General features: G+C 46.8%; 1 protein-coding gene across 3 annotated transcripts; it reads right to left on the minus strand.

The window, feature by feature from the left end:
• Positions 1-53,201: 53,201 nt before the first annotated feature.
• On the minus strand, positions 53,202-118,891 carry ABCC12 (ATP binding cassette subfamily C member 12). 3 transcript variants are annotated; one of them, XM_087853340.1, is made up of 29 exons: positions 118,773-118,891; positions 114,964-115,119; positions 111,717-111,864; positions 111,196-111,429; positions 109,187-109,360; positions 108,579-108,726; positions 105,059-105,207; positions 102,304-102,411; positions 99,983-100,258; positions 95,898-95,969; positions 93,451-93,575; positions 85,685-85,757; positions 83,844-84,047; positions 80,261-80,395; positions 80,076-80,151; positions 79,921-79,992; positions 77,000-77,089; positions 76,229-76,332; positions 74,116-74,313; positions 73,189-73,415; positions 69,143-69,280; positions 65,243-65,429; positions 60,815-60,904; positions 58,312-58,501; positions 57,708-57,867; positions 56,605-56,683; positions 55,481-55,594; positions 53,532-53,696; positions 53,202-53,427 (listed from the first exon to the last, which is right to left on the minus strand). In XM_087853340.1, exons 1-29 carry the CDS (start codon positions 118,889-118,891, stop codon positions 53,335-53,337), a joined length of 4,104 nt encoding a protein of 1,367 aa, XP_087709466.1. In that variant the 3' UTR covers positions 53,202-53,334. The 3 variants fall into 3 exon arrangements, with proteins under 3 accessions (XP_087709466.1, XP_087709467.1, XP_087709468.1); XM_087853341.1 differs by having other exon boundaries at positions 65,243-65,399; positions 79,921-79,995; positions 80,070-80,151; XM_087853342.1 differs by lacking the exons at positions 56,605-56,683; positions 80,261-80,395; positions 83,844-84,047; ... (10 more) ...; positions 114,964-115,119; positions 118,773-118,891 and having other exon boundaries at positions 57,722-57,867; positions 79,921-79,980; positions 80,076-80,124.
• Between the last annotated feature and the right edge of the window lie 3,005 nt (positions 118,892-121,896).

Genomic DNA, 121,896 nt, shown 5'->3' on the forward strand with positions numbered 1-121,896 from the left:
AACAAAAGCACTCAGCAAAAGTAAAAATCAACCTGGAACTTTCTTATGATTTTATGATTTGCTAAGTAATTTCCCATTCATCAGAGCCTTGAGAAAGCACTGCTGTTACTATTATTATAATCAGGAAAGGTAGGGAAGAGAGAAGACAGGACCTCAACTCAAACCATCGAGCATTTTCGCAGAAGGACTCCACAGACCAGAGACTTTCAAACTGGTTTTGGTTGTGACTAAACTTCGGATAAACACTTTTCATTGTAAACAGGTACAAGCATACATGTACGCGTCAAACTAAAATAAAAATGTCATGAAATAATACTTGTCCTTATGGGGGTGATGCACTTTGATACTCCCCGCTGTAGCCTAGTGTAATCTGTTTTAAAGAGTGTGTGACTCGCTAAGATGATTTCGTGGGTCACAAGCCAAGATTTGAAGATTATCGTCAAAGACCGCATGTTACTCTTTAAGACACTGAGACATGGAAGTTAAGAACCTGGAGTCTGGCGTCAGACTTGGCTAGATTATCAGGCACTACTGGAGATTTCAGGCAATTTAGTTCATTTCTCTAATCCCAATTTCCTTAGTAGCAAGGTGGGAATGTTTGTAGTACGTGGCCCCCAAGAACTGCTTTGCCATTAAGTGGATTAATGCCCACAAGGCCCCTAGCACGGTGCTTGCTGTATAGACAGTGGCCACTAACTGATACGTATCATCGTCATTACTGTTGCTATCGTGGTGATTGTTGCTTTTAAAGAATGTAGAGATTGGGATGTACACAAAAGATGGTCATCCGAGAGTTCAAAGCAAGATTAAACAGCCTTGTAAATGAAGCCAAGCCCAGAGGGAGAGGAGGATGTGCCCTCGTGAAGCAAGAAGAAGAGGGGGCGCCTTAGTCAAAGGGGAGCAGCGTGGGGAACCCCCAGTGTGGATGGGAAGGGGGCATCATTCCCACAACAAGGCTGGGTATGTCAGGAGCACAGAGAGGACGTGCTCAGAAACCCTCACGTACAAAACAGTTCTTCCTTCTTTGCAAAAGTCTAGGGCTCATTTGCTTTTAGGCTACAGCCAGTCACGGAACACATTCCAGAAAAGGCCGTTGCAGCCTAGGCAAACCTGGAAGCTTGCAACGCGCTAATCGAAAATTACACACTTGGTGTTCTGACTGCCAACTGCTGTCCAAGGAGGATCTTAAATGCGGGTCTGAGCACACAGTTTACCCGACTCCTGACTCGCAGGCTGTGTTTACTGAGCAGCCAAAATTGCTGGGGAACCTGCAGAAATAGCCCAGTTTGGCCTAGAAATCATTGCGTTCAGGCCAGAAGCAGCACGCCAGCTCCTTGCCTTTGCCCTTGTCCCACAGCCAGGGCAGTCCAGGTGCTCTGAGAGCCAGGTGGTCAAGGAGGGACGGGCGGGTGGGGATACATGTGAGTGTGCGTGTGTGAATGTGTGTGGGCACACGTCCACATGGACGGCAGCAAAACACACGGCTCCCAAGAGCAACGAAGGAGGAGGTTATATTTCCAGACTGTTTGCTGCTTGCACCCGAGGACCAGGACGGGAGAGGAGGACATGGTGATGAGCGTAGTGTTTGAAAAGTAACTGATATTTGCCGAGCACTCATTTTGAACAGGCATGGTGCGAACCTACTTAATTGCAAAGTCAGATTTATTCTTTGTGAAAGCCATATGAGACAGCTGTTACTATCACCCCTACTTTAAAGAAGAGGAATCAGGGGCTCGGGGATGTCAAGCGGCTGGTCAGCGGCCAAGCGAGGACTTGGACAATTTGAAAGCCTCGCCCTCAGAGAAGCAGCCAATAGATGCATTTTCCATCTGGGAAAAGGTAGCCTTCCAAACTAGGCTTGAGGCTGTCCCAGCTTTCCAACTTGACATGCAGGGGGGCTGCTGACATCTTCAGACAGATTCGGGTGTTAGGGACGAATGGGGAGGGACTGGGAGGAGAGCTGGTGGGCTTTGCTCGAAAGCTGTCTCTCTAAGGAGTATAGACTCAAATATGTGAGCTGGAAGGGGCCTTTAGTTTTGAAGATAGTGAAACAACCCCAGAAGTGACTTTCTCAAGGCCATGCAGCAGGTTAGTAACAGAGCCAAGATGAGAATCTGCATTGACAGACTCCCAGTCCAGAATGCTCTTTCCACAGTCCCAACAAAAAAAGGAATAACAGTACCATACACATGCTTCAAGTGCCTATTATTCTACCAGAAACCAGGCTAAGTATGTTACACGTATTAACTCAGTTGTGCCTCACAACAAACTGAGAAGATATGTACTACTGGTACCCCCGTGCCACAGCTAAGGAAACAGTGACACAGAGAAGTTAAGAAACTTGCTTAAAATCACACAGCCAAGATACTCTATGTTCTTCAAGGCCTGCACAAAAGGTATGTCGCCCATCCTGTTTCATTTTCTCAATTTAATTGGCCCAGTTTCCTCTCAATGTCATGTGCCCACAGCTGCCTGCTCTCCACTCTACCCCAGTCTCTTGCCAGAGAACCCAAATGATCTTTCCCTGGCCCTGATCTGGAGGTTAGGCCCAAAAGTCTAGGGGTGGGGAGGAAGTCCACAGGACCAGGAGCACGGGTTTTGCTCTTCCGAACAGAGAGCTTCCTAAGCAGCTTGGCTGTTCCCCCTCCTCGTCGCACTGAGTGACATCCAGCCCCCCAAACAGCCCCTGGCCACTGGGTTGGGACGCACAATGACTGGGTCTGCTGGGCTTATGTGAGAATGTATCTGCGAGTCATGACTAACAGCTTCCCACCCTCCCCCCAAATTCCATTTTGATCAGGTGTCACCTTAGACAGAAAAGGCTTTTGTTTAATTTGGGTTATCTGGGTGCCAGTTGTGTTTTTTAACTGCACCTTACCCTTTTTATAGCTGTAGATAATCTTTCTTTCCGTAGACAGGCCCAGAAATGTAACTGTATTTATGGGCCAGGCTTCGCACACAGTCATCACTCGGAGGACGGAGATGGAGCAGTAAGTCACTGGAACAGCCTGCCACCTCCACACACTCGGGTCTCTCTCCCTGAAGCTCGCTCCCATGGAGGGGTGGTGAAGGTGACCCCCTCTGGAGTGGAATAGAAGATGAGACTCCAGCCCAGGAGCAAGGAGACTGAAAATAGGATGGAAGCAGCAGTCCAGAGGCCTAGAGGGCCATGTGGAAGGTGGTTCTTGACCTGTTGTGACCGGCCCAGCACAGGGGACAAAGCCCAGGCCTCCTTCAATCTGCCCAATGTGGGAGACAGAGCCCAGGCCTTTGACCCGTCCAGGGCAGGAAACAGAACCCTGGCCTCTGACCCATCCAGGGCAGGAGACAGAACCCTGGCCTTTGACCCATCCAGGGCAGGAGACAGAGCCTGGGCCTTTTTCCTGTCTAGTACAGGGGACAGAGTGCCAGGTGCTTCGGGCCTCAGGCTCTAGAGTCAGACGCGGGAGCTCAAATTCTGACTGGTCCACTGACCAGCAATGTGATCTGAGCAGATATTTACCCTCTCTAGGCCTGGTTTCCTCAGCTACAAAATGCGGTTAACACACTGGGGGATTATTTCAAAAACTGAAAGAATCTAATGTACAGAACACGGCGTCTGACAAACCAGGAGGGTTCGAAAATGTTGGATATTATTTGCAGGGGTGTAGATGAACCTGGAATCATTTTGTTGAGTGAAAGATGCCAGACACAAAAGAGCAGATGCTGGGGGCACCTGGGTGGCACAGCGGTTAAGCGTCTGCCTTCGGCTCAGGGAGTGATCCCGGCGTTCTGGGATCGAGCCCCACATCGGGCTCCTCCGCTATGGGCCTGCTTCTTCCTCTCCCACTCCCCCTGCTTGTGTTCCCTCTCTCGCTGGCTGTCTCTATCTCTGTCGAATAAATAAATAAAAATCTTTAAAAAAAAAAAAAAGAGCAGATGCTGTATGATGTCATCGAGATGAAGTTCTAAAAAAGGCAGAACTAATCTATGGTGAAAGAAATCAGAGCAGCAGTTGCCCCGAAGGTGGGAGTTGGGGACAGAAAGAAGGGTCACAAGGGATTTTCCAAGGGTGATGGCATTCTTCCGTATCTCGATAGGGGTGCGCGTGCATTTGTCAAAACTCATGGAACTGAATACTTGAGATCCGGGTTTTACTGTGTATAAGTTATATCCTCGTCACAAAATTACCAGTAAAACTCACAATTATTATGCTACTTGTGCTTAACATTTTGTAGATCTTAATGAGGAGTCCTTCAGTGGTGGAGACTGAACTTGATTCAACAAAAAGGGGATGATTGACTGTCTTGTCTGGAAAGTCTAGGAATAGTTTGGCTTCAGGAACAGCTGGATTCAGGAGCCATGTATTCTTCTCTCAGCCTGCTTCCTACCACACCAACTTCGTTCTTAGGGAGCCTGTCCCCACATGCTGAACAGAGGGTCACAACAGCTCCACACTAACTCCACAACTACCAGTTTGGGAGACCCTGAGCAGGGGGCGCTGGCCTCCTTGCTAATTACTCCTGCGAAAGCCCTGGGGTCGACTCTGGGGATTCTCTTGGATGAAGAGCAAGGAAGGCTGCCCCAGAGATTTCAGTGAAGATAGTGTCCATTTTAGGCCATGTTTTATTGTCGTTGCTATTGATCTTGTTATTAAATCTTCTGATGAGGAAATTAAATAAATTGATTTAACTGAATTGAGAACGAACCCTAAAAAATTCAATAATTTCAAACCATCAGTGGTCTCTTCATATGAGGCAATACTTTAACTTCCCTAAGACCCAAGCTGAGAAGACCCAAAGGACATTCGTTTCTTATTGGTGTCTCTGTGACCTTGTTTCTATTTTATGAAGTCTCTTCTCCAATTGTGGGGTCCCTTCAGAGTTGCTGTGTGCAGACCCTCATTAGGGGGCCAACAGAACTCTTTGCAGACTTAGTATCAGACGGGCCTCACTCTCTTTTCCTCCTCTCAAAGGTGCCTATCAAGTAACCTGAGGACATTTTCACCTTTACAAACTTGCTGCAGAAAAAGAACATTCCAAATGTCCTACTAGGCCTTTCACACTGTTGTTTTTATTCCTGCTGACCCGTGTGTGGCCTTGGGCTGTCATTTACCTCTCCTATAAAATGAGGATGATATTGGCTTTCCAGTCTGCGTCATGGGGATTATAAGTTCCAGAGAAGCTAATCAAGTGAAGGTATTTTGAAAATCACAGGCATTTATAAAATCTGGTGAGTTATAAGAAAGAACCCTAAATGCCCAGGTAGAGAAACTCTTGTCTGCCCCCACAGTCACCTGCGGGCCGCCAATTTCCTTGACTCGGGCCCTGAAGGAGGAATTTGCTCTCCTTATAAGCTGCAACCCACAGCAAAGCAGAGATACCGATTCAACCCTTTGTCAGGAAGCAGCCATGGCCTCACACACCCTGCCCTCTTGGGCTCTCCATCCCCCTGCCCCATCTCTGGAGCGGAATTCGAATTCTACATCCCCTTTGACCCAGCAGATGCATTCCAGAGATTCTCCCTCCCTGAAACATTCATTCATGCAAACTAAGAAACCCTTGTAAAAGAGGGCTCGTTGTACCACGTTCGTTCGTAATGGTGCAAAATACACGCAAAATACCCACGTGTTTATCAATAAGGAGATGGTTGAGTACGTTAAGGAATACTTGACAGTCCCTACAAAGGGATGTAGGTCAATAGCTCTGTTTCTTTGGAGGGAAAAAAGAAAAAGTAAGCTGCTGAACAACATTCATTCATTCATTCATTCATTCATTCATTCATTTACCCAGAATTTAATGAATGTGATTGGCTGCCTACCTGGGCCCTCTCCTGGGGTTGCAACAGTGAGCAAGACAGATATAGCCCTGGTTTCAGGGACCCTATTTTTGACCCGCCCCCCAAAAAAATGTGCTTCAGAAAATGCCTGCTCCTAGCAACTACCCAGCTACCCTTGGGGAGTGGGATTTGGGGGGAGTGGGATTCGGGGGGAGTGGGATTCAGGGATGGGTACAGAGGCATAGGGAAAGGAGGAGGGTGTGTTCACCTCTTCCATTATGCATGACTGTGCTATTTGAATATTTCACAAGGAGTATTTATCACGTTGTAATTTTTATAAAACCAACAGAGGAAACAAAATAAATGAACTGTGTGCACGCATGAGCACCTACCATCCATAAAGAGCCAAGCTGGGAGGAGATAAGGAGGAGGTGGGGGAGTCCATGTGAGAGACAGATACCCCCACGTGCCCAGGGAGACAGCTGAGGGGAAGCTGTTTCTGGAGAGAGCAAATTGCTGAAGTGTTCACGCCCTCGAGTGTGTCTGTGCCAGGCCCGGGGCCAGGCCCGAGAATGTGGCTCCTTCGGGTCTCCTGGGTACAGTGAAGGCAGATACCAGCTGGCAGGTGCTGTCCCCTTTTTGGGATAGGAGGCAGGCTCTGTCCCTGACGTCACCAGGACGTCATCATCCCTGCCCTGTGCCGCGCAGAACAACTCATGCCCTTATGTTGTAGTAGAGAGTTCGAGTCTGGCTGTGCCGCTCATGAGCGGTGTAACCCCAAGCAACTCCCTTCGCCTCCCGGTGCCTGAGCTTTCCTGCGTATAAAGTGGAGATGAGGAGGCGGCTAGCTGGGCTGAGGATGTAGAAAGTCAATACATGCAAAGCGCTTGGAGAAGCACCCAGCGCACAGCCAGAGTTCAGCAAGTGCTGGTTATTTTTAGAGCTGTTACAACTCCCTCTCACTGTGATGAGCCTACAACGCAAAAATAGTACATGTTTTCGGGCTCTTTCCACCTGGCTCCAGGGACCTGGGATGTGAGTCCCTTCCAGTAAATAGGCCCTCGAAGTTGGACATCTCAAACCCCCAAAGCCTTAGACATCCTACAGCCCAAACTCCCATTTTATAAATGGAACCACCGATGCCCAGAGAGGCACAACCTGGGCTCCTGAACTCAGTGGGGTTATGGAGAGGGAGGAAGGTGCATGAAGGTTCATCCATCTTCCCCTGCGTTAAAGAGCTCTGGGGATGTGCTCCTTTGATGTCTTCATTTAAGCAGCCTTGCTGGGACAGTTGGGTTTTAAGCACCATAGTCTGCAGGGTAAAAACGGTGCTGCTTAAATTTCCCGGCGAGCCTCCTGTGGATATGACTAAGTATACATTCCTTGCTGGTACGTGTATTTTCATCTCGGATCGTCGTCACAGTTAATTTTGTGTGCCAACTTGAGTGGATTGCAGAGTATCAGGATATTTGGCTAACCGTTATTTCTGGGTGTGTCTGGGAGAGCTTTTTCCAGATGAGATTAGCATTTGAATCAGTGGATTCCGTGAAGTAGGTTGCCCTCCACAATGTGGGTGGGTATCCTCCAATTCATTGAGGGCCTGAACAGAACAAAAGGAGGAGGAAAGGAGAGTGTGTCCCTTCTCTGCCTGACTGAGCTGAGACAGCGGTCTTCTGCTTTTGGGAACTGTACCCTCAGCTTCCCTGGTTCTGGGACCTCCAGACTCCGACTGAATTATACCGTGGCTTTCCTTCTCCAGATTACAAACGGCAGATCAGGGGACGGCTTAGCCGCCGTTACTGTGGGAGCCCGTGTCTTCTAATACCTCTGTGCATATAGATACAGAGGATGTAAGCTACAGATGGGAATATGGACGATAGCTCTACAGACGACAGTGGTGAAGGAGATACAGATACAGTTACAGATGATACAGCTATGGATCCTAGCCGTCCTGTTTCTCTGGAGAACCGCAACGAATACAACCATGTATTTTTTTTTTTAACTTTTCATTTTGAAATAAGTTTAGACTTTTTCTATAGAAAGTCGCCAGGAGAGCAGAGTTTCTGTATACCGTTCATCCAGCCTCCCTCAAATGCTGATGTCTTCCATGAGCCTAGTCCAATGATCAAAACTAAGAGATTAATACTGATGTAATAATATTGACTGAACTATGGACTTTGTTCAGATTTCCTTTTTCTGTTCCTGGCTCCAATCTGGGACACCGCATGGCATGTCACCATTATGTCTCCTTAATCTCCTTTAATCTGTGACAGTTCCTCAGTCTTTCCTTGTCCTACATGAACTTTTGACAAGGGCTGGTCCTTGGAACTTTTGACAAGGGCTGGTCAGGTACTTTGCAGGCTGTCCATCACTTTGAATTGGGCTGATGATTTCTCATGATCAGACTGAGGTTATAGACTTGGGGAAGTATATCACAGAGCCAGGGAGCCCTTCCCATTCCACCATATTGGGGGGGAGGGGAGAGCTACATGTCTTATCGCTGGCGATGCTAACTTCCATCACTAGGGTGTCCTTTCCAAAGTCACTAGTTTTCCTTTCTGTACTCTATACGTTAGAAGTGAGTCAGGGAATCAAGCCACATTCAAGGGGAAGGGAGTTCAGCTCTGCCTGCTGGAGGAAGGAATGTCAAAGAATGTGTAGATATACGTTAAATACACCATAGTAACTAATGTGTGTCTAAAGGGAGATACACTGGGGCTATGCAAATATCCTGTTTCTCCTTAAACTCTCCCTCGCTAGTTTGAGGGTTCATTGATGGATATTGCCTGCAGCAATGATTATTGTGATGCCCTCATGGTGATTTTCTATTTCCCCTCATTCCATCCTATTTGTTAGTTGGAATTCTTCTGTAAAGAAGAGTCAGCTTTTCTCCTCCATTTATTTACTTATTCAATCATTTATTTATGTCAGTATGGGCTTATGAATAAGTATTTTCCTCTTTGGGTGATAATCCAACACTATTATGATCTACTTTGTTCCAATTTGACCCTTGGGAGATCTGTCAGTTTGGCTTCTGTGACTTTTTAACGTGTCCCCATCCTTTTTGGGGTTTGTTTTTGGTTTGGTTTGGTTTCTCTTTGGGGGCACAGGCCATATCTTTTTCTTTTTTTAGAAAGATTAATTTAGTTATCTGAGAGAGAGAGAGAGCGGGGGGGGGGCAGAGTGAGAGGGAGGGAGAAACTTGAACAGACTCTGCGCTCAGCACAGAGCCCAACACAGTGCTTGATCTCACGACCCTGACATCATGACCTGAGCCGAAACCAGAGTGGGCCACTCAACCAACTGTGTCACCCAGGCGCCCCAGCCATGTCTTCTTAAAGCGTCGATTAGATCATGTTACTGTGCTGCTCAAACCCTCCCACACATTTCCACCAGACTCAGAGTAAGCCCGGAGTTCTGCCCCACTCCCCTGCCCCAGCACCTCTGACCTCACCCGCCACCCCCACACCTACCTCTCTTGCCTCTTGCTGAGCTCCAGTCCCTCTGCCTTTCTTCCTGTTCTTATGACACACCGAGTTTTTTCTCTGCAAGCCCTTTGCTCCTGCGTCCCCTCTGCCTGGAGCACCTCTGCACCGATGTCACCTTGACTGACCTTTGTCCTTCAAGCCAAAGCTCAAAGAAGCCTCCCTGACCAAGCATGACGTGGCAGGAGCACTCAGAGTAGGGACTGAAGGGAGTTTAACTAAGGTGCATTTTACAGAGGTGCTGATGGTTATGGAAATCAAGATGGAAAAGCGAAGCACGCAGGAATGAGCCAGACAGGAGCCGTTACCAATCCCCAGCTTAGAGGGGTGAGAGGAGAAAATGGTGTAAACATTTCTGGCAGGAGCTGGGGCCATAGCTAAAGGAACTCAACCACTGCCCAAACCATGGAGCCAGCTGCGACAGGGGTGGGTCCTGGGAGGCATTACCCTTTCGCTCGCCCTCTTCGATCTCCTGTCAGTGTTCCCCATGGGCCAGGGAGCCGGGGAACAAGTCTGCTGCTGCACTCCACAGAGGTTGGCCTCCGAGGACACAGGGCAGGGCAGAGAAGGTGAAGAGTGGGTCTGCAGGGGCAAATGGAGAATACCCAGCTCATGACCAAGCTGGCACCAATGTGTCACTTCACCTGCTTCTTCCCCACCCCTCCATGCATTTACCATTACCTGAAACCAGGGTATTTACTTACCACTTGCTTATCGTCTACCTCTGTCCAATCAAATGTGAGTTCCATGGGGAAGGGACCATCTTATTCACCACCATATTCACAGTCCTTGACGCACAGTAGGTGTTCAACAAATATTTGTGCATGAGTGGAAAAAAAAATGAATCAATGTTCCGAGACCAAACACATGTTCGGGTTCTTCGTACTCCAGGATGGCTCTTGTGGTCGAGAGGACCTGTGTCCCTCCAGAGCTGGAATTCCTCCAGCACTCCTGATTCGCCCTCTCCTCCCATCGTCCCCCATCAGCCTGGCCGAGCTGACTCCTGGCACAGCAGTGACGTCTCATCTGCTCTTGCTCGGCCATCTCTCCCCACCTCCCACCCCTGAGGCCCCGCTCCACCTGCCTCCTCAGAAGCCCTTCCGCTGTCTGTGCCCTTCTTGCCCTCCTCACTCGTCTTCACAGACCAGTGCCCAAGGCCTCCCGCTGCTCACCTATTCCTTTATCGTCTCAGTGTCCTATGCAGTAGTCACTAGCCACACATGGCCAGCCAGCCCTTGAAACGTGACGGGCCAAATCCCGATGTGCTATAAAGCACATGTCGGATTTCAAAGAGTATGTATAAAAGAAGGTAAAAATCTTTTTTAAACTTTTTAATTTTTTTATTGCAGTGTAATACACATAGGGCGTTAAGTTGGTTTCAGGTATACAACACCATCAACATTTCTGCGTATTACTCCGTGCTCCTGAAGATAAGGGTACCCTTGATCCCTTCATCGTTTCACTCATCCTCCGACCTCCCCTCTGACAACCACCCGTTCATTCTCTATGTTTAAGGGTGGTTTTGTCTCTTTTCTTCTTCATTTGTTCATTTGTTTTCTTTCTTAAATTCCATATATGAGTGCAGCGATATGGTATGTGTCTTTCTCTGACTTATTGCACTCAGCATAATACCCTCTAGCTCCATCCATGTAGATGCAAATGGCAAGACTTCATTCATTTTATGGTTGAATAATATTCCACTGTGTGTGTGTGTGTGTGTGTGTGTGTGTGTGTGTGTACCACATCGTCTTTATCCATTCATCTGTGGATGGGCACTCGGGTTGCTTCCCTATCTTGGCAATCGTAAATAATGCTACAGTAACACAGGGGGGCACACATCTTTTCAAATCAGTGTTTTCATTTTCTTTGGGTGGAAAACGGTATGGGGGGGGTTCCTCAAAAAAATTAAAAATAGAATTACCATATGAACCAGTAAGAAAGTAAAATTCTCCATTACATGTTGAGATGGTAACATTTGGGGTGTAATGGGTTAAATACAATATATTATTAAAATTAACTTCACCTGTTTGTTTTTACTTTTTTAATATAGCTACTAGAAAACTTGAAATTATATATATGGTTCACGTTAATTATATTTCTGTTGGACGCAGTTGCTCCAGACTAAATGTCTCCAGAAGCTTCTCCAGAAGCATAGTTTCATTGGCCACAGCATTCCCAGGGCCTGGCACAGAGCCTGGCATGTGCTCAGTAAAGAACTGTTGAATAAATGAACGCTTCCTACTTAAGGTCTTTTCCCCCGAGGAATCATGAGCTTCTGGAGGACAAGGCAGGGATCTTTCCATCTGCCTCACAGGTGAGAGTTGCCTCTGGTACACGTTTGCTGAATAAAGGTGATTAGGGAGGTCCAGCTCTAACTGAGGCTCCAGGAATGAAACCTGGTGGGGCCTGATGTGTGAATCGGGGAGTGAAGTCAAAAGAATAACTCACTTGAGTGTTTTAGAAGAACACGGGACTCTTAGAGAAGAAGCACAGGACCCTGGTGACCTGTTTCCCTCAGCCAGGGACGTCGTTCTGTGCCAATTCTCTTGACAGGAAGAAGCTAGCATCTGCTGGCTCTGCACATTTTCACCTGACAGAGGGGGGAAATATGTGACCTTTTCTGCTGCAGGAGCTTGTAAAAGGAAGAGCCATCTGCCTCTCCCCAGAGGCAGAACGAGCCAGACCCTGTCATGAGCACTTTAGAATTGTTCTTTCATAAATGCCTTCCATGCCTGTGAGAGGCAGGTAGTATTACCAATTCTGCTTTACTGACGAGGAAAATGAAACTCCAAGGGGTGAAGTCACTTAGCCAAAGTCTCAGATAGAGTGGCAGAGAGAGCCCCAGCACAGAATTTCCTGGATTCTTTATCCAGTGCCCTGTCAACTGTACCCACTGTCTCCACCCTCAAATTGAAAGAGAGGGAGAGAGGCAGAAAAAGAGAAGGAAAGAAAGAGAGAAAGATGTGAAGTGAGGGAGCAGAGTTTGGGGGTCTGTAATTCATTGTTTTTCTCATGTAACTCTTCAATGATAACATTTTTCAAAGCAGTACAGGTGCACTGTCCATCAGAGCACAGCGTGCGACAGGAGCCCAGATCTAGAATTCTAGAATTGCTACCCGTACCTGCCTCTCTCACGGCCCCACCACTGGCTTTCTGAGTCCCCAAGGATGATATTTCCCATATCCTTGTACCCCTTCTCTCTGCATGGAGAGCTGAGATGTGTGAATCTTCAAGTTTCCTGGTACATGTGTATAAAATGCCACCCGCTAGCTGTTTGACCTCGGGCAGGTGAAACACCCGTACCAATCGGTTAGTGCTGCACCACAGAGTACCCCAAATGGCCGATCACTCACACGTATGTAGATTTATGGGATGCTTCTGCTTCACAGACCTCAGCTCAGGGCCCAGACTGACGGGAGGGACATTAGCCACTCGGGCCTGGTCTTCTCATGTCAATGGCAGAAGCACAAACAGGTAAACCAATCAGTCAAGCATATCTCAGGTCTCTGCTTGTAGTCTCATCTACTAACACCTCATTGGCCAAAGCAAGTCACATGGCCAAGTTCAAAGTCAAGATGCCTAAGAGTTTACTCTTCCTATGGAGATTGGACGAGGTTGGTGGAAGAAAAAAAAATTTTTTTTTAGAATAATGTAATCTACCATATCCTTTCATCTATCTGGGCCCCAATTACTATTGGTTTCAATGATCATTTGGTCAAGGAATAGAAACACACATCATGTTTAAGGGGTCATACTAGGTATATTCTTGATTTGTGAAATAATGCTATAAAAGATTTCTATTACTTGACTAGCTCATTACTTCCTTGACTGGAGTATTTCACAGGTTACATTCTGTCTCTGAAACTGAACAACTATATCTAATTTGATGCGACTGGCCAATATGTAAGTCCCATTTCCCATTACCAAGGTGGTAACATTTCCACTATAATACTACAGAAACTTACCCAAAGCATCGGCAGTGTTCTGTTCTCCAATTACAGTTTTCTCCCTGCATGAGTTATTAATACAAAGGCTCTCCTTATAGAGGAGCCTCTACTCATTTTCCATAGCCCTCCCAGATTTTAGAACTTGCCACTTTTCTAAGAGAGTTGAATGAAGCTTTCTTTTATTTAATGGCAAATGGGTTGGGCATGTTTATTGGCCAAGTAATCATAAATAGTTAGGCACCAGTTATACAAAGGGCATTGCAGCAGGCAAGTGAAGACAGGCTAAGTGGTGAGAGACAGTCCCTACCCTCAAGGAGCATAGCATCTGGTTGGAAAATTGAGGTGCTCTCCCATAAGGACATAAACCAGGCATGCCAGTACTACTGTGTACGTATGGTTCAGGTCAAACCATCACTGAAAATATCACCTTAAATTCTACAGCCGAGGCTATGGAATAGCATGTTTTTTCACAGGTTTCTCAAACCTGGTATCTGTAACTTGGATTTCAGAAGCAAATTTGAAATTTTGAAAAAATTTCAGTTTTCTGAAATGATGGTTTTAAATCTCTGATCAGCAATGTTTAAACTTTTCTAGCATTCTTTTCAGCTGAATTTCTCATCTCATAAAGAGTATTTTTCAATTTAAGAGAGAAGGCTAATTTTGTTTAATAAAAGAAAAATAGAAGCACTAGATAGTAAGCATTTATCTTGCTTTCAATTGATGTTTCATTACAAATTTCCATTGCATCTGACACTCTTGCATTAACAAATCTTTGGATACATCATTTTGGAATTAAGACAATAATTTGCCTGCAAATTTGACCAAAAAATTCAGTAATGCTGGAGATCCATCATACAGATATAATTTGCTACTGCTGTGATCATTTTCAGTAAAATGATCCAATTATACTCCACATAGCTTGTTATTAGTTTCCTTCCCTAGACCAGCTGGAAAAGGGAAAATAGTTTTGTGTTATTAGTAAATGGCTAAAGTTTGTGCAACTCCAAGTCTGATTCTGACAGTGAAATCCGGGGACATCAAGCCCCAAGCCCTGTAATCTCTTATTTGCTCAACAAATACATGTTAACCTCCGAACTATGCACGACGTTGTAGGAGTATGTATGGGTATGAGGAGGAGTAAGAGGAGTTGCACAGAAAGGAATAAGACAAGGGGTCCCAGACGCGGTGCCTACAGTCGCCAGGCTGCTGACATAAGTTGCTGAAGAGGGCACAGGAGAGCTTGGCAAACAAGACCCTGCTTGCCCTGCCTGCTCAGCACCAGTCACCTAGAACCTGGCACAAAGGTGAGACCGGTGTGACTACAGCATCTACATTTTTATAAGAAGCCAAAAAACCAAGCACCTGGGTGGTTCAATTGGTTAAGTATCTAACTCTTGATTTCAGCTCAGGTCATGAGCTCGGGGTCATAAGATCGAGCCCTGCGTCAGGCTCCGTGCTGGGCATGGAGTCTGCTTGGGATTCTCTCTCTCCCTATCCCTCTGCCCCTCCCCCAATCCCTACCCCTTAAAAAAGTAAAAGAAGCCAAAACCTGGGGCATTTGGTGAAATCTCCTAATTTGAAAAACGTGTCTATTGACCTATGCGCTACTAAGCAGGGCCCCCAGTTGGAGACAGGATTCCTGCCTTCAAGAAGCATAGGTAGCAGTGATCACAGGTCACTTTGACACAGAGCAGAGTGAGTCAGTGGTGTGAGGCATGCATGTCCGAAGTACTAGAGAAGCAGGAAGGACGGGGAGAGAGCCCTTAGGTGTTGGTTTCGGCAGGAGTCTTCTCTTGTGAGGCATCTCTAAGCACCAAGCACATTTTCCTTTGAAGGCGCCACCCCAAAACATGGTCATCATATTAAAATGCATCCAGTTCTCAAATTAAATATATTTTGTTGTCAAAAATTTGTTTTGGGGGCGCCTGGGTGGCTCAGTCGTTAAGCGTCTGCCTTCGGCTCAGGGCATGATCTCAGCGTCCTGGGATCGAGCCCCACATCGGGCTTCCTGCTCAGCAGGAAGCCTGCTTCTCCCTCTCCCACTCCCCCTGCTTGTATTCCCTCTCTCACGGTGTCTCTCTCTGTCAAATAAATAAAATCTTTTAAAAAATTTGTTTTTAAAATATTATTTTGATTTTTTGTTTTTCGTATTTTGAGGCCCATTATTCTTTTTCCCCCTCACTGCATGTCTCATTGTCATAGGCTCCTGAAAACTCTGTAGGGCCTAATGGATAAAGTACTCCTGAAGTCAGGAACAGTGTCATAGATCTTGAAAGATGAGTGTATTTCTACCACTAGTGAGGGAGCTGAAAGGCTTTCCAGAAAGGAAATAGTGGGAGAACATTCAGGAACAGTCTGGAAAGGATAAAGTGTTCAGGCTTTCCAGGGACATGTTAAAGAGAGGTCTAGAAAAATAGGTAGATGACAAATTTTGGAGACAGGATATGGATTTTAGACTTTATAATCCAGGCCATGAGGAGCCACTGATGGTTTCTGAGAGAAGCCTGACCTTTCCAGAGTACTATAGATGGGACTGGCCTGGAAAGGCTTGAAGGAGGTGAATCTAAAACTTGACTCTGAAGAATGAACTTCAGAGCAGAGCTTGGGGTAGAACCCAGTGCTGTTTGCATTGACTCTGCTCCCTGTTTTCCTTAATTTCTTCTTGCCTTTGCCTTTCAAAGCTCTTCACTCTCTTTCCCTTCCACCATGCTCCCCATAACACCTTCTACTCCTGCTTCCTGGTCTGGAGCAATCCTTGTTCTGGCTTTGCTCTGTCTGGCCTTCTCAGTCAACATTTCATTCATTATTACATTTGCTTCCCCTAAAACACATTTTCATAGAATTCACACTATAGCTTCTCTTTCTAGAAAGGACTTACTTCACAGAGCTTTAATGCTGAAAGGGAAATTAGAAGCCAAAGACTCTTCATTTCTTCAAGTTGATACTAAAGGAGACATGGCTTCGACAGGTAAAGTGACTTGCCTAAGGTCACCAGAATCAGAGCCAGAGTTGAGACAAGAATCTGTGTCATCTAGTTCAAATAATTTTGCTTCTTTGCACCCGGCCACCTCCTGTGGGTATAACCTAGAAATTGAACTGACAACTATACAATGGTATGAGCCTTCAGACCCTAAACACACAACTGTTCCCTGAATTAAGATTGGTGTCCTCTGAGACAATTTGGAAATACTTTTAGTAATGGGGCCTTTGGCTTTGTGACCAGGCTAAGTTGTTTTGGGACCAATTAGACTGCCCCATAAAAAGCATTCTCCACGGATACTCCAAGTTAGTCTCTGATTCACTTTTCTCTTTTCCAACCTTTTTAAGTAAGAATGAATGACATCAATGTAGGGGCTGACGATCCGCCTTTTTTCTGATCCTCCGAGAGGACAGGTCTGACCCAGAAATAACCACTTTTTTTATTGGAAAAATTTGACATATTGGATACAATTACTGGATAATTTTGACAGTGACATTATGTGTTACTTTGATACATTTATATATTGTTATGCGACTGCCATTTAGCAATATCAATCACGTTACATAATTATAATGCAGTATTGTCTATATTCATTAGACTGTGCATCGGATCTCTATGGCCCGTTTACTATTCATTGCATGTTAGTACCTTGAGCAACGTCATTCCTATCCTCCTCGCCATCCCCTGGAAATTTTACTGTTTTTTATGAATATGACTTTTTGAGATGCCATGTATAAGAGATACCATACAGTACTTGCTTTTTTCTTTTTTCTTTTTTCTTTTTTTTTAAAGATTTTATTTATTTATTCGACAGAGATAGAGACAGCCAGTGAGAGAGGGAACATAAGCAGGGGGAGTGGGAGAGGAAGAAGCAGGCTCATAGCAGAGGAGCCTGATGTGGGGCTCGATCCCACAACGCCAGGATCACGCCCTGAGCCGAAGGCAGACGCTTAACCGCTGTGCCACCCAGGCGCCCCGTACTTGCTTTTTTCTGTTTGACTTACCACACTTAGCTTAAGGTGCTCAAGGGCCATCCATGTTGTCACAAATGGCAGGATATACTCTCTCCTATGGCGGAGTAGTACTCCAGTGTATATGTACCACATCTTTTTTTATCCTTTTATCCGTTGACGGCCATTTAGGTGGAAATAACCTTTTTTTTTTTTTTTAAAGGCTGCTGTTTACCCTTGGAAAAACAGAGATGTCAAATAGAGCCATGAGTTTCTTCAGTGCTCTACCCTGCCTTCCCCCACCATTTTAACAGTGAGGGCTTTCCAGGTAACATGAATTTTTCATGAAAGCTTCATTTGTCTTTGAAAGAGATTTAGGGCTGAAACTTTCCATGACCGTCTGCTAATGTCTTTATAACTCATGGTGATCTGTTGTGTTGGACAGGCAGCGGAAGTGAGCAAAACAGCCATAAAATCACCCTAAATGGACCTGTCTCACTCACTTTTCTTGTCTTTGAATGGCTATCATAGCACTTCCTGAAGATCTTTAAGAGGGAAGATACCATACCCTGACTCCATAGGCTCAACCTGATGTTTTATCATTAGATTTCACAAAGCTGATTCTCCTGTCAAAACTGCAATTCCTTTGACTATCTCTTCCTTTCTCAGTTCAGTTCCTAAAGCATGGGAATCGTTGCCCAACTTTGTTTTTCTCCTTCCTGTTCTTGCAGATGACGTCGTTTCTGTTGAGACTGGCACCAAGGGCCCTTGAGGGTAAAGGCAACTTACAAGAAAGGTTTTCTTGGAGACTTATGACTCCAGATTCTCACTCTCGTTGCATTTCAGGTAGGCCCTCTTGAAGATGTTAGTAGCTCACTTCTCGGCTGCCTCTTTGTTTCTTCAGGGTGCCAATGAACCTACTGCATTAAAATGAATTCTTCCCGTGTTTGGATCTGTGCTTACAGTTCCTAATTAAATAATAACTTGCACAGCACTCTCCTGCTCTAAGCCCGAGCAGCACTTCCATTACCTCTTCTCTGAAGTCAAAATTACAGGCCTGTCATTTCCTGGATTTTCTCATAAATGCAAGCATTAAATTATACCTACACTCACCCATTAGTAACTTCTCTTTGTAGTGGGTGTTTAAATGTCTTATAATGACTCTACTCTCTCTTCGACTTTCTGCCCCTCTCAGAATATTAATAAGTTCCACCTTGTTCTAGAGTTCCTATCTACTTTGTCTTCTAATTTCTTGATATAACATAAATGTGATTTTATAAAGCCTTTTTTTTTTCCTTCTCTTTGGGAAGGGAGAAGGGAAACATCTTTCTTAAGCAGTTTCTTTGAACGGCAAGAACCTGATAGAAGAATTCACTTTTAGGTTTCAAATTTTTCTTTGAGCAGAAGTGCAGACAGTTTGGGTCCAGTTGCAGACAGACTGACTGAGTCCCTCTGTCTCTCCAAATAATTTTTTGCCACTTGATCACACTTTGATAATGACACTTATGTTCTGGGTGCCTTGTATGTATTGACTCTTTTAATCCTCACAGTAATCCTACAAGGTAGGTTCTGTTTTTGTTACCATTTTATAGCTGTGAAAACTGAGGCCAAGAGGTCAATAAACTTCCTCAAGATCACAGAGCTAGCAAGTATCACATGCAGACTGGACCCAAGCCGTCCAGCTGAGTCCACATAATGGTCAGGGTCTTTTGAGTTACAAGTGACAGAAGCTCAATACAAATTGGCTGGGCAAAAAGGGGAGAGGCTATTTCCTCGTAAACCAATCCTTGAAAATAACAGGAAGGGAGCTGCGCTCTGAAACAACAGAAGCTGAGAACATGGCTGCCCTCAAGACTCCATCTCTGGTCTCTGGTGTTTGCACAGTTCCCTCTGGCTAGGTTCTTCCACAAGGCTGCAGTGGGGGCCACCGATTATTTCCAAGCTGACACTCTCCCAGCTTCACAGGAAAAGAAGACTCTTTTCCCTAAGCTCCAATTAAGGAAAGACAGGTGGAAGGAAGGAAGGAAGGAAGGAAGGAAGGAAGGAAGGAAGGAAGGAAGGAAAGAAAGAAAGAAAGAAAGAAAGAAAGAAAGAAAGAAAGAAAGAAAGAAAGAAAGAAAGAAAGAAAGAAAGAAAAAAGGAAAGGAAAGGAAAGGAAAGGAAAGGAAAGGAAAGGAAAGGGAAGGGAAGGGTCGGGAAGGGAAGGGAAGGAAAGAAAAAAGGAAAAGATGCTAATTGGCCAGCTTGGGTCATATGACCAGCCTCTGGACCAATCACTGTGGGCAGGAAGCTGAGGCACTAAATCAGCTCAGCCTGGGCTAGGTGCTCGTTCTTGGAGAACTTTTGGAGAAGTTACTGTGTGATTATTGTGCAGTCATTGTGCAACTACCAGAAGTAGCTTCTGGTCAATCACATTTTAGAGTCATGGAATAAGAGAAAAACAAAACAGTTCCTTAAAAGATGGGCGGGGGGGGGAGCACAGCTTTGCCCCTGGTGCAGTTACTGTACACTGAACAGCAGTCCCCAAAGAAATGTAAAAGTTAGAGAAATAGAGAGGGTAAAATAACTGTTCCTGAAACAGATGGAATCGATCTGCAGACCTGGCAACACCAGAGTTGGAGGTCGACAGTTAGCAAGAGCTCGGGACCAGAGTCCCCTTTTTGGTGGGATGAGGACAGTCTACTTTCCAAAGCCACCATCAGGCTTGCTTTGCTCATTTATGTGACCGCCCGGCCGCTGTAGGCCTTTGAGTTTGAGGCCTGTGGCGTAGCGTATCGCCAAGTAGCACATTCCATCATCGGGACAACCAGCTGGAGTATTCGTTTCCTCCATCATATTTGGCCAACAGCCCAAGAAGAAGGTTAATGGTTTGAAGAAAAAAGAGGCAAGGCAAAGGATCTGGCAGTTAAAAACAAGAGATTTCTTGACAGAATGGCTTATGGCATTTGACAGAATTTTTCAAGGCGCAGAAAAACAAGTTTGACAGCCTGTGTTTTAAGCAGAGATGCGTATATGGCACTTCCAAAGTCAATCACTGCCAGCCTTTGTGTGAGGTGGGAGTGGGGAGGGAGGGGGACTTTTTCCTCTCTCTTTTCTCCTTCTTCTTTCCACCCAGAGCCTTGGTCTGCCCTCTCTAGAAGGTTGTGTGAAATAGGCAAACCTGTTTCTTTCTTGTTCCCGCTGATTTCTAGGTCAGCTCTCTGCCTTGGCATTCCGTTTGTAATAATGCCCAGTGGCTCCGGGAAAAGCCACGAGCCCCGGGGCATTGTACAACACTGTACTTTTCAAGCTGTGGCCCTGGAGATCCTTTGCCATGTAAGCCAGGAGGTGTTTTCTGGCAAGATGCCTGCCAAAAGCCTTCTAGGGCTTAGAGAAAAGATTTTGTTTTCCCTGATAGGCTGGGATGGAGTAGGCTAGTAATGGAAACACAGGATGAAGGTTTATGCTTCACATTCAGTCTGCATTTTTCTCCGCATCCAGGTCTGTGAAAATATAAAGAGACTCTGTGGTGGGGGGAGAGGGCAGTGACCCCGAGCTGGGAAGTAGAAAGTGAGTAGGAGGTGATCATTTAGGAAAAAGCATCACTCCGGTCAAGCAAAAATGCAACTTTCTAGTCTCCTCTCACTGAGTGTCCATGAGAGAATGAGTCTCTCGCTTCCTTTTATGGAATTATTGGTGTCATTATCACATTCGGGGTGGACAGCAAGATTGGCTGCCAGTGACCGTCTCCTTCTGCTGTCCCTTTCAGAATAAAACCCATTATTTCTGCAGCAGATCCAGTTCTCCTGACTGCTTTTCTATACCTCTGGGTGCTATTGTCCTCCCTGTAACTTGTGTAATCACCCTGCTACGTTCCTAAATGATTTCGTGTTCATTTGTATGTTTCCCTCTCATTTCACCGAGAGAGAAGAAACACTTTATTGCTCCCTATTGCATCTCTACAAAGTCTCAGCTTCCGCGTAGGGTTAGACTTAGATCGTCATCCAACCCCTTATTTTGCTGATTTTTTAAAGACAAGAAATAATGCCTTTATCGGGGCTCCTGGGTGGCACAGCGGTTAAGCGTCTGCCTTCGGCTCAGGGCGTGATCCCAGCGTTATGGGATCGAGCCCCACATCGGGCTCTTCTGCTATGAGCCTGCTTCTTCCTCTCCCACTCCCCCTGCTTGTGTTCCCTCTCTCGCTGGCTGTCTCTATCTCTGTCGAATGAATAAATAAAATCTTTAAAAAAAAAAAAAAAAAGAAATAATGCCTTTATCAAATTCCATTATTGGCCGGAAGGAAATGGGAATGTGTTTTAACTCGTATTTTTTCAAATTTATAGCCTGTGCTCAAGGTCATCCTTAATCTAACAAGTAATTATCTCTCGCACCACATTAATCACTCATCTGTCCATCTTTCCATCCACTCATGCATCTACCCATCCAACCATGTATCCGTCCGTCCGACCATCCATCCATCCATCCATCAATAATATTTATTCAGATTTAAAAAAATCATATAAAAACCCATCTCTTTGACATGCGCAGTCATCTCGGGGACCATATAGAATCAGCCACATCAAAAACATAGCTACTACGCAGAAGTCAGTTTTTAAAACAACCAAATAAACAATCTGACCAGGCAATTATTAAATATAGAACTGGACTTTTCTGGAAAATATTACTCCCAAATCTTTAAAAGCAATTTTTAGTTGTGAAAGTAAAGTATGACTATTTCTTAAAAAGACAAAAGGAAGGAAAGAAAGAGAGGAAGAGAGAAGAGAGATGTGAGAAAATCACAGCTATCTCTTTGGTAAGGTCTCTGCTCCTCATGCTCAACCTTGGTCCCCTCCCTTCTCCCTAAAGGCCAACATTGTTGAGGTTAAGATTTGCAGACCTTTTTAGATGCATTTAAATAAATATACAGTATGATACAGTTTATATTAAAATATACACAAAATAAAGCCGTGTATTTCTCCATGGTAAAAAATACATGCCTGTATTTGCTGATTTTTTTTTATAGCAAGGAGTTTCAAACATTCTCCACAGTTTCGATAGAAAGGTACTTGGGTCATTTATTCCTTGCTCTTTGGTAATATTTTGAAGGCCCTGGTTAAACATCAGTGCTTTGGGTGGCATCAGTGTCTGAGCTTGGGTCAGAATATTGGCATAAATTTGGAGAAATGCAATTTTCCCGACTGGCTGGCTGAGTCATTAAGCCTCTGCCTTCAGCTCAGGGTGTGATCCCGGCGTTCTGGGATCGAGCCCCACATCAGGCTCCTCCGCTGTGAGCCTGCTTCTTCCTCTCCCGCTCCCCCTGCTTGTGTTCCCTCTCTCACTGGCTGTCTCTGTCTCTGTCAAATAAATAAATAAAATCTTAAAAAAAAAAAAAGAATTCAAATTTAAAACCACCCACTTTTACAGACAACACTGTATTACCAACTCTCCCAGGATTTTTCCTTAGTAGGGGTGGGAGATGAGGAAAAACAGCCTGTCCCCACCCTGATTTCCACAGGCTGGGCTTCTCCCACCAATTCACTTGCTCTCAGCTCACTCTCCCTGAATTGAGAGCAGAAAAATGGCCACCCAGGGAAAAATAACTTGAACAAGAGAGAGTCTTAAAGTATGGGGCTGTCTCTATATCAAGCCCAAACTGGAGGTGGTGGAGACATAAAAAGAGAGCCTTAAGTCACAGTGTTAAGCCTGCTGTCACTCTGACAGGAGTCTTTCCTTCAGCTCTTCCCTCACATCATTAATTCACTGTATATTCACTTTTTTGCTTCGCTCCGATAGTTCTGATCATAATAAATTCATTTGCTTTTAAAATAGGAGCTTGTTCTTTACCCTCTGCCCCACTCTGTCACCAGCTGTGCACCCCAACATAGATTAAGAAAACATGGGTACCGGGGCGCCTGGGTAGCACAGTCGTTAAGCGTCTGCCTTCGGCTCAGGGCGTGATCCCGGCGTTCCGGGATCGAGTCCCACATCAGGCTCCTCCGCTGGGAGCCTGCTTCTTCCTCTCCCACTCCCCCTGCTTGTGTTCCCTCTCTCGCTGGCTGTCTCTCTGTCACATAAATAAATAAAAAATCTTAAAAAAAAAGAAAAAAAAAAAACATGGGTACCATACTTCAACAATGGCATAGTCATATGTTAACATACAGAAACATTTCCAAACTGGAAGACTTTAAGCTTAAAAAATATGTATCTGAGTTATAAATTAGGAGGATTTATAGATATACTCAAATAGTCCATGTAAACATGAGTGATTGTGTACGTTATCCTAAGAATCTATATTAAATTATTCATCTATACGGCAGATTTTTCAATGAACCCAGAGTCCTTTACTTTAAGATGCTTCTTTTGAGAGTAATGATTGTATTGGACTTTAAAAAAATAGTTTCTGTTTATTCCAAACAATTTAAGGTATGTTGGAGCCCCTGGGTGGGTCAGTCGTTAAGCGTCTGCCTTTGGCTCAGGTCATGATCCCGGGGTCCTGGGATCGAGCCCCACATCGGGCTTCCTGCTCAGCAGAAAGCCTGCTTCTCCCTCACCCTCTGCCTGCTGCTCCCCCTACTTGTGCTCTCACTCTTTGTCTGTCAAATAAATAATTAGAATCTTCAAAAAAAAAAAACGAATTTAAGCAATGCCAAATCTACAAAGAAGAAAGTAAAAGAATTATATTGAGTCTAACCCCTAGAAATAGATATTATTAAAAAACTACATCAAAAACTAATAATGTACTATATGGTGAATAACATAACATAACAAAATTTAAAAAAATAATGTGAATTTTTTAAAAATTATCAGAATATCATTCCACATACCTCGTTTTCTTTTGCATGTATAGATGGGAGGACACATAAGTCCTGTAAAATAGGTTTCTATGAAGTAGATGATACCATACATGTTACTTCTAAAAAATAAATTTATTTTACTTGAATTTAGTAGAAAAAAAATTGACATTAAACTAAAAGAATTTATACATTTCAAGTAAAAGTTACTGTACCATCAAAGGTATTAATTCCTAAAGAGCCCCCTTGGATTAAACTAATAATAACAATGAAAACTTGAAAATGCCTCATTTTTTTTCTTTAGCCCTCCATATCAATTTTTAGGTATTGTTTATATACATCTATCAATTTCAAATAATATTTACTTACTCCATCCTATGGAAGATACGGAAATCAGCACTGTCCTCCCCCTATTATTGTTGGTTATTGTTTCTTAATTTTCAAGATTTGTGACATTTGCAGACATTTGCAGGCTATTCTTTAGTTATAATTCCCAATTTATTTAGTTCTGGTTCACAATTAAGTGACTCTAGTGTTCAGAACCTGCCCCTTTCCATGACTTCTCCAACCCTACTTTGTTTTCTTTTTTTAAGATTTTATTCATTCATTTGAGGGAGGAGCACAAGAGCAGGGGGAAGGGAAAGCAGATTCTCCACTGAGCAGGGAGCCCGACCCAGGGCTCCATCCCAGGACCCAGGCTCATGACCTGAGCCGAAGGCAGATGCCCAACCAACTGGGCCACCCAGGCGCCCCTCCACCACTACTTCTTTATTTTGGCTTCTATGTTAATTGGCTATATATTGTTATTGGGTTCAGATAAAAAAGTCCTTTTCAAGAGGACTCAGGTGTGTTGTTTTTCTGTGGTTCTCTCCAATGAGAATCCTGGTCTGCAATTTTTATAGCTGAATGACAACTTGTTGGAGTAGAGTAGATTAGGAAGGTCTGTTACAGCCCGACCCCAAAAACCTTGGGCAGAGATCCTGACAGTATTGTACTCAGCCTGTTGGGTCCCAGTGGTCTCAACGCAGTTAACACTTAGAAGCAAAAGGAAAAGAGGAAGAAGAGGAGGAAGAAGGAAACGTGTTGGGGCAGGAGAGTGGGAATAATTCTGCGGGAGCCTGGGTGAAAAAAGGTACCCTGGTCCTTTGTGGGTGCCAAGGAGAGGCCGCCCATCAAAGGGTGAGCCCCACACTTCCAGCGCTTCCATGAACTACACATGAAACCCAAAGGAGGAGAAGAAATGCCCTCATGAAATCACAGAAGCAGAGATGTGAGCAAAACCCAGCCTGCCAGGGAACGAGGGAGGAAATTCTGCCACCTGAAAGCCAAACCCTCTGAGGAATAAAGCAGAGTAAAACTAACCAACTAAATAAATCAGAGCAAAAGCAAATTAACAGGGGCAGTGAGGACAGGAGGGAATGAAAAGCTGGTGCTCAGGCGCCGCTGGCCCATTCAGAGCAAGCTTAATATCTCTCAATTACAAGATGAGCTCGGCTCTTCAAAACCAGTTATACTCATGTCCTCATTCAGTTCACAGCAACACTGCGAAGTTGACAGGACTAGCCCCATTTTACAGAGAAACACACCAAGCAGGGATATGGCGGGGCTGGGACTAGGTCCCCAAACGCCAATCCAAATGGCGGCTCCTATGTGATGTCCCTGGTATATTCAAAAGACGAAGAGGATAAAACTGGGAGAGCTTTAGACATCTTCCTCTGGATTTCCTTTTGGTTGTCTTTTGCAAGATGGATGCTGGCCAACAATATCATGGACAGCCATCAATGGCCCACCACTTTCCTGTTGGTAAATTACTTCCTGTGCTCCCCACTGGGGATAGTCTTGGTGAAAAACAATTCCAGATGATCACCTTTCACCATAAAACTAAGGGAGCCACTTCAGGATAGCTAGAGCGGATGCTCTCTCTCCAAACTATGAATCTTAAAAAAGTGCTAAAAGGAAAAGTAAAACCGTTGAGAAGTGAATGACCCACGATGAGACCATTCATCATGGCAATGGTGGAGGTGGTAGTAGCCATGGCATCCACACTTGAGACAGAACAACTCCTACTTGTCATAGCTTTCCTATCCGTCTCCATTTGGATAAAGAAACCAAAGATGTTTTCTGTTGTGTGCAGCCCAGAATCCTGACACAAAGGGATTGGCGGGGTTTATCATCTTCTCAAAGCTCCAGCCCCCTACTTGGCTATAGAGACCCCAGGTGGACAGTCAAAGAATTGGGAAAGTAGCAAAGAGGACCAGGTCTTTCTTGGGCCATGCAGCTATAGATGAACAGATCCCGGATGGCAAATGTTCGGCAATCCTTGTCTAATCAGTGAGAAGCACCCGGAGTCTCCAGAATGGTGGGTTCATGGTCAAACAGAGGAGTTCCTGGGGGACTGTGGGACTGAAGTCTGCATTAAGCTGGAGTTGCCCGAGGGAAGGGACACGGGCTTTGTACAGGAACATTCTTCTGGAACGTAGAAATCCGTCTCCATCACCAAGCTTGTTCAAGGTGTCATTTTCTCCTTCAAATGATTCCCTGCACCAGCGGAATGGCAGGCATCCTGAAGAAAGGCCATGCTCTGAGTCTCACTGTTTGCAGAAGAGATGCTGGAAAGCACCTGCCCGGGAAATGTCAGTGAGTCAGCTCTTAAGCACTCACCTCTGGACCTGCACGCGGGCAGCCTGTAAACATGCATTTTCCATTGCGTGGCAGAGCTTTGTTTCTAGAGCACTCAGTAGAGTGGCCTAGCCAGCAGGCCTCCATAAATCATACCTCGGAGCCCACTTCACAGCCTCTTTCCCACTGCCTGAGGGCTGAAGGATGACTGTTTCCCTGATGCTGTGGGTTTCTGCTTCTCCCGTCTCTGCCTCCTCTTGCTGTGTAGGAAAAGCAACATAGTTCTCATGGTGGGAGTCAGTCTTGAAGGCAGGAGTTGGTTTGGCAAGAAACAAAGAGCTTTTATTTGACTTTATTCATTCCCTCAGTCTTTAGGCTGCTTGCAAAACGGAGATGAAGAACTGATAGGGTGACAGCAGTAGAAGAAGCAAATCCTTCTCTCCTGCCTCTCCTCTCATTGCCTTTCCAGCAACACACTGCCCGAGCTGCGGTAGGAGGGCCAGAGCTCTTGGACCAGAAGCTCATTTATGGGCCCTGTGCGTCTGTCTTTCCCTCCTAGAACAGAAGACCCATGAGGGCAGAGGCCATTTGCTCTGGTTACTGCTACATCTCCAGGGCCAGGGAACGTGCCTGGCCCTGAAGGAACAGTGTGCTCAATAAATATGGCGGAAAGGAAGTGGTGCTCACCAAGTGACGCGATGTGGCAGGGGGTCTCTTTCTCTTCTTTTTTTTAGTATCTGGAATAAAATGTAGAATGTGAAGCATTCTCAGGGATATACTCCAATAGCCGTACTTTGGGATGAAGATGCCCAGGGAAATAAAAGAATTTGCCCCTGAGTCCCACAGCTAATTAGTGGTAGCTATGGGACTCACACTAGAGAATTCAGACAGGTCTGTCCAGACCACAGAAGTCCCCTTAAATTATTAATTTTCCAGGTTATATAAGAAATATGAGATTTTTTAAATTTAATTTTATAGTGGCAAGAACACTTAACAGGAGATCTACACTCAACAAATTTTTAAGCATTGTTAATGACAGGTATAACATTATACAGCAGCTCTCTAGAACGTCTTTACCTTTCTCGACTGAAACTTTTTACCTTTTGATTAGTAATTCCCCATTTCCTTCTTCCCCCAACCCTGGGAAACCACCAGGCCACTTTTTGTATCTATGGATTTGACTATTCGAGATACTTCGTGTAAGCGGACTCATGCAGTGTTTGTCTTTCTGTGACTGTCTTATTTCACTCAGCATAATGTCCTCACAGCTCATCTCTGTCATTGCATATTGTAGAACTTCCCTCTTTTCTAAGGTTTCATTGATTTTTTTTTTAAGATTTTATTTATTTATTTATTTATTTGAGAGAGAGTACAAGCAAGGGCAGAGGCAGAGGGACAGGGAGAAGCAGACTTTCCACCAAGTAGGGAGCCCGATGTGGGGCTTGATCCCAGGACTCTGGGATCATGACCTGAGCCAAAGGTTAACTGACCTGAGCCACCCAGGCGCCCCTAAGGCTCCAGTTATGTATGCACCACATTTTCTTTATCCGTGCATCTGCTGGTGGATATTTTGACAGTTTCCACATCTTGGCTACTGTGAATAATGCTGCAATGAACACGGGAGTGCGGGTATCTCTTCAAGAAACTGATTACAGTTATTTTGGATAAATACCCAGAAGTGGGATTGCTGGGTTATATGGTCAAAAAAAAGAAGAAGAAATCTATGATCCTGTCCAAGTGCCAGATTTTAAGAGGGATTCAATAAACACTTTTTGAATGAATTGATGTTCAAAGACTTACTTTGACAACTGGGATGAACTGAAGAAGGACAATGCGGTCGGAAAGCCATATCATTTGAGGACCTGAATACATGGGGAGTCTGGAGAAGGAAGGGCAATGGGGTGCAGAGCTGCTATCTTCACATACATTTCTTTCCTCCCCCACAAACACTTAGCACAGAGTCGGCAGACCATAAATATTTGTTGGGTGAGTCAATTAATTGCTTTGCTTGGAGAAGAGAGGGCCGACATACTACATGCTGCTTCAGAAAGCTCGAGCTTCAGAAAGCTCATGATAGCTAATGAGTAGAAAAGTTTCAAAGAGCTGGCTCTCTTCGGGGGAAGTGGGTGGCATCTGTCAGAGGGGAAGGAGAACAAGGCTTCTCAAATTTCAATTGTTCATGACTCACCTAGAGGTCTTGTTAAAATGCAGATTCTGGTTCATTAGGTCTAAGGTGCAGCTGAGATTTCTGCATTGTCAGTGAGTTTCCAGGGGATGCTGGTGCTTGCTGCTCACAGACCATTCGTCGGGCGGGGAGGGTATAGATGAAACTCCTCAGACAGGTTAGTGTCAATAATCATCGTAGGTCACCTCCACCCCTAAGAGTCCCTGAGTGCTGAGCCTTCAACAAAAAAGACAAAGTTGAGAAATCTGGTAGGGTGTGATTTCCAGACACACAAATTAATCTATTTATGCAAATCCAGAGATCTCTGTGCTGGGACCTGTGATCAAAGGAAGGAGGAGGTATTCGTATTTTCACACCAGAAGAAAAGCGTTCCTGGGGGCTTTGATTCTACTAAAATGCCCAGCATATGTGTGCTGCATTTCACAACAAATCTGCTCAGTTTGATGCATTTAAAAACCTGTCAAATGCTTTACAAGCAGAAAATACATAACCCGTGCAGAAGCTGTAGACACTTTAAAGCCCCTTGCTGTTACTCTTGGCAAAATGGTCTCTCGCCCTCCCATAGCCTCTCCATTAGGTGTGTTTCTGAGTTACCGGTTTTCCATTCAGATTTCCACCCCGATGCTGCTCTCCCACTTGGCCCAGGAGAGCGGGAGGAAATTGCCCTCCCCCCTTGAGCTGACCGCACTGGCCATTCCTGAAACGCCAGATAAAGGGCCAGTTTTTCCTCACCAGAAATCCCTAGATTGATAACTTCTGTTTCACACAAAGTCAACAGGGAAGGGAGAAGAGAAGGCAATCACATTTGTTGAGCACCTATGACATGCCAGACGATGGTCCAGACTCATTCCACAATTTTCCCTCTGCTCATTATACATTGTTATAAGGCAATAGAGGGTAAAGAAGTTTCTGGATATGCATGGGCTTTGGGGGTGAGCACACATTTCCCAGGCTGCTCCCATGTCCCTCTACACACAGGTCCTGACTTCGACCATGTCCCCAAATTTCCCACTGTGGCTGGAGGGCCAGGACAGACACCAAAGCATGCCCAGATTACAGCTGCCTGGATGCCTGAGGAGAATCTAGTGAAGGGGGCTGTCGGCTGTCACTGTTCCCTCCAGTGTTGTCTGCTCCTGCGGGAGAGCTGCAGAGAGCAAATGCAGAAGTCCTGCCTAGATTCTGCCTTCACAAAAACCCTTTCCTGGGGCCTGAAGTGCCAGACCAGGAGAGTGCTCAAGCCCAAATGCTAATGCCGCAGCAGGAGGAGCCCGTTATTAATGCTGACAATTTCAGGTCTATTTCCAGTAAGGGAGGAACGGGTTTTTGTTTTGTTTTGCTTTGAGGCTAAATTGATAAGTAACAATGTATATCCTTTGCGGACAATGGGCCACACTGGCAAAAAAAATGTCTGCGATAAGAACAACAGTAGCAGCCGCAACAACAACAATAATAATATTAAAACAATGCCACCATGACCTTTCAGCCATATGGAGGCAATCATTCTTCAGCAGGGATTCATTTTTCCAGCTTTCATGCTTTTTAGTCATAAGAAATAAAGCATAATCCTATTCTTTAATTCACTGTCTTCCCCTTCCAGTTTCTGTATGCTGGTAAATTAAATAAATACAATTTATAGGTTTTTTCTTACTTTCCTTGCTCCTGTGAGCTGTTTCCAAAGCCTCTCAACTCTTCCCCTCTCCTACCTTACAAATTTCTAACTCGGCCCTTCCAGAGGGCTTATATAAATACCGCTGAACTGGATCGGGTATCCTGCACATAGTAGGTGCCCGGTAAATGTTGCGTGGGATTAAATTGAAGCCCTGACAGTTTCTTATCTTAGTGTTAGCCCTATAGAGAACTACAGGATCTGGGGAGATGGACTGATCACCCCTTGTCCCCCAATCTAGTTTGCTCTCTTTCACGTTCATTACCCGACTTGTAATGGAAAATCTCACTCTGCTCTGTATCCTCAGAAGAGCTTTTCTTCCCTAGATACTGTGTTGGATGAAGCATGGAGTCCAGCCCAGCCTGTATCAGCCGTAACAGCCTGCACCTGTCAACACAAGGTCTGCAGATCAAATGGAGGGGCCTTCTAATGGGGCCGTCCTGGCAGGGCCACTCTGTAAGAAAGGAGTCACGTACTTGCAAAATGGGGGCAGAGGGCAAGCACACTACCCAAATCACAAAAATATGCACGAACTGAAATAATCATTGCTTTGTCTTTTTTTCTCTTTTTCTTTTTGTAAACAGCTCTAGGTTCTTGGTTCTATTCCCTGACCACAGCATCCCCTAGTGGCAGTAAGGTGCAACACACAGGACTGCAAAAGGATCCCAAAAAGAAGGGCTTTAGAGTTTCGATGGTTCTAAATATGTCTCCAGACGTTAGTAGGAGGCTGAAACATCCCCCCACCTCCCTGCTCACCTTCACTAATTTTCTTAGGGCCTAGGTTAGTTGTAGACTTATACTGACACTGTGTGTGTTGGGGGGGGGGTGGCTGGAGAAGCATCTGGGTCAACCAGCCCCTGGGGTGGGGGTACAGAGCTGCAGATTGATGAGGACAGGGAGTGATTCTCAGCAAATGCCCATGTTCACTGGCCTAGTGTCTCTCCTGAAGCTGGGGCCCAGCTCTGACTTAATTTTTGTCCAGAAGAATCATCCGTCAAAGAATGAGAGGTAGGCAGGCCAGGCCTCACCCCGGGGCTCATCATCTCTGCTTTTATCCTCCCACCCACACAAGCAGCAGGGACCAGCCAGGGTGAGGAAAGCATAAGGGCACCCTTGAGAGAGGGCCTTGCATTAGCAACAGAGTATCTTCTCTCTTCCCAGGGAATGACAACACAACCTGAAACTCCTACCCTGGATGACAGTTTACACAACTTCTTTTAAAGAAAACCTAAATGGAAAAGTTTACTTGTTTTTTGTTTTTTTTGTGGTTTGTTGTTGTTGCTGTTGTTTGGCATGTGTGAAACCTGGTGCTATATGCTTTATTTTTTTTAGTAATGATTTTTTCATTATGCTATGTTAGTCATTTGAAACAGCATACTAAGGGTGTCCTTGGATGCCTAACCCCAGGTAACGAGTGGATGCAAAGACGACTTTCCCTGACGGGAGTCTGAACAGTCAAGGCCCTCTGAAATCCCCCTTGCTAGGATCAAAGGCCGGTGGGAAGCCCCAGCCTCTGCCCAGGTCCATTTTGGAAGGGCTGGGAAGGGAGGGGGAAATGGATTTGTGAGTGCCTACTGAGTCCTGAGACTGCTGGATGCTTCTTTCATTAACCCTTAGCCCACTTCAGACTCACACAGAGGAAACCAGCATGTGAAGGATTCCTCTGGGAGGGAATTGACACTTGGAGGGATGGAACCCTGCCTTCAAGGGACTCTGCAAATATTTGAATTGATTTAAATACATTTTTTTAAAATTTATTATCGAAGTATAGTTGACATGCGATGTTATATTAGTTTCAGGTGTGCAACGTCATGATTCAACAATTCTACACATTACTCATGGCTCACCCCCATAAACGCAGTCACCATCTGTCACCGCGCAATGTTATTATAATATTATTGACGATATTCCCTCTGCTGTACTTTTCATCTCTGTGACTTATTTATTTTATAACTGAAAGTTTGTACCTCTGAGCTGGGTGATTTCGACATTGATTAATATACTCCAATAAAGTTAGCTGAAGGGGTCTTTGAATTAAACTCAAGAAAAGAAGAAGAAAGACCGGCCTTTATACTTTCTGCTTTAAATTTTAACGGCGTCTACAGGGCAATTCCCTCAGGGCTTATTATAAGACTCAGAAGATGCTAAATCCGCAAGGAGAATCCCAGAGCTCTGAATCTTGGAGGAAAATGTGAGTTAGTCAGTAAGGGGACAGTAGATCACTCTAACCATGTGTGATAATGGCCTTGGTGGGGCATGCTTGCCAGCTCTTTGAAGGATGGATGTCAGAGCAGGCAGGTTGGGTTCTCAGGAGCGCACTTCCAAGACACGATCAGGAGAGAAGAGTTTCCGAGGGACAGAGGCCTTTTAAGAACCACAGCCTCCTCCCCATCATGGCCTGCCCCTCCTAACAACGTGAACGTGAAAGATTATCCCCTTCCCACATGACCCTTCATTGCCCAGCCTTTGCTCCTCTCAAGTCCCCAAGCCTGAACTGTTTCCACCTCTTCAACCCACCCTTCGTCAGGCTGCATCCACTGACTTGGCTTTGGGGAAGTTTCATATGTTGAGTGCCCTCTTACCGTCCAGATCCAGGAGCCTCCTCTCCCCTTCCTGCAGTTGGCCTGCCTCTCTGATCTGTTCTCCTCATGCAGCTCCGGAGACATGGCTCCTGCTCAAGTGCCCTTTCCTCCTCTGTTCTCCCTCCTGTCCCTCAAGCTGACCTCCGTGAAGGATTAAAGCTCTCTGTGGTTTGGTAGCAGACATCCCATCTTTCTACAAACCCAGGATCCACTTCCCTCACATGCGTTCATGCCACAAATACTCATTAAGTACCTACCGTCTATCAGACATTCTGCCAGCATTGGGCATATAGCAGTACCTACAACAAAGTTCCTGTTCTTATGGACTTAGGTTCTAGTGCAGGGGTTGGCAAACTTTTCTGGAAAGAACCAGTCTATTCTTTAAATTTTAACAACATATCCAGGACAATTCCCCCAGGGCTTATAACAAAAATCCAGAAGATGTGAAACCCATAGAGAGAAGCCCAGAGCTCTAGATATTGGAGGAAAATGTGAGTTAGCTTGTGAGGGGACAGGATCATAGGATTGCAGGCTTTGCAGGCCGGGTGGGCTCAGTAGCAAGGACACAGCCCTGTCGCTGTAGTTCTAAGCTGCCGTAGACAATGCGTAAACATGCGCGCAGCTGTGTTCCAAATAAACCTTGTGAAATGGGCTGTAGGAGGGAGGATTCGGCCTGTGGGTTCTCCTGGGTTAGCAGCACGTCCAATTTCCTTTGCGCAGGCATACCTTCTCTACCCTCAGTTCCTATTGTTTAGGTAGCCTTGAGCCCACTCCTCAGACCTAAGGGTGGTCGTGTAACCCAGGCCCAAGGTCATGGGGACTGTCTTGGGGCTGGACGGGCACAAGAGCCACGAGCTGATGAGAATCAGTCTTGGTTCCTGTGCCGGAACTGCTGAGAAAGACATGACCTTTCTCTGTTGGTATTTCTGAGTTATAGAATAAAGCCTCGGGGCCCTTTTTGCCCTACACGGGGAAAAACGTACTTGAGAATGAAGCCATCCAGAAGGAGAGCAGAAAGGAGAAAGAATCCTCATGACATCCATGACATCTTTGACATGCAACCGGGTGTGAAGCCACGTGTGGACCTCCCCCTGGAACTTCAGTTCCTGGAGTCAATAGAGGTTCCTCCCCTCTGCATTTTTGTTCTTAAGCCACTTGAGTTAGGGTTCTATCACTTGTAACCAGAGCTCTGATGGATACAAAAACCACTCTTGAATGTCCTTTTTGCTCACTCTGTATACTTTCCCGGGGAAAGCTCATCCACCTCCATGAATTTCTGCTGTCGCCTCTACGTAGATGATTCTCCTATCTTTATTTCAGGCCCTGACTTTAGCACTGCGTCCATAGTACCTACTGCCTAGTGGACATTTCCACTGAGATATCCTGCAAGTGTAACATGTCTAACGCTCAACTCAGTGGAACCTCCACTCATCCTAACAACTTCCCGTATGTTTTGTAATAATACTAAAACTAATAACACCAGCTGGGTTACCACTCTGTGCAAGGCCCTACGGTAGCATTACACATACACTATTTTCAATCTTCCCAGCTAGCACGCAAGGCAGATATTGTAAGCCTCTCTATACAGATGAGGAAACTAGACCTCAGAGTCTAAGCTCATTTGTTCAGTGAATGCCTGACCTGCAGCTGAACTTCTGGCCAGCTGTCCCAAACCTTGATCCTCTCTACTAGGTCAGTCTGGCAGCCTTTCTGTTTGGTTAATAGCACCAGCACCCAATCAGGCATCCAAGCCAGGAACTTCAGTATCCCACTGGTCACTAGGACCCACTGACTCTTCTTCCAGACCATCTTCTTCAGCTTCTTCTCTATAAATAGCTTTTGTCTTGGTCGAAGTTCTCATTCCTGAGATGATGCAAGAGCTTTCCAAACACCTTTCTTTCCCAAAGTCCTTCCATTCCACTCCAGTCCATACTACGTTTCATCTCATTATATATCTCATTATAAATCCAAACTGTCAATGAACAAAAATAAAAATCTCTTCATCTTGAACTCCCCTTCTCAGAAATCAACAGAACAGTTCCTCCATCCTCCAAGCACCATAGCTTGCAGTCAAGGCCAGTTTTTTTTCCTTTTTCTTTTTTCTTTTTAGAAGTGGGGGAGGGGCAAAGGGAGAGGGAGAGAGAGAATCTTAAGCAGGCGGAGCCCGATGCAGGGCTCAATCTCACAACCCTGAAATTATGACCTGAGCCAAAATCAAGAGTCAGACATTTACCCACCTGAGCCACCCAGGAGCCTCTCCTTTCTTCTTCTTTTTAAAACAGCTTTACTGAGGTGTAATTGACACACCAAAAAATGTACATAGTTAATGTGTACAGTCTGATGAGTTTGGACACACACATACACACAAGAAACCATCATCACAGTCAAGGGAATAGATGTACCCATCACTTCTAAATGTTCCCTTGTGTCCTTTTTGTATATGTGGTGAAAATGTTTAGCATAAGCTCTACCCTCTTAACAAATTTCACATTTTTAAGGGCACAATACAGTATTGTTAACTAGTCACTATGTTCAATTCGTATAAAATCTCAGTTATACATGATGAATAAGTTCTAGAAATTTGCTGGGCAACATAGTCAAGGTCGACTTCGATCCAGCCCATGACCTACCTTTTTAACCTTCTCTTGTAGTGACCCACCATTTAATATAGTCTCGATCTAGCCACTGCTTCCAGAATATAAGTTTAATCTCCCTTTCTAGAGCTATCGGACCACTTCAGTTTGGACTAATCCACCTGCTCTCCGACTGTCCTTAAGTTCCTTCTCGATTTCCAATTCTTCCACAAAGCCGTCACAAAGTCTTGAAACTCCTCTTCCCTCCACACCTCCCCAACTTGTTTGTCCCTTGAGTTGCTGTCTTATTTCACGAGCTAACACGTACACCGTTATTTAACACATACGTTTCCGTAACTAGGCGGTAAGTACCCAGAGGTCAGGTGTTTGGTTTTGTTCACGTGTTTTTTTATCTTTCCACAGTTCCTAGCACATTTCCTCCCAACTTTAGTTGCACATCAGAGTCTCCAGTGGAGCTTTTTAAAAAATACAAATGCCACGTCCCACAATCGGAGATTTAGATTTAACTGGTCCGATGTGATGCCCAGGCCCAGGTGATTCTAATGCGCAACAGGGTGGGGAACTAGAGGCCAGCCCGTCAGAGATACTCAGAAAATGGTTGACAGATATTTGATTGATCGGCTTGCGTCTAGATGTGGACCCAAATTTCATAATTAATTACCCCACGTTTATTTGGCTGCTATAATAACCTACTTAATAAGTATTGCTTGGGATTGAGGATGATAATGTCATTGATGAGGACGATGATGATGGTCATGATGTTACAAACAGAGATGAAACAAATTCCATCTGTTTTCCACTTGACGCAACAGGCAACAGTCCCCCAACAAGAAATCAGGTCGGCCCCAGTTCAATCTCTGCAAATTCTTTTCCTCCCTAAGAGGCGCCTGGTGCCTTCTCAGTTACTCCATTCGGGGCTTTGCAAGACAACAGGCTTCCTGCTGCAGTGGAGCAGACTCGCTGGGAATAACCCAGTTCCTCCTCATCCCCAAGGCTGCAGTTTATAAAAAGCTTAGTTAATTTGTCATTCTGAGGAACTTTTGGACCCATCTCAGTTCTTTTCTTAATGAGGCCTGGCTCCCAGGGAATGGGTAGGGGCACAGCCTTTTAGTCCATGGCCTATAACATTCTTGGAAGAAAAGGCGTTTGCGTCAATGGCTGTTGTCAGTTGTTTAGAGACATTTGCTAATGAGGGTGGTGTCATGGCTCCAACCCCTCATAGAGTAATGAGCTTTGTCCATTCTGTGAATGGAGCCTGCCCCTGGTCTCACTCCGCCTCTTGCAAATGCCCTCAGACGTTCCTAGCGATGGTAAGACAGTGTGGAAGATGGCTGGTTACTGCTGGATTAGAGAGCACATGCGCATCTGTGACGCAGTCCCCACAGTTACAGCCTAAGCCTCAGGACCTGGGAGCCATTTCTGCCATTTTATGGCAGAGCTGATTAGGGACTTATCTTGGTTAGAAGTCAAATAAGCCAAGATGCCCTTCAACAGACGAATGGATAAAGAAGATGTGGTCCATATATGCAATGGAATATTACTCAGCCATCAGAAAGAACGATTACCCAACATTTGGAGCAACATGGACGGGACTGGAGGAGATTATGCGAGGTGAAATAAGTCAAGCAGAGAAAGACAATTACCCTATGGTTTCACTCATTTATGGAACATAAGGAATAGCAGGAAGATCGGTAGGAGAAGGAAGGGAAGAATGAAGGGGAGGTAAACAGAAGGGGGATGAACCACGAGAGACTATGGGCTCTGGGAAACAAACTGAGGGCTTCAGAGGGGAGGGGGGTGGGGGACTGGGATAAGCCGGTGATGGGTAGTAAGGAGGGCACGTATTGCATGGAGCACTGGGTGGTATACACAAACAATGAATCATGGAACACTACGTCAAAAACCAGGGATGTACTGTATGGACTAACATAACATAATAAAAAATTTTTTTAAAAAGTCAAATGAGATCTAAGATGCAAAAATTGGACATGTTTTTATTTCGCCTGTAGTCTAACTTCCATTTAAAGCCGGAAGAAACCAGGACAGGTCTGAGTAGATCGGAAACAGAGTGTCTTGGACAGTGCTTATTTTGGGGACCAGGCGGGGAACATGTCAGGGGATCGGAGTAGTATAGGGGTCAGGAGTACAAACTCTGGAGTCAGACTGCCTGTGTTCAAACCCCACACTGACCTTTGGCAACTGACTTCATGTTAGCCTTTAATTTCCATATTTGTAAAATAGGATAAAAATAGTAAGTAATGGTAACAATCCTAGAATGTTCTGGGTCAGGGCAGAAGGAGCTAATTGTGGGAACTGTGGCACTGAGGGGCCTCTATGACTATTGTGTGATAATAACATTGATCCCAATCCTTGTTCCCTGTAGCCTAGCTTCTGTTTAGCACACTCCTCAATTAGGAGAACCAGCTTCTCATCTCAGTGGTCGGTGGAGGGTAATAGGGACTCTTTTGTCCTCAACCCACAGGATAGACCACTCTAGAAATGAGGATTCAGTCAGAAAAGTAAAAGTCAGCCCAGGTCTTCCAAGCAGAAGCAATTTGATATGGGGAAACTGTGGCAGATAATGTAAAAACCAAGATGCCAAACAGAAGACAATGTGGAGAGCCAGAACTTAGCAACCGTGGCGAGTCACCATCACCTGAGGGCTGGAAGGACGAGAGGAAGAGATGGGTCTCCTGGTAGGAGCTAAAACCACGGCAGGGGCTTCTGGGAAGCATCTGGGACCATGGAGGGAGAGACTGCCTGGTGGAAGCTAACCAGCAGAGGAGACACAGCCACTGGTAGAGACACCCAAGTAGGCACAGGGAGGTGGGAAGAAATACCCCGGCTTTTCTCCTTCTCTCGCCCCCACTTCAGGGAGCAAGGGAGTCTGGGAAATGTAGTTTCCAATGACACCCTATGAGACAGAGAATGCAGGGAATGGATCTGGGAGCGAACAGGCATATCGCACTTGTCCCCCCGGAGGCAGCACAGAGCTTTGTCTCATTGGATGAATTACAATACAAAAGGGCATCTCTCACCTGGGAGGTGTCAGAAGGCACTGGGTAAACTGAATCAGAAGGGTCCTGGAAACACACTGCATACCCAGGGCTGCTCTATTCGAGTGCAGAATACTACAGAGAGCAGAAAGGCAAACACTGCAGGGATTTGGGGCATTGGATTTGCTTGTTTCCTTTCATTTTTTTTTTTTCTGACAAGTACCTCATTTCTTTTTTATTACTAATCTGGGATTTTTCTTTCATGTTCTCCATACATCTTTGGAAGATTAATTTAACCCAAATCTGTAGGTTCCCAAGAGGCTAATCCATTTTTCTGACTCTTTGAACAAAAGACAAGTATCATTTCTTATCAACAGAAAAGCACAACTTTCTGAGTTAAGAGTGCAAGCAGGTCCCCACCCCCTCAGCAATCTGGAGGCTTGAGACATGGTTAGCCATCTCGGCACAGTCGGAGTTTCTCGTGGGACTGCGAACGTGGTGATAAGGGAAGAGAGAGAATGGCCTTTGCCACAGCAGGTGATGACCTCAGGCCATTAGCACCTCAGGCCGCTACCCTCCCTTGCCGTCCTTCCATCCCAGTTCTGTGAAAAGAGCGGGTTTCCCATCAGCCAATGGGTAAATCTGTAATGGGGAGGAGAAATGAGTCTTCCACCTTTTGTCTGAAGTTCGGAAGCTAGAGCCTTCCAGCAAAAAACAAATCATGGCTGAGGCTGTCCAGGGGGCACTGAGAGACACAGCTAGTGCTGGAGATGCCAAGTAAGCAGAGAAACTGGGATAATTGCGCTGGCTTTTTTTTTTTTTTTCTCTCTTCCTGCCCTTCAATCCTGGAGGAAGAAGGAAAATGAAGACTTTAAAATAATACAAACTCCTGGGTGGCTCAGTCAGGTAAGCATCCGACTCTCGATTTCGGCTCGTCATAATGCTCAGGTTTGTGAAATCGAGCCCCACATTCGGCTCCAGCTGGACGTGGAGTCTGCTTAAGATTCTCTCTCTCCTTCTCCCTCTGCCCCTCCCCTCCCTCCCTCTCTAAAAATAAAATAAACAAAATTTAAAAACCACAGACTCAGAGCCCGAATGTCCGGCCTTCTAACAAATGTCCCCTCCCTTAATATCCCCTCTCCCAACCCCCTCTCCTGACCCCCCCCCCCCCACACACAGAGAATCTTGATGCTGTTAGAATATGTCCAGCACTAGGGAGTTCACTTCCCTCCATCCCTTTGGTGGGGAGCCAATCACTACACTTCTTCCTTTCACTGAGCCAAATCTGTCCACTGGGTTCCAGAAGAGAAGGGCTCGGTTGGCTTCCCTGCCTGGAAACATCTCTTAGACCTACCCCCACCTCTCCAGTATCTTCTTTTCTCCTGGCTGAAAAGCCTGTTAAGCACTACATTCAGTTCTGATTTTATACGTCTGCCTATTAAGAATTTGAGTCAGATTTATCCAGAATTTGTCACAGCGTATGAATTGATGATCTTTGGCCGTTACCGTCAGCATCTACCCATATCCTTCCCTCTCCCTCCTCCACCGCACACCAGCCCTCCTTCCACGGTCCGTGCGCGCATTTCTGTTCCTGAGGGCCTTGTCTGATCCTTGGAACCCACTTTGCTGAGCCAAAGCAAGCAAGAGGTGCTGAGGAATGAACACTCTTAAGGAGGACCCCTCAAGTAAAGAGAGCTGGAGGTGGGGCTCTCTCACGTTACCCTCAGGTGCGAGGACAAGCCCGTGTCCTGTCTGGCTGCAAAGGTCCGCAGTGGGATTAAACTTCAGTTCACAGTGGTAGCTGGTCCTCTAACTCATCCTTTACTGGCTCCTTTCACTTTGCTTTCTCACTTCCCCGCTCTTGTTCTGTATCTTCCAGGACTCAGGAGTCTCTATCTCTTGGGAAGCCCAAATTAAAACCCAGCCAACTTGCACTGTAAATCTCCATAGTCAGAGGCCTTTCCCAAATGTATTTAATCGAGGAACCCTTTTCTCACGGTTCATCTTAGGGACCAGTGTTCCAGAGAACATTCTTCTTCGGGAAGCCCTGTTCTAATTCCTAGGCGGCACACACACCTGTCACTTGTTGAGAGGAAAGAAGTTGAGGACGGATGCATGAGGCAGGAATGATGCTGGCTAGGGAATATTCAGCCACCTAGAAATGCCTGAGATTAGGACTCCTCAGAGACAGAGTCCAGTCTGCCAGAAAGTGGCTGACGTGATCGTTAAACAGATTCATCTGTTGTTACCAGACCTGCTTGGAATTACCATTCTCGCCCTTAAAGCGCAGTGTGTGGACTAGGCTAATTCCTAGAAAATTCACACTTCTCGAAAAAATTATATTTTCACTGTCTGTGAGGGAACTATCCCTCCTGCTCGGCTTCTATCTGTAAGGAAATGGTACCAGTCTCCTCCAGCTGCGAGACAAAGAGGCAGAGACACCCCGGGATGGGGCAATTATGTCAGGAAATTGAACATTTGAGATGAATGGAAAAATGGCTGGGGAGTTTTTTTCAACAACTTGGCTTGAGCAGGATTGATTCCAGGACTGAGAAGCATTCAAGCAATACGGTGCCTGCCGTGTCATAAAATAGGATGATTTTATAGTTGGAAAATCTGAGGTATGCCCTCCCATCAAAGCACAGACATTTAACAATGTTGGTTGAGAGGGTGGAAGCAGTGCGGGGGGAAATCAACCATGAAACGCTCTGTCAAACCTATCTCTGGAGTCTGGACCATCACAGAGACACAGAGACACGTCCTCCAGATTTCGACACAAAGTGGAAGCCTTCATTTTCCCCTAGAAGGACTGGAATATTCTCTCCGGGATGCTTCACAGCGCCCTCCCAGGAAATCTCCACGAGTCAGGAGTGCTGTCTGAGCCTGCACGCGGATCCTTGAGGCCTCCACCAACCACTGGTATTCACATTTGGTATTCGGTGGTCCGTCATCCACGTGATGGAATATAACATTTAAAAGATGAATGTTCTCAGTCTTCCCTGACCCCTTACCCATGAGTGAGGATTCTGTCTGAGCCTGCTCCCTATCCTTTAAGAAGGGCACCACTCAGCAGGCCAGCTCTTCAGACCGCGTGGTGCAGAATCTGAGGAAAGGGAGAGGGAAGGAAATCCAAGAGGTCTTGGGGAGGCAGGGCTGAGAGGATGAAGATTTTCAGGGTGGTTTGGAAAATAAGTCTGGAGTGCTTTAGCACGTGAGCAAAGTAGATGAGAGAAAAAACAAAAATGTGTTAAGGATGACTGAGGTCAACGCGTGCTTTCCTTGACATCTGAAAAATATAAACCAAGGATAAGAGTGCCTGCTTTGAAATTACTCTTGACTGTGGTTTCTCTGGACCTCTGACCCACCCTGGCACTGGATTTTGTGGGTCATGGCTCTAAGGACAACATAGGTGCACACCCAAACCCTGAGCCTATAAATAAACTCACCCACCCACAAAAGGTACGGCTAATGACCAATAAAAATGGACGTTGGGACCTCCAGCCAAGTTCACAGCTTAGTGTCTTGGATCTTCTCTCTCCTCCCAGCCTGTTCCTCTAGTCTTTTACTGTTTAGTCTTTTCTTGACTTCTGACTTTCAACACATCTCCCATTTTTGGCCCTGCCCTTCCTTCTAGGACGGGAGCACAGAAGTTGACTTCCCTGGTGTTGATCCTTGCTGTCCGAGGGGAACAGCTTTTTTCTCTTTCTGGCTCTCTCCTACCCTAAGCCTCCAGCGTGAGCACCAGCTCAGCCTGGCTCCAGTCCCTGGGCCGCCATGATGCCTGGTGTTAGCTGGGCTTGATCCACACCCCACTTCGGCCTTGAGGGGTCATTAGATAGTGTAGAACATGGCTGTTTTCCCCGGAGCTTGTACCTACTGGCTGTAGTACTGTAACTACTGCGACTGCTCAAGATCCCAGATAGGTCTGGTCTAGCATGGTGTCCTGCCCACTCCTATCCCTGTACCTCATCTAAAGCAAGGGCTTATCAAGTAGCTATTGATTCCCAGACATAAGATCATCTTTAGATCTCTGCCCGCAGAAAATGCCAATAACAACTGTGACACTTTGAATTTACTATTGAGATGTTTACATGTGTTAACAGAAATTCCAGAATTTCAGAGAGGTTCCCAGAGAAATTAGAAATCGTAGGAAAGAGAGATGCTATTTTCTGGTCAACAGTCAATGTACTAATGACCAAACAGTCAATAGCTCGAGACATCTCTGTGACCTTACCTCACTGAATTGTCGCCTTTCCTTTTGCTTTTAAAGGTCGGTCCTTTCCTGGCTCAGCTGATTTTTCCCAACTGGACTGCACTTTCTCTGAGTCCCTAGACTCCTTCCTGCCTTGTGTAACTCTTCCCCTCTGATCTCCTCCTCTTCATTACACCTAGAACTTGGAGCCAGACAGAAGCCAGATTTCCTTAGCCCTGTGATGAAATCTTGAGTTGTTTCTGATTGGATTATTCACTTTTCCTGGTTTTATTCACTTTTCAAAACATTGTTTTAAGTATGATGAGTAAGCCCTTTGCTGGGCTCTAGGAATACAGTGACAGATCTTGACATCAAGGTTCCAACACACCTGGGAAGACAGACAAGATGGCGGTGAATTACAAAATGCTATTTTGGTGGGGCTGGAGTGTTGCAGAAGCAGAGAAAAGAGCCACACAACCTAGCCTGGGGTTGGGCTTCTGCGTGTGGTGGTGGGTGATGAGGGGGTGGGGGTGTGGGTGAGAAAGGCTTTCAGGAAGGAGCAATACCTGGGAAGATTTTAAAGGATAGATAACAGGTAAGTTAGTCCAATAGAGGAGCAAAAGGAAAGTGTTCTAACCTTCCTGAACAATCCAACTTGAGTGTTCTTTGAGCCTTCTTTACCTGATACATCCATATACTTCCTCCAAAGCCCAGCTCAGACATCACCTCTGTAGGGTCTTCCTGACCCCCTTTCCCCACCTCAACTTTTGGGACTCAGCTCTCTGGTTTCCTCATGGTACTTTTGAATCCAATGCAATAAAACTTCTCCCACTATGTCATTATTATGCACCCATGAATCTATCTCCCCAAATGGAAAGTCCCTAGGTCTTTTTCATCTCAGTAGCCACAGGGCATAGCACAATACCTGGAACCTAGTAGGTACTCAATAAGTGCTTGTTGAGTTGAAATAATAAAATCTTAAGACAGCTTACTGACGTCATAGAGTTTTTGCAAGTATCAATTTGGATAGTGATTGGTGCCTATTAGAGAGCATATTAGAGTATGCTAGGCCATGATACTGTAACAAAATCTCAACCCAACAAAGGTTTATCTTATACTCAATATGGCAGAAATTTATTTCTCATACCACCTGATCTATTCAGGTCAGCCTGTGGTAGGAAAGGGGGGGAAAGGAGAATTTCTTCCTCACCTACTTACTCAGGGACCCAGGATGGTAGAGCTTCACCATTTGGAATGTGGCCAAAATAATGGAAGAGATATCTAGAGGGCTTTCACTGGTTCTTCCAAGCATCAGTTTATTTCGACATGTGTCACTTCCATTTAAGCCTATTAACCAAAATTGTGAGGGAATTGCAAAAATCTCTCCCTGACAGCAGGGGAGCCAGGAATGCAGGGGGTAGGGAGGCACAAATGGAATGTTTGGTGAGACCACTGCCTCTGCTACAGGTAGAAACTAAAATCCCCACCACCTTTTCTTCACCAGATTTGGAAAATAGGCACCATTGGGGGAAAGTCACCAACCCACACAACGTGGCCTGAGATCCCATTGTCCTGGCTCCAATTAATTTGCCGAGAACTTGGTAAGCCTGAAGCCTCAGGAAACACTCATGTTTTGGGGGGTATTTTTGTTTTGTTTTGTTTTTAAAAAACACTCATGTTATGTTCATCTTTCCTTAGAAATCCTAACCACTGCTCAGATTTGACCAGTCCCTGGCCTTCCCCAGTACCATCACCACCCCCATTAGAAGAGCTCCATCGTAATGCAGGTGCCAGAGGCTCGATGGGCAGTGCCCCTCTGTCACTGCATCCATCAATGGCCAGTGGAACTCTGTCCCCACGGATTCCACTTTGCACACAGTTGCAAATGCAATTTTGTGGAATCATGCTCTTTACTTTCTTGATTTTCGAATTTTCCTTCCTCGTTCTCCTCTCTGGTGCCAGTGCCTTGGATACTGCCATGTTTTCATACTGCAGTTTAATCAGCTCATCTCCTGAGTTGCTGTTACCAAGGGCTTCAAATAAATAACTTTTGGTAATCATTTTCAAAGTCTTCCCAGCCCTCCCTGTGGCCCCTCCCCCACCTTCTATTGTCCTCTGCATCTTCTCTCTGTTCTGAGCTTGGACTCATTTATGAAAGTCGTTTGAATCTGTTTTCTGCTTGGGTCTATTAATACAAAGCATTTCCATGCTATCGCCCTCATTAATTCTACTTGTGCTGCCGACTCCGACTCAGGAGATATCCATCAATCCACACGTGTTAGCTTTTTGGAAGGGAAAAGAAAGAGGCTTGGCTAGCGGCGGGAGTTTGCGTTGCCTCTACTGATCTGTTTCTTCCTTACCTCTCAAGTGCAGTTGATAGTTTGCATTTGCTTGGGTTTTTCCTTCTGACTGTGGACTCCCCCTGGCTGTCTCCCTCATGTCTTCTCTGTGCTGTGACACAGGGCCTGCTGGCTGTGGCTGCTCACTGGCCTGCTTGTCTGGCTGATCCACTCCCATCCTCCTTCTGCTTACCTCTCTCAGGGACTCAGTCTGTGGGAGCAGAAGAAGACCAGAGCCTCTCAGCAGCCAGGTCCTATGAGAGCCCTGCCCATCCCTAAAAGATGTCGGTGCCTTCGTCATGTTCTTGCCTCCCCCTTCAGCTTGTCTTCCGCTAAAAATTGAGGGAAATTTGGAAGTCCCTTGGACACTGAGGACACTTCCTGACAGAAATAAAGCTATTGGCCTATTCTGGGTAGCGAGATGGGGGTGAGGGTGGAGAGGAGTAGTTTCTGAGAGGGTGGGTAAGTGCAGTGTGTGTGTGTGGTGGGGGGAGAGAGACAGAGACAAACAGAGACAGACAGAAACAGAGAAAGATGCAGAGACAAAGACACAGAGGGAGAGAGTCACACATTCTCCAAGGAGCAGGGTACAATACAGGAACTGGGAGATTAAGACTCCAGATCCCAGCTTGCATTTAGGCAAACCTCTCTGTCCTTAGAGCCTCTGCCTCCCCTCCTGTTAGATGAGCAGTCAGACTTGGGTGTCTTTAGTAGTCCCTGCCACCTCCGAGCTTCTGTGGTTTTCTGAATGAACTCTGACTTAAGAGTCATAGTTTGACCCCTGGCAATTTATCTCAACTTTTTATGCTTTTCAAACAAATTCTAAATGAGGGCTAATAATCCCAATTCCTTAAACTGTTGTGATAATAAAGCAGATTAAAGATGTGAAATCATTTAAAAAACTTAATGGTACCTTAAAAATGCAAGATCCTTGGGCAAGTAACTCGGCCTGCCTGTGCTTCAGTAAAACGTGGATAACAACCCCATGTGCTCATCGAGCTCTTGTGAGAAGTCAATGAGGTGGCCAGGCCAAACTCACGAAACAGCGTCTGGCACGCGGCAAGCACTGAATAAGTGTCTTATTATTTATATGCTTCTAGACGCTAGCAGAGGGACCTCCCTGTGCTGAGACGGTGATTCAGGGACTGATCTGCTGGAGATGTATGCAAGGGAGGCCTGGGTCTGGAAGAGCAGCTAGCTCCTTGTCTTGCCCCGTGGGCTGGGGTGGGGCCATCTGGTGAGGACCTTCTTGCCATTCAGGCATGACACAGCACAGCTATGACACAGCACAGCTATGACACAGCACAGCTATGACACAGTGGGGGCATTTGGGTCTTTGGGGGGTTAGGAGGCTCTGTGGGTACCAGAAGTCAGGAACCCAGGCCGTCCGGCAGCAGCAAGGCCATCAATAGGGACTGCACTCCCTCACAGCTGGTAAGGAATACCCAGGGCCCAAGGTAGCATCTTCTCCATATCTGAACTCTGCTTTCTTCTATGCTGCCTTCACTCTTAGGCAGATACTCTCCTTGCAATATTGAAAATGGCATCTGGAAGCTTGAAGCTAAAGAGGTCTGTGGACCTCACCATCCAAGAAGGAGAACTCCCCGTTTTCCTCTTAGTTCCAGGGTTTGACCTTGACTGGCCCAGCTTGGGACATGGGCTCACCCCCAACCTCTCAAAGCACCACAGAGGTGTGACTCCTATCAGCCTGGCCTGGTCCCCAGCCTCACCCCTAGAGGTAATTGTTAGGGTCAGCCTGAACTGCTTAGATCCCAGGCTAAGAATAGAGTGGGTGGGGGTCTTCCAAGAGGCGCTGGAGACTTGAAATGATGGGTTTGCTTCTAGGCTTTTCTGGGTTTTCTCAGGAGTGGCTCCAATAGCCCAAGGCAGTCCTGGGAAGGAGAGTTAAAGGTACAGACCAAAAACACACCGGAACAAGCAGCAAGACGGACCTGGGCAGAGTTCTAAGAACACTTCCTAGAATCCTAAAGCCTAGGCTTGTTTCTCCGTACCACGTGTCCCTGTCCTCAGTCAATTCAGATGTTAACACGTTGCCTTTGATCAGAGTGAGGACACTTGGCTCTAAAATCCCCTTGTCAGAGAAAACGGAAGAATTTGATTAGTGTGGTAGCACCATTATGACCACTTCCCAAAGATCCCCTTAGGCTGCCAAGCCAAATGTGCTCTCTGTACAGAGAGGCCTCCTCATTTCCAAAATGATCCTGCTATGCAGATTATCTCTGATTTACCAGTCGCCGAAGCAAAGAGGCACACCATTGAAATGGAAGCTGCAGAAGGAACTTGGCTGTCCTGTCTCTTCCACTGCATGCCTGAGAGAGAGCTTCCTGCTGGTGGGGGCAGGGTGCATGTTACAGATGCCCTGGGGAAGAGGGTGATGTGTTGGAACCAACCAGTTTCTGTCCCCCATAGCTTGTTGGCTCTGCTGCAGTGGGATTGTCGGAAGCCCTGCTTTTCCTTGGCCAGACTCCCATGATTGCTAATGGGTTCTTCCCAGCACTGCCCTAATTGTTTCTACAACAAACTGTTCTCCCACCACCAATTGTATCTAAGCCACTGGTGGTCTCCAACTGTGTTTGGAGATGCAGACAGTGAAGTACCTGACGGTTTTCCAAACAATCATCACCCCTAGTTAGACAGTTGCCTGCTGTCTCCCTCAACCAAGCTAATCCTTATCTCCAGGTCTCTGGATGATTTCCCCAACCAGGATCACATTCATGGCCCCTATTTTTCCTACAAGGGCCATTGGTTGTTTCCAGAATCATCTTCATCTCTGCTAGGCTTCAATCACCTCTCGCTTTTTTAAATGGAAGGATGGATCGAGAGAGTGAAGAATCAGGTAAATGAATGAGTGAATGAATGAATGAAAGGATGAATGAATGAGCCGACATCTAACCTTACACTCTGTCCTCCAGCATGCTATGCTATTCTCTTTGGCACTGTTAAATCATCTCCCCAGGAATATTATAAGCTACCTGGAGGAAAGTACTATTGTTTTCTATGTCTTTCATGACTTGGGTCACAGAACCGGGCCACCATTGGCCTTCTTGAGAACATTCTGCATCAGTCAATGTGAAGTCATGGATATAACGCTAAGTTGGAATTCAGGGTACTAATCCTCCCCCACGACTCTCTGACGTTAGACCAGTTTTAGGCTTTGTGGGCCTTAGTTTTCTAATCTGTGAAGTGAAGGGATTGGGCTGAGAGAGTAGGCTCTGGGCTTTCCCCTATCTACCCTCTAGGTAACCTTGGGCGGGTTGCGTGATTTCCCCAAGCAGACAGGAAGAACCATGTCTACCCCGTGAGCTGTTTTAAAGACTTAATGATGTGACGTACATCAGAAGCTTAGCCCAGAGTTCATAATTATATTCCCTAAATTCCCGTCGAGATTCTGACACAGACTATCCATTCGAGATGTTATATTAGAGAAGGAACTTTGCAAAATGGTAGAACGCTGTATCTTCCGTTAAGATGTTTACACGCTATGTAAATTATCTTTAAAGAAATGCAAGGCCAATAAACACATGAAAAGATGCTCTGCATCACTAAACATTAGGGACAAATCAAAACCACGAAGAGACCCCCCTTCACACTTGCTAGGAAGGCCTTAAAAAGAAATGACTGTCCGACACGGGCCTTGAGGGTGTTATGCTAAAAGAATTCTTCCAGCCACAAAAAGGCATTATACGATTCCACTTTCATGAGGCACCTAAACTAGTCGGATTCACAGGGACAGAAAGTAAAATGGTGGCGACCAGAGAGTGGGGGTGGGGCGGGGAATGGGAAGTTATCGTTCAATGGGTAGAATTTCAGGTTGGGGAGATGAGAAAGTTTGGGAGATGGGTGGTGGTGAGGGTTGCACAACAGCGTGAGTGGATTTCATGCCACTGGGTCCTACACGGGAAAACAGTTAACATGGTAAATTTTATATGTACTTTAACATAATAGAACTATGTCTTAAAGAAATGTAAAACCAACATTAGTTTCCTTTGGGTGTAATTTTTTGCCAGGTGAAGGAGGCCCAGAGCTGAGGGTACAGATCATGCTGCCATGCTTTGTGCTGAAACCCCAAGAACAGACTCGGCCTGGTCCTTTAATGCCGGTCCCACCAGAGAGAAAGCTTTTCAGCAGGAGCCATGAAAACACACATTGTGAAGTCAGGCAGACCTTCTCTATGGAAATCAGCATTTATTTGAAGGCTTTAGTGCCCGATTTAGCCTCACCCAGAGGTGACCTTCTACACAGGGCCGAAAGAAAAGTGATTTCTTTGATCGTCCATTTGACCCCAAACTGACCTCCTGCGCTTTTCAATTCATTTTAAATCATGCTGTTCTGGCCAAAGCGATTCCAACCCTCAGCAGAGAATATTTCACATTTTTACCAACAATTCTGGGCCAATTTCAGATCCGTTCCCTCGAATAGCAAGAACAAACTCTGTGAGTTCTTTCTGAGTCTTTCTGATCTTAAGCAGCAGGGAGGAAAGTTGAGGGAAATATTCATAAATGGCATGAATTTTCCAGGGGGGGATGTGAATTGGAAACTCCTCCTTGCTTAGATATGACCTAATGCTCATTTGGGCCACATCGAAGGTAGGGGAGATAGGTGTGACTCCCAAGGCAGGGACCCAGATTCTTTTTCCCTTGAGTCAGAATCAGCAACGTCCCAGGAAGGAAGACATCACTGTTCTCCGCATTGTTTATGGTGTTGTGGGTTGCAAGTAACAGCAAGCCAACTCGGGCTGGCTTGCACAATAAGGAACGTGCATCTTCTGGCACAATAAGAGGTGGAGTGAGGGCAGAGATGGTGAGCGAGGAGATCAATGTTGCAAACAAGGACCTGTGCTCTGTCTGTCTCTCCACTTCCTCTGTGATCACAAGAGAGCTGCCATGGTTTCAGACACTACATATATACCAGGCAATGGGAGAGAATGCTTTCTAGAACTTGCCTCCCAAATCCCAGATAACTTCCCTCTCACATCTCATTGACCTGAATTGTATCACTTACAAATGCCTAAACCAGGAGTGATCAAAATTTTCTGTAAAGGGCCAGGTTAGTAAATATTGTTGGCTTAGAAGACATGCATTTGGTTGCAAAAACTCAGTGCCGCCATTTGAATGTGAAAGCAGCCATAGGTAATGCATTAACAAATGAGAATGGCTGTGTTCCAATAAAACTTTATTTATAAAGACAGGTGGCAGGCTGGATTTGGCCAACAGGCTATGGTGTGCCCACCCCTGTTCCAGATCAGCCATTCCACAATTAGCTTCAGGACACAACTAACTGGGAAACACATCACAGGCAATTTGCTATTAATTTATAATAATAACATTTGTAAGTGGCTTCTTCTCTGCTGGTCCCCAAGAAAGGATATTCAAGAGGTTCTCATTCATAGATCACTCGATAGGTAGGCAGATGAACGGACCAGAGTAGAACCGGGCCACCAAAATAAAATGAGAATAAAGTTTCAAAGAAGTTCTTATGTGCAAAGAGCATCAAAGGAGGAACTAAGGAAGACCCAGAACTTGGTTAAACTTTGTTCAACATATTTTACAAATATAACCTTTTATCAAAAATGTTTAATTATAGTTAGGGTTCACTGTAATTCCCCTAAGAGTCTAAATTCCACTCTTTAGAAAGTGTTCTTATATCCACCTTTTTTTTCCCTTCCCACCGTTAAAGTCAGGACTGGAAAGAACCTTAGCACTCAGTCCAAACCCCAAATTTTACAGATGAGGGAATGGAGGCTCAGAGAGGACATGCGAATTTCCCCAGATCACACAGCTACCCAGTGGCAAAACCAAGACCCAAATTCAGGCTCTGGTGGAGTGTCAGAATACCTGCTACCCCTCCCAAGAGGTGGATTCTACAACTTCCTGCAGGGAAAAATTCCACCACGTGCTTGTGGTGCCCCTCCCTGCAGGCAGACTATGTATATCCTTTACAGCTGAACTCAGGAGCAGCCACGTGACTTGCTTTGCCTGTGGAATGTGGGTGAAATGGCACATTTCACTTGTGATTCTCATGTGTGTCCGCCCTCCCTCACAAGACTGGCGATGTGCTGGGCAGAGGCTGCTCTGTCAGCCTGGGCCACAGAGTGAGGAGGATAAAAAGTACAGGCACAGCTGACCCAAGATGGACATGTCACATAAACAGGGAATATACCACCGAGATCTGGGCCTGCTTGTTACCGCAGCATAACTGAGTCGATGCTGACAAATACATGGGCTTTACAACACTAAACGCTGAGCTCCCTCTCACCTGCAGAATCTCAGGTTCCCAGCAGCATTAAATGGACTGAAGAGCATGCAGGTTAGAGTTGGCCTGCCTGGGTTGAGATTTCACTAGCTGTGTGACATTGGTCATGCTACTCTCTGACCCTCAGTTTCTTCATCTGTAATATAACACTGGTGCTTACCTCCTGCGGATACGGTGAGGATTCAATAACTGATCCTGTGTTTTGTGGACTACTGGCTAAATGTTTGTTACTATTATTCTTCGTAGGGTCTCCGTGGGGACAGTTCAGTAACAGTAAGGTGTGGGGGGGGGGGGGGCTCACTGAGACTGTTCCGTGTCATTACACATGAAAACAACAGCCATCCTTCCAGAAATCACTCTCCCTGGTGTGCAGTGCTGACAGTCATCACTGTCCCTGCTACAGGCCCAGGGGAAGGGGCATGAGAGGCTGTTACAGAGAGTTTAGGAGCAGGGCTCCTAGGGTCAGCCTGGTGAGGGTTCAAATGCTATCTCTGTCTCTCCTTCCTGTGCAACTGTAGTGAAGTTCTTAACCTCACACACTCGTGCCACTCATTTCTGAGTGTTCATGTGTGCCAGGCATGTTTGGAAGGGTGGGGAGAAGTATGTGACCAAGACGAAGAAGGGGAGGTGCATAGGAGATATCAAACAGAAGCTTTGCGGGCCACCGCTGCCCTGTGCCACACCTAGAGCTCAGCCGGGGGCTGGGAGGTGAGTCCCGAAAACCTCACCAAAACATCACCGGGGACTTCAAAGTTAAGGGAAGACAAAGGGTCAGACTGTGGGTGTGCCCTTGGCAAACAGTGCACAAGAATCCTTTGGATCTTCTGTCTTCTCTTCTCTTCCCTTCTCTTCTCTTGTCTTCTCTTCTCTTCTCTTCCCTTCCTCTCTTCTCTTCTCTTCTCTTCTCTTCTCTTCTCTTCTCTTCTCTTCTCTTCTCTTCTTTCTCTTCTCTTCTCATCTCTCTCCTCTCCTCTCCTCTCCTCTCCTCTCCTCTCCTCTCCTCTCCTCTCCTCTCCTCTCCTCTCCTCCCTCCTCTCCTCCCTCCTCTCCTCTCCTTTCTTCTCTTCTCTTCTTTTCTTCTTCCTTTCCTTCCAAATGTTACCATGACTTAACAGCACTCATTCCTGGGCTACTGGAAACATATCTTTCCTTCCTCCAACATAGCAAACCTTAAAGCTGGAAAGCAAGGCTTTTATTTAGGGATGCTGTGGGGGTTTATTACCAAGTCAACCCAGAAAGCAACGAGGGCCTGTGAGAGGAAGTAGTACAGAAAGTGGAAGATCTTCAGTAGAATAATTGCAAGGCGACACTGCAGGGTAGTTTAAGTTCCTTCTGCATTTTAATGACCAATATAGAAGATATAAAAATGTCATTTATAGAGAAACTCCAACCTTTTGTTTTCCTTGTTATTCTAATAGCTCAAATGGAACATATAATATGATTTTTTTAATTTTTCACCAAACACTGTAATCAATCTTCGTGCTACAGATCTGTGTCATTACTGCTGGTCACACGCTCAAAATAGATGTGACTAGGACTTTAACGGGGAGGAAACTCTGCTCTTTTCCCTTCTGGTAACAAGGCAGGAAACCTTTTACAAATTCCATCCTTAGGCATTTTCCCATTCGGCTTGATCAGATTTAACTGAAAGTTACAAAGTTTCCATTCTCAGGCACTGAGGTGGTATTGATGGGGACGCAATGATGGGGGCTTTGGGGTTTTAGGAGGTGAGGGACAGTTTTTTAATCCATTTTTCTTCTGCCTCAGTTCACCACCCAGAACCAACCCCAAGCCTGCCAGGTGAGGTCGGAAGGCATGGGCTGGGTGAGGCAGGACAGCAACCCCCACCCCAGCTCAGCCCTCGTGTCAGGGCTGGGAGGGACAGTGGGCCAGGGCTGCCTGCAGAAATGGCAGCCCCTTCTCCTGCAGGCTCCTCCAACTCGTCTGAAGCATCCTCCTCCTCCTCCAAAATCAGCTGACGTGGCCCCCTCAGAGACCTCTACAGTCGGACTTTGTTTTCTGCAGCTAGTAACATCGCAAACGCAGAATCTGGCTTCTCAGCAAGGACTTCAGGCTTGTCGAACTCGACCACCTGAAAGTCAGAGAAAAAGAGCTGAAGTTGGCAGAAAATACCCACTCACCTAGAGTCCAAACCACTGAAGCCCCTGGGGAGGTTATGCCAACAACTTCCTGTACCTTCCCATTTTCCATGACCAGGACGAGGTCGCAGTTGAGCACCGTGTTGAGGCGGTGGGCGATGGTCAATACGGTGCAGCCTTTGAAGGCGTCTTTGATGGTGCTCTGAACAAGGGTGTCGGTCTTGGAGTCCATGGAGGCGGTGGCTTCATCAAGGAGAATGATCTGTTGAGGAAGGCACGTTGTAAAAGTCACACTGAGCCGAAACTGCGGCAAAGGGAAACTCATGGTCTTAGCTCTACTTATTTAAAGAAGAAGAAGAAAAGAAGAAGAAGAAGGAGGAGGAGGAGGAAGAGGAGGAGAAGGAGAGAAGGAGAAGAAAAGGAGGAGGAGAGGGAGAGGGAGAGGGAGAAGAAGAAGAAGAAAAAAGAAGAAGAGGGAGAAGAAGGAGGAGGAGGAGAAGGAGGAGGAGGAGGAGGAGAAGGAGGAGGAGGAGAAGGAGGAGGAGGAGAAGGAGGAGGAGGAGAAGGAGGAGGAGGAGAAGGAGGAGGAGAAGGGCTGAAAACTCATGAGCTAAGTGTCCATCTCGAAAGGTTAGAAAAAATAACAGCAAAATAAAAGTCAGTTCACACCACCTCCATCTCCTTCAGAGGGACTGACGGGAAGAATAAGGTGATATATGATTTCCTTCTCTTTTTAAATGGTTTATTCTAATCTTACAAACTAGTGGGAGGCCTTATCGACTGTGCTAGCATGAATCGGCATGAGCTATAATAACTTGTATTGTTTCCAGTGGCAGCTGTAACAAACCAGCACAAACTCCGAGGCTTAAAGACAACCCACAGTGAGCGTCTTGCAGAGCTGGAAGTCCCAAGTCCTAAAGTCAAGCTATTGCCAGGCCTGCATTCCTTTTGCAGGCTCTAGGGAGGAACTGTTCGCTTGCCTGTGCCAGCCGCTCCGGGCTGCCGGTGTTCCTTGGCTCGTGCTACCTTCCTGGCATTGCTCTAATGGCTATTTCCACTGGTCACATGGCTTCTTCTCTTTCTGACTCTCCAGCCTCCCTTGTATACAGATCTGCATTATACTAGGCCCACCCAGGTAATCTAGGAAAATATCCCCGCCTAGAAATCCTCGACCTTAATCACAATGCAACGCCCCTTTCTCTCAAGTAAGATGGCATATTCACAGGCTCCGGCTATCAGGACGTGGATACATTTGGGGGGGGGGGGTACTGTTCTGCCAACCGCAGTGCTGGTTTGCAAGTCAGAGGGCCTGAGCTCAGCTCTAGCTCTGCTTGGCCTTGGTTAAATGACTTAACTTCCCTAAGACTCCCTGTCCTCATCTGTAAAAGGGGGCTATACCTGCTTCTGAGCATGAAATGCAAAGACAACACAACACACAAGCACTTAGCAGCGTATAGGGCCTCAGCCAGCACGGAAGGCATGCTGGGGCTGGCTCTCCCCCTTGCCATTAGGACGTCCACACAACACACAGGATGGGTTACCCTTTGCTCAGCGTTCAGAGAATGGGATTTTAAAGCAAGAGCAACCCGTTCCTTGAAATCAGTAACCAAGGATGACTAAGTCACTAAGAAAAATGAGTATAAATCGTACAATTCTCATTTCTTAGCATTCAGAAGGTGTTCTTTAAGCATCCTGGGTATTGTTTATCAGGCTTCAGGATTGTTCAGGGACAAGGCAAAAAAAAAAAAAAAAAAATGGAGAGGCAGGTTCCTTATACTCAAACCACTTAGGAGGACAGAGAGAATACCTAAGCAAGGCTTCCCAGGGGGAGGCCCAGGGGAGGCAGGTGCTATCGCTGTAAATGGCTGTTATTTTTCAATTTTTACCCCTTACAACTTTGTCTTAAAAGAAAGTGCTCCGTTTTTAAATGGCTCAATTGTTCTCTCTTTGCTGAAAGACAAACGCGTGGCTCTGCCTCCTGGATTGAGGGGCGCTGCGGGAAATATCCAAAATTTGACCAATCCATTTTCCGTGCTGTTTCCTTACTTTTGAATTACGGAGAAGCGCTCGGGCCATACAAAGCAGCTGACGTTCCCCTACTGAGAAGTTTTCTCCATTTTCTGTGACTTCTGCCTGTAATTTTTCCGGGAGTTTCATTATCTGTAAAACACAGAAAAGGCCACAGTTATGCTGATGACCTATAAAATTGTCCTGCGTCGTCTGTATTGATTGCCCCCTTCTCATGCATTCATCAGCTGGCTTTATTTTACTGAGGAAAAGAAAGTACAAAACAACAATCCTTTCTACATCGCAAACAGGCACCAGGGAAAGACCAGGGAGTAGGCGGACGTTAATAATTTAAAATCACAGTATGATTCACAGAGCCCCGTGGACACCTTGCCAAAAGAGGACAAATGGTACACGTATGGCTCCAGAGAAACACAAACGAAGTGTAAATGGCTTCCAGGGCCCCTATTTCCATGGACAAAATGGACATGGGATGGGGGAGTTTTCTAGTCATCAAAGAAAGGTAAGACAGTGTCTGATTTATGCAGTCATGGTGACATTGGGACATGCTCAGCTTGGTACCAAGTGTTGGTGGAAACAGTCCCCTCGGTGTGCAGAGGTGGCCACACTCACTGCTGACCCCAGCTGCAGCTTTTAGAGGACAGGACCCCATCTCACAGAAACTGGCCATATTGGCCTTTCCTGGAGCGTGCCATGCCCCCTCACCTTCCTGTGGCTTCTCTGTTCCCAGAAGCGAATGAGCCTATTGCGCCCTCTGCTCTAGAGTCAGACGCAGTTGGGTTCAAGTCTCCATTCTGCCACTTACTAGTTCATACATGTTTCTTCCCTGAGTCTTCCTTTCTGTGCCTCTGAAAATCCGGGTAAGAGTCCCAACCTCTGAGGGCTGTAGTCAGGACAGGACCGAATGAGACAATGCATGCCGAGCTCTTGACTAGACTCTTGGAGACGCCTGATATGTATTATCTACGGTTGCTTTTCACAATGGAGAGTAAACAAGGATCACATTCTACTGACATATGTGACGCCCCCAAATGAGCCTGGCCACACGCTGGCCCGGTGCTTGTCCAATTCAAACCTGGGCCAGGTATCTGGGGCCCTGGTGCTGAGAAACAGGTTTATCCTGGACAGCCCCAGAGACTTACTGTGTCTCTCATGAATGTCCTCTCCAGAACCTGCCAGAGCATCTCATCCGAGTGGCTCTCAAAGGGATCCAAGTTGTACCTGCAAAAAAGGAAAGAGCGGGGAGCTGGATTTCTGAGGAAGACAGGATGGGGGGAGGGTGTTTACTACCCCATGTGGGAGAAGTAAGAGGGGGTGTGTAAGGACCCCCATGCCTCCAAAAGCGGTGCTTAGCCGAGGACAGTGGTCCATAAAATAACCAACCTTAGGCCGAGAGAGCAAGAACCCACCACTCTGTGATGAGGCCAAGACCACCAAGGCAGGAGAGAGAACACTGAGCAAGGCCCTCAGGAAGACACAGTCGGTCCTCATGGTGGCCGTGTGTGGCAGAATGCATTTGGCCTCTGCAAGTTCTTGGTGCAGGTGGACGGGTGGGGATTCACTCTACCACTGCATTCACTCTGCCTTCAGAAGCAAGGGGTATAGCTGCAGCCCCCAGGCCCTCACGCAGGGTGGCTATCCCACTGGCAGGGTGAGTCTAGTACACAGCCCACTACTTCATCTGGTGCTCAATGGGAGAAATGTCCCTCTCATCAGAGGGGCAGCCATTGCACTGGATTAAATGAGAAACTGGTTTTCTCCTTGTCCCTTGACATCAGATCTTGAGCCCTGTAGAAGTTGCAGCCCTACGGTTCTTATACTTGGAACAATTTCTGCCCGCTCCTCAGTGGGAATGAATTGACACATTTCCCTACGGATGGCTACGTATATACGGTAACCATTTATTTTATCTCACAAACTGGGTTCTTTTGAGAGTGGCCATTGCTAAACGTGATAAAATGCTGAGACACAAGCATAAACCAGGGCTCTCCCGGGCCAACTGGGATACCTGCTCACCCAACGTATAATCATCTCGCTTATTGGTGTCGTAGCTCGTAAGATACCGGTGATGTTCAGGGCCTTGGTCCTTGGCTCCCTCCAAAGCTTCACTGAGGTACTAGCAGTGCTCGTGAGCACCTCAGGATGCTGCTTCCCTCATCCCCACCGTGGACACGTCACAAAGTTCCCAGCTGGTCTGATTATACTATCCAAAAAATAGGAATGCACGACGATCAAAAACAGCTACCTTACTGTACCTACAAACAGGACAGGATCCTGGGGGATCACAGTCAGCTTGGTTCTGAGGTCTTCCAAACCAATCGTGCAGATATCCACCTCATCGACGAAGATCGTACCGCCGGCTGGCTCCACCAGACGAAACAAGGCCATTCCCAGTGATGACTTTCCTGGGAGCAGTAAAAGCAAGAGCAGCAAATCAAACATCGGTTTGCACTTCCATCATATCCAAGTATCTCATCGAGGGAATTCGTCGTGCAGTGAAAGGGCTCGGTGCCGATGACCATGCAGACGGACAGGCCTCACTCGGTGGGGGCAATCCGCTGCCCATCCCCGCAGGGGCTGTTAACACACGGCTCGTCCTCTGGGCCTCGTTTCACCAGAATGATTCTCATTTAATTAATTCAAAAACTGATGTGTCTTTGTTTCCAACTCTGCGCACCCGTTCAACCTGAAATCCTAATTTACAGTAAAGAGAGTTGAGGGGGAAAAACCCAGCCAGTGCAACACACACACACACACACACACACCACCCTCTGGTGTGGCTGCCAGCACACCCAGTAGAAATGCGAAGAAAACAACCTGAAAAAAGCGCAGCCAGAGCTGGTCCTCACCAGAACCCGTTCTTCCGACGATCCCAACTGTCTGCCCACTCTGAATGACCAAGTTCAGCCCGTCAAGGACAAGGGGAGTGTTGTCTCTGTACCTCATCTGATAGTCGCGGAATGTTATCTCCCCACGGCTGGGCCAGTCGTGGGGACAAGTCTCTGCTTTGAGGGGGTGAGTGCTTTCAGGAACACAGGTCTGAAAGGCAGAATGACCAATGACAGGTTAAGAACCATTCACTTTTCCATCCATTTAATTCATTCCTTCATTCCCACAAGTCTAGGTAATGGCGTTCATGGTGGCGAGCTAGACCACTAATTCAGTCAAGAACTCGCATTCCAGTGGGGAACTCGGATGACAAACAAGAAGCGAAATCAGCAATGAAGACAATAAGACAGAGTCTTGTAACAGAATGTAGAATGTGTGTGTAGGTGGAGTAAAAGTAACTTCAGGGTTGAAGAAGGCATCTATGAGGATGCGGCATACAAGCTGAGACCTGGAATGTTGAAGAGATGCCTGCTATAAGAAGATGTGAGTCCAGAGCCTTCCAGACAGAGTGGGCAGCTAGTGCAAAGGCCCTGAGGAGAGAGGGCAAGCTTGGGCACTTTGAGGAATAGAAAGAAAAGTCCTGTGGCTGGAGCTTAGTGAAGAGAGAGATGGAGAACTACACGGGACAGTTCCTACTGGGACTTGTGGGCCTGGGCAAGTGTCAGCAGTGTGACCTTGAAGCTGTGTGACAAATCCTGACCAAATCTTGGGATTTGCAGAATTCAATCAGATATAATTTCAGTAACTGCAAGAGTCATCATGGTTTTAGAAGTAGGAAGATGACAAGAAGGCAGAATGTCAGCTTCAGAGGTCTTTAAAGTGACGTGGAAGAGACATTTTAGTTTCCCAAGAATCCGAGAAATGCAAAGTCTAAGTAAGGAGTAGAGCAACTTGGCTGTGTTATAAGACCGGCCCCTCCTCCGAAGTGATGAGTCTCTGTTAGCGATAAGGAGCCACTCATGTGCCCTGTAGGGTGGCTGACCAGCCCGAATCTGTGATGAGCAACCACAGTCAGCTGAGAAAATAACTGTATTCTTAGACGGTGAATATTTTCAACCCCCAGGAGACCTAGATTCATAACAAAAATATTTAGGAGAAGTTTGAGGCACCTGGGTGGCTCAGCGTGTTAAGCGTCTGACTCTTGATTTAAGCTTGGGGTCATGAGTTCAAGCCTCACACTGGGCTCCACGGCCAATAAAAAAATATAGATAGATAGATGATAGATAGGTACAGATATATATATAAAAGAGAAGCAAAATTGTAACAGTAGTATTAACTGTTTAAGGAATCTGCATACTTGGTGTTTAAAGTATAACAATATTAGTAACACAAGGGCCTGTGATTCTAATTTAAAATGTATAATTGAATAGGGGCACCTGGGTGGCACAGCGGTTAAGCGTCTGCCTTCGGCTCAGGGCGTGATCCCGGCGTTATGGGATCGAGCCCCACATCAGGCTCCTCTGCTATGAGCCTGCTTCTTCCTCTCCCACTCCCCCTGCTTGTGTTCCCTCTCTCGCTGGCTGTCTCTATCTCTGCTGAATAAATAAATAAAATCTTTTTAAAAAATGTATAATTGAATAATTTATTTAAACATGATTTTAAGTTAAAAGTTTACTGTTCATCTACAGCATTGGGATTGTTATGCAAATTTAAAGCTTACTGTATTTATAAGTGTAATGTATTACATTTATATAACCTCTGGAAGGTTTGTTTGTTAAATCAGATAATCAAGATACTTAAGAAGGGAATGAAATGCACTAAATTTTAAAATACAGTTTAAAATGTTTTAAAGAGTTTAATTAAGTTTGTAAATGGGGCCAAATGCTATTCAGAGTCCCTCAAAAGTGATTGCTTGACTTGTCTAGACTTCTTTTCAAAGAATGGCAGGATTTGTAAGTCGAACTTGAAAGCTTTTAGTGAAGGGGTACCTGGGTGGCTCAGCTGGTTGAGCGCCCAACTCTTGGTTTCAGCTAAGGTCATGATCTCAGGGTCATGGTCTCAAGGTCATGAGATCAAGCCCCACACAGGGCTCTTTGCTCAGCAGGGAGTCGCTTGAGATTCTCTCTCTTCTTCTCCCTCTACTGCCCAGGCCCTGTGCGCGCGCTCTCTCTCTCTCTAAAATAAATAAATAAATAAATCTTTTTTTAAAAAAGCTTTTAGAGAAGAGTTCAACCATTGTTTTTGTAATTTACCGTTTCCGTCAATCAAATATTAATTTTTAGAAACTTAAGTTAGCCACTGATTTCTTTTTGTGTGCAGAAACTGCCCTCGAGGAAAAACTTTTTAAAAAGCATCTCTTCCTCAACCTCAAGAACTTTAGAGTAAATGTGGGTTTTAAGAAGAAGTTTGTGGTCCCATTTCAGTTTTTAAAAAGATCCCTTTCACATGTCAAAAACATCAAATGCCTACCTAAATTCTTCCAGAGTTAACTAGCCCCTCCTCCGGCATGCACTCATTTCTTACCAAAATATACTCTCTGAGCAACTCCACGGAGGTGAATTTGGCCTGGGTCTCTGTCCCTGTTCTCACGCACACTTGGAGCAATCCGCTTAGCTATTGTGGGGAAGCAAGCAGCTGGGTTAGAGCCCTTTCCTCCCTTGGGTTCCACCATCCCACCTTCAGGGGAAGCCCTTATGAAGTACCCCTCCCCAGTCTCACTCAGGGCCACACAGAAAGTAGGCCTGCATTCCCAGCCAAGTGCCTAGAAGATACTGGGGTGTTTTGCCTTTAAACATTTCCTCTGCATTTAGAAACAAATGGGTAATGACATTTTCCCTGGCACTCCAGATGGCAAGTACCATCCCACCACAGTATCACTTGATCACTCTTAGTCTGAGCGACAGGGAGCTGCTGTTGAGCAGGAATCTTCCAGGGCCACAGAACTGCGGGCTCTCCACCCCTTCCTGCCATCTGGGGGGGTCCTGTACCTCCATGCCCTCCCCGCTTTACCCTACCCGCAGCCAAGCAGCAACTGAAATCCAATCACCACAGATCATCAGAGGAAGAAAGCCATTAAGCCCATCTGTTTGCTTCAGACGTGAGAAAATCTAGGCTCAGAGTGGGGGATGTAGCTTGCTAAGGTTACTCACCTCAGGCCAGGATCCCCTAGAAGCCAACCCTGAAATTTGAGTGTAAGCAGTATATTAGGGCAGGTTGAATGGTGGTCCCCCAAAAAGATATGTCCACATCCGAATCCCTGAGCCCTGTGAATGTTACCTCATTGAAAAAAGGATCCTTGCAAGTGTAACTAAGGATCTTGAGATCATCCCGGATTACCTGGGTGGACCCTAAATCCAATGACAAGTGTCCTTCCAAGAGACAGAGGAGGAGAAGACACAAAAGAAAAGAAGAGGCGAGACAGAGGCCAAGAGTGAAATGACGCAGCTACAAGCCCAGGAATGCCAGGAGCTGCCAGAATCCGGGAGGGACAAGGAATGGATTGTCCTCCAGAGCATTCGGAGGGAACGAGGTCCTGCCTACACCCTTGGAACGTCTGACCTCCAAAACTGGGAGAGAATACATGTCTCTGGTTGTAAGCCACTAGCTTATGGTAATTGGTTACAGCAGTCCTAGGAAACTAATCCAGGAGGTGGACCCCAAAAGTACCCATAGGAGCTGGGAGAAGTGGGGCACAGAAGAGAAGGTAAGTCCTGAGAGGTTCAGTTGTGGGCAACCGAAACTTGATCCCGCTGGAGGCTCTGGGATACGGGATACTGCATGAAACACACTTGAGTTGTCCTGAGTAGGCTGGGCTACATCTCCACTGACCCCCTTCCATCATCGCTGGGTCACTTCCAGCTGAGGGAACTCCCCACACCTGTAGGCTGCCCTGGGCTTGCACAGAGCACCTTCCTGTAGCAGCAGGATGCCAACCGGCCTGCCCTGGAAGGTTGCTGGGCCAACAGCACCTGCCTCCGTTGCAAGATGGGCTAGTGGGCTCGAGGCAGGACCAGGTCTTCTTTCTCTAAGTGAGCCGTGACTGTGGGCCAGGCACTGTGGGGGTGGGGGGCTGGGTTTCCAGGGCTGAACGTGATGAACAAAACCCCTGCCTTCATGAGGCTTATGTTCTAGCAGGCTGGCAGGATAAGACACGGGTGATTTCAAGAAGTGGTGAGAATGCCAATAAAACAGGATAACATGAAAGAGTGGCCGGGTTCGGGGGTGAGATTGCCTCACTCAGGGAAGTTAAGGAACTGTGAGTGGAGCCATTTACAGTAAGAAGAACACCAGGCAAATTCGGGGTTTGCATAGCTCTGAGTAGCAGCAAGTGGCCTTGACAGGAAGGAGGCAGTGTGGCCCAAGCAGGTAAACGAGGGGAGGAGCAGTGCAGGTCCAGACCCTTTTCAGGGTTCCCTTGTTGCTTCCCCTCTTAACACATGCCACTGGCTTTCCATTTCTCTTAGAGCAATGGCTCTTGACCTGGGTGATTTAGCCCTTCAGGAGACAGTTAGCCATGTCTAGGGATACTTCTGGTTGTCACAGCCTTGGAGGAGGGAGAGGTTCCACTAGGATTTCCCGGTTAGAGATTAAGGAGGCTAACATCCTACAACACACAGGATAGCCTCCCACAAAGAGGATCATGTAGCCCAAATGTCCATAGTGTTGCAGTTGAGAACGCTTTCTTAGAATATAAGCAACCCCCTCCCCCCGCCATGGGTGACAAAGCCCTGCAGAGTCTATCCCTGCCAAAGCCTCAGACCTTATTTTCTACCAATCTGCTCAAACTACATGACCTTCTGAGTTCCTCAAATGCATTGAGCTCCTGCCTACCCCAACCTTGCCCTGGCCCCTCAGCTGGAAATATTCTGCCTTCCACGTTCTTTGATTCTTCGTCAATCAGGTATCGGTCTGGAAGTCACCTCCTGGCAGAGGTGTTCTCTGACTATGGGATCTAATGCTGCTCCCCTGCTGACAGCCACATTCCCTGCTTTAGTATCTTCATAACATTTGAACAATTTCCAAAGTCTTCTCCTTGATTTACTTGGGCACTCATTTATTCCATCGCACGTTGTATCCCTTTTTATCCCGTAGAGTATAAGCTCCCTGAGGGCAGGGACCTGTCCAGCTTGTTCACTGCTGAATCCACAGCACCTACCGAGTTCCTGGCTCATGGTCGGTGCTCAGTGGCTATCTGGTCAGTGCAAGCCTTGAGAAGGACTTATACATGTTTTGTTCAATTCAAGGGTATCAGCCCCTCAAGGCTCCGGGGAGCCCTCCACAAGTTTAGAACTCCCCTGTCAGCACAGTGCTCGCCTAGTAAGTGCTCATTCTCCTCCATGATGTGATGTGATGTCACTTTACATTCACTTTCTTCTCTGTGGGACTTCACACCTCTAGGGAATCTCGTCTGTTCTCAAGGGAAGCTCTGTCGTCTGGATTCTGTGTTCTCCAAAGAGGGGTAATGTTCAACAAAGCCACAAAGCCAGCTAGAGAAGTGTTCCCCTAGAACTCAGTGTGTTCACATTCTCTAGCCTTACAGCAATGTTTGAAAACAATCTCATGGAAAGCTGATGATATCCCCAAAAAGCACAACCTCAGTTGAGGAAAGCTGTTTCACTTGGACCAAGTAAGGGAATCTATTCAACATCGTCTGCTTTCTATTTTACTAGGCAACAAAAATAAAAACATCCATCAATGAGGGAAACTGGGTACCCAGGAAAAATTCCTTTTTTCCCCACTGAAGATAAAGACCTGAGAATATATTTTTGTTCCTTCCCCTTCCCAAAATGCCATTACAATAATATCAGAGAGATTTTCAAAAAGGAATAGACCTTTAAGGGCAAGGCGGTTGGGAAGAGATACCTTTGAATGAAAGTCACAGATTTCTGAAAGATGGAAAAGGGAAGAAAAGCCTTTTGACAGAATGGAGGCAGAATGTGCTGCAGGGGCTTACAGAGCCTTCTATCTGGCAGAACTCAGACAGGCCCCAGGTGTGAGAAGAAGCCACAGGAAGACTGATTTGATTGGTAGTCTGTCTACGGACCAATCTATTCCCCTCCCCTCATCTTTCTCCCAACCAGAGGTAGCTGGACACTTTATCCCCTAGACAACACACACACACACACACACACACACCCCAACATTCACACTCAGATGGGTATCAGACCCAAATGACCTTGGTTCAAACCCTAACTCTCACACATGACAGGTGTGTGATGTTGGACAAGTCTATCTGAGCCTCAGTCTTCTCTTCTATAAAATGCGGACTACGGCAAGACCTATCTCATAGGGTCGTTATGGGAATAAGTGAATCAATTTACATACAAGATTTACAATAGTGCCCAAAATGGCACGTGTTTCCTGATTATTATTATTATTCTCTATTACTATTATTTCCCTATTACTGTCTTTTTCAAAAGAAAAAACACCAAAGCAACCAAAATGAGAAGTCAGTATTATTTGTCATGGACATCACGGTTGCCTCTCCAGCATTCTTTTCCTGCTCTCTATTGTGGAGCAGCTGTGTGACTTGAGGGTTGGATGGGGTGTGACTCCATCCTTTGGCCTAAGCCAATCATTCCAATTCCACCCAGGCACTAACTAATTCTGCGATGCCCAAATTAATCCAGGAAGAGTAAAGCTCAGGGCTTTTGCTCAGTGGCTAGGGTAGGAAAAGCTTTCTTCCTCTTTCCTTCCTGTTACAGCCCTCAGAGACTGTCGGTCACCATTGTGCAACCATGAAGGAAGTCACCACAGAATAAGGACAAAGCCAGGGGCTCTGATCCAACTATTCCTGAACCCCTATTAACCACCAGGCCTTGTAATGATGTGAGCCAGTAAGTTCTTCATTCTTTGAACCCATTTGAGCTGGGTCGTCTATTACATCCATCCCCCCTGATACGCCCTATGCCAGAGCCTGCGGGCCAAGCCCAACCTTACACGAGGTGTTACCTGGATGATGTAAGACAAAGACAAGCCTTTGGACGAAGCACTAATTGAGGAGAAGCTCAACGTCACCAGCAAGGCCACAATGAAGGTGACGATGTTCATGAGGACGTCCATTCTTAGAGCAAACCACCTGAGAGCACAGTTGAAGTATAGCAGGTGGCTGGAGTTTTCATCGTTTAGCATCTTAAACCTAAAATTAAAAGATCAGACAAAACAGGAGATCAGGTGTGCTTCCATAGACCTAGGGTTGGGGCTACTGGAAAATTAAGGCAAGGGGGATTTTTAATCAAGGGCTGATGTACTTACATAGGAATCCCTTACAAAGATGGGGAAAACATCCATACTCTAAAATCCACTGCCTTAGGTATCTTTGATTTGCGCATATCCCATGTGACAGTACTGTGCTGAGTGGGTTCTTTCTCTTTCCCAGAACTGGCAACTAGGACTCACAGCTGAGAACAAAAGGTACCCAGTATCTCACGCTCTACCATCAAAAGATCCCTATTTTGGAGTCAGCCACTCCCCATAAAGGCCTTGTGGAATTGATAGTTGGCCCCCTCGATCCATATAAGGGGTGAGGGCTGCTTGAGAAGGAGGTTGCCTTTAGGGAGAATCAATGTTTATGATGGTAAGAGAAGGGAACAGAGGATGCTTGGTTCCCTCTCAAGTCACAGAAAGAAGATTCAAGGCAATTGCTCATAAAGCTGGGGGTCTCCTCAAGAAGAAAACGCTGCCTTTTTTTTTTTTTTTAAGATTTTTTAAATTTATTCATTTGAGAGAGAGAGAGAGACAGCCAGCAAGAGAGGGAACACAAGCAGGGGGGAGTGGGACAGGAAGAAGCAGGCTCCCAGCAGAGCAGGGAGCCTGATGAGGGGCTCGATCCCAGGACCCTGGGATCACACCCTGAGCCGAAGGCAGACGCTCAATGGCTGAGCCACACAGGACCCCCTGAAAACGCTGACTTCTTGTACCTCTGCTGTGTATTCACTGAGCCAAAGAGGAGAGGGCATAAGGCAGAGGGACAGAGTGATGACACCACCAAGGATGAGGACAAGACCCGCCCCAGGAGTTGCTCATTTCCCGGATGTGTAGAAGGCAGATCCTGCCCATTCCTGCTGTTGCTACGGTTGGGGGTGCAGAGAGGTGACTTTCGGTGCTGCGGTCTTAATGCAGTATTCCTCAGCATGAGGCTAAGAGGCCCCGCATCAGTGGAAGGCAGCGTGAGGCTGCCCAGGAGGAGCTCTCCCGAGGACCCAGGCAGGTCTTGCCTGTCAACAATGCCCGGCAGAGCTGCTAGGGATTTGGTCCTGTTGGAGCCTCCACCTGGCCACATCACTTCGGCACAATTTTCTGGAATAGCAGAAATGAGCAGCAGGCAGGAGAGAATAGCCCGAGGATGTGTCCTCCCCCACTCCATTCCCCTGCACCAGCCTCGGGGAACCCGGCTCAGAGAAAAAGGAGAGGATGTTTAAAGAACAGATCAGGGGCTTCCCAGCGACACACCTGCCCCCCATCCTGCACAGCTCGTACACACGGCACAGTGTTACGACTGCAAGCCTCTGGGTGTGTTAGGGAGGGAATACAGTGGACCCTTGCACAACACAGGCTGGAACTGCACGGGTCTACCCGTACATGGATTTTTTTTCAATAAATACAATGTGGTACCGTACATGCATTTTCTCTTCCTTATGATTTTCTTAATAACACTTTCTTTAGCTTACTTTATTGTAAGAATACAATATACGATACATAAAATAGATGAAATATGTGCTAATTGACTGTTTATGTCACCAGTAAGGCTTCCAGGCAATACTAGGTTACTAGTAGTTAAGTTTGGGGGGAGTCAAAAGTTATATGCGAATTTCCAACCATGTGGGGGGTTGATACTCCCTAACCTGCATGGTTCGAGGGTCAACTGTACATTCAAGATTGAAATTTTAACGGAGCTGAACAATTAACCACAAGAGACATCAGGTTCAACTGCCACTGAAGGCTCCCCTGATCTATTGGGAAAGGGGCTTCATCAGAATGACTGGTAGAAATTATTGGGAAAAAAAACGGAAACCTTCCGATGTTTAGACCCCTAAAGAGTGAAGATTCCTCCGCTGGTACAGTCACAAACATCCTCAGGCATTGCAGTTCCATCCTGTTCCACTCAAAAGGCTCTTGGAAGCACCTCTGACCAGCCATGCTGGGGCCTGTAGCACCTTCCCCCTTCTGTTTCCACCCTAACTTACTTTCCCCAGAGCTTGGTTAAAATACTTTTCCAAACACCATGGTATTTCTATCCTATAGCCATAAAGCCTAAAAATTCAGCTGACAGTTTAACTGACTTAGAAGTCACATGTGGTCTTATCGGTGTGGTTGGTTAGACCGCACAGGAGCAAAAGAAACAGATTGGAATTTGACCTGAAGGCTGTGTTTAATCTTGCGGCATTTTTGGCTGGTGGCGAAAGCAATGCATGTCAGAAGCCCCAGCCCGCTGGAGAGTCCCAGACAGGAAAGAAAGTATTAAAAGAAGGGGACCCCATCAATCATGTAGGACTCAGCTGTCCCATAGGATTTCCTTAGAAACCTGCAGGAAGACAAAGCTTGTATCTGTTTTGCTTGTCATGAGTAAGTCGATGAATGATTCCATGGACAGGAGCCTTTCTTCATGACCAGGACATGGGAAGGGCCCCTGTGTGATGCAGGACTCTTGACAGATGACATTCATGATACACTAAGAATAGCACAGCCACTGACTGAACTAGAGGCAAGCTGGCATGCCGAATCTACACTGAAATCCTTGGTGGCAAAATGTGGGAAGAGAGAGAGAGAATTAAACCCAAACTTGGAGTGTGTGTTAGGTTTTTTAAGGTGGGAAAACACAGGGGGAAAAAAATGCAACACCAGTGCGACAGATACTGCTATGGATTCACCAAAGTTCATTTTCTTTTCCCCCTAAGGGCACCGCTGGACTCCATTTCCCAGGCTTTGTGTTTGGTGAGCCCATGTGAATGAAGTCTGGTCAATGAGTGTACAGAAGAGTACCTTCATTGGAGGTAACCCACAAAAATCTCCCATGAGGTCCTGCACCCATTCCTCACCTTATCTTCCAGTTAGACACAGATGATCCTGGAGAAGACCCCCAAGGCCCTCAGGATGGAAAAGCCCCAGGTTGAACAACACGCCTTTCCCCTGCCCTATGGACCGTCATTAAAATGTGACTCGAAGAAGAGTAAACATATACTGTGTGAAGCCTGTAAAATTTGGAAGTCTTTGCAACCACAGTGAGCCTACATGGTTGATACAATTTATACCTTATTTTAGAAGTTTGGAGCTGGAGGACTCCAGAGAAATTTACTCATCTAGGGCCCACATTTTAAAAAGAAGGAAAGTGCTGTATCCATCAAGTAAAATATAATATGGCCTTTAAAATTTATTTTTATGAGAAATATAACATTTTAAAAATGCCACTTAAAAATAAAATGAGACAGACATGATTATGAATTCTTAAGAAATAGAAAAAATGAAAGACTGGAAGGAAATACGTGAACATACTCGTGGGATTTGGGTTGGGGACCTATGGGTGATTTTTTTCCTTCTTTTTTTTTTTTGCTTTCTCCTACTTTCCTGAATTGGACACATTTTGCTTCTAGTGCAAAAAATAAAACGTAAATACACATACTGAGGTTATCATTGAATGAGCTCCGCACTTTTGGGGCCCCAGATACTAAGGAGAAAAGCCTAGTGCCTTAGGCTGCTCCTTCTTGATTCTGCCAGCAATTCACCTACGGTGACTCCCCAGCATCCCAGACTTCCCTTCTCAGAGCCAGAGAAGCCACCTATTCCTGTGACCTCCCATTCAGGGTCAGGTATAAAGTGGGGAGCCCTGGACCAGGGGCCCAGCACTGGACTCACTTGCTAATGCAGTCCTCCTTCTTGTCATAGGCGTGGATGATGCCCAGGCCCTGCACGGATGAAGTGATGTGGGAGAACCAGGGAGACCGGCTGATGTTCTCCACCTTCTTGAGCTCCTGGACTCCTCTATGGAAAATGCTGTGGGGCAATCAAGAGGGCCACAAAGTGGGGTCTCTGAGGGCTCGCTCTTCACACACACAGGTCCGACTATGCACTCAAGACCAAGTCTAAGTCAGATGGGTGCCATATAACTAGGGAGAAGGGGTTGTCCCACCACTCTCCTCTAGGACAGGCCATCTTGGTTGTGGGACAGATGGGGTGTCAGAAATGGGTCTCCAACATGAATAGACATTTTTCCAAAGAAGACATCCAGATGGCTAACAGACACACGGAAAGAGGCTCAGCATCACTCATCACCCGGGAAATATCAATCAAAACCACAATGAGATATCACCACCCCTGTCAGAATGGCTAAAATTAACAACACAGGAAACAACAGATGTTGGCAAGGATGCAGAGAAAGGGGAACCCTCTTACGCTGTCGGTGGGAATGCAAGCTGGTGCAGCCACTCTGGAAAACAGGGTGGAGCTTCCTCAAAAAGTTGAAAATAGAGCGACCCTATGACCCAGCAATTGCACTACTGGGTATTTACCCAAAGGTGACAAAAATACTGATTTGAAGGGATACTTGCACTGCGATGTTTATAGCAGCGTTATCAACAATAGACGAATTATGGAAAGAGCCCACATGTCCATCAACTGGGGAAGGAATAAAATAGATACACACACACACACAAAATAGAATATTTATTACTCAGCCATCAAAAAAAAATGCAATCTTGCTCTTTGCAATGACATGGATGGAGCTAGAGTGTATTATGCTAAGTGAAGTAAGTCAGTCAGAGAAAGACAAATACCATATGATTCCACTTATATGTGGAATCTAATAAACAAAACAGACAAACATAGGGGGGAAATAAGAGAGAGAAGCAAACCGTAAAATAGACTTAACTATAGAGAACAAACTGAGGGTTGACGGAGGGACATGGGCAGGGGGATGGATTGAATGGGTGTTGGGCATTAAGGAGGGCACTTATTATGATGAGCCCCAGGTGTTGTATGGAAATGATGAATCACTAAATTCTACTCCTGAAACTAATATTACCCTATATGTGAACTTACTGGAATTTAAATACAAACCTGAAACTATGAGAGAAAGAAAGAAAGAAAGAAAGAAAGAAAGAAAGAAAGAAAGAAAGAAAGAAAGAAAGAAAGAAAGAAAGAAAGAAAGAAAGAAAGAAAGAAAAGAGAAGGGAAGGGAAGGGAAGAGAAGGGAGGAGAGGGGAGGGGGATGGGGAGGGGAAGAGGAAGGGAAGGGAAGGGAGGGGAAGGGAAGGGAAGGGAAGGGAAGGGAAGGGAAGGGAAGGGAAGGGAAGGGAAGGAATCTGAGAAACGTGAGCCATTCCTTGCTCTCAGTTTTGAGCGCTTCTTGTAACAGAGTGTCTCCCTGCAAGACATATGATTCCAGTCTTTGATGACCAGAAATTTTCATACAATGCAGTTCCGAGTACAAGCCAATCACTTTTTGGGACCCAACCAAAGAAAAAGTGATCTGTTCCAATTCTGGAGGAAAATCTGGTCTGTCAACTGTCAATGCATGGTCTTCTAAAGGCATTTTCAAAGGTAATTTTGAATCATAGCCTCGGGAGCTGACTTTAGAGCCAAACCCCTCCACAGAATGCAGCTCCCCTGGGTGTTGAAGCTCCAGGACCCTGCTGAGCACCAGACCATTGCCCTCAGGCATGCACATTGGCAGGCTGGCCCATGACAGCAAATCCGATCCGCCCTCCAGACTCTCAGCTAAAACTCACCCAGGGGAGAGGAAGGAAAACCTCATTAGCTCAGAGCTCAAGTGAGTTAGCTGGAAATATTTAGGTGATTCTGTCATTGCCAGCCATGGTCTGGCCTGTCTTTGTAGCAAGAAGTAGGGTGCAGAGCAGAGAAAAACCTTTTGCTGAGTAAATCAACAGTATAAACTGGAGAACACACAGGAACAGTGGTCGGTCAAACGCAGGGATTACAGAAATGAACACCGGGCCAAGGAGTTCGTCTTAAGAATGGTATCCAAGACATGCTTTACCTTTGCAAAGGACTTACAGAAAGTGTTTATTGGGTCATCACCATAAACTCTTGAGGCTTATTGTGACCTTTCTTGGAGTCACCAAGGAGATAGTGGGAGACCAAAGAGAGAGCCCAGGGCACTGGTGTTAGTTCCCACGGTCACAACAGCTCCTGCACAGAAGCCAAGGACGCAGAACCTACCTCTCCAGCCCCAACGCATCCCTATAACTTCCCTTCCCACTGTCTGTTGGCACCATCTGCGGACTTGACCCACAAACTAGAAACATCCAAAAGTAAGCCCACAGTCTTGATTACCCAAACCACCTCTCTACCTGTATCACCTGTGTCTCTCTTCACGTCACTCCCCATCTTAGACCCATCCTTGGCCTCTCCCATCCCCCAACTCCATAGACCATTTCAGAAATGGCTCCCGAATCCACCCCTCCTTTCTCTCCCCCACTGCTGCTGCCTGTCTCATCTCTCATTCAGACTCTACATTTCAAGAGTCTCTCATCCCACAGCCGTGGTCCTGATCTTTCTGGAGCGCCATCCATCCGCCACACTGTGGCCAAAGTGATCTTTTTAAAACCCAGCTCTGAGTGTCCTGTCCCTGGATGAAAACAAACAAACTTGCTTGCAGGTGGAGGCAGGTCCAGGATTTGGGGGCTGAATCCTTTACAATGTGGGGGACCCTCTTTGAGACCCTCAGTGTCCAGCCCAAAATTCGGCACATCTAGGAGCATAATAAACATATTGTTGAGTTTTATAAAAACTCAAAGTTTCTGTAACATTGTACAGCTGACCCTTGAATAGTGCAAGGGTGGGGGCGCCAATCCGCCGTGCAGTTGGAAATCTGCATATAACTTTCGACTCCCCAAAAACTTTACTAATAGCCTACTGTTGACTGGAAGCCTTACCGATAACATAAACAGTCAACTAACACATACGTTATATGTAGTATATACTATGTTCTTATAATAAAGTAAGTTAGAGAAAAGAGAGTCATTAAAAAAATCTAAAGGAAGAGAAAGGTACTGTATTTATCAAAAAAAAAGAATCCACATATAAGTGGACCTGTGCAGTTCAAACCCATATTGTTCAAGGGTCAACTGGATTCCATTTCTAATTTCTAAGCCACTGAGAGCCCTACAGTCTCATTTGATCCTCACAAGCACCCCCTAGCTCGTGTGCCAGGCGTATGTTTTAACGATTCCCTTTAGGAATGAGGAAACAGGCTTGCTGCACTTCTCTGGCGTCCCGGCGAGGTCCTGCAGCTAGTTCTGCAGTAGGCCTGGGGCTCTGGTGCAAATTTCTGATTTCCAGCCCTTCGGCCTTACACAATACCCATCATGCTCCCTGCTGAGAGCTCGTGCTCACCCCAGCAACAGGGAAGAACTGGGTTCCTCCAGGGCTGGGGTCAATCCACCCTCCTCCTTCCCTCCAAGGTGGGTGAGGAAGGGGCTACGGGACACAGCCTCCCCAGGGCTCCCCAGCGCCTAGCTGCCCAAGGCCTTTCTCTAACCCTATCAGTGGCTAGGGCGGGGGCTAGGTCCCACAGCTCAGACGGACTAAGGACCGGTCTTCTCCCTCTTCTCCAGCAGCAGGATGGAAGACAGAGCTCTGTGGCTGAGAATCTAACAGCAGACAGACAGCAACCCTGGTTACTAGTTTCCTGGCCCAGGACCACTGACTTAACCTCCTAGTCGTGCCCACCTCTCAGGGTTACTCTGAGGCCAAAATGCCAGATCTATGCAGAGCACCGAGCGTAGCACCTGGCATTTCGTCGGGACTTAAAATCAATATGCTCCCCCGTTCGGAGAAGACAGCAAGGATTCAGCTCACCTGATACTACCCTGTCATTGTGCAGAGTTCACCAAATACAGAAAGGTTTCATGTGCTGCTTTCTAAACAGCACATCGACCTACCGTAAAAGAACGAAGAAGCCGACAGCAAGGCCGGCCAGGACTAAAAGGACAGCGGGAAACACAGCGGCCAATATCACAAGAATAAACAGCACCATAGAAAATTGCTGCAGAAAGTTCTCCGCGTGAAACGGCAGCCTCACATCCAGCTCGTCCATATCCTTGGAAAAACGGTTCATTAGCCTGCCAGTGGGAGTCGTGTCAAAGAAGCTCATTGGGCTCTTTAGGATCTGTGGAGAAAATGAGAGAGTCCGCGGCCAGGTGTGTGTTTAGGAAGCACTGACCGCTCTGCTGGGGCTGGGAGACTTCAAGCAGCTCGAGCATTTTTCCAGGGCCTGACACAGTGTCCCAGGCCATCCTGGGAAAGTGAGGATGCTCCCCATTCTTGTGACCCCCGGGGAATGGACCGAACCTGGGATGCGGCCTGGGGCATCTTTGGGAGGAGGAAGGTAGTTCGTGGCCGGGGACAATCTAAGTTCCCCTGTGTCTGTGTGCCTAGTGTGAGCCACGCCTGTGGGCCTTGGCAATAAAATAAATCAATAAAATAATCAGCTCTGCCTCCTGCAGCCATGGAACGAGGAGGTGGCCAGAAGCCCTTCTTGAGGCCCTCTGGGGACTCAGGGCTCTTTGGAGCGGAAGATGGCCTGCCGACCTGTGCATGTCTGCTCCAGTGCAGTGTCTTCAGGAAACCTTCCTGACCACCTTCACCTCTGCCCCTCGTCTAGCCTGAGGGCCCGTGACCCCTCCCCGCAGTCCCTGGAGTGGGCCTTCACAGTCGATAGTAGATATCTTGATTGCTTCCTCCACTGTAAGCTCCTCGAGCATCGGGTCTGTGCCCAGAGCCCAGCACAGGGCCTGATGCGTCACAGGTGCTCAATAAATGCTATTGACTGAATGACCGGAATCGCGTGCGGCCCCTGGGAGCAGTACCTTGTCAAACACGTGGTCGTGTAAGGAGGAGGACGCCATCAGTGTGGTCTTGGTGAAGGTGAACCCTTTGATGACACTGAACACCAGCACGGACACCATGCTCCCTGCGTACACCCACTGGTACGCACGCTGCCCCGTGTCTGCCAGCACCGCGCCGATCTCACACGCGCTCTTGTTGCCCTGGGGCCCGCAGGTCATCTTTGGAGAAAACCAAGAGAAGCACCAAGAATCGGTTAATTGTCAGGAAAATGGGAATTTGCCAGAGGATCTTTCCAGAGAGAAGAAACTCAAAAGCGGTGCATGATTGCAAAGAACGAACCGGGTGGTAAAATCAGGTCGCTTCCCTTGGAGGACCTCTGAGCTTTGCCTGGGTCCTCCTGCTGGGCTACCTGCCCCCAAGGCACCTGACTTACGAGGCTCGGCACAGTCAGTGGGCAAGCAAAGCAGGAAAAGCAGGCAGGCACAGGGTGGCCAGAGAGCCTCTGTCCCAGAAGCAAACTATACCTCAGAAGACCAAAGGTGATGTTGGGCCAGGAAGATGACAGAAGCACAGGAAATCTGGATTTCATGAGGCTGGCTGAAAAGCCCTCGGGCAGCCCATACAGGACAGGATATCAGGAACCTGCCTGGCAGAAATCACCAGGCCTTTGGGGAGGCGTAGGGGGCCTCTCTCTGTAGGATGGGCCAACCCCACAGTCCCCTCCCTTTTCTTTTTCTCAAGGAGCATTTTGGGGGACACTGGTCCACGACCCTGAAGCCCCTGGCAGGGAGGAGGGAGCCTGGTGAACCACGGGGCTCTAGGAAGATTCAAGAAGACCACATGCGGCTCCATCCTGCTGAGGGGAGAACACACATTTCTGCTAGCATTTCTGGGGAGAGGCCATCTCCTCCTCCGGAGAAACTGGCAGCTTCATTTTTCTCCGAGCCATGTGCTGAAAGTCAAGACTGCCTTTGGGGAGCAAACAAGCCTCTTTCTTTTAAATGCCATTTTGCTGATTACAGCAATAGCGGAAATGTAAACCAGAGGTGGTGGCTGATGGATGAAAATCCATAAAAGCAAAAGCTTCCCTGGGGAGCTAATTGATGAAGGGGCCCAGCTTGAACAGAGGAGGCTTCACAGCGTGGCAAGTTGTGCCCACGGCGTCTGGGGGCAGGGCAAACGCCTGGGTCTGCCATTACTGCCGCACGCTCAATGAGCCGATGGCACCGGCCCCCTGGGGAAGCACCACACCTAGGAGGATGTTCCATCCTGACCGGAAACCTTGGGCTCTCCACGGAAAGAGCTCTTCATGAGCCAGGGAGGATCTGGGGGAATATTCTAGAGATGGCCCTCTTCCTGCACAGTGCAGAGCACCCACTGGCTTCTCCCCTTGGGAATCCCCTCAGGAAGCCATGCCAACCTCTGAGAGAGCTATAGCGGCCTCTCCCCTGCCTACATCTCCCCAGTGCCTTCCCACCTCAGTTTGTCACAGCAACAGAACTATACCAAAATGTTATCTTGCAGGATGGGCCCACGGCATTCCCAGGGGCTCCAGGAAAGCTTCGGAACCACTGGCCAAAAGCTAGGAGAGTTTTTAGCAAGCGCCAGCAAGAGCAGAATTATCAGTCCTTCCCAGGAGGGGCCCTGGTCTAGAGGAGACCCATGGGTGGCAGATACCCAGTGTCTGAGAAAGACCTATGGTAGGTCTGCAGCACGACTAGGAACGGAGTCTGGCTTCTGCGTGTCTGGTTCCTCGGAGGAGCTCTGGAGGGCAGACAGAGCTGGAACCCTCCGACACCCGACAGCGTCGACAATAAGATGTCAGTTTCTGTTCAGAGGCCGGAAGGTTGAAGTCCACGCTAGGTTTCCCTGGCCGCTCCAGGGCCCTCCTCAGACATGCTGCCTTCGCCTGGCATAATCACAACATTTTTAGTCAATCCTTTCAAAAGTGAGGGTGGCACATAAAAATCCAGACGCCCTGCTTGTCATGCAAAATCAAAGGGAATTTGTGCAGGCGACTAATCTCAATTTCATGGAAAGGGGCCGCGGGAGGTTCATTGTGTGGTGTTGGGCACATTCATGCTCTCCGTCCACAACTGACTCAACCTTTTCCAACGCCAAAGGAAAACTCACCTGCGAGCCCTTGTCTAGCCAGAGACCCAGCCACCAATTGCTGAAGGCAGAGCTCCCGATCATCAGGAGGAAAAGGGACACCGCAAACAGAGAGAGGAGGTACCCTACAAGAGGAGAGGAGAGGTCCAGGGGGTTACAGAGGAGGGGGCCACGGGGGGGTCCAACCCTGATAGAAAATTCAAAGCCTGCAGGAGGAGGGCCTTGATCCCTGGGAACCACCTTCCCAGCTGCTGTCACAAGTCTGGGTGTTGGGACCCTGAACCCTGATGGGGACATGTGTTCCACCTGGTTGGAAAATGGGTCCAAATTGCCAATATATTGAAAAAAACACCAATATGCACCTTAATAGAAGCAACTCAGTATTCTTCAAAAACAAACAAACACCCAGTCTTGCTGGGCAGGGAATAAAATTATAAGGCATTTTTGCACACTGAGATGGGAACCTTGCACTGAAGGCAGGCCCTGGGCGGACTGCTGTCGCACTCAGGAAGAAGCAGCGAGGTGCGGAAGAACCACGGCTGGTTCATGGAGCCGCTCACTCAGGTTCAATAAACGGAGTCTGGCAGCTTTAATGGAGATAAAGGGTGATTCCATTTAAAAGGCTGTATTATCAGACTTCAGATGGAAAAAAAAAAATAAAAGCATCGATAAATGGCTCTAGCATAAAAGGAGTCATTATTAAGGAAATCATAAAATGTGAACCCAACAGTTTGAGAAAAGGTTTTTTTTTCATGCAAATTAAATCAAGAAACCCGTTGTTTTAGATCGAACCTCCGGAAGCCTTAATGTACGCGTGGTACGTTTTCCAGGTCACGGTTCCTTCCCGAGGGGATTCAGTCTGGACGAGCTGGTGCAGAGGAACTACGGAGACAGACACAAGTCCTGCGGCGCGTGCTGGCGGCAGGAGGGAGCCCAGCGGGTCAGGCACACCCCTCCTGCACACCCACACCCCCAACCCTTCCTTCCATTGTCCCACACTTTGAAATTCCCAACACACTTTTGTTCTTGTTATTTGATCTTTATCACAGGCCTGCAAGGCAGGTGGCTTTCAGACTTTCGAGAAATATTTATTTAGCAACTACTATGTGCTCAGCCCTGGCATACAAGGGTTGTTTTGGTCTAGTCCTGTAGAAGTAGTTCCTGAGAAGGGGGTATGGATTCGGGAGCTTTAGGGAACCACAGGAGGCATCTCATCAAGCCAGCGACCCCAGTGGGCAACTGGAGCTTAATCTTAATGCAGAGAAGTGTCAGAGCCCGTGTGGAACACACACCTCACAGGTTTTCACCCGACCAGAGGGATAGAGGATATTTCTACAAATCCCACTGGTCCCTGGGTGAGGGCTCCTCCCTACGGGGTTAATTCCCCAACACTTCTAGCTTGACCTGAGGTTGGCAGCTTGCAGAGAGAGCCCCCAGGCTCAAGAATACTGCAGGGAGTCGGGCTGCATGCACTGAGGTGCTAAAGGCCCCCACAGCCACTACTGCGGGGTGAGCAAGGAGGTGATGGCTCCTGTCTTCTCGGAGCTCCTGCCTTCCAGAATAAACCCAGGGCATCCTCCTCGGTCAGCCGCTGCCTGGGCGCCCAATTCCCTCCACGTGGCTGTTCCAAGTCCTCCCCACGTTCCAAAGGGACGGCAAAAGGACTGTCAAGTTATGGGAAGCACCTGCAGAGGTGAAGGGACGCTGGCTAACGCAGCTCCCGGCAGTCGGAACTGAGCGCTCCTCCCCTTCCTCTCCTTCAGAGAGCAGGAAAATGTCAGCTCCAGAGCAGAATCCTCTACCAGACATGGCTTTCATAAACAGAGATCAACAGAGCTAGACACGGGGGTGCCCCTGCGCATGGGCTCTCGGCACCTGGCTCCGAGAGGGATAGCTGCCACACCTGCGAATAGCGCTACTATTACACCCTCTGCCTGGGAGCCTTCGCACTTCTTTCAGAGTGTTCAGCCTGACTTCCTCGCATTGTGGCTCTCTCCAGGCCTGCAAAATGAGGGGGATGCCTCCGTGGGTTGGCGGAGCCTAATGAAAGACATCCTGGAGCCCAAAGGGAACTAGTCAAATCCCACTGTAGCCCCAGCCCAACCAGGAGCTTGATGATGCTCTTCCCCCTGCTGTGCTTAAGAAAATGCCCAGGTGCCAGGCGCGGGGGGCACTGCTGCCTCTAACCGGCTCCCTTCCTATAGCGTCCAGAGCAGGTGGGTTCAAACGCTCAGTTTCCCCTCCAGAGTGGGGGGGGGAGGAGAAAAAGAGAAGCAGGGTTTACTTTCTCCACAGGACCTCACGTCCTTGGCAGCCTGGAGCTTTCCCAGGAAGGCGTGGAAGAGACGGTGGGCACCTCACTTCAGCCTTGGCCGCCTCCAGAGCGATAAAAATATGTTGTCTTTCCAAACGTGCATGCATTTGTCACAAGCACCATTCATGGTGCCAAATTTCATCGATTCAAAGACTCACTTTTTTTTTTTTTTTTCACATTTTTACATCTCTGAAATCAGGATGTGCCTTCCATTCGGTAGTATGCCATAGCATCTAATTGGCAGAGATTTTTCTTTCTAAGTGGTACACAAAATGATGGAGATCTTAAAATGGATGGTATCTTAAATTTGACGGAATACACTGAGGTTTTGTGTGTTTTGTTTGGTTGTTTTTTTTTTTTTTCCCCAGCTACGCATTACTGAGGAACAGAGCTCTCACTTGGGAAGCCACCAAGGGCACTCTGAAGACAGACAGTGGATCTGGATCCCTGCCCTCTCGGTGCCCAGCCCCGGGGAAGGGCATAGAGTAGGTGCTCCACAAGTGTTGAATGGATACAGGGGTGGAAGGGAAGAGCGCGGGGAGAAGTCGGAGCTTGACGAGGCTGGCCCTCACCAGGCTTATCTTATCTCCCACCTCTCTTCTCTTTGCCTTCCTGGAATTCCTTCCTGCCTTCAACCTCAAAATCCTCCCCTTCTCCCACCTTCTCACCACAGCTCCCCACCCCCCCAGAAAACGCCTGCATACCTTCAACGGACCAATCCCCAGGTTGCCACCTCTGTGAGGCCCTCCCTGACTTGTCATGCCCACTCCAACTTCCCATTGCCCTTATCCCAGTTTCCCATGATTATCATTATCCCCTTGCCTGTGTCGCCCACCAGACCATGAGATCCTGAGATCTCATATTTTTGTCTATGCAGACGAGTGTGGTGCCCAGCACATAGCAGAATGCTTAGTCCTCCCACCCAGTGTTGTCAGTGCTGCACATTCCTTTCTCAACGCTCCCCAGAAAGAATGTGATGCATCTCTCTTGCGCGTGCTTTTGCCTCCAACCAATCTCTGTGCACTGCTTTGACCTCTCTAACTAAAACAATAATAACTACTATCGAGAGGTACTATATGTCAGACACTGGGCTAATCATTTTATGTGCATTTTCTCATGTAATTTTTGCAAGAACCTATGAGGTTGGTTATTATTCCCCCGTTTTACGGATTAAGAAACTAAGGTTCAGAGTGGCCAGGTATCTTGTGCCAACTCACAAAACTAGCAAGTGGTTGAGCCAGAGTTTGGACTCAGGCAGTTTAACCCCAAGGTTCACATGACAGTCAGCTGTGCTAATTCTAGCTGCCCCCAAAGGACTTACAAGGTGCCTACATTTCTCTATCCAGAACGCTCAGCAAATATGTAAGACTATGTAACTGAGGGAACAAATAGCAAATACCTTTTATGTCTACAAATTCTGAGTCTGTTTCAGGTTCTTTTCCTTCATCTTTCCCATCTCCTGGAGCCAAAACTAGGGTGAGAAATAAAGAGAGATCTGTGTCTGCTCGTGAGCCATGGGCAATAAGAGAGGAGTGGTTCGAACTCGGATTGTACCAGCATCTTCATCTCTCTCAGAGGGGCTCTCCTTAAGGGCTTCCACCATTGCTGCATTATAAATGTGCTCGGGATCCTGGAGACAAAACGACATTCCTTCTGTAAGTTCCAGGACAGGACCTCTTGCCAGGCTCGAGAGCGAGAGCGAAAGACCCCATCTCCTGCACCCAGGTGTGAAGAGTTACCTTGAATTGCAACCCTCGGAGGTTATGAATCAGTTTTGCATAGCACCCTCTCTCCTCCATCAACTCCTTGTGGGTTCCCTTTTCGCAAATCTCTCCATCTTCTAACAAAATGACTTCATCACAAGACTCCAAGAACTGCAAAGACATTAACGTGACCTACAGCACACTCCTGCCTGGTACGAGAAGAGCGCCATGCCAAGCTCCCATCCAGGGGCATCCCGAGCTCCTCTAGCACGGAGGTTCTCAACCTGGGCACTGTTGGCACTGAGGACCAGGATGCTCTTTGTGGTTGGGGCAGGGACTGGGGCTGCCCTGTGCATTGTGGGAGACTTAGCCGCCTCCTCCTTCCCTCTACCCATTAGATGCCAGTAGCATCCCCCTTCCCCAGTTGTGCTAAGCAAAAATGTCCCCAGATATTGACACATGCCTTCTAAAGGGCAAAATGGCCCCCCGTTGAGAAGCACTGATCCAGTGCCTATTGGTGTCATGAGGACAAAGGGGGCGTCTCGTTGTCACCGGGAAACACTGTTCCCTAAATGAGCTGCCCTGCTAAGAAATCTGATCGGGGGCAGGTGGGATTTGGAATATGAAATTGACAAGTGACTGCAAGACAAGATCTGGTGGAGAGCAGAAATAGGACCTCAGCAATGGCCTTCCTTCGCTACAACGTTACAAGCCCACCTCATCATCCTCATCTAGCCCAGGAGAAGCGGAACATGGAGCAGTCCCCGGCCACCAGGCCCTACTCCTCCCCTGGCCCCCCCAACCCACACCGGGCCTGAGGAGTTGACACCAGCTTTATCTGTATGATAAAAATATAGCTACATTTCATATGGCATCCCACATTTTGCCCAAAGCATTTCTCTTTTTCTAATTTGAGTTCCCTTCATTTGCATATCACTCCTGAGATCAAAGAGTTCTGCTAATTGGGGTTTCCTCGCATTTGGAACGAGATAGATTTCTCTCCCTAGGATCAACCCATCTAAGAGCAGGAAGTCCCTCCTACAGGAGCAAAATGCTGTGATATTTAAGATGGTTCGGCCTAACAAAGCCTTTGCAATACAGGCCAGAGGTCTTCCCCTGAATTCGGGGTCCACCCAAAGTCAAATCAACTTTTGATGCCTTGCTTCAAAGCTTGAGAGAAGCGGCTACATTCGGTCACTGTACTCTCGACGGGATGCTGGGGGAATGGGCGTGGTGCCCAAAAGGCCAGATGACAGCAGTTCTGATAGCTTGGGCAGCTCCAGCCTTTCTGCCTCCCTTGGACTAATGACTCAGCTCTTCGTCCACTTTCCCATACAGCTACGCAAGAAACAGCCTGGCTTTTAATGCCTAGTAGAGACACTTTCTGAGTCTTTTTCCTGAAAATAACCTCTCACCTTTATATAGCATATTCTAGCTTTTCAAAGCCTGATCGTGTTTTGTTTCTTATGTCTCAATCTCCCACAAGCCAGTAAAGGAAGTGGCAGCTCGGTTATCAGCCCATTCTCCAGATAGGGAAACTGAGGCACCAGTGTGAGGCATGCGACAGCCTCACAGCCTTTTCTTCCTCTGTGGGGACCCACATGCTAGCCCCAGATGTTCCTGGTGAAGGCCCTCTGGCTAGTGAGCCCCCCCAGTTCATGCCAGCGAGATCTGGCATGCTTTGAGCGGCTTTGTTCTGCAAACTCACAAAAATCTGACCCTGGGTTGGTTTTCAGTGGTGACCGCAGGCTTCATCTCATTTGTTTCCTCAAGTAAAAGAAGAGTAATCGCCCAGCCCAGGCACTGGGAAGCATCCGGATTGGCTGTGGGCCCAAGAGTAAAAGCAGTGGAGCAATGTTCTGGAAAAGCCCCGGGGCTCCAGTTCAGGGCCTCAGAGCCCCCTCCTCCCCAACGACGGACAGCTGGACCGAGACTCCAGTGCCATCTGGTGGCTGCTTGCATTTTTCAACATTCCAAAAAAGAGAAAATGACCTTGGTGAAAGGTAGACCCTTTGAGAAGACTCGGGCCTGGGGGAGAGAGACCTCTTGCCTGACGTCAGGCTGCTAGTCATCAAGGTTCAAAGACTGGACCAGGGCTGAGGTGACGATGCCCCCCAGTGAAGATTCCTGCAAAGACAGCTATGACCCACAGTTGTCAGGGACCAGAGTCCCCTCCCAGATCCCCAGGACCCCTCAGGAGGACAGCTCTCCCCATGGCAGGGGTCTCCAGGGGTTGGACCCTCACGGTGCAGAGCTGTGGTTACAACGTTTAGCACCCTGGCTGGGCGAGAGCCATTCCCACTGACATCATGGCGGACCAGAAGAAATCCAGCCTTCTCCTCCACTATGATGCCTGGCCATAGAGCAACTTGTCTGCACCACTGGATGCTTCCTAGAGGTGACTGAGCCCACTCAGAGGGAACCCAAAATTCAGATGCTTAGAGCTTATTCTGAGAACTCTGGTCCTCAGCAAAGAGACCCAGGCTGGGGGCAGAACTATAGCAATGGGAAGGAATGCTTTTCCTGGGTCTTGAAGAAATCTCCCCCTCTTCAAGCTAGCCCTTCTGGCCACTGATAGAAGATCCTAGACATGCTGGTTAGAGCACCCTGTAGCCATGGTGACCTCATTTGCCTCCCTCTCCCCTAGGTTGACTTACCCTTGCAAAGACCACAAGGTTTGCCTCTTACCCCCAGACCAGGCCCCTGCTGAATATTTTCCCCACAGGTGGCACGAGAGGAAAGAAGACAGGACTTCTGCTCTAACAGTCCTTTCAATGCAGGTCAGTCTCATGGGATCTCTCCTCCAGCAGGAGATCCACACACATGTATACACACACACATACACGCACACACACCCCATGCCTATAGGGGCTCACTGTGGAGAGGGGAGATGGAGGCAGGGGGAAATCTGGTTTGTCTCACGGTAGAGGGGAGTCTCAGATTCCTACCAGGCATTCAGAACCCTTGATGAGGCTGACACTGTGAGAACTCTCCCCACTCTGCCCAATTCTCAAGCCCATTCAGGGCAAGATTAGTAACTCCTCAGCAAGCTTCATGTTCCTGAGCCCAAGGGAGTGGCTCTGAGAAAGGAAAAGAGTCTTGCTTTAGCCCAAAAGCCCTGGTCTCCAGCCTTTTTCCCCCCAGCGAGTGATGCCAAGGACATCGGAGCCCCTTATCCCCCTCCCAAGCACTCCTGTCCTCAGGCCCACCTAGCCCTTGCTGGAGGAAGGGTGGGGCCTGAATTGTTTCCACCTGGCTTCCCACCTCCCCACCGTCGGTGGTCCAGAGCTGGAGGAAGTACCCCACGTCCACCCCGTGGTTAGAGGTCATTTGCCTCCAGAGAGTCTATCTTCTGGTGGAAGAAAGGTTTTGGCCCCACTGACCCAAATTTAGGACCAAGAGAGGCTATGCCCAGAGAGGAGCGGGCAAGGCTGTGTGCAGGCTGGGCTGGCCGGGGAGAATTATGAATGTCACCTATGCACCTCGCTCCCTCCGTCCCTGGTCCTGTCCAGGTGACGCCAGCCTCGGAGAGGACAGATTAAGGCAGAAGAGGAGGTTCTATGAGCGTTAGGTGCCACACCCATCCTGTGACCTCATTAATCCTGCCAGTCCCAGTCACCTGCAGCTGGTGGGTCACCAGGACGATTGTCTTCCCCCTGAGCGTCTTCTTAATGCACTCTTCGAAAACGTGCTTCCCCACGTGGGCATCCACTGCTGACAGGGGGTCGTCCAGCAGGTAGATTTCGTGGTTTGAGTAGACAGCACGGGCCAGACTGATCCTCTGCCTCTGCCCCCCAGAGAGGTTGAGGCCCCGCTCCCCAATCTGTAGACAGGAGCAATGTTACTGTCCATCTCTGGGCCCCATTCCCACCCTGCAGTCCTCAGGGAAGAAGAGCTTCTTGAAGCTTCTCAAGACTCTTCTGCAGACTGATCATTACTACATTCCGGTTCCTCCACCCTTTACAGGGACCTCCTGACTGCACCAGATGCCCCGGGAAGTAGAAGACTCACTTCTGTAGGAAGCCTGGTGGACAGTGGCAACTAGAGAAAAACTCCAATATTGAGTGAGGGGGACCTGTCTCACCACAGCCCCATTCCAGTGCATAGCCCATAGAGAGGGGCTATGTCTTGACCACTAATACGAAAAGGGAATTGTTGAGCAGAAAGTTCTGGGAGCGTGGACAGGTGAACAGGAGGGAGCAGAGCCTGGGAGCAAATGTACAAGGAGGCTCTCAATTTGCTTGCTTGTGGACCAACTCCCCACCTCCACTAGGCCCTCTAAGCTCTACAGAGACAGAAGGCATGTCTACTTTGTTTATCACTATATCCCTAAGGTCTGGCATCACACCGGACCCAGAACAGGTGCTCAGTAAGTATCTGTAGAAAGGATGAAAAGCTAGATAGCTTGTGAACACAGGGGAAGGACACATGAAGCTGAACAAAAAAGTCCCCTATCTACTGGGAGCTCACATATCAGCAGAAAGTGGAGGCATGGTCAGTTATACACATAATAATGGTACAAAGCAGAATTTAACAATTGCCAGCTGAGAAACATAAGCCAAGTATTCTGGGGCAAATTACTGCAGACTGTAGGATTCAGGAAAATCTCCCTCAAGGGGGTGGATTTGTGGTTGGAACCTGAAAGGTGGTAACAATAGCAGGAACAGAGGTCTGGAGGCTGGAAGGCAAGTGCACATTTAGGCAGGTAGGGATGAACAGAAGCAAACCCTGGGGAGGTGGGCCGGGGCTGCAGCAAGAGAGGTCCTGAATGCCAGGCCAGGATGGCTGTGTATCCATTTCCCTGATGTAGGCACATGGAGGGCCCTAGCAGAGAAAGGCAATGTATTCCAAACTCATTTTTTCAAAGCACTTTAGCTGTCTGGTCTCCTCTAGGGCTTTTGGGCAAAGTCAAAGACTAAGCAGAGAGCACACGGGGATGGGGAGACAGGAAGATGGCACAGTGAGCCCCACCCTGGGTCATCTGAGTTGGCAGGCTCAACCCTGGACCCAGGCAGCTTTTTGGACAAGCAGCTGGGAGCAATGTTTGGAGGACAGAGTAAATGAGGTAAGAAGAAGGCCCTTGGGACTCCAGCCACAATGCAGCACCGCTGGACCTCTGTCTTTGGATGACAGACCCTGTCCACAAGATACGGAAGCAGCTTTCACCAAAAACCTTCTGTAAGTTAACAGGGAGATAGGGAATGGCTCCAGCAGTGACCACACCGAAACCAACACAGGTAGGGTTGGTACCACATCCATTATAATATTCCCCCAAGAATAAGCCCAGATGGAGAATTCAGGATGGTAGAACTTGGCTTTTCCCACACTTCCTGGGACCTTTCTGTCCTCCAGGGCATCCAAATGTGGATGGAACCAGGGCCTGCCAGCCTCAGCCCTTTCAGCCTAGGCAGCCAGGCTGCCATGTTGCCGCAGTGCGGCTGAGCTCCTAGCTCCGCTCACCTCAGTCAGGTCTCCATAAGGAAGGCTGCTCAGGTCCTCCTGAAGGGCACAGACACGAACCGTGTGCTGATACCTGTAGACACAAATGACAGAAGTCAGCATGGTGGCAAAAGACCCCACTGCTGCCCTGGGTTACCTGGAAAGGCATTGCTGGTGTCACTGGGGTAAGGCAAGGAGTTGGCCAGTTGCTTCATCTTTGATGTCCAAAGGCAGCTTCCCCTTGACCCTGAGGCATCTCCCACATACCTGATGCAGAGCTGACTCAAGGATGGCTCCTTCCCTCATAGGCTTCCTGCCCTGAGGGGAAGATGACTCCATGTACATGAAACCTCTGAAGGGACAACTGGGGGCACCAACTGCTAGCACTGCTCTTGAGAGTGACCAGTGTGAGCTGAGGTCACTGTGGGAGGCTTCCTGGAGGATGCGAGGCCATGAATGGAACAGATGTGTGTGGGTGGAGGGTAGGAGCGGGGTGCTGGGGATGATTATTAACAATGACCTGAATCTGCTCCAGGGTACCCCTCTATCCACCAGTCACTCCTACCAGGTTGGAGGGAGCAGGGCTTTCTCCCCCTGAGACACCTGACTACACAGGGCACAGAGAACACTGCCTGAAGAACAGAGGCCAAGCAGGAATAGGATCTCAGTTCCTTGGACCTCCTGGCCTCTTGGTTTTGTCCCTCAACATTGCCCACTGTCTAGCACTGGGACGGTCTGTTGCAAGTCTAATGGGCAAGACCCTAACTAACTCTCAGCAGACATACTGCTGGGATCGGTACCTCATCCTGCAAAGGAGAGCTAAGCTGGGTGACCACTATGGGCATGACCCCAGTCTCACTCCCTGGGGACTTCTGACAGCAAGGGATCTAGGAAAGTCAATAAGTTAGCGGGTAGGAACTCAAAAATGCCCAGGTCTCAAGCTATGGGAAAATTTCACACGCTCCTCCCTGGGTTATCTCTGTACCTCATTCCCACTCAGATGGCTCCCACCGTCAGTAGAATCTTTCCCAGGGCACCACAGTACACCACATCACTGCTTCAGGAGCTACTTCCTGCTCTGAATTCCCTGACGGGCCTGGCGTCAGTTCAAGCCCATGCCCTATCCAAGGAACAGTCAGTTCCCACCACCGGGCCTAGGTTTCTGTCCCACTTGACAGGCTGCCTGCCTCTACAAGGGTTAATTAATTGATTAGTTGATTGATTGATTGATTGACTGATTAGCTGATTGATATCATCAGCATCATCTGCATCATTGGGATCCTCTCTTCTCAATGCATGACAGTGAGCAAGCCTCATAACTCAGACTTTGCAGGACACACTTTCCCAATAAAGGGCCCCAACAACAGAGTGAGCAGGCAGATCATGGGCTGCCCTTCAGGTGGCATGCTGGCCCCTTGCAGCGCTTAATGTCCTGGAGCAGAAGCTGGGCATAGCCCTGAGCATGACTCCCATACACCAACTTTAGAAGTGGTATACATGGTGGTGAAGACTGGGGGCTTTGGCAAGGTAGCAATATTTATATTAGACAAAATAGACTTTAAAGCAAGACACAAAGGAGGGTATTACATAATGATAAAGGGATCAATCCAAATAGAGGATATAACAATTGTAAATGTGCCCAACATTGGAGCACCTAAATACATAAAGCAAATATTAATGAATACAAAGAAAGAAAATGATGGTATTATAATAATAGTAAAAGACTTTAACACCCCATGTACGTCAATGGATAGATCATCTAGGCAGAAAATCAATAAGAAAAGTGTCTTTGAATGATTCATTTGACTGGATGGACATAAGAGATATATAAAGAACATTCCATCCAAAAACAAGAAAATATACATTCTTTTCAAGTGCACATGAAACATTCTTCAGAATACATTGCATATTAGGCCCTAAAACAATCCTCGATACATTTAAGAAGATCAAAATCATAGCACATCTTTTCTGATCACAACAGTAGTAAAACTAGAAATCAATCACAAGAAAAAAACTGGGAAAAACACAAACACATGGAGTCTAAACGACACGATATTTAACAACCATTGGGTCAATGAAGCAATCAAAGAAGAAATTAAAAAAATACATGGAGACAAATGAAAATGAAAACACCATGGTTCAGAATCTTTGGGACACAGCAAAAGGAGTTCTAACAGGGAAACATATAGTGATACAGGTCTACCTAAGAAACAAGAAAAAGCCGAAATAAACAACCTAACCTTACACTTGAAGTAACTAGAAAAAGAAGAACAAAGCCCAAGATGAGTAGAAGGAAAAAAAAATAAAGATCAAAGCAGAAATAAATGACACAGAGATGAAAACAAGTCAGAAAAGAAAATCAATGAAACCAAGAGTTGGTTCTTTGAAAAGATAAATAAGATTTATAAACACTTAGCCAGATGCATCAAAAAAAAGAAAGGACCCCAAAAAATAAATTCAGAAATATAAGAGGAGAAGTAACAACTGACACCACAGAAATACAAAAGATTTTAAAAGAATACTTTGAAAAATTATATGACAACAAACTGGATAACCTAGAAGAAATAGACACATTTCTAGAAACGTATAATCTTCCAAAACTGAATCAGGGAGAAATAGAAAATTTTGACAGAGCAATTACTAGTAACAAAATTAAATCGGTAATAATAATAATAACTTATTGAAAATAGAAGCCCAGGACCAGATAGATTCACAGGTGAAGTCTACCAAACATTTAAGAAGAGTTAATACCTATTCTCCTCAAACTGTTCCAAAAAATAGAAGAGGAAGGAAAGCTTCCAAATACATTTTATGAAGCCAGCGGTATCCTGATACCAAAACCAGACAAAGACACCACAAAAGAAAAGAAAACTACAGACCAATATCCCTGATTGAACACAGATGTCCAAATCATCAGAATATTAGCAAACCCCATTTAACAATACATTAAAAGGATCATTCACCATGATCAAGTGGGATTTATTCTGGGGATGCAAGGATGGTTCAATATTTGCAAATCAATCAACATGGTACATCACATCAATAAAATGAAAGCTAAAAATCATATGATCATCTCAATAGATGCAGAAAAAGCATCTGACAAAGTTCAACATTCATTCAAATAAAAACTCCAAACAAAGTAGGTTTAGAGGGAACATACCGCAACATAATAAAGTCCATATATGAAAACCCACACCTAATATCATACTCAGTGGTGAAAAACTACAAGATTTTCCTCTAAGATCAGGAATGAGACTAGGATATCCACTCCCACCACTTTTATTTGACATCATATTGGAAGTTTTAGCCACAGCAATCAGACAAGAAAATAAATGAGGCATTCATACTGGCAAAGAAGTTGTTAAACTGGCACTATTTGTAGATGACATGATACTGTACATAGAAAATCCTAAAAACCCCACCAAAACACTACTATGAGTTCTGTGAAGTTGCAGGATACAAAATTTACACCCAGAAATTGGTAGCATTTCTATACACTCATAACGAAGTAGCAGAAAGAGAAATTAAGAAAATAATTCTATTTACAATGGCACCAAAAAATAATAAAATACCTAAGAATAAACTTAACCAAGGAGATGAAAGTTCTGTACTCTGAAAACTATAAAACACTGATGAAAGAAACTGGAGGTGACACAAATAAATGGAAAGATATACAGGGCTCATGAATTGGATTTAAAATGTCCACACTATCCAAAGCAATCTATAGATTCAATGCAAACCCTATCAAAATGCCAATAGCATTTTTCACAGAACTAGAACAAATGATATTAAAATTTGTATCTTGGTACACAAAAGACCCCAAGTAGCCAAAGCAAACTTGAGAAAGAAAAACAAAGCTGGAGGCATCACACTTCCTGATTTTAAGATATACTACAAAGTTATAGTCATCAAAACACTATGGTACTGGCACAAAAACAGACATATAGATCAAAGGAACAAAACAGAGAGCTCAGAAATAAACCCCTACTTAAATGGTCAATTAATCTATGACGAAGGAGGCAAGAATATACAATGGGAAAGACAGTCTCTTCAATAAATAGTGCTGGGGGCACCTGGGTGGCTCAGTCAGTTAAGCATATGCCTTTGGCTCAGGTCATGATCCTAGAGCCCCAGGATCAAGCCCTGCATCAGGCTCCCTGCTCAGCGGGGAGTCTGCTTCTCCCTCTGCTCCTCTGCCCACTCATGCTCTCTCTCTCTATCATTCACTCTCTCAAATAAATAAATAAAATACATTTTTTTAAAATGGTGCTGAGAAAACTGGACAATTATGTGCAAAAGGATGAAAGTGGGCCAGTTTATAACACCACACACAAAAATAAACTCTAAATGGATTAGATCTAAATGTGAGACCTAAGGCCATGAAAATCCTAGATGAAAACACAAGCAGTAATTTCTCTGATATTGGCTGTAGCAACATTTTTTTAGATGTGTCTCCTAAGGCAAGAGAAACAAAAACAAAATTAATTAATGGGACTACATCAAAATAAAAAACTTTTGGGGGCCCCTGGGTGGCTCAGTCAGTCAAGCATTCAACTCTTTATCTTAGCTCAGGTTTGATCTCAGGCCATGAAATTTAGACCCACTAACAAACAAACAAACAAACAAACAAACAAACAAATAACTTTTGCACAGCAAAGGAAACTATCAACAAAACAGAAAAGCACGGGGCGCCTGGGTAGTGCAGTCGTTAATCGTCTGCCTTCGGCTCAGGGCGTGATCCCAGGGTTCTGGGATCGAGCCCCGCATCAGGCTCCTCCGCTGGGAGCCTGCTTCTTCCTCTCCCACTCCCCCTGCTTGTGTTCCCTCTCTCGCTGGCTGTCTCTCTGCCAAATAAATAAATAAATAATCTTTAAAAAAAAAACAGAAAAGCAACCTACTGAATGGGAGAAGCTATTTGCAAATGATACATCTTATAAAGGGTTAATATCCAAAATATATAAAGAACTTATAACAACTCAACACCAAAAAAACAATCTGATTAAAAAATAGGCAGAAGACTTGAATAGGCATTTTCCTTAAAAAAGACATCCAGATGGCCAACAGACACCTAAAAAGGTGCTCAGTATCATTAATCATCAGGCAAATCAAAACCACAATGAAATAACACCTTACACCTGTCAGAATGGCAAAAATCAAAAAGGCAAGAAATAACAAGTGTTGGAGAGGATGTGAAGAAAAGGGAGCCCTCATATACTGTTGATGGGAATGTAAATTGGTGCAGCCACTCAGGAAAATAGTATAGAGTTTCCTCAAAAATTAAAAATAGAAATATCATATGACCCAGTGATTCCATTATGGGGTATTTACCCATAGAAAACAAAGACACTAATTGGAAAAGATGCATGCACCCCTATGTTTACTGCAGCATTATTTACAACAGCCAAGATATGGAAGCAACCTAAGTGTCCACTGATAGGTGAATGGATAAGGAAGATGTGATGTGGGTGTGTGGGGTGTGTGTGTGTGTGTGTGTGTGTGTGTGTGTGTGTGGTGTGTAATGGAATATTCCATAATCTTAAAAAAGGATGAGATCATGCCATTTGCAACAACATGGATGGGCCTAGAGGATATTATACTAAATGCAATGAGTCAGACTGAGAAAGACAAACACCATATGGTTTCACTTATACATGCAATTCGAAAAAAACAAACGAATAAACAAACAAAAAGCAGAGTCAGACCCATAAATACAGAAAACAAATTGAGGGTTGCAGGTGGGGGAAGGGAATGGGCAAAATGAGTGAAGGGGGTGGTGGAAGGTACAGGCTTCCAGTTACAGAATGAGTAAGTCGTGGGGATGAAAGGTACAGGACAGGGTGTCTAGTCCATGATATTGTAACAGAGTTGGTAACTGACAGTAGCTACACTTAGGGTGAGCATACAGTAACATATGGAGAAGTTGAATCACTATGTTGTACACCTGAAACTAATGTAACGTGTGTCAACTATACTCAAATTGAAAAAAAACCCAAAAAACCCAAAACTTTTTTAAAAGACCAGGGGCTTTGCCATTAGAACAATCTGTGTTTGAATCCAGCTGGGTGACCCTGGACAAGTGAATGTACCTCCCTGACCCTCACTCTCCCCTCTATAAATTGGGCTAATAACTCTGATGGGGTCGTGAGAAGGAAACAAGAACGCACCTGTAAAGCCATCTGGGCAATTCCTGGAGCGCTGCAAATTCTCCATCCGTGGTGGTGATTATTCACAGTATTACCCTTGTCGACCTTTAATTACGAGACGCAGATTGCTCGGCACATCTTCATCCCTTTGCCACCCCTACCCCCATCTTAAGTTTCGCCCCAGTCTCCTGCTTCCTGTGGCCTGAGAGCCACCATGTTCACCCTAGGGACGCCACACACAAGGGGTGTTCTGATCTACTCTGCCAGGCCCAATTCAAGCTCCACGCTCTCTTCCGTCTCAGGAGCTCAGCTGCCTCTGAATAATACAACAGAACCTCGCGCCTCTTGGCACATTGCTTCTTGGTGCACCGTATTCCTGCACATCTCTTGCAGACCCTTCCAGACTTGAACACCTCAGGGGCAAAGATCCGTCTGAGCCACCCTTCTTTCCCCCATCGTCCGGCACCGTCCTCCAAATTGCAGGCATTTGGTAATATTTGCCCTGACATCCCGCCTGATAAAGATAGGAATCCTTCCTCCTAGCTGGCTACTACAGAAAGAAAAAACATTCCAGGTGCGGTGGGGAGGAGGCCAGGAAATGCTGAGCAGAGCAGTTTGGCTGGTGCCGAAGACTCCTGCACTGATCAGACCTTCCTGCCGCTCTTGAGCCTCCTGGCAACAGGATGCCATGGCCAGGGAAGAGGAGGGGACATGATAGACCCCTTGCTGGGAACCCACGTGCTGGCCAACGTCAGCCAGCAAGGACAGTTTGTGGGTTCAGGCAATAAAATACACAAGTCCAGACCATCACTGGAGAGCTAATAGCCAAATTAAAAAAAAAAAAAGCAACTCCATGGGTCTTTACTTCAGCATCATGCAGCCTGGGGAGGCTTCAAGGGGACCCAGATGTCAGGAAGCTCCAGGGAGGACAAATGATGTTGGCCTGGCACTCAAGACCCAAAAACCCCTGCCATTTAATAGCCTTGACGTTGGGCAGGTCAACTCCCCTTCTGAGCTTCGCCCTCTTCATCTGTAAAATGGGGATATAATGCCAGGATTTCCCTAAATAGGTGTTTATAGAACTCTAATGAGAGAATGTACATGGCAGCAGAGCAAATCCAGGAAAGAATCATAGAAAGCTCTTACTTTCCAGTGCTTAAATATCGGTCCAAAGTGTATCCAAAAATTCTGACTTGAACTTCGTTTTTCTTCCCTTAGATCATTTTGAGTATATTACGGCAATATATCCTTATAGATCTGATGTCAATTAATCATTTCAGGGCTGATTAATTTGCGTACCAGCTGCTCATGATTTCAAGCAGTTTTGGTTACTCGGCCTAAAGCAAAATTGCCAGATATATCTTTCTGCAGTTAGACAACATATGCACCGTTACAGAGAACCTCAGAACATATGCACTGGGAATGAGGTGCCAATCCTATCCATTCCTTAGAGTGTGGTCACAGGTCTGCAGAAGGCGCCTCTCCTGAACTCTTGGGTCAGGAAGAGAAAAACCAACACCTATTTGGATCTGATGACTGTTTAATCAGAATTCATTAAAGAAACCCACTTAGCAAGCATCACGATGACATCAGCATCTATAGCAGAAAGTACCAAATGCCTCATCGTTTCAAGGTTAATATTACCTTTGGTGATCATACTTTTCTCCAAATAGGATGTTTTCTCTCACATTTCCATGAAAGATCCATGCTTGCTGGGAAACATAGGCCACAGTCCCATTGACTGCCACAATCCCCTGCTGCAACTGCATCTGGAGAAAATACCGGAATGCCTTCAGAAGCTACACCTCACAGACGTCTCTTCAGGGGCCCGCTGCACCCTTGCCACCCACTGATTCCGTGGACATTGATTGTGATGGTGCACGAGGGTCAACAAGACGTCTTGACCCACATTGCAAAGCACAACAGTCTGTGGTCTGATGGCCACAAAGTCAAAAATCTATAAGTGGCCAGGCAGGAATGTCACAGAAGGGACAGTGGGGAGCTCTACTGTGGGCTGGAGAGGCCACATGGCTCCTCCGTATAACCAGATGCCCTCTGAGAGGACCCATCACAAAGGTTTCCTTTTCCTCCAGGTGCACCAGCAGGATCCCACCCTCCTCAGCCAGGCCCCAGGGACAGGACATAGCCAGCACGGCTGTGGACGGTGGTCCTGGTGTGCCCTGTCGCAAGGAAGCAGCCTCAACTCAGCTGCACATTTCGTGCGGGGCCGGGGACAAGGACGCAGGTTTGGTGCAGCCAGAATCTCCCATTCTTCAAGAGGAGTGGGAAATCTGGTTTCATGTGGCACATCGAGCAATCCAATTAAAAACTTGCGTGAGCTCTGGTGTGTGACCCTGAGCACATAAGTTCACTTAGGATGATCCCACGTGGTGGGCCTCTAACAGGTAACAGTGGTCACTAGTCACGATGCCCTGTTCAAAGCTGTCAGGAGACAGGATTTGTGAGGGACGGGGACAGAAGATAGCCAAGGTCAAGGGATGTGATGCCATTTCACCTCAGGCATGGTCCAAGGGACAGAGAACATTAGACTTGGAGAAGAGAAAACGATATGACAAGAATGGTGATAAGAAGTGAGTGAATGGGGTATATGCCAGGCACAGGGTCAAGTACACACGAAATGTCGATCACCACGACTGGCCCTGGGAATGACCCTATAATGATTATATACGTCATCTTGTGTAATCCTCACCATGACCCTCCTAACCCCCATTTTACAGAGGAAGACACCAAGGTTCAGAGAGGCTTAGTTACTTATCCAAGGTTCAACAGTGAGCATGAGGCTGAGACAGGTGGTAAGCATAGGCAGTCCGCAGCCCACTCAGCGGTCACCCTGCTGCCTCTATCCCAGGGACTATGCAGAGGCATGTGATCTCACCACTGTCACATGGGAGATAGACTCTCTTTTCTCTGAGAGATTCCAAAGGAGCAGACCAAAGGGCAGAAGTTAAAAGGAGGCACACCTCACTTCCATATACATCACAACTCTCCAAAGAGGGAACTGGCTGTTGAAATAATGAACTCCCCATTGCTGGAGCTATCTGAGCAGAGGCTGGCTCATCTCTTAGGGCATGCCGGGGAGAGACTCCTGTTATTAAGTAGAGAACTGGGATGGGTCACCTGGAACACACCTGCGGACTCTAGGGTTAGGACAGAGATACACACACAGAATCCTAGAGCATAAGGGACCTTAGGAGCTCACCGGATTCTGTCCCCACCTCCTCCTTCAGACAGGGAAGGGGTTGTCACTCTTTCTAGAAATGAGTTAACTGAGGCCAAAAGAAGTCACCCTAGTCTAGCAGGCTCTTCTGAGCCTAGCATGCTTGTTTTTTCAGAGGTGCCTCGTCTCCCTACTACAGGCATCCAAACTACTCTTTAGGAACAGCAGGGTGGGGAGAAAGAGGACCTAATATTCATTCATTTGGGATGAGAAACCATATCAATTTAGAGCCCTGTGAATACATTAAGTGACTAGGCCATTTCGCTGGAGTCACACAGCCGGAAGTGGCAAAGGACAAGAACCCCGAGCTCTTCCCTCTTCCTACCCCGAGGTCTGCAGAGAGTTGAGGGCACACTGCTGCTGTAGTTGATGTGTGCCTTCAGCCGCTCCATCAAGGAAGGCCTGGCTGAGCCAGTGCTCTGGGCAGACACTGGGACATGGAGATGGACAAGGGGAAAAACACATCTAGAGTCACGGTAAGTCATAGGTTCCTCGGTCCTTCCCTGCCAAGCCACCTTGCCTGCCTTTCTAGTCAGGATGGCCCAAGTCATGGGAAATACCATGTACTTCATGACTTGTCTCTTCCTTTGACAAAGATGGCACTCTAGGCAAGGAAACAGTCATTGTTTAACACATGTCCTTCGGAGGCAAAACCAGGAGTGTATGAAAACTCAGCACCACCTGGAAAAGGGACATGGGGCTGCTGAGCACATTAACCTCCTGGAAATATCTGTTATTGGATGTCCAATGCAGCCGAGCCCAGCTGCTGGGTCCACTGTTCTCGAAGGGTCCCAGACACAGCAGACAGGGGGCCATTTGACTGTCATGTCAGTGTTCCATCTTCGCAGCTTACCTGTCCTAGGAGAGCTGCAATGAGGGAGCTCTTTCCACTTCCGACATTCCCGCATACTCCCAAGACCTTCCCCTACCGAAGAAACAGAAAAAAGACACAGTCATTCCACCAGTTCTCAGAGGGTCTTGGGCCGAAGGTGTTGCCCCCAACTGTGCTGGCTCGAAGGGGTCACTGCTGGCTCTAAGAGGTGGCAGCTACAGCCTCACACCCCAAACCTGATACACAGCCTGGGAGGAGGCAAGAACCTAAGTCTTAATTAAGTGCTTTCCTTGGCATAGCACAGCGGAGTGCCCGGAGGACTTCCAGAAATCATGTGCAAGCACTGATGCGAAACAGCCTTGTGCTGGTCTGGGACACACAGGCCCTGGTCATGAGGATTGTCTTGTGCCCACACTCCAGGAAAACAAATCTAACAGAAGTTGAAGGCTGCACAACCCAGGGGGACAAGGGTAGCCTTTGAAATAGAGAGCCGAGTGTTTTTCAAAAGTCATTTTTAAAGTATCCTTCCACCATACCGAAGCATAATCTGAAATTACTGAGCAGTTATGCTATTCCAGCGCACTGGGTTCATGGATTATTCTCAGCTACGGATCCATTAATTCAACCACGAATCATTGTAAGAGACTGCTACGGGCCAGGTGCTGTCCTGGACACTACTAATAGCACAATATGGTCATGAACATGACAGACTACAGGTGGGCTCTGCCCTCAAGGAGCTTATGTTTTAGTTGGAGGGACCAACAGTCAACAAGGTAAGTAAGTAAAATATGGAGTAGGTCAGGTACACGCCATGGAAACACAGAAAGCAGGGAGAAGACAGGGAGGAGATGAGGGCGGAGGGAACCTTACTGGAAAAGTAAATGTCTTAGCTTGAGTTCTCCCAGAAACAGGCCTTGAATCAAAGATCTGAGGGAAGGTAGTTTGTTTGGGAGGTTCCATGGGAAGGGGAAGGCGGCTCATCAGGGGTGTACTCTTATGTCAGCCCGCACGGGAGGCAAGTGAAGTTCAGTCCTGCTGGGAAATTCTGGGACGCTGAGGGTGGTTCTATGCCCCGCATGGCTGAGGGAGTTGGGGTAGCCAACAGTCAGTGTTTGAGAGCGGCTCCCTCGGCTGTGGATGTGCTTCTGCTTTGTAGGTTGTGGGGAGGGCCCTCGGGCACAGAGAGAGATCCGGCAGTCGGAAGATGGCCGGGGCACATGGATGGGTCACTGACAGTATCTGCTATGGGCGCCATTTGAGTAAGACCTGAAGGAAGTGAAGGAATCAGCCATATAGATATCTGGGGGGACATTACTGCAGGCAGAGCAAGAGTCCATATGGAGACTTTGAGGCAGACACGTGCCCACTCCTGTGTTCAAGCAAATATTGTAATGCTGCAGTTGGAACATAAGAGAATTCTCATTAAGACCTGCTGTCTGTGATCCCTTAGAGCAAAGATGTCCACCATGGAGCTAAATATGTCTCCTTTCCCATCTGAGATAGACCAGAAGGGTCCTGTCTGCTATCCCCAGCATGTGAGGATTGCTTCTTATCACCATGGATTTCTTTGACAAGTCTTTATGGAACACAAGGCATCATTCTGGGCACCAGGGATAAAGCAATAGGCAGATGTGACCCCCACCTCAGGCAGCTCACACTGTCATTGAAGCTGCAGGTAACTGAGCTGATCCATTTTAATTCCACTAAAAGGACTTCAAAGAACTGGGACATTACAAAGAGTTTGGGACAGAGACCACAGGGATGGATCCAGCTTCTAGGCATTTGGTTCTCTTTTGATTTCTATCTACTATCTGGGGCCAGGTCTGAGCCTTCTAGATTCATCCTTGCCTTCAGGAGAAAATCCATGAGGCCTGCACCCCCGGGGGTTCCCGATTACTCATTTGTTCATTCAGAAAAGAGTCTTGGGAGCCTACTCTGGGCCAGGCACTTGCTTTGGTGCAAGGTCACAACTGTGAGCAAGACAGAGACGTGCCCTAACCTCAAGGAGGCTGTAGTCCAATGGAATCCTGGAACTAAATTTGGGGAAATATGGATGCTCTGAATTTAGGATATTTAAGGGAAGCACTTAAGCTGGACTGGGTTGTGAGAGGAAAAAGGCAGCAATAGCTAACACCAGTTGACACTCACTATGGGCTTAACATGTTTGTATGATATCTCTTTCCGTTCTCACACCCACCTTGCGAAGTGCTGCTATCATGAAAATATCCATTGAGCAGGTAAAGGAGGAGGGGCTCTAAGAGGTTAGGCAGTATATTCAGAGTCACACAGCTGGCAAGCGGCTGGGCCAGAACACATGTACACCAGGTTCCAGAGGCATACCCTTAATCCACACAATGTTGTGTTGTCTTCAGAAAACGTTGACCATGTCCTTGATGACAAGCCCAAAAGTCACCAACATAACGAGAAGGAGGAAAGCAACAAGGGGGCTAAAAGGAAGCTTCTTTAAAACACAAGAGTAGTTCACTGAGGCCTCTCTGGAGCAACTCCAAAGGCATGGTTAGAGCCCTCCAGGTGCTGCACATCATAGGCCGGGGGAGGGGATGAGAAAGCAAAATGGGTTGCACCCAGCAGGACTTCAAGGAGAACCTAGCTCAGTGGCACTCAGCCCAGCAAACACCATTTCCAACGAATACATGGCAGACAACCTTATGAATGACAAGAAGTACCACTCCACCCCAGCTGTTGAGCTTAGCATCGCATAATAAATAGAAACCTCTCCTTCTAGTGTGCTCACACGGGGAAAGGGTGAGTCAACACCGTGGAAGGTTAAAATACTAGGCACAAGATGAATGCCGAGCCCTCTGCAGCAAAACCAACGAACACTGCCATCCCCGGAGCCCTGCTGCCGAGTTCCCAGGGCAAGAGAACCACAGGCAGAAGGCCATACATTCCGTGAGTGCAGAGCTTTGTCTAAACGCTCTATTCCCCGGGGGCGCAGCCAACAGACTGACTGGCTTCTTTTCTGGGCTGCTTGCTGATCTCATTTGCTTTTGACAAGTATGTTACTGAAGAGAGCAGATTCTGGGGCCGGGTGACCTGGGTGGGAAGCCCTCTTCTGCCACTTGCTAGCAGTGGGTGAGTTATTTAACCTCCCTGTGTGTCAGGTTTCTCAATCATAAAGTAGGGGTAGCTATTGTACCTACCTCTTACGGGGGTGGTTAAATGAGTTAACTGTTTACCTGGTAAACAGTAAGTGCTCATAATTGTCACTTATTCTCTATTGTAGTCCTCCAATGTGACATTAAGAACTCATTTATGGAACATAAGAAATCGGAAGATCGGTAGGAGAAGAAAGGGAAGAAAAAAGGGGGGTAAACAGAAGGGGGAATGAACCATGAGAGAGTATGGACTCTGGGAAACAAACTGAGGGCTTCAGAGGGGAGGGGGTGGGGGAATGGGATAGGCCAGTGATGGGTAGTAAGGAGGGCATGTATTGCATGGTGCACTGGGTGTTATACACAAGTAATGAATCATGGAACTTTACATCAAAAACTAGGGGTGTACTGTATGGTGACTAACATAACATAATAAAAAAATTATTATTATAAAAAAAAAAGAGGGGCGCCTGGGTGGCACAGCGGTTAAGCGTCTGCCTTTGGCTCAGGGCGTGATCCTGGCGTTGTGGGATCGAGCCCCACATCAGGCTCCTCCGCGGTGAGCCTGCTTCTTCCTCTCCCACTCCCCCTGCTTGTGTTCCCTCTCTCGCTGGCTGTCTCTATCTCTGTCAAATAAATAAATAAAATCTTTAAAAAAAAAAAAAAGAAAGAACAAATCTAAAGAGATTTATAAAAGATAGTCAATTTGAGCCTAGCCACCTGAAATGGATTGTCCATTCAACACTGCAACTGGCTTCTCTGGAGCCTGAAGATTAGTACTAACATAACCACCATCTTTTCTCAACTTGAAGAGAATGTCTCCATTATCCATGTACGTGGTTTTAAAATTGGGGAAAGAAAACAGCCTAGAGATATTCCCCCCTACCACCACGCCCAGCTCAAACTGAATTATGTTAAGCCTTGTGAAGGCCATAGCTGTGTGACACAAGGAGGAAAGATGGAAGCCATACTTGTAGAACACACACCCACCTTTCTCACCACGAAGTTTATGTTGTGCAGAACCAATTTGGGGCTACCACTTTGCTCCTCTGGGCCAGCAGCTCCCTGGGCTGATGAACTCGAGCTGTAGGCTTCTAGCCTCTGTTTCTTGAGAAAATGCTTTTTCTGGTTCTGCACCTTCTTTAGGTCACTTTTTAGGCTGGTTTCTTGATCCCATGTCAATGTGGCATTTGCTAAAAGCAAGACAGTATCTGGGTCTTCTGGTTGGGTGATGTAAGATGGGGGGCTTTTATCTATGAGAATTTTCTAAGATTAAAGAGACAAAATTAACTGGGCAGACATTATCCATTTGCAAGAACCATCCCAATATATCTTCTAATAACCCAAAATTATAATCTTGGCAATTTTACTTAGGACATTCAGAGAAGATATTCTGAGGATATTCCCCTAGGAGAAGCCGCAGCAGAAATAGTCTACTAGCGCATGCTATCTAGGACAGATGCCTCTTTAACCACAGGTCTATATGGGTCACCCACATTGGAGAATGCTAATCTCCGCCACATTTCGTCCTCATGCCCAACATAAGAAGCTTTTGCCAGTCTTTGGGTAGTGGGCTTCATTGCCTGGCACTGATGCTTATGAAACCAAGGTCACATATGCTCAGTCTCCACTGTGTCTTCTTCCTAGGTCCCCACTCAGCTCAGTTCAACAAAACATTTGCCAAGGGCCTACCCTCCGCCAGATTCTGGGATAAACAGTAGAAATGCAATTATGAATAAGGCATGATTCCTGTCCTTAAAGAGATTACAGCCTGGGGGAAGATGGGAACGTACACAGGCATTTCAGGGAAATGTGACAAGAACAAAAAACTGTAACTTCCAGAGAATGGAACGTGGGTCCCCATCCTGGGGGCCTGGTATTGGTGCCTGAGCTGAGTCTGTCCAGGGGCTGTACAGGCAACAATGAGGAAGGGAAGAGGAGATGGGATCCTTCCAACAGAGGACATGGCATTAGCAAAGGCAAGGAAGCATGCAACCCCACGGTCTATTGGGATGGGGGCATGAAACAAGCAACTCAGGGTTGCCACAGAGCTCAAGATAGGAAGGGTATAGGAAATCAGGTGGAGACATTACTGAGGACCTGCTAATGGAAGGCTCAGTCTCAGTCCTAGACGGAACAAGGACCCGAGGATTTCAAGCAGGTGAATATCAGTGGTCTGACCAATATTTTAACAGCTCTCTGGGGGCTGAGTGTGATATGGATTTGAGGAGAGCAACCATGGAAAAGGAAGATTGGTCCATAAGTCACTGTGATAATCCAGAATGAATGAAGGTGATGGCAGTAGGGACGGAGCAAAAGTTGAAGAGTCAAGAAATAACACTGTTCCTCTAGCTTAAGATATCTGATACAATATACACAGTTAATGTGATGGTGTTCGTGCTTGCGTTTTGTTCAAAAAGTGATGAGTCAACAGTGCCACCTTCCAACCCAATCTTACAAACAGCGCCTCTTAAAATTGAGGAAATACAGTGAGCAGAAGGTGACCCAACAGGGCTCTTGATTGGTTGAATGTGGATAGTAAGGGAGAAGAGGGATACAGGCATCTCAGATGCCTAAGACTTCCCGACTGCTGGCCTGAGTGAATAAAACCATTCAATTAATTCACACATGTCTGAACATGCTGTTCTCTTGTCTGGAACACCCCCCTCTTTTCCTTCCCTTGCCTGAACTTCAAAACCACTTTATGTACTTTTTTCACAAGTCATGTATCCTTGCTGCATACAGCAATTCCTGGGATCCCTGGTCCTACACTAGACTGGAGGCTCTTGAGAGTAAAAATTCTCTCTTCCTCTTATTTGCGTTTCCCACAAGGCCTTCTATATGTGAATCACGCAGCGTGTCTCCGAGGAATGACTGACTGAAGGAAGAAAGCAACTGAGTGCATGAATGTGGTGTCCCGCCACCCTCTTCGTCACCACCGTCACCACGCCCACCATAAGACAAGCCAGGTAGGCAAAGGGGAGGAGGAGGGCTCAGCGCAAACGCAAGCCCACTCCTGGAACAACTTCAGAATTGCAGCTTGGAGAAAAAGTAGAGGGCCAGGAACATCATCTCCACGTACGGAGATTCCATGTCATTTTTACTAGAAGTGCAGAGCACCTTATAAAGCTCTGCTTGTACCCTCCTTCATGTCCATTTATTGATCCAACTCTGAACGCAGGGCCTGCTCCCCAAGTTCTTCAGACCAGTGACCCAGCCCTCCCATGGGTTGACACAGCTTCCCCACATTTGAGAATTTTCCCACCCCAAAATGAGACCTCTCTTCCCCACTCACCCGGCGTGAGTTATACCTTCATTCTCCTCAGGGAGACATTGGCTTCGGCCATTGCTTTGACGGAGAAAGGCAAGATTGCAATTGAAAACTTCATTACATTAAACATGGCAATCACGCTAAAGGCCTGAAGAACAAAAGAGAGGTATAGGGTGTAGGATGAGATGTTGCCTTGGCTCTCAACCATTATATCCATGGGAATTATATTTGCTGAGATGAGAAATGATGGCCCAGTTGGAATTCTTACAGGAACTTTATTTTTTATTTCATGGCTCACAAATCATGGGCTGCCCAATTAGGGATAGCAATATCTGAATCTCTTTTGCTTTGGATTTTTATCAAAATGGTGGGAGATTTATCCCTTGTCTCTGTCAGTCCGGAGAGGATAATGTCCAAGGAAGGCCTCTAACTGAATGTGTTTGGAAGTCTCCATCCACACCCTTATGTGGCCTAGACCATACTCAAAACCCCACGGATTGTCCTAAATTATCCCCTTCTCCCAGTTGCTTCAGAGGCCTCTGACACTTCAGATCTACAGCCTCCCTTTCTGTACCATATTCGGCCCCAGGATGAAGACAGAAGTTTCCCGGAAGGACCGGTTGGCCCATGCTGGCTGGTGGAGAGTGACTGCTGGCTCTCCAGCCCTCAGGGTCTGGCTTCCACGCCCTGCCTCACCACATGCCTGAGACAAGTTTGAAAGCCTCGGTTCAACTGCCATTCCCAAAAAATCACCTCCCCTCCTTACCGGGGCCTTTCTCACTGAGCCCTGCCTGGTAAGTGGCTAACATCATACAGCCTCAATGAAGATAAGTTTCCTCCTGCATCAGTGCCCCAGGGGTGCATGATTTCATCTCTCAGATTTCATCTTCTTGTCTGTCCGACCTGTAATTAGCAGCTTCTCCCTAACCACCCCTTTAAGAAATTAATAATACAACTTCCATCAACAAATCGAGAGCGATCCTTCCTGCTGTTGAATGGGCCCCGTGGACAGAGCCCTGGACTTCAACTAATCCTCATTAGTTCTGTAAGGGGACAATGAAGAATGTTGCCTTCATCGCATCTGGTCCCAAATCCTTCCCCAAAGAGAACTCAACTCCCCCCAAGTCCCAAAGCACTATCTTTTTTTTTTTTTTTAAGATTTTATTTATTTATTTATTTGACAGAGATAGAGACAGCCAGCGAGAGAGGGAACACAAGCAGAGGGAGTGGGAGAGGAAGAAGCAGGCTCACAGCGGAGGAGCCCGATGTGGGGCTCGAACCCAGAACGCTGGTATCACGCCCTGAGCCGAAGGCAGACGCTTAACCGCTGTGCCACCCAGGCGCCCCCCAAAGCACTATCTTGGCTCAGAAAACCCAGGCCTTGGTTGACAGAGCACTCGGTCTGCCTGATGTGGTCCAGCACCTGGGGCTGACCTCCTACTGATGTGGTCCTGACGGAGAAGCCCAGGGATTCTGAGTCTGAAGAAATATGCAAGAGGAATGGCTTGCATTCGGGGGGAATTTGTTCGTGGTCTACATTTCTTCTAAATCATCATTTTAGGAAATATTAACTCTGCGCACCCAATTTGATTGTAAATTTGCTTGGTGTATTGCTGGGGAAAGAATTTCTTGTTGTCATTTGGGACCAGAGGACACAGTCACAATAATCGAGAAGCATTCTGTCGAGGCTTTGGTATGTCGTTGCCCTTCATTCTGGCTTTGGGTTCACGGCTGAATTCAAGCCCCCAGAGTGTGTGAGTTAACTGAGTGTGAAGAACCCAAGAAAACACAAAGCACCTCACAAAGAAACAGGGAAGTAACAGGACCGACAGCCCCACAACAGATCCCCCAGCAATAGCATCCTGCCTTCTTACACATCCCCCTTCCCCTCAAGATCCGTGATTTTCGGTGCAACTATTGCTCTGTGAGCACACTTGCTTCTTTTGCTCTCTCTCTCTCTCTTTTTTCCCCTTGCTTTTATTGCCTTTCCTCCATTCACTTACCCTTCAGACACCGGGTTTAATATCTCAGCTGTTTGTTTATTTCAGCCAGGGGCTGTTTCCCATCTAGCCCAGAGTTTCTTTACCTTTGAGTGCACAGGCCCCCTTGTAAGAAAAAAAACCTGACAATCTCACATTCATTCTAATTCTCCCTCTGAGGCTTTCAGCCCAAAATCGCCTGACCTGGGTGAGCATCAGGCTAATAAGAACAACAAACACTTACACAGCATTTACACCGTACCAGGCGCTGTGCCACGTGCCTTACATAAAAGACCTCCTTCAGTCCTCACAACCACAGGGACTAGTATAACCCCATTTATAGATAATAAAACCAAGCAAGAGAGGTTCAATGAATCGCCGTCTGTCGTAGTAAGGTACCATAGCTGAGATTTATAAAAGGGGGATTCTGACCCTCGCATCTCCCAATACCTACGACTCCGCCCACCCAGGGAACTCCCACAAACTTCCCGTCTTGTAAATCGCAGGAATAATTGTGAATAAAACAGCCAAGGGCTCATCTGATTTCAGTTTTGTTTTCTGAATGTCAAATGGTGTTCCAACATTAACCACTAGCCCAGCACTGACAAGAGACTGGGTAAGAGTCACTGTTAGGCTCTCCTGGGCTCCTTGGCAGCCCAAGCACTGGTTTTTTACAAGTCAAGGTAGAATTCTGGCCCTTCTGTGATGGGGTATTCTGGTGCCAGGGCGGGGCCTCTCCAGGCAGGGAAAGCATCCCCACCCAGCACTTGCCACTGTTGGCACGTGAAGGAAGCCAGTTCTAGAGACGGTTCTTACCACCGGGGCGGTGAGCCTGCGTCTCAGGAGGATGTGGCAGGTGAATGTCAATACGATGGCTATTGTAGATGCAATGGGGGCCAGGGCTGAGTTTCCGCTTTGGACAAATCCAGCTTTTTCCAGTAATTTCCTTTCCCTCTTCCTTATATCTGTCAATAGAAAACAGTCCATGAGGGATTTATTTTTGCAGCACTAAGAAATGTATTTACCCCTACCTGATCCTCCTGCAAAAGAGTGTTCAGGGTTCCTGTTGTGAAGTTTAAATGAGAGGAAGCACAGAAAGCCCTGGGAACAAACTGGGAGCTCCGTGCATGTCAGCGGCCATATTGGATGGTTTCTGAGGTCTCTCCCAATCCTGATTCTGTGTCAGGAGGCATACACTTGGATGCCTACAGGAGCTGGGCAAGTAATATAAATGGAGGGAGTGGCCAGAGAGTAAGAACCGAAGGAGGGTGTGGCGTGTAGCAAAATGGGGACCACATGTCTCAGTGAAAGGGGCCACCACTTCTCAGTGCGGACAGCCCAGTGTCACCAGACCTTCAAGTGTTCTGAAGTCTGGGATCTGGAATTTTGTGGGACATCTTTCTACTTGTAGATATTGGCAACTAATTGAAAGAAGTTTTTAAATACTGTAAAAAACAAACAAAACACCTGTGCCAAGCCTGAGGACTGCCAGATTGGGGCTCCTGTCCTGTGTCCAGGAACAGCTACAAAGCCCAAGAGCATTCATTTCTCCCTTGCGTAAGTCCAGATGGGGTCCATGCCTCTGCACGGCTCACAAGTTAAATTCAAGCCTCCTTCTTTGGTGTTTAAAGTTCTTAACTCCAATTCCAGCCTCTTTTGCAAAAACCCTTTCACTCTGGCAACATGGAGCCATCACCACTCTTACTGAGTGCTCTACCGAGCACTGCCCCGTGTTCTCATTTGACCGCTCTCATCACTGTGTGACAAGGAAGGGGCTATGATTATGCCATCTGGCAGGACAGGAAAGTCATTACAGGTTAAGTAACTTGCCTTTTAAGTGGTCATGGCAGAGTTGGAACCCAGTTCTACTGCAGTCTGGAGCTCTGCTGTCCACAAACCCTTTGCCTCTAGGATACCACCCACCTCCTTGTCCCCAGGCACAACCTCACATATCCACCTCTAGACCCTTGTTCCTTCTGGGGGTCTTCCCCAGCTCTATCTGTGTCTGAATCCTTGCTATCCTTCCAGGTCTTTCTAAAATGCCACTTCTGCCATGACACTCTTCCTGATCTCTCCAATGTGATGTGCTCCCCCCTCACCCTCCTGGAGCTTCTCTCCATTTCCTTTCCGGCATTTTCCCCATTTCGTCCTACAGTTAATTCATGTGTTCACTCATTCAACAAATTTTAACTGGATGTCTACTGTTGGCCAGGTGCCGTGCTTGGTGTTGGACAACGTAAGAGTAAACAGAGTCTCAGCTCTCTTTCCATAGGGGAGATAGACAATAAAGAAATAAACAAATTCTATCATTACAAATTTGTTGGGCGATATGAAAGAAATGAATGGGATGAAGTGATTAAAAAGAACTGGTAGAGAATGGACCTGCTTAGAACTCTAGTCAAGAAGGCCTCTTTGAGTCAGCAACGTTGAGAGGAGTCACAAAGCCAGCACGAACATCTAGCAGGAGAGCATTTCAGGTAGAGGGAACAGCAACAGCAAAGATCCTGAGGTATGAATGCGCACGGATGTTGTTCTAAAAAAGACAGAAGGTTCGCATGGCCCAAGCGAGTTACCAAGGGTTAGGGCAAGATGTGAGGTCAGAGAGGTCTTCAGGGATCAGATCATGCTGGATCCGATAGGCCATACAAAGGAATTCGGATTTAAAGATTTTATTTATTTATTTGAGAGAAAGAGATAGAGAGAGAGAGAACCAGCAGGCAGAGGGGCAGAGGGAGAGGGAGAAACAGACTCACTGCTGAGCAGGGAGCCCAATGCGGGGCTTGATCCAAGGACCCTGTGATCACGACCTGAGCCAAAGGCAGATGCTTAACCAACTGAGTCACCCAGGCGCCCCAGGAATTTGGATTTAAATCAAAAGTCCTAAATTGTAATAATCTAAGTGTGATAAGAAGCCACTAAAGATTTTTCAGCAGGGAGGGACAGGATCTGATTGACATTTTTTAAAGGTCACAGTGGTTTCTGAGTACATAATGGATTTTAGGGGGAAGGAAGAAAGCAAGTGTTGCATCTGAAAGTTCTTTCCGTACTCCAGAAGGGGGGGAATATCGGCTTGCACTAGGGCGGCAGGAGAATGAAGAGAAGCAGATTCCAGATATGTTCTAGAGGTAGAGCCAACAAACTTATAGCTACCGTTGAGCTTAGCTCACTCATCGTCCCTTCATCTTAGAGGCAGGGACCCTTTCTCTAATCATTTTATGCAGCTCCCATGACTTTGCTGCCCGTAGTAGGAAACTGATAAATATTTATTGAGTTAAACTGACTCAAGTCCAGTTGAGTTGAATTCAATGGAACTAAGTCAAATGGAATCAAGTTTAATCAAATCATTGTATTAAAGTGAGTTCAATGCGTGGGGAAGTATTTCTGGGTCTTCAAGGAAGGTCCCAAAGGGTTGCCAGAGTCCCAACCTGCAGCACTTGCTTGGCAAGCTCAGAAGCAAGTTATCTAAAGCCACTCCCTAAAACAGAGAGACACAGCTTCAGGCCCAATTACATGCTGATCTAAAAGTGTAATTGTAGAGCCGAAGAGTCAATTGTCACAGTGGTTCAGATCATTAACCGGCCGACCACCTGAGTCTATGTCAGCAATTATGTAAATGTTCCTGCAATTAGATTTGCATTTATATTTGATTGTAATGGTTTTAATATCATCCTTTTTTAAAAAGCTATGTATGCGTCCTCCTATCTGTGTAAGGAATGTCGAGTCAGGGGGTCACGCAATCCTGATGATGTGGCTGCCGGCAAGGAGACATATCTGTAAGTGTGAGTGTGAGGGTCTGCGTAGATATCTTCTAAGTCAAGGAAATAGCCTGAGATAGCTCTTCTTCTTCTTCTCATAAGGTTTTAGTGGATTTTTTTTTTTAAGATTTTATTTATTTATTTGACAGAGAGAGACAGCCAGCGAGAGAAGGAACACAAGCAGGGGGAGTGGGAGAGGAAGAAGCAGGCTCCCAGCAGAGCCCGATGTGGGGCTCGATCCCAGGACCCTGGGATGACGCCCTGAGCCAAAGGCAGACGCTTAACGACTGAGCCACCCAGGCGCCCCACGTGGATTATTTTTGTAAAAAGTAACCGGTCAGTAGCAGCATCCACATGCCTTCGGAAAGGCGAAACCATATGTCGCTCACCTGCTGAGTGCTTGGGTTCACCAGAACAGATGCCTGGGTCTATTAAAATCTCTGTAATCCTTTGAAAAGCCTGCAAAGCAGCTCAGGGGGTCCCCACAGCCCCCTTTCTGGAACGCCTGGCCCCAGGACCCTTAAGAAGCCCTTAGAAGAGCACATTCTACGGGGTAAGTGGTTCTTCAAGCACCATCCTACCTTGGATGGTCTTGGTAAAAGATTTCTCCCAGGCGCACATTTTAATCAGCTTGACGCAGGTCAGAAACTCATTCATTGTCTGAACTCGCTTGTCTGTCACTGAAATCGCTGATCTTCGGAAAGCTGAATTGAGCTTAGCCATAAACATCTGAAATCAAGGTACAAACAGTGTTCAGAGAGAACTGCTGAGTTGCAGTTGGCCTAAAAATCCAGGGATCGGAGTAGAAGTGCCAGGAAAAGTTCTGACAGAAGCTGGACTGAGATTCTCAGCCATCCTTCCCTTGACTTGTGACAGCCAGGGTGGACCAGGGGACACCACTGGGGATCGGGCAGGTGATACAAATACTTCAGTTGCTAGGAGGCCAAGAGAGTGTTGGGGACATTGACAAACTGAAAAGCAGGCCTCCCTCCCCCAGGGCATTCAAATTCAAGTTCTTAAAAAAAAAAAAAATACACTGCGCCAACAAAACAAAGCATTTGTGCGCACAAAGTGGGGGCACAGGCTTCAGGTCCCTGCCCTGGAAATGAAACCTTCTCTCCAATTCAGTGTGAACATCTGTGCAAAACGCAAGCACACAGCAGTTATAATCGCAAAGACCCGCCATTACCTGAATGGGGATGAATATGGCGTACACAGATATCCCAACGAGGGCTGTGGGCCCCAGAATGAAAAAGGCATACACCGCACACACGGCCATGAGGATCGGGATGGTGGCTGGCAAGGGACAAAACAAGGCGGCTTCGAACAAGGAATAACTATCACTTGATAGTATATTGAGCACCTGGAAAGAAAGCACATGGATTCGGCCTTTGGAAGTGTCACCCAAACATCTCCTCAACTGAGGAGAGGAGAGAAAAAACTGCCTTAAGTGGGAGGGGGACTGTCAAGGGACCAACATGATGAGTTTTGCGGCTCTCTGGCTGATCTGATTTTGGCCAGGCCAGTATTTCAGGACTGAGAGTCCCAACGAAGAAAGACGTAAAGAGTAATAAATATTACCATCTAAAAGCACGCTGGAGAGAGGGCTAGCACCTTACCCTTCATCTCTCTCTCCTTCTTCCTGCTGAGTTCAGAGGAGCAACGTGCCTGGCTAAAAAATTTTTAAGCCTCCTTTGTGGAAAGAGTATGGCCATGTGACTGTGCCAAGGGCCATGAGATAGATATAAGACAAAAGAAGTATCAAATGGAAGTTTGGAAATGTTCCCCCTAAAGGGAGCCAACTGAACTTAGAGGACATACACCTTTATTCTTCTCTCCTTCCTTTTACCAGCTATCTGAAACATGACGGGCATGGCTGGACCTCTAGTACCCGTCCTGAACCATCATGGCAGCCATGCACTAGGGTAGTGACAAAGAATGGGAGGAAGATCTGGAAGTCCCCATACCAGCCCTGAAACGCTCTTTTCCAGACTCCTTTTGCAAAAAGTGGAATAAATTCATCTTGCTTAATCTACTGTCATTTGGATTTCCTTTTTTTTTAAAGATTTTATTTATTTATTTGAGAGAGAGATAGTGACGGAGAGCACAAGCAGGGAGGAGAGGGAGAAGCAGTTTCCCTGCTGAGCAGAGAGCCCGATGCGGGACTCAGTCCCGGGACCCTGAGATCATGACGTGAGCCAAAGGCAGATGCTTAACCAACTGAGCCACCCAGGCACCCTATTTTCAGATTTTCTTATTCTATGCAGCCAAATTCATCTTAACTGATACAGGATGCTTTGGACATAATGAAAGAGCAACTGCAAGAAAGAAGCAAGTCTTCTCCCTTACATCATGCCACCTGGAGTTCCCTTGACTAGGGAAATTTTATTGTGTAAATGGTGAGAATTTTATTGTTAAGGTTCAAGGGCTTAAGAAAATATAAATTCAGGGCACCTGGGTGGCTCAGTCAGTTAAGCATCCGACTCTTGTTTTTGGCTCAGGTCATGATCTCACGGTCGTGAGATCGAGCCCCATGTTGGGCTCTGCACTGGGTGTGGAGCCTGCTTGAGATTCTCCCTCTCCCTCTGCCCCTTTCCCCCACCCTCTCTTTCTCCCTCTCTATAAAATGAAAAGAAAGGAAATGAAAAGAAAAGAAAAGGGAGAGAAAGAGAAAAAAAGAAGCAAAGAAAGAAGAAGAGAAAGAAAGAAAGAAAGAAAGAAAGAAAGAAAGAAAGAAAGAAAGAAAGAAAGAAAGAAAAAGAAAAGAAAGGAAAAGAAAAGAAATTCTGAGGTCCAGCAGGCATAGTCTTTATTATGGCTTTAACACCCCAAACTCTACACAATCAGAATTATTGGATCAATTCCTCACTCATTTTTTAAAAGCCCGTGATGTATACCATACTGCCTCGGTGTCCCTGTTGACAGCCAAAGGGATCGAATGAGGTCGCCCCCAAGCCCTGTCTCAGCTGGAAGAGGGAAGCCTTTCCAATTTCTTCAGCTTGAAAGGAGCCTTCCTTTCACTGAACCCCTCTGATGTTTTCAGTCTCCATCCCCTCACTTCGCAGGGAGATGGGATAGAGTGGGCAGGACATTGGGCAAATGAAAAGAAGGCATATGTACCATCCAGGAAGCACATCTCACTCATATGCAGAAAACGCAGGATTTAATTTTCTAAAATGAAACTCTGGACCGGCTTACCTCGCCAACAGAGATGTGTGCCAGAGTCTTGAAGGACACCAGGTTCTCGAAAACCAGGGTGGAGACGGCCACCTTCAACCGGATTGCTGTGCGGTAATTTATGGCCCAGGCAAGGGCCCAAAAGAGCACTTTGGTAAACTCGGTAGCGAAAAGGGCTATGCACAGGCCAACGCCAACCCAGACGTTCCTAGAAACGCTCTCGGTCTGCTGAAGGATTTGGTGAATGAGAACCGTCTGTAAAACAGCACAATGGAGAGAGGAGAGGCCACTGGGGTTGAGGGTGGAATAGGGAGCCTCAGATAATGTCAGCAAGCTGACTTTACGAGGCAAACTTTTTAATTAATTTCAGTGGCGGCTGCTGTGCTTGACAAGGATTAGCTTTATGAAAATTTGCCCCCAAGGAGCTCGAAGATAATGACAATGTACTAAACCCACCAGCTCGTAGAGAAAGTAACTAATGCCATTCTTCGCCAGTCTGGGGACCTGTGTGACAAGGTGGGAGAAGGGCCGCCCCCACTCACCGGCCCTACGGCGGCCATGATAATGCACAGGATGTTGGCCACAATGTCCATCAAAACTCGTGTCCTCTGGAATTTCCAGACCACTCGGCCCAGAGAGGCTTCCTCAGGACCCACCCTTTCTACCTCTTCATCCCAAAGGATTCGAAATCTGTGATGAGAGAACAGGAAGAAGGAAAGGGACTTACATTTCCACTCGCTGTTTGAAGCTACTTCCACGGACAGACCTCTCAAGGGCGCCAGCACAGCCCTCATCCCTGGGCAGTGGCGGCCCCCTGCCAGCGGCACTGATGCTCTTTTCCTCTTTTCCAGGGCAGATGGGGTATGGGAGGGGCAGGGGGGCACAGCCCTGCCACAGGCACCGGCTGGTACCTGGCCCTTGGGCAGTGTCCAGCCCCTCATTTCCTGCTCCTACTGCCCAACTCAGGCACAAAACCAGTTCTGATAAAAAAAAAAAGACAGAGGCAACAGGGAAATGGCAAGAGTCATCTCCCCCAGGGCAGGGAGGAGTTTGTCCATTTCAAAGATCTGAAAGAAGGTCAGTGTGACACGAGTAGGGTAAAGGAGAAGGGCTGACATGACACTGGGAGGACAGGCAAAGCCAAATCTCTTGGGACCTCACAGTTCTCAGAAAGGAGGTTAGGCTTCTTTTCTTGAGCAAAGGAAGCCATTGAAGGTTTTTAAGCCAAAGTGCTAAGATCATTTTACATACCTAAAAGAACGGTCAGGTTATCAGGGAAATTCAAATCAAAACCACACTGAGATACCACCTTAAGCCAGTTAGAATGGCAAAAATGGACAAGGCAGGAAACAACAAATGTTGGAGAGGATGTGGAGAAAGGGGATCCCTCCTACATTGTTGGTGGGAATGCAAGTTGGTACAGCCACTCTGGAAAACCGTGTGGAGGTCCCTTCAAAAGTTAAAAATTGAGCTACCCTATGACCCAGCCATTGCACTACTGGGTATTTACCCCAAAGATACAGACGTAGTGAAGAGAAGGGCCATATGCACCCCAATGTTCATAGCAGCACTGTCCACAAGAGCTAAATCGTGGAAGGAGGCGAGATGCCCTTCCACAGACAAATGGATAAAGAAGATCTGGTCCATATATACAGTGGAATATTACTCAGCCATCAGAAAGAACGATTTCTCAACATTTGCTGCAACATGAGCGGGACTGGAGGAGATAACGCTAAGCGAAATAAGTCAAGCAGAGAAAGACAATTATGATATGGTTTCACTCATTTATGGAACATAAGAAGTAGGAAGATCAGTAGAAAAAAGGGAAGAAGAAAGGGGGGTTAACAGAAGGGGGAATGAAGCATGAGAGACTATGGACTCTGGGAAACAAACTGAGGGCTTCAGAGGGGAGGGGGTGGGGGAATGGGATAGACCGGTGATGGGTAGTAAGGAGGGCACGTATTGCGTGGGGCACTGGGTGTTATACGCAAGTAATGAATCATGGAACATTGCATCAAAAACTGGGGATGTACTGTATGGTGACTAATATAACAAAATAAAAATTATAAAAATAAATAAATAAAATAAAAATAAAAAACCGGTCAGGTTGCTGTGAGAATAGTGGATTATAGGGGAACAAAGGCAAAAGCAGGGGGACCACAGCAGGACACTGTTGACCTCCAGGGGAGAAGTGGCAGTGGTTTGACACTGGACTTAAGAGCAGTGCATCTGAGGAAGGATGGACAGAGACAACAGGACATACTGATGAACTAGATGTGAAAGAAAAGGGAAGGAGGATCAAGGACCCCAATTTTCTGGCTCAACCAGCTGTGTGAATGGAATTTGTCAAGAAGAGAAGAGCATCATCAGGTTGGGGCCCCGGATCAAGAAAGCAGCATTCGATAGAAGATGCTTGTGAGTCACCCAAGGCCAGCTGTCCAGTTGGACACGGGGCATATGAATTCAGAGTCTGGAACAGAGGCACGGACTCAAGTGGCATGTTATTAAGAGGCCGTGTTTGGTGTTGAGTCTTTGCAGTGGATTGGCTCCCCTAGGAATAGGCACAGCATGGAAGAGAGGAGGGTCCAAGCTGTTGTTGGATAGATGGAAGGAAACACTAAAAACAGAACAAGAAGTTCAGACAAGAAAAGTAGAAGGAAAATCCAATACTCCATAGGCACTGGTCCAGCTCCTTCTCTCTGATCTCACAGGCAACTTTCTCCAGACTGTAAATTTGGGCAACTACCATTGAATGAGCTATCTGCAGCCCACGGGTGAGGGAAGCACAGTTGTAGCCCTGATGAAAACTCCCAGCCCCTGAAGCACAGACTGCAGGCTACGCCTTGCCCTTTACCCCCTGTGGCCAAAGATAAGAAGACTCCCAGGAGAAACAAATGCAGAAAAGGCTTAGAGAAGTTCCCCATTGTTTAAGACATTATGATTCACCACAACCTCAAAGGTCAAAGCAGCTGTTAGAAAGAATGAAGTTAACGTCTCTATCCTTACGCTGACATGGAAAAGTCTTTATAATGCTTTCTGAAAATAGCAAAATGGGTAACATTCTATAGTATGCCTCACTTTGTTTAAGGAAAAAAAATATGACATGTAAGTGGGAGGAAGAAGAGGTACTGATCTGCGGAAGATGGCACCACAGGACATACTTAATTAGAGAAAATTCTGGACAGATCCACAGCGACATTTCACGATGCTGACCTCTGGGGAGCAGAGCAGGAGCGCAGTAGGGATAGTCCCACGGCTTGCTCGTCTGTTGCCTTCACATTTTTAGAATGAATATGAATTAGGGTGAACCCATGAAATTTACATTTTTTGCAAATCAAAATTGTCAAATATTGGCAGTTTCATTTGGTTCAACCTAAACTTATTTTGCAATATGAAAGCCCGATAATGATTTTTAAAGTAAAACAAAACATGACGCCTGGAGCTGCACTCAGCAGCACCCCGGCGTGGGGGGGGGGGGGGGCTCCGGCCACCTTCGTCCTGAGGCAGTGCTCCTACAAACCAGAGACAGCCCAGCCAGCACGCTCCTGAGCCTCAGGCTGTAGCCCCCAAGCAGTCCTTTTTCCACACCCCCAGTCCTCACCCCCGCAGACACTGGGCCAACAAGTTCAGTCAGCCCAACCCGTGTTTCAGAGAGCCGTTACCAAAGAGGGTCTCCAAGGACCTGGAGGTGTCCATTTCCACACCGGGAAAGGGGAGCACTCAAAGGGCCCATGGGCTCCTGCATAGGGTGGGCTCCTCTCCTGCGGTGACCCAAGGGAATCCTGGTACCTTTTGGCATTGGTGTCCGATGAGTCATATGGTGACAGCGGGGGCAGGGTATCCACAGTCAGCGTGTGCTTGTAGCCTTTAACCATCACTGGTGTGAGCCAGGAAAATGTAGCAAAGGAGAACAGTCCCGCGTCATCCACAGGGTTGGGTGCCAGCCTAAGACAAACGAGACACTCCAGGCTCCGGGGCATAGTGGTCATTGCCCTGAGTCCCTGGCTTGAGTTCTTAGCCATAGTAATATCCACAGCCACACTTAGAAGCCGCGATTCCCACACGTTAGCCCTCTGAGCAGTGGTGTGTGCTGGGACTGGCTCATACCAGCTTGTGAGAGCTGATTGTAAGATTTTCAGGAGTTTTGCAAGTTAGTTGCCAAACATGGCTGATGAGGGAACAGAAGGCAAGCTGAGGACAAAGGAGAAACTGACACCCCACAACTCCTAACCCCCCCCATGGGATGTACGTGACATTCCTCAGGCACTCCTGGCTGCCCTAAAGGACAAAGAAATAGTTAACTTATACAGACCACAATCCTGCAAGACTTGGGTCTCCCTCAGTTTACAAATGTTTTAGCAATCTACAAGAACAAAGCATTTCTATCAATAACCTAGCTTCCAGAAGGGAATATAAATACAAATAAATGTCCTTATAATCTGTAGCCTCCAGGAAGTTCCCAACTATCTTCATGTGAATGCCTTACTAGAGGGGGAAACAACCTTAACTTGACAATGGCAGGGCCTCTGGTATCCTGTGAGTCTTCTTTAACGTATGAAAGTACTTTCTTGAAACCTCCCTTTTTCCTTACCTCCCCCAACCCCATCGTATATAATCAGCCACCCCTCACACCCCGGGGCAGCCGCTCTTTCTGCCCACGGGTCCTGTCCCCCCCCCCCCGCCCCCCACTTTAATAAACCATCATTTTGCACCAAAGACATCTCAAGAATTCTTTCTTGGTCATCAGCTCCGGACTCCACCCCACTGAACCTCACCGATACCCTACAACTTCATCAATGGCCAGTATTAAAAATTACATAATTTTAAATAAATAATCTCAAGGACAAAGGTAATAAGTACTTGAAACTCATCACTTCCTAATTATTTTACTAGATTTTGCTAGTATCTATGATCTCTAGATTATGCAAATCTGTTGTGTCTATATGGTAGAAATAGCACATAACAGGGCGCTGCTGCGCATCTCTTCCCAACATGGCTCTCAGTGACATCACACTGGCTTGAAATTGGCCATGGTGGGCCAGAAGAACTGATAAATGCTACAAACCACAGAATTTTTTTAGTGAGCCAGTGTTCAAGCCTCATGACCATCCCATGGGAAAGAGGGCACCTGACCCATTTGTCATGAGGAAATGAAGCCCAGAAGCTGATCATCAGAGAAGTGAGGTGCAAGTCTTGTGCTCTCAAAAGGATGGGGAAGGTGCAGAGCAGGACATGCCTCCATGGCGGGGGGGGGGGGGGGGGGGGCGGCGCCGGGCTGGACCTTAGCAGGCACATGCTGGAGGCAAACTCATGGTTCTGCAGATCGGGAGGATGGAATGAATTAAAACATTTAAAGTGCTCCGGCTACATAAATACTAGCTAGCAGATAAGACAGGAAGACGGAGGAGGGGAAACGGAGGAGGAGAAAAAAGAAATGGAGAGGAGAAGGAGGAAAAGGAGGACAAAGAAGTAAAAAGAGGAGGAGAAAGAGTAAACAGTCGAGGAAAAGGAGGAGAAGAAAAAGAGGAAGAGGAAATGAAGGAGGAAAAGGCCTTGGTTTTGCCCTTGAGAAATTGACCCTCTAAGACAGAATAAAGCCAGAGACGTGGAGTAATATCTACTGATTACTAAGTCGTTAGTATGTTCTGGACCCTGTAAGAGGTTTATATTTGTAGCAGATGCTGTCAGGATGCCCTGGGTCACAGACTCTTGGCTCAAGCTGACAGCATCCCATCTCGAATGTGAGCTATGCCTCTTTTCGCCACCTGTTTCGGTGCCTTCTTGGGAGCATAACTGCAGCCCAGAATTGCAGAGCACGGATGCCTCCAGGGGCAAATCTTAACGGATGGAGTATAGGAGCCCCTGGATAAATGCACCCCCTCAACCTTTGGGTGGAAAATTGTACACCTTCTCAGAAGGGTAGAATCCAGTCCCCATTCCTACAGCAGTGACACTGATGACACCGTGTTGTCCTTCCCTGACTCACTTTCCCTAAATCCTCCCTCCTGCTTCCTGGGATCACCTGCAACCAAGTTCTCAACTCAGGCTCTGCTTTGGGAGAACTCAAGCTAAGAGAATATTAACAATGTACTATGTACCTGGCACACAGTAAAATTTTCTAAAAAGTGGCTTTTATGATAAAGTCGTACATTACCTCATAGCATTATTACAACGAATCAGTGGAATGTACAGAAGGGAAGTATAATGATACCATTTCATAGACAAGAACATCATGGCACAGAGAAGTTAAAGTACTTGACCAAAATCTTACAGTTGATAAGTGCTGGAACAATGATTTAAACCCACTGCTTGCTGACTCCAGGATCCCGTCATTCTCTTAAGCACTATACCACATTGCCTCTCCACAAAGCAATAAAAACTTAACCAAAACAGTGAGTAGTTATCGCTTTCCTGCCTGGGGCTAATTATGGTAGCCTATTCCCTCACCTTTCAACCTTCACCTCTCCCCTCAGAGGGCTCAAGGTGCATCTTTGGTCCAGAAATTCTAGAAGAGAGCAATGCTGTGTCAGCTTACTACAGAGATGCCACTTGGCCTTCTGCTCTTCAGAGGACAGGACACAGGGCCCTTTCCATGTAGAAAGGGCAGCATTTTATAATATCATGACTAATATAATATGAATAATATCACATCATATCATGTTACAGTTAAGCATGTGAGCTTGAAAGTCAAGCTGCATGTGTTCCTATCCTGCAGTTCAAACTTGACCCAATTCCTTCTCCCCATTTCTATAACAACTCTTTGGAATGTGAGCTAGCAGCTGTTTCCATCACTAGGTCTAGCCTCTTTCTCCACATCTTGAATCTGAGCTGACTTGTGGCTTAATTTGGCCAATAGAATGCTGTAAATAAATGGTGTGCCAATTCTGAGCCTGAGTCTCAAGAAAGCCTATATGCTTCAACTCATCCTTTCGGCGGTCGACCGTAATACTAAGCGATCAAGCCCAAGATACCCTGATGGGGATTGATAGCCCACGTGGCCCACCTGTCCCCACTGCCCCAGGCAACAGCCACCTTGCCGACCAGCAGATTTATAAGTATCCAGTGACCAGATGAATCACCCAACTGCGCCCAGCTCAAGTTGCTGACCCAACTATAAAATTGTATGCTAACTAAATGGCAGTTGTTTTAAGGTTCTACGTGTGAAAAGTGTGTGTGTTACAGAGAAAAAGCTCACTGATGAACTTTGGGCAAATTACTTAGCTTCTCTGTGCCTCACTTCCCCACCCATCAGATAAAGATAATAATACTTCCATGGTGGCTGTGAAGAGTGAATGAGACCATGTTGGCAAAGTACTTGGACAGATGGATTCTGGCACAACAAAAGCTCTCCTTAAACACTGGCTATTGTCTCCCTTTCACCAAAGGATAATAAGAGTAAAGAAGTGGTTAATAAATGGATGGATGAATGGACGGATGGATGGATGGATGGATGGATGGATGGATGGATGAGAGACAAAAACACAAGCATATAGAGCAGCAGCATGGGGAGCAGGGCCAATGTCTACTCTCCTGATGAGCTAGAAACTAATTCTGGAAGTTCTACCCTGGCGCTCCATCCAATCCCCCACCTGGCTTACCTTGCATAGGGTCTCACCGGGATCATGGTCTTCAGGCTGTGGTCATATCTTTCTATAAAGGATCTTCGCTGGCCTCGCCGATCCAGATCTGAGATAAGGTAGGGGCCTTCACCCACCATCCTGATGGCAGCCTGGAGCCCTGGGCTGTTGGCCTAGGAACACTTTCACTCTGCAGCAGGGAGATGAGGAAGGTCACTGAGAAATGACGACACTCTGGAATGGGATCCACCCATACTCTACCCACATCAGCTTCCTTGCTCTAACCCCTTAGACAGTTTCACCAATTAGCTTTCTACATTTATGGATCAGGTGGGGGTTGAGGGGTGAGGTGTGACCAGAAACCCTGCCACATCTCTCAACTTCACTCTGAGGTTTCCTTATTAGCAAGGACATTCAGTGCCTCTTCTTTCCCATTTTGGGTTGACTGGGAGCAGAAAGCCTATCATGGATTGTCTGTTGGAAGCCAGTCTGTGGCCAACCCTGAATCCCAGACCAACAAAGAGCTCCAGGAAGGTGTGTTTGCTGTCACATAAATTCGCTTCACATAGACCGAAGTTTGTCACGCACACACCTCTTTTTCTTCCTGCTTCTCTCAGATACTCAGAAGCTTGTGCATCCACATTGCCCCATACCCAAGGGCTAGAGACCTCCAATGAGACTACTTCTCAGGAACAGGCACATCTGGACAAGCCCACATTCCCCCCACTTCTGGGACAACTGCCCCTAAGGAAAGCCAACAATCTAGGTGGAGAGAACACTTTTTGGAGTGCCTGTCCAGTCCATAAAGCAACCACCCCATTCACCAATCACCTAAACTTAATGAATAGAGAATAATCCTTGAAGGTTCTTCTATTCCTGGTTTCAATCCTTTCCTGAATGAAACCCCAGCTCTATTCTTCCCCTAGGGTTCCATAACACCTCCCTCCTTATACGCTAGAGATGAATTCTCCCTTTTTACCCAAATTATCTTGAGTTGGTTTCTGTCACTTACCCCCAGAGGCCTCACTATTATATATATATGGGGGTCCCATTACCATGAATTTTCTCAGGAAGTTTTCATGGCTAGAAACATCAAAAAAAACCAATTCCCATCAAGGTTGTAATGACTGATAATTCAATGACAGAGTTGGAAATGTTCTCTGATTTAATCTTTTACACACTCTTCATTATACAGAAGAGGAAACAGAACCTCAAAAAAGGGAAAGGATGAGAATATATGTAGCAATGGCACTAGTATCATGGCTGAATAAGACAATTTTTGTGTTTCCCCTACTCCCAACAACAATTTGGCATCTATTCACCAGCAAAAATGTCCTTCTGGGAGCGGTGGGATCCAGCACCATACGCCAAGAAACCCAGGAGGAGTCTTGCCCACCCATATATCAGGTAATGGACATAGAGATCTTGGTCCTGGCTGTGAGCCTTGAATGGCCCATGAACTGGCTCCAGCCCCTCTTGGCCACGGTCTAGGAGCCCCTGAAAAATATTGCTTTGGACAATCACTAAGGACAAGGGAACATTTGGGGAAGTCCAGGTTCCCAGTGGAGAATTTCCAGCACACCACTGGAGCAAGAAAATGTAAGTTTGGCTATATTGGAGAGGGAAAGGAGAATAGCTTGACTTTATCCACACTATCACTGCCCCAAGGCAGCGTTGCTTAGGGCCAAAAGAGATCTTCTCAGCCAATGATCTCTCCCACAGGGGAAAGTGAGAACTGGCTTCCAGAGCTGGCATCCAGCTATGCAGGATGCTGGCAAAGAAGCCTATTTTTCTTTCACCACATTCAGAGGACTAAATTCTGAGCTACATGACAGGGGCAGGAAGAGGCTGCAAGAGAGGCACATAGGACTCTTGGAGGGCAGTAAAGGAACATGGATCCTACTAACTGCATCACAGACTACATCAAGAAACTTGCCCTTGAGTCTCTGAGGATACCTCACTCACACATGCATCCAACTGGTTCACAGGCACCCTAGCATTCAACATGCCTCATCTACACACACACCCATCCTGCGGCCAGCTCCCTGTGTATGTTGCCAACGGCAGCAGTGAGAGGAAGCTTTGACCGACAGCTAGTGAGCATGCACAGGAAACCACACCAAATCCGTGGACTAGGGAACGACCACAAACTTGAGCTTTAGCACCACTTTTGGGGAAACAAAAGGGAGGCTGTCAGCACCCACCCCAGTGCTTTGCAGGATTGAGAGAAAGCATATAGGCTTAAGAATTCTGCCAAAGGAAGAGCAAGAAGTATGGAGCAGACATACCCATGGAAGGTCTGAGAAGGCCCTAGACTCCCCAACAAGGATCATGGAAGGTATTTCTGTCCCAGAGGCAGTTTGTAAAGATTGGAGGAGGTAACTGATATTTCAAACATGAAGACAGCAATGCAAAACTTCAGGGAGCATGAAAAATTAAGGAAACGTGATACCACCAAAGGAAAATAATAATCTTCCCAAAGATATGGAGATCTGCAATTAACCCAATAAAGAAGTGAAAACATCTGTTTTAAGGAAACTTGATGAGTTACAAGAAAACACAGAAAGACAATTCAGATATATTAGGAAAACGATGCACAATGAAAATGAGAAGTTTAACAAAGAGACAGAAATTATTAAAAGAACCAAACAGAAATTCTCGTGGTGAAGAAAACAATGAATAAAATGAAAAGTGTAATAGTATCAACAACAAAAAGAATCTATGAGCTAGAAGATAAGAACTTTGAGATTATCCAGTCAGAGGAGAACAAAGAAAGAAGAATAAAAAATAGAGTGATGAAAGCCTATGTGATCTATGGAATACCGTCAAAAGAAAGTTTGCCAATTGTTGGAATTTCAGAAAAAAGAGGGAGAATGGGGCAGAAGACTTATTTAAAGAAATAATGGCAGGGTGCCTGGGTGGCTCAGTCAGTTAAGTATATGCCTTTGGCTCAGGTCATGATCTCAGGGTCCTGGGATCAAGCCCAGAGTTGAGCTCCCTGCTCAGCAGGGAGTCTGCTTCTCCCTCTCCCTCTGATCCTCTCCCCTGCTCATACTCTGTCTCTCAAATGAATAAATACAAAATCTTACAAGAAAAATTTTTTAAATTAAAAAAAAGGAACTAATGGCTGTGATGAATTGCTAAA

Source organism: Ursus americanus, chromosome 21, assembly GCF_024610735.1.
Source record: "Ursus americanus isolate L20-20 chromosome 21, mUrsAme1.1.p, whole genome shotgun sequence".
In the NCBI taxonomy this organism is placed as follows: domain Eukaryota; kingdom Metazoa; phylum Chordata; class Mammalia; order Carnivora; family Ursidae; genus Ursus; species Ursus americanus.

Bases quoted from the DNA above. Each gene is read 5' to 3' on its own strand.
- ABCC12 (XM_087853340.1), bottom strand. From the start codon at position 118,891: ATGGTGGGTGAAGGCCCCTACCTTATCTCAGATCTGGATCGGCGAGGC. The intron at 102,412-105,058 runs GTAAGAACCGTC...TTTGTTCTTCAG, and splicing joins GCAGGCTCACCGCCCCGGTG to GCCTTTAGCGTGATTGCCAT. The intron at 74,314-76,228 runs GTGAGTTTTCCT...TTTTCTCCAAAG, and splicing joins GGCTAGACAAGGGCTCGCAG to ATGACCTGCGGGCCCCAGGG.